General features: G+C 39.4%; 4 protein-coding genes across 6 annotated transcripts; all 4 read left to right on the top strand.

The window, feature by feature from the left end:
• The first annotated feature begins 19,490 nt into the window (after window positions 1-19,490).
• Window positions 19,491-39,072, top strand: LOC134645969 (tumor necrosis factor alpha-induced protein 2-like). The gene is made up of 14 exons (XM_063499618.1): window positions 19,491-19,523; window positions 20,310-20,529; window positions 23,021-23,131; window positions 26,692-26,796; window positions 27,348-27,987; window positions 28,245-28,356; window positions 29,540-29,662; window positions 30,288-30,382; window positions 30,487-30,595; window positions 30,698-30,805; window positions 30,907-31,026; window positions 31,150-31,305; window positions 34,751-34,872; window positions 38,855-39,072. Exons 2-14 carry the CDS (start codon window positions 20,340-20,342, stop codon window positions 39,042-39,044), a joined length of 2,181 nt encoding a protein of 726 aa, XP_063355688.1. The 5' UTR covers window positions 19,491-19,523; window positions 20,310-20,339; the 3' UTR covers window positions 39,045-39,072.
• Window positions 39,073-44,214: 5,142 nt separating this feature from the next.
• Window positions 44,215-68,777, top strand: LOC134644588 (tumor necrosis factor alpha-induced protein 2-like). The gene is made up of 21 exons (XM_063497674.1): window positions 44,215-44,470; window positions 47,225-47,335; window positions 47,574-47,738; window positions 49,011-49,124; window positions 50,380-50,490; window positions 52,990-53,100; window positions 56,278-56,388; window positions 56,991-57,101; window positions 58,941-59,051; window positions 59,654-59,764; window positions 61,175-61,288; window positions 62,045-62,675; window positions 64,680-64,791; window positions 64,952-65,074; window positions 65,727-65,821; window positions 65,937-66,029; window positions 66,132-66,255; window positions 66,359-66,478; window positions 66,594-66,749; window positions 67,533-67,654; window positions 68,621-68,777. Exons 1-21 carry the CDS (start codon window positions 44,215-44,217, stop codon window positions 68,775-68,777), a joined length of 3,159 nt encoding a protein of 1,052 aa, XP_063353744.1.
• A 2,949-nt stretch (window positions 68,778-71,726) lies between these two features.
• Window positions 71,727-94,115, top strand: LOC134646176 (tumor necrosis factor alpha-induced protein 2-like). Of its 3 annotated transcripts, none has more exons than XM_063499927.1 (16): window positions 71,727-71,953; window positions 72,632-72,827; window positions 75,592-75,669; window positions 77,581-77,694; window positions 80,997-81,110; window positions 82,238-82,312; window positions 82,573-83,206; window positions 83,465-83,576; window positions 83,791-83,913; window positions 84,826-84,920; window positions 85,030-85,122; window positions 85,225-85,348; window positions 85,450-85,569; window positions 85,693-85,848; window positions 86,490-86,611; window positions 93,997-94,115. In XM_063499927.1, the coding sequence occupies exons 2-16, from the start codon at window positions 72,653-72,655 to the stop codon at window positions 94,001-94,003; spliced, it is 2,142 nt and encodes a 713-aa protein (XP_063355997.1). In that variant the 5' UTR covers window positions 71,727-71,953; window positions 72,632-72,652; the 3' UTR covers window positions 94,004-94,115. The 3 variants fall into 3 exon arrangements, with proteins under 3 accessions (XP_063355997.1, XP_063355996.1, XP_063355998.1); XM_063499926.1 differs by lacking the exon at window positions 93,997-94,115 and adding an exon at window positions 88,799-91,313; XM_063499928.1 differs by lacking the exons at window positions 71,727-71,953; window positions 72,632-72,827; window positions 75,592-75,669; window positions 93,997-94,115 and adding exons at window positions 76,333-76,385; window positions 88,799-91,314.
• Window positions 94,116-94,152: 37 nt separating this feature from the next.
• On the top strand, window positions 94,153-122,029 carry exoc3l4 (exocyst complex component 3-like 4). Its single transcript, XM_063499925.1, has 14 exons — window positions 94,153-94,252; window positions 95,008-95,293; window positions 98,316-98,426; window positions 99,585-99,809; window positions 102,526-103,144; window positions 105,593-105,710; window positions 107,547-107,672; window positions 107,918-108,018; window positions 109,318-109,410; window positions 111,777-111,900; window positions 114,051-114,173; window positions 114,847-114,999; window positions 115,588-115,709; window positions 121,176-122,029. The coding sequence occupies exons 2-14, from the start codon at window positions 95,029-95,031 to the stop codon at window positions 121,393-121,395; spliced, it is 2,400 nt and encodes a 799-aa protein (XP_063355995.1). The 5' UTR covers window positions 94,153-94,252; window positions 95,008-95,028; the 3' UTR covers window positions 121,396-122,029.
• The last annotated feature ends 5,932 nt before the right edge of the window (window positions 122,030-127,961 follow it).

Here is a 127,961-nt window from a genome sequence, read left to right as displayed (position 1 = left end):
CTATCTGTTATATATGTATATACACATATATACACACTACCTGAAAGTATTAATTCTTCACAGAGAAAAATTATAACCTGGTAAATGAGCACTAGGTGACTTTAGGTTTACAAGCCAGGGTCCCTTGATGATTTCACCTATTAGGGAGGGCAGGAAAGCAAGGTCAAAGTTGGATATTCATTATCAAAGTTGTAGACATATACACTGTGCAAATTGGTGTGAGTCTCACCGTCTCATCTGCATGAAGTTTTGAATTAAAAACAAAAACAAAAAAGAAACAATTTTTATATATCTGGAAAGTAATCAGTTTGGGACTAAAGAAAGGATATGGAAGTAACTTAGAACTTAACTCACTGCCAGTTCTGGTTATTTCATACGATTTGTTGAAACATTTGTTTTTATGCAAAAAATTGCCATTGATGTGAGCAATCATAATTGTAACTATGGCTTACCTTCTGTAAAATGTAAGTTGATTGATAGAACTAGTATCTAGTACATAAAGCAGCCAAATTTCAGTCTTCCTGAGTCACATATCAAACATTGGGTTGTACCTAAACACAACCCAATGACAATTTTGTCGGGTAATGCTGTGCGAGGTGTGGTGGAAGATTGAGCACCCGAGTGGGGGATGTGTTAGACGAAGGTTAAACATAAAATCGAGTGTTTATTCCAGAAAAAGAACAAGTACAGTTGGTCCAGAAGGAGATAACAAAAATTCATAAGGCACAAGGAACCACAGGGAAAAACATTGGGAACAGCACAGCTGTTGGGACGGCCTGACAAAGGGCGAGGGGAAACAATGACAATAAATATATGAAGTAGTGAGGAAGAGAAAACAAGAGGAACACAGCTGAACCTGATCACAGAAAAACAGACAAGGGAAGGGACTTAAGGGGACTTAAACATGCTATACACTGGTTACCAAAAAAAACAGGAAATAATCAAGGGGAACGTGACTGATGGAGACTTCACACAAAAGGGTGAACACTATATACAAAACCAGGGACCTCTGATGACAGCACAACAACTAATGCAGTGACCATAAATAAGACTTGCAGATGTATTAATCTTTTAATATAAGTGGATACTCACTTTCGGGCTGCTGTTTTGGATAAAACTGATTTCACAAAGTGGTTTTGGACGCTACGCATCCCCAAAAAACCTTTCAGTTTAGTTGTTTAGCTGCTGCTTATCCAGATCATGTTTGTCTTCAGTGTTTGAAATGAAGGCAGATGGACTTTTTTTTTGGTTCACCTCTTAACCAAGAGTCCCAGGTATTTATACCCTAATAGGGTGGTCCCCTGAGATGTGGTGCTGAGACCTAATTATGTGAGTCATTAAGGGTCACATGAGCCAATGTGTAGCTCATTACCATCACAGGGGCCAAGGTGTGAGTCCTTTATGAAACACTGTCCTACCCATATGAAGGTCACATGGGTCGAGGTGTGAGTGGGAATTGAATCACATGGGAAGGGATCTTAAGATCCCAATGGATAGTTGATAGCTGGTGTCCTTGGTTCAGTAATGGTCATTCACTATGGACCTACATGACCTTCTTTACTCATGAGTAGTAATTGATATCCTTTAATGGTCACAGAGCGCTTTATTAGGAACAGCATATCTTAATGCCATGTATACTACGATCTTCCCATGATTAAATCACATCAGTTTTGCAGTCCCCTAAAACATTAACCAGCAGTGGCAGCAGCAGCCTGGTAAACACAAGGTAGGTTGGGTCAGTGGATTCACTCTGCTGATGGCAGACTGTGACCTACCATCTGCAGTATCAGACAGGAGCAAAGTTCAGAGTGGCTGAACTTTGCATTCTGTTTGGTGCAGGTAAAAAACTAAACAAACAAACAAAAAAAAGTGCGTGGTTACAGGTGCCTTAGCCTTTCTGTCAGCTCTTTTCTGGCCATTTTACTTTGACCTCTCTCATTCACACACGCATGCTCTGGAGCTCTGGTAATGAAAATCCCAGGAGGTCCTACAATCCGAGTCAAAGGTACTGAGATCACATTTTCACCATTCTAATGTTTGATGTAAATATTAAGTGAAGCTTTTTAGGTGTTTCTGCTTTGCACTGGTGCTTCATGATGGGCTTTACTTTCACAAATAAGATGTACCTAATATAGTGCTCAGCGGATACCCGCATACTGTACATCTTTCTTACATACATGCACTTCATAACAAGACATTGCAGGTAACAAATTATCTTAATGTTTTAACTTCTAAAGTCTTTCTTGCCTTCCTGAGGTGAAGCACACACACACACACACACACACACACACACACACACACACACACACGCACACGCACACGCACACACACACGCACAGGCACACGCACATGCACATGCACACAGCAGACATCATTAAACACAAGTGACTGACAACTTGCTAATGTGTTACATAATGCATGTTCTTTGCTTTGCACTGCCATCTAAATCTGTTTTTACTGACAAGACTTTATGTTGCAACATGGAGCAACTCATGACAGGAACTCATGTTCACATTCATTTAGTGCCTTGAAAAGACAGGCGCTGTTGTGGAGTGTGTGTTTGGGGAGTGCACAGTGGTGGAGATAAAGATAGAGGTTGATGGCTTTGTGATTGGGGCATTAGTAGCCATCTGTGACCCACAGCTGTGGATTATTTTGAGGTTGCTCTTTGTTGTATGTTTTTGGTATGACCATGCTCAGTTATAAGAAACCCTCAAAGAACACAAATATTTATGTGTAATTTGTGTCCCTGGATATTGAATTTTTAAAAAATGTTTTAGTCAGTTTGGCCGTAAAACTCAACAAATTTTAAGAGATTTAAAAGATATTTTTGACTTTTTTAAAAATGCAAGCTGTTTGCATGAAGATTTGTCTGGCACATACAGGATTGAGAACAGAAGAGCTTTAAAAAGATGTTGGCTGAGTAAAATAAACATCGTTTTCTAATTGACTGGCGGTATGTACATATTTCAATAAAATGAACTAATAGCTACGTCACTTTTCCATTAGTGTCACTATCACTGTAAATTTTACAGATGCACATGAGAGAAGCTTAAAATGAGCTGGCAGTTTTTCATGACATTTGCTAACAATAAATGTCATAAATGTCTGCTTTTAAGGGTTAAACCTCTTGTCTTCAGGGTTCTGTCCTTAATGTCAAAATCTTTGATTACAGCCGCACTTTAATATTGTGGTGTAACAGGAAAGCAGGTTTCATGCTGTATTTTTGTGCAGACAGTAACTAAGTGCGAGGCTTCCCCCATTTTCTTCCTCTCTCCCTTCAGGCTTCACTGGGCAGTCATAATCATCCATTATGTATTTTTCCATTAATTCTCAATATGTGTCTGCTGCCAGCAATAATCAGCCTCCGTGAGAGTTACATTCGTTTTCCATCTGATATAATGCTTAATTGAATCAAACTTTTTATGGATGCTGATTAGGACTCTGGATACATTCTCAGGAGAGCAATACAAAATGCCAACACCTTGGAGAAGGCTGCAAATAACAATTAGCAACGTGCACCACTGAGTTAACTCATCATGAAAGGATTACAAAAGCTTGGATTACCATTAAGAAGATCAGATGTTTATCCAGTAATATTAAAAAAGATGTTTTTCATTCTGTTTATTTATGATAAAACAAACCTGATCAGCAGTATGAAGTTGTATTCATAGCATTCATAGTCTTCCTATGATACCCACTCTGACGGCTAAAGCAGGCTTTCTCCACATCATTGACAGCTGTAGTTTATGCTTAGCCAAAATGCTGACGATAGATGTTAAATTTGATGCAACGAACAACTCTGCCAGCAGTTGTAAACAAAGTAAATGTAGAATATGGCAATGAATGCATACTCATCTCCAGCACTGTCAAACAAACCCAGTGGTAAACCAACCATAGTTTTCAGTGGTGCTGCATTTAAACTTACATCTGAAATAGGCTTTAATTAGTTTAATGACCCTGTAGCATATATTCAATTCAATTCAATTGTATTTATATAGCGCCAAATCACAGCAACAGTCACCTCAAGGCACTTTATATTGTAAAGTAGATCCTACAATAATACATACAGAGAAAAAACCCATCATATGACCCCCTATGAGCAAGCATTTTGGGAACAGTGTGAAGGAAAAACTCTCTTTTAATAGGAAGGAACCTCCGGCAGAACCAGGCTCAGGGAGGGGCGGGGCCATCTGCTGCGACCGGTTGGGGTGAGAGAAGGAAGACAAGACATATATAGCATAAAAGATGGACGCAGCTATAGTGACATCACCTGTGGGTTTCTGCAGTCCCATTTTGAACTCTCAAGATCAGATTGTGATTGAAAAGTCCTTAGCCAATGAGTGTATGGTTCATACCACAGCTAATCCTCAATTTGTGAAGGTATTATGAGCAATGTTTACATAGTAAATTCACAATATGAGCAAATAAGGAGACTGCACCCACAACCACAGCATTACCAACTTATAAGTTCATTTGTGGGAAACCTTTTGCTTCTGATCCCTTATAATGACTTCATTTGAATTTAATTTCATCTGTTTCAGTACTTTTCCAGTGATCCTTTGAATAGCTTTACACTGATATGATATACAAAGTACCTACAGAATTTTAAAAACAGTTTAGTTTGACTTTAATTCATATTAAATATTTAGGGACCTGGACATACGTGAAAAACAAATTTGCACTATCCTGCTCTCTATAACCCATTTCTACTAATCCAGTACTGTTCATCATAGCCATCTCCTGCTTTCTCTTCCTTCCTCTCTACCCGACTCTCCTCTCTTACCCTCTTCATCTCAAGCCTTCACTTTTCTCTCACATGCCCTCTTTCCGCTGTCAGTTTCCCTTTCTCTGAAGCTCATCTTCTGTGTGTATCTGTCTTTATCTTTTGTCTCCGTCTTTTCTTATTTTCCCCCAAACCTACTTTCATAAAACCATCTCTGACAGCACAAATATAAAAAACTTACCTCACCTGCTTTCCCCCCTCATTTTTCTCTGCTTTTCCCTGTGCTGCGAGAACTGAACACCGAATGAGTCACAGAGCAGAAATCCTAACACGAAGATAAAATAAGACAAAAAAAAAAATCACTGTTTTTACTGCCTTGTGTAGCTGACACTCTTTTGCCATCTGCCTGTCGCCTTTTACTTCTTTCATTATTGAATTTATTTTTTTTCCTCCTGTTTGACATAGTGGCTCCCAAATGCTTTCAATGTCAAAATTCCAACTCCAGTGCTGTTTTTAAAACTTAGCTTTTAAGTGTCTTAAAAAAGGAGAACCCCCACTACAGCATCTCACATTTTGAACATGGAAGACAACCAAATACACCAACTTATAGGATTTTAGTAGTTATTTTATAACCACAGCAAATACTTACATGTTAAAGGTTAATTCTGGCAGAATGTGGATACAAAACAGAAAAGGAATTACACAAATAAACTTGACGGTTAAAAAAAGAAGGGCAACACGGTGGTTAACACTGTTGCCTCACAGTAAGAAGGTCCTGAGTTCAATTCCTCCATCATGTCGGGAACTTTCTGTGTGGAGTTTGCCTGTTCTCCCCGTGTTTGCGTGGGTTCTCTCCAGGTACTCGGGCTTCTTCCCACAGTCCAAAGACATGGAGTTAGTGGGGATAGGTTAATTGGAAACTCTAAATTGCCCTCTGAAAAGCACATTGCCATGACCTGAACTGCCAATATTGTCGCTATCTGTTATGATACAGCATTGGTTTTGGGTTATGTTCAGATATTTCACACAAATTACTTGATACATTTATTGCTCATTTCAATATCTGTAAACATACAGCTACTCTTCATATGCACAGCTGCAGCTCCTCCAGCTGCTGTCTTTGTCTGTGCTGGTTGAAGCTGCAAGTAGATAGATCTAATAATAAAATGATTGCTGCATCTGTGGTTATATATGCATTGCATGTGATTGTGCATTTTCCACTGTGTCACAATACAAAGGATTGTTACTAATACACCACAGTAATTCATGAATTAATAAAACCAGCACAACCATGTCACTGCACACACACAAACCCCTGCAAGAAGCTAATAATAAACTGTGCCTCAGACATAGTGTTTACAGCTAAAGCATAGCCATGACTATATTCACAATTACACCAAGCATGTCTCCCAGCAGACCTTGACAGCAGCAAGTTTTAGCCTAATAATGCACTGGAGCAATGCTAGCTAGAGCTAGTAAGTTGTTCTAGTTATGTGTTCAACTACAGCGGTACGGTACTGTATCTAGATAATAACATGAATCATCATTATACTAATAATAAAAAACATTACATTTTTGGTATTACATAAAATAAACAAAGTAACAGATGAAAACCAGAGAGTACACACAAATCAGTAACTACCTAAAATACTCACATGCCATCACAAAAGTGGAAAGCTCGATCTCCTCAGGTAGGTTTTTCCAAAGGTGAGGGCCTCCTTTAGATCTAATCCTTGACTTGGGAACAGCCAGCAGGGCGGCACCTGAGACAATTTTTAAAGTGGTGAGTAAAATCTTAAAGTTGATTGTAAAGTGGGGAGATGCTGTCTCCCAGAACCTGTAATAATTAGTTATGGTGATGCATTTGTGTCTTTAGGCTCTGCGTAGGTATTTGCATACGCAGAGTTTACTGAGAGGGGTTCTAAACCTATGCAGACATGTGCAATCCTCCAAAAATCTAACACCACGAAACGTGATGTGGATGTTGCTGTGGTAGGTTGCTGATTGGCTGAAAATAACCAGAACAGGAACAGGAGTGCCAGCTGAGTTTACCACAATGATAAAAAAGCACGGGATACATTAAGCATCCACAGGCAGTGGTTGGAATGGACGCTTTAATTTGTTTTTTTTATCACTCTGCTTCACTTCATCCCTTTGTATGTTATAACTTTGCTCTTCTCCATTGCTATCAAGGATCAACAAGATGAACAAAAGGAGCCCACAGCCAATTTGTTTATGACACTTCCTCTTAGTGACAATAAATGGCTACAAGACGCAAAGACAATCTGCAGAAGCTCTCCATAGTCTGTGCGTAGGACCACCGCAGGACCATGTTTCCCCCGCATGAAGCTGAGCCGCTGGAGTCTGAACCAGGTGGAGGCGAGAGTGACCTTTCATTAATGCCAGAGAGGAGGGAGTCGCAGAAGCAAGGCTGAACAACTTTTCAATGCGTGGTTCAACACTGAGAGCAGAATCAAACTGAACGCAGAAGTTTCTGGCTTATTGTTAGTAGATAACAGGTCAGGAGAACCGAGTGACGCTAATGTGGTTAAAATAAAACTCCATCATTCTTTAAAGACAATGAAAAATTTAAAAGACATTATGTCTGATCATGGCTGAGATGCATAACAACCAGTCTACCTCAGTGACTGATAAAAGAGTGAAACAGCTCTGCAGCAGTAACACTGATAGACTGACAGCTCGAAGAGAACTTTAATGCACTCGGGGTAAGTTGCACAAGAAGCCTTGCGGGCTATTTTCTTCATCATCTCATCCTGGGGAAAGACAATAAAACTACTTAAAAATGACTCAAAGAATATACCATCTGAATTTAAATATGAAAAAGAATCTAGGACAGCTCGCTCGCTTTCAATTAGCTGATCCAGCTGAACTGTGCTGAGAGTGTTTTACTGAAACTAGAGTCAGTAAAAGGATGAGAGCAATAAAAGGATGCAAATGTAGAAAAGAGAAAATAATTTTTTATATTAAACCATAAGTATGTTGGTAAGAAGACAATCCTCAATCATTTTAAAGAATGGACACATCAACGACACAGTGCAGCTTTGCTTGGTTGATTATTCTGCTTCTGCTGTCTCCAAAGAGCAGAGTTCATGCAGTGATGAGGACTCGGCAGTAATGGATGTACAGCTCTGTCAGGTGATTTTCTGTCTGCGATTGATGGGAAGAAAACCTCAAAGCTGTCTGGGTCACCCATAAACTGCAAGTCTGACTGAACAGCATGAATGTATCTGATTTCCATTAGTCAGATTCTCAGTCTAATGTGATATTTTGTCCAAATAGCATGACTCTGTGGTATTCCAGCACTTGCAGTGTTCAGGCTGTGCGAGCCATAAGTGTTAGTGCATTTCAATGAGCGGTAGCAGCATTAAGATTCCTCTTCACTCCAGGGCTGCCCATGGGTACAAGGTGACACCACACAGTGATGTGGGTGGTATATGTTTCTGCGCGGGTGTGTGGGTGTGTGAAACTAGCGCTGTAACACAGAGATTGCAACAGCCAACGAACTGTAAAGGAGCACACAGCAGAGCAAATCCTAGCCTTATTTACTGGAACTTAGCCCAGTGTTTCCTAAATTGGACCAGGACAGGGCAAGGGGGGCTGCAAAATGTAGCATTTAGAATTTAAACTGAGTTCATTTTATTTTCATTTTCAAACGTAACAAAAAAGAGCAGGAAATATCAAAATGTAGGATGCTCAGGACGGTACCTGGCTGTTGTTTAGATTTCATTTTTGAATAAAAAGAATAGCAGAAACATTTAGCTAAATAATATTCATACACCATCAACTAGGGGAGGGTTTTTATGACCCCTCAGGTTTCTGCTCTCACTGCAGGTTTTGCAGAGTTTGCAGGCAGAGGCTGTTTTGGGCACACCTGCGTGAGCCTCCACACAGAGCTTAAATAAGCCTGCTATTAACATTCTCTCACTCCCTCACTTTCTCACCTCCTGATTTTAGCATTTTTCGGGGCATTTGCTCATCCCATTCATCCATCAACCATTGTTGATGGATGAATGATGGACTTTTAGTCCTCACACCTTGTGTTTATCATTGTTATTTATTACCTAAATTATGGTAATTAAAATGATCATTTGTATACTAATTTGTCTTGCCTCTACTTTTTGTCACTGGCTTTGTGACAACCTAATAAACTGACAACCGAATCTGTAAATTAGATATTCATGTGATGGTGTCTGTATTTATTGCATCAGATTCACACCAGGCCGTCATTATGCACCAAAAACAGAGTCCTGAACACCTGAGACCAACATCCTGAAGCAAGAAAAAGAAGTGACAACAGACCATCAGCCACTACATCTGGTGAATGTAAACCTGAGGGAGAAAGCAAAGGCCACATCGGGTTTGTCACCCCACTGACAAGGAGGGTGTTGGTAAGTGTCACACTCTACCAGCAAAGAAAAAAAAGGGTAGATAGCACACACCAAAAGACTGATCAACAAAATATAGAAGTGACTCTGTGCTTCTACAGACGTTTGCCTGGAGTGGAAGTAAAAATGTCTGCAGGGCATTGTTGAAAAACCGTTGTGACAGGCATCTGCTGGAATTCACCAACAACTTTTGTTGCCAGATCAAGATCTGAAATTATTATTAGCAGGGTATTAAGAGAGGAAAATGTTGAGGAAACTTAAATCATCCTGTAACAGAATGATGGGGAAAGACAAACAGATATGACGATCATGAAGGATTTTGTTGAAACATGCTACTCCCTCTGTAAACACTGGATCAGGTGATGCATGATTTCTGGTGACTACGTCACTTATGTTTACTGTCGATGTGAAAGAAGAGCTTTAATTTCTGGTCAGAGTTAGTCAAAAGCAGTTAAATGGATGTGACAGTTACTCAGCTACAGCTGAACTGTAACACACGCTAGAAGTTTTTTTTTCTTTAAAGGCAAATAAGTGGGAGACTTTAAGGTGTCTGAATCAGTCACCTGATGTCAGACTGGTGAAGCACTGAAACAGCTGCAGTAAAATATCATAAAACAATCTTGCAAAATTCAGACAGCTGCTGCTGATTAAATATGATTTTATTTGCAATAATGTCAACATTTGTTAAGTGTGACTCAAAAGGACCCAAACAGAAAAGAATATAGCCCACATGGTTTTCACTGCCCTATGCATAGCCAAGAAAACAGTCCTCATGAACTGGAAAAATAAAAATAATCTTAATTCCAACCAGTATAGAAATTATCTAGTAGATTACATTAGTCTTGATACAGCCTCTGCCACCACATCAGATCAATTGCTCTGGGCTCCTTTGATCAGCTCCATCACCTAGTGGGGGTGGGGGGTCATAGTTTGGTCCCACCTTCACTGTTGTGATTGGTGTGGGGGTAGGGACAGGCTTAGGGCGTCGGGGGGTTCCCCAGGAGCATCTTCCTTGGGGGGCTCAACCCGGGGCCAATTAAGGGCTCTGTTGGCTCTTAGGTGACGGTTTCCTCGTGGCTGCGTGCAGCGGGGCTAGGGGAGGGTCTGTGCTGACGGACGTGGGTTACTGACCTGGTAGCCTGGCTGCCCCTGGGTGGGTCGGGGACGGGCGTGAGGTTCTGGGGGCGCTCCGTCTCTGGGCTGGGGCCCTGACCGGGCCTCGGGGGCTCGGGTCCTGGTTGGTGTGTTGCTGGGGTTGTGGGCGGGTGGGTATATGGGGGCCCAGTCCTGGCGCAGGGCGCCGCCAGTGCATCGAGCCCCCTGGGGGACTCTTCAACTGGTGGGGGAGGTTGTCACATCTTGCAGGAGCTTTCCTCTCCTCAGGAATTCTCTCTGCAGGAGGGGGAGATATAGGAGAGGTGGAGGAAGATCTCAGCCTGGGCGTCTATTGTCTTGTGTAGTCTGGAAGATGAGTGGATGATGGGGTGGGTGCAGTTTTCTCTGTAGTGGGGTCGGGTGGGCTGTCCCGGGCTCTGTGGGGCTGGGCGGCACTGCTGCACTGGGCCCTGGTCCGGATGGGCCTGGGCCCCCTTTCCCTGGCGGGTTGCAGAGCATGGGGGTGCCTACTGGGGTCAGCGGGGGAGCTGGCCCCAGGGAGGGGTCACTTGCCCCTCCCTTTCTTCCCTCCCCATCTCCAGCTGCCTCCCTCTTCCCGCTCCACCACAATCACCCACACATGCAGGGCCTTGGGGTAGGGGTGTGTCACCAGGGTGCAGAGGAGGCATCCCCCCCCTCTGTCCCCTTCTGGCTGCCTCTGCCTCAATTTTATCTCACAATTTAGACATTCACATTACTCACACTCTCATAACACATACATATAGGATCTTGGGGGTGGGCACGCTACACGGACTCCAAATTACCATCAGGGTGTACACCTCACCCCTGGCGTCGTTGCCCACCTCTCAATTTTAAATACACGTAGACATTGAGGGCTATCAGGAGGGGCTATGCGCTTACCTGCTGCTCTCTGGCAGGTAGCTCCATGCCCTCCTGGGTTTTAATTGCACCTTAGAACACATATACATCAACACTACATATGAGCGGGTAGAGGGAGGTTTGGAGTCTTCTCACACCCCCGGTCTCTGCGGCCTGCTGGAGCGGGGGGGCTAGGAGGAGGAGTTGGCCGTCCGACTGGGGTCTGGTGTGTGGGGCCTCCCTGCTGCTGCGGAGTCGGGGCAGTCTGCTTCTCCCCACTGCAGGGAAAAGGGTAACACCACCTGGGTCTGGGTGCAGTTTCCCCCTCCAGGGGCAAGGGTACCTAGACCCGGTTCTTAGAGTACGCTTGGGGAGTGTGATTGTGTGTACAGCGTCTCTTTATGTCTGTCTTCACGTTGGTTGAGTGTGGAGTAATTGCCTATGAGAGCATGAGGGTGGGAATGGATGTTTGTATCTGTGTGTGCCTGTATGTCTGTGTCTATATGTCAGGTTGGGTATCAGACGCCACCTCTCTGGGGACATCTCAGGCCCTCCAAGGTTTGGAGGCCTATCTCCCCCCACCACTTCCCCTGCCGGTGGCAGACGCCCTCAGACATCGATGCGCTGGTGGTTCTTTGTGTCTGGGGGTGGGCGTCCGGGTACACACCGGCTCACTCCTTGATGGCTGCTTATCGGGGCCTGGAACCTGGGGCTCGCTCGGGCCACTTCGGGGGTGGGGTGCCCTCGGCCTCTCGGCCTGGGGCTCGGTCACTCAGGCACAGCTGGCTGCCGGCGGAGCTCACGGGCACGTCACTGCAACCCCCCCTGGCTTCTGCTCCGCGGCTGCTGAGTGATCCTTCATCTGGGACTCTCCTCAGCTCTTTCTGGGACAGTGGCGCGGCTGCCCCTCTGTTGGTCTTCCTTGGTCTCTTGTGTTCTGGGGGCCTCTGGATGTCTGGAGTTTTGATCTCCTCCATACCTGCTTCATGCCCTGGAGGATGGGACTGTGGCCCCCCACACCCTCTAGCAGATCATTCCATTAAGGAACCTTTTAAATACAAGCGCGCTCATGCTCACAGGTGTACACACAGGTGATCACACACACAAACTACACCCTTTTTGGCTCCTACCTCAAAGCACACTGTGCGCTGTCGATCTTACGTGCTGCACAATAATGTTTAATATTAAGTATTTACTGTCATATTCTCATATATCATTGTGATGTTGTTTATTCTATTACTCTCGTTTTCTTCTGCTTGTTTTCTTTTTTCTTTCTCAACAGGTGATCCAGGTGATCGATATATGTATTTTTTGTCTGCTTATTTTGTTGGTTTTTGTTTTTTGCCCTTTATCCCCGTCCCTCTTCTCTGCTGTTTTTTTTTTTTTTTTTTTTTCCCCCCTCTTTCTTTCTCCCTTTTCTTTTCCCCTGTCCCGTATCTAGCAAGTAAAAAAACATAAAATAAAATAAAATAAACAATAAAAGGTAAATCAAATGGACCATTACGGCAAGGCTGGGATGGTCCATTTGGTAAAGTAAATCCATTGGGCATCTTTCTTCGCCTTTAGACAATAATTCTGATGGCAAAAGAACCAAACGGGACAGGTTTATAAAAAAAAAAAAAAAAAAAAGGACCCAAACGCAGAAACAAGAAGAGGAGCTCTGTTCACAAAACTGATGAGCTAAATTCAACGAAGGAACAAATAAATATATAAAAAGCAGATTAGGATCAAGGGCAAAATGCACACAGGCAAAGACAGAAAGTCTATTATGAAAGACCTTCACTTGATTTTAGCTGAACCTCCTTCCTCTTAGTCATTTCTAAGTTCATTCCTGTATGGCTGCTGTTTTACTCTCTTTAAGTCCTTGCTCACCACTTACACTGTAATTACACCACAGCTCCAAACATGCCCAGTAAGTAAACATTTGGTTCTCTTTGAAATGACTTTTGTGTGAGGAATCATTGCTGGTGATGAGAACTGGTTTTTCAGCTACACCTGTACAGTTTTTAACAGATTTCCATCTAAGCATTAGTACTTTTCATTCCTGAAGGAAGTGCATCAGGGTTGTAGTGAGCTCAGTAGCGTGCTCATCATTTTTTCAATATTTACAGCATTGTGCACAGTGAGATCATCCCTCAGAGTGAGAGTGTCGCAACATGTTTCCAGTGTAGTTTCCTGGAGCAGCTGTGGGAGAACATTCATGGTGCACACCAAATGAGAGTTCTGCGAGTCCTGTTTTAACTTTTTGATCACATCACTGAGCCATGATAAAATGAGACTCAAGTGGAATCACTCGGTGTTGGAGAGCGTCGTGTTCTTTGCGGCTGTGTGCTGGGGCAGTGGGGTGAAGACAGCTGATGCCAACAGGCTGAACAAATTGATTAGAAAGGCTGGTTCTGTCCTGTCAGACTTGAGAACCTGGAGGAGGTGTCTGAGAGGAGAATGCTAAAAAAGCTTCTTTCTATCATGGACAACCCCTCCCACCCCATGCACGGCCCCATGATGGACCATCGGAGCAAACGTAGCAAAAGACTCATTGCCCCGAAATGCAGAACTGACCGCCACAGGAAATCCTTTGTGCCGGTGGCAATAAGACTTTTTAACTCTTCCTCACTCTGTAGGTGATTTTCCTGAGACGATTACCAGTGTTATTCTGTTCCCTCCCAGACCGTGCAATATTACCCAAGAGTACTTATTGAATATTTGTTTTCATCCCCCCATCATACGCTGCTACTCCCTTTATTCTATTGCACAATACTTTGTCACTTTCTAGAATCGCCTGCACTGATAGTTAAGTTAAGTTATTTATTCACCAGAATATAGTTATGTATATTACTTCGTTAGAGTTATCCGATACTATGTCTTGCACTTTCCTTCTGTATATTACTGTACACTATTCTTATTGTATATATTGTATATCTTATATCTTATTCATCTGTTCCTCTGTCTCTCCTGCTGCTTTGAGCATGCACATGACAAAAGAATTTCCCTCGGGATAAATAAAGTTGTTCTTATTCTTATTCTTAAATAATCCGCAGGACAATGACATGATATAAAACAGCAAAGCATGAAAAAGGAAATGCAGTTTCCACAATCAATAGAAAGTCACTAGAACTGAGAAACCACAAAGAGAAACCAGAGGCACGAAAAGATAAGGACAGTGAGGAGATGCAGGGAAAAGGTTAGTACAAAGAAACACAAAGAAGCTCAAAAAGAGCACAACACCATAACAATCTGTATATTTCAGCTGCTTCCAGCTGCAAATACTACACTTGGAATCAACTCCAAACCTTTAATCTGTATCATTTAGGAAGAATAATGAAAGAACACACAATATCTGTTAATGAAAAAGCATTTTGTCAAGTTCTCTATTAAACCTGATCTTTTGTTTGTTTTTTCAATGCAATTTATTTTCCTTGACCCCAGAATTAAAGCTGAGAGTCTACACTTCAACTGCATCTTGGGTAACCCATTGTGTAATTTAGCAGATGTTAGACTTGACAGCTGTTTATTCTGCAGAATATCCTTTGCTTCTCGTTAAAAATGTAAAAACAAAGGAAGAGAGAAAAGAACAGAAAAGAAGACACAGTAACAGCACTCCCTCAGCTTTCCCATGATCTCTTTAGCGCCACAGTTTTGGAGGAAGTACTCAGATCCTGAAATACTGCATTAACAGGTTATATGAGTCATGTGGTTTAACTATGATAGACAGTCAGACACCTAATATCACACAAATGCTATCAGCTCGCACCAATAATTTACTCAAACCTAGAATCTGTTAAAAAAGTAGACTAAAGCTGTGAACGAATATTTACAATTTCATTTGTAATAGAATAATAATAAAAAAAAAAAATCACATTCATACATTTGTGAGAGTTAATATTTAATGCTACAAAGTAGTCGTTGCAGCAGTCGTGTCCTGAGCAGCACAGAATCTGAAGCGCCTAATTGAACGCCAGCAGTACTGCTGTGCTCAAAGTCGGAACAGTTGTGAGCCATTGGTGCAAGTCTCTGTACCTCAGACGTCACATATACTGCTGCTGGTGAAAGCAGAGAGATGAATGATTTATGACACTGTTAATGTTTGCACATCCATGAGTAATCGAGGGTCTGCTTGATTCTGAGTGACTTAAATTTCTCAGGCGTTCGTGTTCCCTCTGTTTTATTTTTTTGACACTGAAATAAATTTACAACTAAACATGTATCCTGCAGTTTTACTCTATAATAAAAACAAACACTGTGCTGTCTGCTGCTGTCCACAGATGCAAATGAATCCTTAGTTTCAGGCTTAACCTTAGGCAGAGACAGATAACCTGATTATCAGTGTGAAGTCATTGGACACGGGTCCCTGTTTTCTTTTATATGTGCGAAATCTTCAATGGTAATACTAGGCTAATAACAAACATCCCAATCTGTGCTCTCACATGCACATAACATGCAGTAGAATCTGTTTAGTTTCTCATAAATTAAACAAATGTTTTATCTGCTTAATTTGTCATGGAGTGCTTTGGGAACAGACCTTACCTTGCTGTGGAAGTGCAACTATCCCATTACTTTTAAGCCTCTGAAAATTGGGGACTGTGTATAAAAATGGATGTAATTCCTAACAGTCAATGCAATACTTTTACTAAAACCCTTGCTTCTTGATTGTTTCATTTAAAATCCAATGTGGTGGTATACAGAAGCAAAATGACAAGAACAAATAAGAATGAATAAATTATGGACCTACTGAATAATGCAGTTATTCTAAACTGAAAAAAAACTTTTTAAATTGGATTGAACAAAACTATCGTCATACATCATGATGACACATAATTTATTTTATTTTACTTCATTAAATTATTATAAAATACAGGTTCACACAGAGTCAAACAGAGCATAAGCATTGTATATATATAATAGCACATAACACATTTATAATTTAATCTATATTTAGGCATTAGAGGAGACTTTTCGAGGCTTATGCCACATTTAGAGACATCTACCTATCATTTGCAAGTTGTTTCTGTGGTAACAAAATGCAAATTAATTGACTAAACACAAACTGGGTCAGGCTTACATTTAAATGAAATGATACTAGAGTAATCAAAGTAGAGAATTTTCAACATTTGTTCGGCACGATACAACAAATACGACCAAGTTATCAGATTTCCTCAGTGTAAGATGAGACTTTTAGAGCTCTTCATTAGAATTTAACCTGCAACGCTCGTGGACAGCTGGACTCGCAAACACACATCCTTCACGCCACAGCTTTCTGTTTATTATGCAACACTAATCTGATGCCTGTGCTCAATAGCAGCCTTTGTGTTTCAGAGCTGCTCCTGAGATAAGCAGTGCCATGGAAATCCATGGACTGCAAACAGCGCAGTACCATCAACAAAATTAAGGAAGTAACTGGTAATGCTCACTATGGACAAAGGTAACATTTAAACTACCAGTACAGGAATGAAAGTGTGTTGTGAAAATAATTACATATACAGGGGCATTAATGGCCCTGGATAATTATATGTCTACCTCAGCCTTTCCTATTATAATATTACTGTATCAGTAGGTATGTATAATGCTGAAATAACATAGAAACCAAGTGTTAAATAATACTGAAATATTAGAACATTGTTTCACATCTAATCCTTGATTAAATAGTGACATTTCATCTGATACTGGTGCTTTGCATTTGAAGATATTCATGAGTTTGTCTCAGTTTTGCAAACAACACAGAAGTTTTGCTCCCTTTTTCATATACCATAAAAATGTAGACACAAAGATACAATCAACAGTTTTTGGCCAGAAACAAATATAGCACGCATTGCCATCTAGTGGCCTGAGATCACGCTGGATTTCATTTCATTATTACTTGAGCACATTTATCTGCGTGTATATCAGTGGTGACCAGGTATTTACTCTATTTTCTCCTGTTGTGATATATTGCACATTTTCCCTTCTTTACATCTCTAAGAAAACAGCAAAGAAGAAAAAGTCTCAGAAGTACAACACACTGGTTTCAAGAGATTCTACTATTTTTGACAGGTATTGTTGTATTTTGTTCTTCAGCACCCACTGCAACACTGACAAGGGTTACGCAGCAGAAATAATGCTGCACCATTTTTAGTCTTTTAAGTAAATAAAGCTCAGTATACAAAGTGGTCGCAGCACACGGCACACATTTTCCTATGTGCTTGATGATAAATGGTAAAGAGTTCTGAATGCTGTAAGGCTCTACTTCATTGATGTCCTTTTATCTACAATATGAGAGCTTGCTTCATCACCCGTAAAGTATACATTTGGCCATGAAACGATGCGACGAAAACAAAACAAGCCTGCAGGGTGCTCTGGTTCCAATCCCAGCAGTAATGTGTCGGTCGCGACCGAAACGGATCTTTGAAGTGAACGACGCGATCCGGTTCCTTGTTGGGAATCGCGGGTTTTTTTTTCTTTCTCTCACCCTCTCTCTCTCGCACTTTATCCGCTTCACTCCGGGCGTGAGCCTTCAGCTTGCACTGAGCAGAAGGGGTAGGGGCAGTAGTTACACTGGCAGTAGCACAGGAACAGAGCCGGAGGGAAAGAGAGAGAAAGAGAGCCAGGGACAACAACAAGAGACAACATCGTCACATTAGAAAGGTATAGTAATCATCCACAACTATTTTCATTTGCGGATGATAAAGGATTCAGAAAGTTCATTCATGCAGTGAATCCTATGTATGCAATTCCAAGCAGGAAAACACTCTCCCCCCCAAAAAATGTAACACTCTCCCAGGCTTATATGACAGAGAATGTACATCTTCTTTTTGTTTTGCATATTTTAATTCATGTTTTATTGTGTTGTGGTTTGCAGTGCTTTGTGTTGTTTCACTTTAAATTTGTTTAAAATGAAAAAGCAGAAAATTTAAATAGTTAAAAGTTGAATTGTAATGAGTTGGGTTTTGAGCTTTTTTTGAGCTTTTGTTACCTAGTGGCTACGCAAGCCAGGAAGTACCAATGACCGGATTTGGTTTGTGGTAGTAACAGGTAAATGAAGATTTTTAAACACTTATTTGAACATATATATATTCTTTCACCCATCTCGCCCCTGCGGGCGGTTTATCCTTCAAGCTCGGGTCCTCTACCAGAGGCCTGGGAGCTTGAGGGTCCTGCGCAGTATCTTAGCTGTTCCCAGGACTGCGCTCTTCTGGACAGAGATCTCCGATGTTGTTCCCGGGATCTGCTGGAGCCACTCGCCTAGCTTGGGAGTCACCGCACCTAGTGCTCCGATTACCACGGGGACCACCGTTACCTTCACCCTCCACATCCTCTCGAGCTCTTCTCTGAGCCCTTGGTATTTCTCCAGCTTCTCGTGTTCCTTCTTTCTGATGTTGCTGTCATTCGGAACCGCTACATCGATCACTACAGCCGTCTTCTCCTGTTTGTCTACCACCACTATGTCCGGTTGGTTAGCCACCACCATTTTGTCCGTCTGTATCTGGAAGTCCCACAGGATCTTAGCTCGGTCATTCTCCATCACCCTTGGGGGCATCTCCCATTTTGACCTCGGAACTTCCAGGTTATACTCGGCACAGATGTTCCTGTACACTATGCCGGCCACTTGGTTATGGCGTTCCATGTATGCCTTGCCTGCTAGCATCTGCATATGCTAGCAGGCATATATGTATGTATATATATATATATATATGTATATATATATATATATATATATATATATATATATATATATATATATATATATATATATACATATATATATACATATACATATATATATATATATATGTGTATATGTATATATGTATATGTATATATATATATATATATATATATATATATGTATATGTATATATATATATATATATATATATATATATATATATATATACATATACATATATATATATATATATATATATATATATATATATATATGTAATACACAAACAATAAATTTCAATTGTGTAATTTAAGTGATCCAGGTAGCTCTGTTTTGGAAGTTCAGTTAATGCTAGAAATGTGTTTTGGAGTTTGTACGTGCTTTGTCTCTAGGGACCCCCTTAAATATTTATATATAAACGCATATAAATAAAACCACGTTTTTTTTACATTAGTAAGTCCTTTGTGCATAATTTTGATAATGATTTAATTAAAGCAACAAAATAACCTGAAGATCCGGTTGGGAGTCGAAAGAGACGACTCTTTTTAGCGAGTCGAGCTAAAAGAGTCGGTTCTCTAAAAAGAGCCCGAATTCCCATACCAGTTTAGACATGATGGCTGGAAGTTGTGCCGTTTCTGGGAAAGTGACAGGCTTTCTTTTGCGCCTGCTCATTAACCCCTCGCTCCCTCCCCCCACTGGCCAGACCTGAACTAGAAATCGAAAGTAGGTGAAGCGAGAAGAAACTGCGGGATTTTCTATTACCTGTGTCAAACCTGAGGTAAGCACACCTTTTTTTCCTGTACTCTCTTAACTAGCTATACACGAACTAAACTCTTCAGCTGCATCTAATTTTTTGTAGTTGGTTTCCACGGATTAAGACTTTAAAAAAAAAAAAAAATATATATATATATATATATATATATATATATATATTTAGTATTACTGCACGACCGATAAACTAGCAGTTTTGTACCAACAAGGTAATTCCCAAAGAGCTATTAGCTGAAAACAGGGTATATTTTGTGATGGTGTGAGCATGTCTTTGACATATTTAGTAATCTGGTCAAATGGAAGTTTTCCCAGACCTTGAAAATGATCAATAGCAGATAAACAGTATTTCAAAGTCAAGGACCGAAGAGATGAGAGAAAATGCTGCCAAATTACAAACAACAGATTGTTCTGTGTTTTTCTACTCTATCTATATAAAATGTTATCTCTAATATAGTTTTATGATGATCCTGGTGAAAGCCACAGTGAATTGGTTTGTGAATAAACTTGTTCTATATAAAGTACTATAAGTGTGCTGTATCTTGATGAATAAAATCCTGTACATTCACACCTACTTTAACCCCAAAGTTAAAGTAGGTGTACAGGATTTTATTCATCAAGACACTTTCTCACAAATTATTATAGTTATTATTAAAATCCAGAGATAGGAGGTAATGAAATACAAATACTTCATTTCTTTATTTGAGTATTTATTACTCTTTACTTTTAGTGCCTACATTTTAACATGAACATCTGTGCTCCTGTTCTCCTCCTTCTTTTGTATTCTTTCTCACAGTTGGGTAGATAATGAAATAAAACGTCACTCATGATGGACAATTCCACTGAGAACCTCAGCAAGAAGAACAGCATGATTGAGAAGCTTAGAAGGAGCTTGCGGCGTCAAACACGGAAGAATCCTCCGTCACCTGGTGGCGAGGAATCCAATGTCCTACGTAAATTACATGCAACCGCAAAGAACTCAGACTCTGCAGCTTCGCCACAGCCTCCGTCACCCAGTGAGTACCTTTGGTCTTCATCAAATCTGCTGTCAAACATAAGCACTGATGGCAAGCTAGATGGTCTCTCTCTGGTTTAGTCCTGAGGACTGAGCGTCCATGTTTCATCTGACCAACCAACAGTTTTACATCGTGCCTCAGTTTATTTTAAATGACGATCATATTCACATTTGGCTTCTTCTTTGTGCCACAGAGCTTTAACTTGCATTTCAGGACGTCACGGTGAACTGTGTTCACAAACAGTGATTTCAGGAAGTGTTCCTTATGTCATACAGTGTGACTGTGGCAGAATCACACCTGTTTATAATGCAGGGCTCCCTAAGGGCCTGATAATCACAGGGATCTATTATTGAGTTTTGGCCTGGTGCCTCGCGGCAAAAGACTTTTCCAGATTCTTTAAAGCTTTTGATGATGTACTGTAGACAGTGAGATATTCAAAGTCTTTACAACTTCACATTGAGGAACATTGTAGTGAAATTGTTCCATGTTTTTGCAGATTGGTGCACCTGTGTCTCCCTAAGATGCTCTTTATACCTGTATACCTCTATATTGTCAGTACAAACACTGGCAGTAAGAAAAAAAATGCACACTAGACTTGTGACACACTAGACCTACAAAGTTTCAGACACATAAAATCCTAATAATATCCTCAGCAGAGGTAAAAACATCAAACAAAACACAAAAAGACAAATAAAACTTGTTATAATATGTCTGTTATGTTTGTTTGCTAAATGAAGGAAAGCAGAGAAGCTTTCCTCAGGGTTTTCCCTGATTTTTGTGTAGCCTGTAGAATAAAAACACAGCATAAACCATAAAGCATTGTCCTATTCTTTTTGCAGTAGAGCATATCAAAATTTGGGTTACAGCAAGACTTTTCAGCCTGTGCAAGAGGGTGGAAGAAGCCACTTTAATGGTCTGTCCTCTGCTTCAGGTTATCTGATTTGGACCATTTGTTATTGTTATCCTTCCCTTTGAGGTGAGGGCTTGGGCTTGTTTGCCAGCCACAGGACACATGAACTCCTCTGTATGTGAGACGATCTCTCTGCCAAAAGTACGCTATGCAACAGGACAATGATCTCATGCACTGCAAAAATCAATGACTTGAATTGTAAAAAAAGAAAAGAAAAAGTCAACCTGAATTAAATCCTGTGGCAGGACCTGTAGAGAGCATCATTGTAAAGAAGACTGGGGCAAAATTCCTCCACAGTGATGGGGGACTGATAATGTCATACAGGAAAAGCACCAAATCAAAACAACTCCATTTAAGTCTGTGAAGGTTCTCAGTCATCCAGGTCATCGTAGTCTAAGGAGCTTGGAAAGAAAAGCGTCTGGACTTCTTTAAGTTGCTTGAAGACGTTTCACCTCTCATCCGAGAAGCTTCTTCAGTTCTAAGGTCAAATGGCCGAGAGTCCCAGATTTAAACCCAGTGGGAGTATCCCCCCAAAGAGGGACGAAGGACCCCCTGGTGATCCTCTAATCACATGAGCCAAGTTGTGAAAGCGGGTGTGGGACCTAATCAGCCAGGGTTTCGGGTGAGCTCATTGTTAAACCTGGCCCCACCCTATCATGTGAATTCCTGAGGTCAGATGGCCCAGAATGTGAGTGGGCGTTAAGGCGTCTGGGAAGGGATCTCAAAACTGGATTATAGACACCAATTGTCTGCCATCTATAATCCAGTTTTGAGATCCCTTCCCAGACGCCTTAACGCCCACTCACATTCTGGGCCATCTGACCTCAGGAATTCACATGATAGGGTGGGGCCAGGTTTAGCAATGAGCTCACCCGAAACCCTGGCTGATTAGGTCCCACACCCGCTTTCACACCTTGGCTCATGTGATTAGTGGATCACCAGGGGGTCCTTCGTCCCTCTTTGGGGGGATACTCCCACTGGGTTTAAATCTGGGACTCTCGGCCATTTGACCTTAGAACTGAAGAAGCTTCTCGGATGAGAGGTGAAACGTCTTCAAGCAACTTAAAGAAGTCCAGACGCTTTTCTTTCCAAGCTCCTTAGACAACTCCATTTAAGACACATCATACTGGAACATAAAGACACTACAGCAACATTTTACCCAGTGTTTAATTTCCGATGCTAAGCTTTTCAGCCTCTATCAAAGATACAGTTATACATTTCAGTTGTACACATTAGGTAATTAAGGTAATATACCACAAGTCATTAACTCTAAGTCATCATCTGATTAGAAATGAGGTCAGACTGTTTTTCAAGATTCTGCCGATCAGTTTCACTTTTAGGTGCTGGCACTGTGCTGTACCAGCCTGTTCTGTTTCCAACATGATTTAAATTTTGCATTCTTCAGTTTGCATAATACAAAGCAATGCCAAAGCCATGGACACACAAACACCCACGTAAAGGAAAATAAACTTCAGATAGTTGGTTTGGAATCACTGTGACACCACAAAGACAAATGTGTTTTTGAAACTAAAGAGTCAGTTTAGCTGTTTTACTAATGTGCTCTTCTTCCCTCTCTGTCAGGTCTGAATGCTGGCTCTGCATCCACCTCTCCGAACAACAACCAGAAAAAAGAGGATGATGAGTCAGATGTTTCTTCTCACAAATCCAGACCACTAACACGGTCAAACACAGGTGAAACTTCTTAACTTTAATACTAGATCATTTCTTGTGCCAAATGAAACCATTGGCACTAATTTGCTGCTGGAAAAGCCTCCACCTCAAGTTGTAGGGTTTCCATCAGATTGTTGCATCTGGCTCCAAACTGCATTTGTTGCATTTGAACAAGTGCATTTTTGAGGCCCAGATCTGAAGTTGAGTGACAAGGCCTGATTCCTTATATTTATTCCAGAGATGGTTAGTTTAGGACTGTATGCATGCTAGCCAGGACGTTTTGTCATTGTGTGCTGCACTATTAATAATAAATAAATAAATTTTTATTTATATAGCACCTTTCTAGATAAAAATATCACAAAGTGCTTCACAAAGAGATGACAAAGTATAAAACAGAAACAGACAAAAGTTAACAAAATGCAATTCTAAAAAGATGTGTTTTTAGTTGTTTTTTAAAAGAGACCACTGAGTCCACAGATCTTAAACTCTGAGGAAGAGAGTTCCACAGTCTGGGGTTCACAGTCGCAAAAACTCTATCTCCTTTGGTTCTCAGCCTTGTATGCTGAATAACAAGTAGGCCCTGATCACATGATCTCAGGGACACAGGGCTCAGTGATGTAGGCTGGTGCTTGTCAATGAAGAACTTTAAAGATCAGAACCAGAATCTTAAAATGGACTCTGAATTCAACAGGGAGCCAATTGAGCTGCATTAGCAACGGTGTCACATGAGAGTACTTAGAAGCATTGCTGCAGCATTTTGGACAATCTGCCCTTGGACAGCATTTTGGACAATCTGCCAAGTGGAGAGTGAAGATGTAGTGCAATCTCTACATTGCCAGTTTGTAGGATCATTGATTATGTTTGGCCATATGCTATGGCCGGATTTAAAAGGAAAAAGATTAAGGTAACCCTAATCTATAAAATTCAGTTTTCAGGAGTCATTAAAAAAACAAACAGAGTCAGCAGACCTGATTGAGTGAGGAAGATTGTTCTACAGTTTGGGTGCAACAGCCTCAAAAGCACAATTATCTTTGGTTTTAAAGTCAGAGCGAGGGACACTTACAAGATCCTCTTAAACGGGGCGGAAAGGTCGGCTGCAGTGATCGGGTTTCAGAAGCTCTGCTGTATAAGCAGCGCCCTGTCGTTGTGTTAGTAACAGAATTTTGCAATATATTGAGGTGAAGGAACCAAGTTTGGGTGAGCTTTGCAATATGAGCTTGACCCCAAAATTAAGGTGTTGGTCAAAAATTATAGCAAGGTTTTTAGTTTTAGAAGTCATTAGTGAAGGGGCCAATGTACTGACTTATCTCCTTAGAGAAACTGCTTGGGCCAAGTACTAGAACCTCAGTTTTAATGATATTGAGATGAAGTAATTTTGACTACATCCAATATTAATGGCAGAGAAGCAGTCACTGCAGCAGGAAAGGCTGTTAAGGTTGTTGGGCTTGACATAAAAGCAAAACTGTGTCATCTGCATAGCAGGGGTAAGAAATAGGGGTGGGTTTTTATAATCGATTAATCGATTAAAATCGATTCTGGCTTGGATAACGTGAAATCGATTCATTAAAATCCTGAATCGATTTTTTAATATAAATTTACTTTGCCCGAAATGCCAGAATCTCAGGTGAAACCTCACAAAATTTCAACAACCACCAAACAGCTAAGACAGTAAAAGAGAGCAGGCACACGGATTCTGCACAAAGACCTAAACACACAGCGCGGACCCGCGGATCAGAATCAGTGAGATATCGCCTTTCTCACCTGACGGCACGGACACGGTGGGGGCTGAAAGCCGACAGCTCACTGATTCTGATCTGTCAGCGTGTCCGCGCTTTGTGTTCACGCCCTTTTTGCGCTGATTCTAAAGGTGTTAGTTTTATCTCTCTCCAAACAATATTGACCGAACCAGCAGCAAAAGAAGATCCAAACTACGCTTTACATAAACATCGTCATGAAATCACTCTGACTTTTACTGTTTTGCTTCCACCACGATAAAATCACACGTCATGCACAGCTCTCTCTCTCTCTCTCTCTCTCTCTCTCTCTCTGTACTTCAAGAACAGTTTCCCGTCTAAAAATCTGTTTTCTGCATTATTCGCTTGCTTGTTACGTACAAGTCTACTGTTGTTTACAGCGCTGTCGGCTGCTGTTTTTTTTTGTTTTTTTTCGTTTTACATACTTCCGAAAAGAAAACATAATTTCTGCCGTTCAATACTGAACAAATTTAAACTTTTTAAAATTATGCAAAATGCAAAACGCTTAGCCGTGTCTCTAATAAAACCGCTGTAACGTCAGAAGTAACGTTCATATGTTGATTAATGGTTTTCTTTTGTTTTTGATCTACTACAGAATATTTTTATAAAATCCCAGGCCAGGAAAATCGCCTTCATGTTTTTCTGTGTTTTATCTTCAGCTACTTTGACACAAAGGCATCTGCTGTGACGCTTACACCTTTGATAAAGTCTTGCGCATGTCAGCTTCCTTTTTATAGATAAAAAAATATGTAAATGTACTGATCTGAATTATAATATTTCTGACTGTCAAAATTTCCCAGATTCAAATCGAATTGAATCGAATCGAACTGAATCGAATCGAATCGAATTGAATCGAATCGAATCGAATTGAATCGAATCGAATCGTGGATCGAATCGATTCGGGACCTTGTGAATCAGAAAAAAATCGATCCATTAAAGCAATTAATTAGATGGCCCAGGGGTGCCATATATAAAGAAAACTGGTCCAAGGACTGAGGCTTGGGGGGCTTGAGGCTTCTCATATGAGAGGTACTGATTCATATGAATTCTGAAGTATTTGTTCATGTCTGTTTCCTGAATCCTGATCTGATGCCTTCAAATTGATATCTTAACCATGTCCTGTATAGAGTAAACCACATATAAATATTCAGTCATAGTAGCAAAGCAATTGTCATGATGTGCTGTGTGGCAGGCACTGAGTTAAACTAGAAGCCAGAAAAACAAATAACATCAAGAGAACAAAACCATGAATAACTAATAATCAAGAAATTAAACACAAAACACAGGGTAACACCCAGGACTGTAACAGCACTGACACAAGAAAAATTATTTCTTTACAATAAAAGCACATGTGAAATTAGCCATATTATTAAATGCTTGTACTCATTTATGTGTGACACTTTGGACACCTTCAAAAAACAGTTTGGTGATCTTTTCGATGGCTGGCTGACCAGCATATATTAACAACTAAATGTACATCATTAATGCATGAATTGTTACCCCATTCCTTCTTACTATAAAAAAAAACAAAAAAAAAACCCCAACCCATTATCGGCTTTCATATTCAAGAGTTTGCAGCCATTAAGGAGAACAAACCACAGTGATTAAAATTTGCACACTTGCAATTTATTTTTTCTCTGTAAAATGTTTATTAAAATGTTCTCTGCAGTGGTCATTATAGTGGACAAAAATACAACAATAATTTTTTTGGCTCTGAGTTCATAACAAAAAGCACTGCTGATGCTTGTCTGTGAAAACAAAAGACCAGAAATGATGCCTGCAGTCTGTTATTGAAACTACATTAAATTGTGTACTTTTCTGTTTCAGATCCCACTGCGTCCACTTTTGATAATACTTTGAAGAGAATGAAAGAATCTTTTTATTTTAAATGGAAAAAGGACGAAGATAAAGCCACCTCGATCGAGGAAAAAGGTAGGAAGTAAAAACTATTTGTTATTTTAATATACTTGACAAAAAATTCATTACAATTATTTTTATTATTTTTAATTATGTGCATATAGTACATGTGCAGCATTCATTTCACTGTTTAGCAACATTTGTTTAAATGTTTAGTAATAAATATCAAGAGAAACTTTTTTTTGATCAGTTTATTTTGTTTTCGAAAAAAAAATGTATTCAGGAAAACTGGACATGTATTCAAATAGTTGTAAAAGTCAGAGGTCCAAAGTTACAGTAGGAAGCATAAAGAAAAGTATTTTCCACAGTAAAATTTTTGAACAAAAAAATTTTAATGGCTATAAATAGGGCTGGGTATCATCACTGATTTCTAGAATTGATTTTAATCGATAAATCGATTATCAAAACTCTTCTCCCGTCCTGTCTTAGAAAAAATATTTCCTTGTTTCATCTTTAGGACTTGAAAACTTGAGAAAGTATCAAAGCAGTTTCACAGAGCCTGGATGATTCATCTGTAAAATAGTACTGATAATTAAAAAAGATTTGTCTTTGTTTTTGTCCACCAGTGAATCCTACTTTTGAGGAATACCTTGAAGGACAATACCTGTTTGAAGCCACTCAGCTGTTGATAGACAGGGAGAAACATCTGTTTGGAGAGATAACCGAAGCTGATGCACTCAAAGCTCACGAGGAAGCAGTAGAAAAGCTTGCTGCAGACCATAAAGCCCTTGAAGAGAGTATAGAGCAGACCCTGCAGCAGAGCCTTTCTCTCAGCACTGAGGAAGAGGTGTCTGCTTTGACATCTGCAGTGAAAGCCATCAACCTTGAGGAAGAGCAGGACCAGCTGTGGAGACAAAGATGCCGGACGCCACTAGCCTGGAGGCCCAGCGAGTGGAAGAAACATCATGACGAAGTCCTTCAAAAATTAGTAAATGGGCGTATGGATAATCCATCGAGCCCCACTGGTGATCAGGTGAGCCAGTCATCTATGCAGGCAGACATCCAGTTCATGGGCAGGCAGCTGAAGGAGGACATGCAGTGGGTGGTGGAGGTGGTGAAGAACTGCTACCCACCAGAGATGGACATCTGTAACTTTTATGCAAGACAGTACCATCAAACTTTCAAGGCAAGACTCAAAAAGATTGCAGTTCTGGATGACAAGGACTGCAGTTTCCTCCTGCGATGGGTGAAGGAGTTTTATCCAGGGTAAGCCACCAGTTCAATTATTGTTTGAAGTAGCATCTTTCTGTGCCTAAACATGATGACGTCTGTCAGTGTGACGTCCTTCATTGATCCTTGAAGAATAAATACCTGAACACTTACAGATAGATAGTGAATAATAATACAAATGTAATGGCTAATTTCTTGTTTTATTAATGTGAAAAATAAAATGTCATTTTTGTAGACTAAACACAACTTGGGGTGTTTATAGAAACTCATGTGTTATCTGCTCTGTGTACCAGAATCCTTGAAAAACCTGAGCTGGCCAGTAATATCAATACTGAAGCGCTGGGAAACCTGCTTCCTGATGAGTTACTGAAACCTCTGGAGGAGGAGTACCTCAGCAAACAACAGGTAACACAGTGGATCTAAGGCGTGTATCCAGTTAATCAGTATGGTCATTGCAGGGCTTAAAGTGAGATGTGCAAGTCCAGCATCAAAGAGTTGCTGGTTTTGACAGATATTTTTTTATACATAATATTGTAGATGTAATTAGGGATGGACCGATCCGATATACAGTATCGGTCCGATCCTGACCTAAATTACTGGATCGGATATTGAGAAATAAAAAGTGTAATCCAATCTATTAACTATCACAAAAGCACCTCACAAAACTTGGGACATGGCGTAACCCAGCTTAGTACTTTAGCACGTGGGAGCAGTATGTGTCACTGGATAGAGCGGCTGTCGTGTGCGAGACCTGTCAGCGGTCTGGAGTTACTTCATCCTGAAAACATTTGGAGCATCTGGAGCCTCACTATGTGCTGCCAAACCAGCATTTCATCAAACAGCAGTGTTGCAAGCTAAAAAGTTTCATGGTTCAAAAAAAATAAATTATGAAAACACTTTTTTTCATACGTGTTTTTAAGTTTTGTATAGAAATTACACAAAATTTAGTCTCAGGTTAAATGTGATACAAACAGCTTACACTGACATCCATCCTGATAAAACATGAGTGTCATGAAGCCGTGTTTGCATCTATTTCCACTGCTTTCCACTCTGGATGTCTATTTATGTTCAACCTTAAGTATAAAAGGGTCCATTATACAACTTGTTTTTTTAGTTTTTGAATATAAACATTATTTTGTGCTCATATTGGTCTTCTTTTATTTCAGAACCAAATAGTTTTTGAAATGTGCATAAAATTGCATTTTAAATTACATTTTGAATATTAGTTTAAATACTTAGATTTAAAGTTCTGCTAAAAGTTTAAATAAAAAGATTAGCATTGCTGAACTGTGAAATATTTTGGGTGCAGTGTATTTTTTGAATACAAGTACAATAGAATAGCTTTAGTGTTTTGTTTTTTAAAACTTGAGTATGAACTTATAAGACATAAAAAGACAGTCTTATTGATGATAAAATACACTTTATCGGATTCATATCAGTATCTGCAGAGATTCAAATTAATGATAACATTATCGGACATAAAAAGTGGTATTGTGCCATCTCTATATGTAATTATTACTGTCAGTAATTAAATCTTTACACATGAAAGCAGTTTAAAAGTGACAGTGATGTGTTGTTGTGTGTTTAGAGTGACCTGATGATTTTTATTGACCGAGTATTGGATGAAGCAAAGAAAGAGTGGGATCAAGGAAAGGAGCCGACAAGAGATGATGGTTGCTACGCCAGTCCTGTGGCCTATGATGTCATCCCGGTAGAGTTGCCATAGAGTTGCTACAACTTGATACAAAAGAGACTGAAATCACTGCTTTTATGAAAATGTATTAATATAAAGTGAAAGGAGTCATTTGTGGTGGCCAACTTCAAAGGTCCTTAGAGTGAGTCTTTGATTGGATGACTTCTAATTGATGTCCATTACTGACCATGATGAGAGGCTTTGAATACATTGCTATGTCAGAACTGTGCAATAAAAATTGTTGTGGTGAAGTAATGATGTAACATTGTTTTGACATGACATGTAATCTGTTATTCACTTTAGAAGTGTCGACAAATATTTTCCAGCCTGCTGCACATATTAACCAAACTGAAAAAGACTTTGAGAAACTTTGAGAAAAAAACCCTAACAAACAAATAAAGGACGGTCATTTTTGTTTGGGTCAATTATAGAAACTCATTTACTGTCAGATCAGAGTCACAGTTTCAAACCCTCCCATGGTTCTGTAGCTTAATCACTTGGGTTAGTCACTAACATTGTAAAGCACTGGGTTTGGTTCCTGGTGTTAGTTTAACTGGATCTGAAAATGATGGAAGTGCATTGCTGTGTAAAATGCTTTGGGTACTTAAAACTGCCACTGATTTGTCAATCCATTTGTCTTCAGTTGATCAACGGCATCGTGACATCAGCACAAATAACTGTAAGAGACCTGCACAAGGCCCAGAAAATAACATCCAACCTGACAGACTTCATGCAGGGGTAACAAGGTTTCACAAGGCTGTCATTAAAATATTGTCATTTGAAAATACATTATAGATTATGTTTGGTAATAACAAGATAATAGAAGTGAAAATCTTCTGCAGGTATAAAGAGTTTCATGAAGACGTCATAAGGCAGAACAAACGGCACAGCAAAGCTTTCATAAAGGCAAACCTCAGCTGTGTCAAACAGTTCAGGTTTGTTTCTGATCCAGTTAGATGGAAATTCTGATTTGAACTTCATCATAACAGCCGAATACGTCACTGTGAGCTAAGGTGTCTTGTGTGGTCTGTCTAAAGTGACTTCCTTGTGGAGCACGATCTGTTCCCAAAGAAAGTGAAGGAAAACTGTTTGCCGATCCTGACTGAGATGAAACAGTCTGCCCACACTTATTTATTAACTCCTGTGCACAAGATCCTCAAGGTAAATTCTTTAAACCTGCAGATATCAATAATCCTCAGGATTAAATCCTGATATGTTTTAATCAAAGATTTAAAAAATTTTGTTATTTGTTCCTCACACAGCCACACTACCTGAAGTTGGGAACCAGTGACTGGCTGAAGAAGAACACATTTGAGAAGCTGCTGTATAGCACTGAAGAAGAGCTTCAAGAACTTCAGGGTTCGAGTCGGTCCGCTTACCAGGTAAAAGGATGAAAGGAGGAAACTTTATTTTGGATTGAATGGCCATTATTGCCTTCATTGTCAACTTTTTAGTAAAAGGATTATGATGCGCTCTGATTACTTATATATTTGGGCTAAATTCAGGAGCTGATTGGTCAGCTTCAGCAGGAAGTGACAGAAGAATATGTCCGGAGGCTCCTGAAAGGAAAGATCAAATTAAAGAACAACAAAAAGCAGAAGAAGGCTTACGAGACTGTGAAAGAAAATGCAGAGAAACTCCACGAGCTGTTTGCCAAAATGGTGAGACTTGATCTTCACTGCACTGCACACTGCACAGCCTAAAAGTGATCAGATTTCTGCTGAGCTTTGGAAAAAATAAGAATAAGAATCAGCTCAATTTCACATTTGGTTTGAAAGTTTTGATTAAAAATAATTTGATTAAAAAGATTTGTAAAATTGAAAAGGTCGTTCAGAGGAGTTGGCTAAAATGTGATCCTCCAAGCCTGGATATAGAAGAAATACTCTCAGTGGAAAACCAATGGACTCAATCCATAAGAACAAAAGTGTGACCCATAGAAAATGATGGACACAATGGTCGCTCTATAAATTACATTATGAGTCAAAGGCATGATTTCTATAAAAGTCTGATCACTTTAGACTACAGAAACAATGTTCAACAATGTGGTGTCCTTATTTTTTATTCAGATTTTTCCCCCACTTTTTTCCACTTTCTGCATATATACCCTTGTCAAAAAAGATAAATTTATAAATCTTCGGAAGATAAATTTATAAATATAAATTCAATTGATTGATTGATAATACTTTATTCATCCTGGGGAATTTATCTGTAACTCAGAAATTAATATTTTATACATAGATTTTACATAGTGCAAAACATGATAGAAATGAAGGAAAACCCTCCAATAAAGGACCACTGAACCCCAGCTGTAGTTACAAATGTATCGAAGATCTGACCTTTGGTTGATGACAACTTAGTGCATAAATAAAGACAATATTCACAAAACTGAAAGAACGTATCAAATACATCATTGATCTTGGGAAACTCTAGTGCAATAACTCCGGCATGAAATTCAATTCAATTCAATTTTATTTATATAGCGCCAAATCACAACAAAAGTCGCCTCAAGGCGCTTCATAGATACAGAGAAAAACCCAACAATCATATGACCCCCTATGAGCAAGCACTCTGGCGACAGTGGGAAGGAAAAACTCCCTTTTAACAGGAAGAAACCTCCGGCAGAACCAGGCTCAGGGAGGGGCGGCCATCTGCTGCGACCGGTTGGGGTGAGAGAAGGAAGACAGGATAAAAGACATGCTGTGGAAGAGAGACAGAGATTAATAACAGGTATGATTCAATGCAGAGAGGTCTATTAACACATAGTGAGTGAGAAAGGTGACTGGAAAGGAAAAACTCAATGCATCATGGGAATCCCCGGCAGCCTACGTCTATTGCAGCATAACTAAGGGAGGATTCAGGGTCACCTGGTCCAGCCCTAACTATATGCTTTATCAGAGAGGAAAGTTTTAAGCCTAATCTTGAAAGTAAAGATAGTGTCTGTCTAGGGCTGTGCGATATGACCAAAATCTCATATCCCGATATAAGAATTCTATCATCCCGATAACGATATAAATCACAAAAATGTAACATTTTCCTTAAGTTCTGTGAATCTCGGGCAGCTCGACTTGCGGGTAGTGTTTCCAGCCGCTCGTCATGTAGCTGGAGTCGAGTATTTTAACAGATGCATGAAACTATACATTTTAAGACATAAGTTGTGAGTATTTATTACACGGCGTGCTGTGGGGAAAAGCCTGTTCTAACGTTTGAGTCTAAGGTTTTTTTTTAGCACCTGGCGGCTCTTGTTTTGCTTCTCATCCGTAAATAATCTGCTCTTTCACGTGATTCAGTTTATTTTGAAAAGTCTCAACAGGATCTTGAGCTTTATTGTGAAAGGTTTATGTGGAACATAAACAAGCGGACACGCGATGGTGTTACCGTCGTTGTTGCTAACGACAATGCATAAAAACAGGCGCTTGTCCGTCCGTAGTGTGGTTATATTAAATATAAGAGAAAGAGAGAACTTTAGGAAATTAATATAGTCACTACAGTGACCATCAAAACGATGAAAAAATATTACCGTAAACAGTTTATTTTGTGGCACCACGAAACAAACGATAGCGTAAAATGAAACGATAGACGTTTTTATATCGTCATCCGATATATATCGTTATATCGAACAGCCCTGTGTCTGTCTCCCGAATCCAAACTGGAAGCTGGTTCCACAGAAGAGGGGCCTGAAAACTGAAGGCTCTGCCTCCCATTCTACTTTTAAATACTCTAGGAACAACAAGTAGGCCTGCAGTGCGAGAGTGAAGTGCTCTAATAGGGTGATATGGTACTACAAGGTCATTAAGATAAGATGGGGCCTGATTATTTAAGACCTTGTATGTGAGGAGCAGGATTTTGAATTCAATTCTGGATTTAACAGGAAGCCAATGAAGGGAAGCTAAAACAGGAGAAATATGCTCTCTCTTTCTAGTCCCTGTCAGTACTCTTGCTGCAGCATTTTGGATTAACTGAAGGCTTTTCAGGGAGTTTTTAGGACTTCCTGATAATAATGAATTGCAGTAGTCCAGCCTGGAAGTAATAAATGCATGAACTAGTTTTTCAGAGTCACTCTGAGACAGGATATTTCTAACTTTAGAGATGTTGCGCAAATGGAAGAAAGCAGTCTTACATATTTGTTTAATATGTGCGTTTAAGGACATATTCTGGTCAAAAATCACTCCAAGAATACATAATTATTCCAAAAACAGCAGTTATAAGAGCTGTGTCTCTACGGAGGACCCGACCTTCGTGGTCTACGTGGGCCGGGTCCTTCGAAGACCAAGAGTGCCGGAAGTGTGAGGCTGTGAAATGGGACGGTCTAGCCTTCAGATTTGCGTCACCGTTGTCTCTGGAGTTTAATAAACTCAACCGTCTGCTCCTTGCTATCTAAAATATAACAGAACACTGCTGTAAATTTTCGACCATCTCACACTTCTCAGTTTTCTGTTTGACGTTTATTCAGCTGTGTGAAAACTAAGGAGGAACCCACCCGAGGGATTAATAAAGTTCTATTTAATCTAATCTAATAACTTTGATCTCAGCCAAACCAATTTACTCCGTAACAAGTAAAACAGAAAAAAGCCAAACAATAACATTTTTAAGTTATCTGAAAATGATGTGCCGGGAGTTTGCTGCTCCGGCCGACTCTAGTGAGCCTTGAACCTCCAGCTAGCTATCGATCTGGTGGGTAACAGGCATCTCTGAATATGTCGGAGCACTTTTGCAAATATGCGATGTCTTGATAAATCAATCAGATATTTGAAGTTTACACAGTTACATTAAAAGTTTATTTTGTGACCCAGAAAGAGCAATGAGAGTAATATTAAAACTAAGCAGCTGCCGCCATTGTTGGAAACTGGAATTGGCTGGGCCGCGCTATGAATTCTGGGATATGGTGGGCCACGAAATATACACCCGACCCATCCTTCAAATCTGGGGAAAACGAGGACGCATTTGTTGGCTGGATTCGGAGGGGTCCACGAATTGGGAAAGCCTTCGTCGCGTCGCTGTAACTTAATTGGTCTACAAATGCGGCCTCAGGAGGATGCAGCCTATGTTTTGGGACACAGCTGTTGATTAGAGTTTTGGGAAACTGATGTCACTGATTTGTCTTCACAGGGATCCAAACAAGACTGGTTAAAGGAAATCCTGACCAAGATTGCAGAAGTGCTAAAACTCCAAGATATTCCTGCCATACAGATGCAAATCGTTTCACTGGGATCTGCTTATCCCGACCTCAGGTAACTTTTGAATTGACTCAGATATACTTTAATACAAAAACAACTGTACTTTTCATCGATAGGTGAGGAAGAACGGGAAGTAGACTGAGCCAAACATCTCAGTTGGTTTCAGATGTTTCTTGTCAGCAGGATGAGCGACATTCATGGGAACTAACATTAGCTAAAAGTACTTGTGCTGCCTTTCTTTTTTACATTATCAGTTTCACTGATAGTGCATTGAAACAGAAAGCTAAATAAAACTGGCATGAGAGAAGCAGCAGCAGCTGTGTGTAGATGAAGTCAATAATGCTGTTAATTAGAGTGAAAAGAGAGATTTCTTCCAAATGTGGCACCGGAAACCAAACTGTCTAGTCCTTGTCTTATTTCTAACCTTAAAGGCAAAGGAGAAAGGGAATCAGGGGACATAAACACTGCTCTTGATAGCACTCACATAAAGACTGACTGTGTGTCTGAAAGTATCAGCACCACAGAAGTGTGTGATTTTATGGGGAGTTATTTGGTAAAACTAGTGTATGTCATGATCCTGGGTCATTTGACCCAATGTTTTGAATTTTAATATATTTTGATGTTTATGGTTTATGTTTAAGTTCATGTAGTTATCTTTAGCTCATCTATTTTAGGTTGCCCAGTTATAGATTATTTTCTGTTAGATTCCTCTTGTTTCTTTGCTTCTTGTGTTTATGTCTCCTGCGCCCTTCATGTGTTTCAGTAATGTCTTTGTCTCCCGTCTTCTCCTCTTGTTTACATGTTTTCCCTCATGACCCTTTCCATCCGTCATGTGTTTTTCTGCAGCCATAATGTTCTGTTTGTACTTGGTATGTCTTTCTCATCTCTAGTGCCCTTTTTCCTCTGTCTGTATTTATGTTGTCCGTGTTCCTTGTCAGTTCGTGATGTTAAGTCTGCTTGTCTTAGTCTGTCAAGCCACACCTGCGTTATGTTTCCTGTTTTATTTTGAAGAGGTCTGGTGTCCCATGTTCATTGTATTTAGTTTTACTTCCACTGTGGCATCATTATGTTCATTCTAATCAGCTGCTTCTCCAAGTGTTTCCACTTCCCCGATTACCTCCATGTGCATTTAGTCTGTGTGTTTTCATTTATTCCTCGTCCAATCGTCTGCGATCTGTCCATGTCATGCCATATTTTCAGGTTTTCATGTATTCGTACCAAGTTGTCACATTTAAGGTTTTTTTTTCATGTTTAGGATGTTTTATGTTTTCTTTCTAGTTTTATCCAGTTTAGGTTATCGTTTAGCTTCAAACTGTTTTTGTACTGCTCATTCAGCCATAATAAACAATGTGCTTTCTGTTAGAATCAAGTTTTGTTTTTCTGCATTTTGGTCTTCACTCCACACAGTCTGCATCAGCTGACTGTGACTGTGTAAACTTGGAAATGAATGGAAATTAAGGTACATATCAGTGTAACCAATAGGAGTTTCACCTACTTAAAGACTTAAAGAACTTTATTGTCATTGTAGTTATACAACAAAATTTGTTTGGTAGCTCACAGAGGCCAGCAGCAATAAAACAAGAACCAGCATAGTAACATAATAACCAAGTAGTAAAAGTATAAAATATAAAGTAAAAAGAAAGCACTATAGGCTACTATAATAATAATAATAATAATGGATTGCATTTATATAGCGCTTTTTGAGACCCTCAAAGTGCTTTACAATTCCACTATTCATTCACTCTCACATTCACACACTGGTGGAGGCAAGCTACAGTTGTAGCCACAGCTGCCCTGGGGCAGACTGACAGAAGCGAGCTGCCATATCGCGCCATCGGCCCCTCTGGCCAACACCAGTAGGCTGTAGGTGAAGTGTCTTGCCCAAGGACACAACGACCAAGCCAGACAGAGCAGAGGATCGAACCGGCAGCCTTACGGTTACAAGATGAGCTTCCCAACCCCCTGAACCATGGTCGCCCAAACTGCTCTACTGTTGTATTTAAAAGAGAAATGTTTAAATACAACAGCATTGAGCCTTGAGGCAACTGTTGTTGTGATTTTGCGCTGTATAAATAGAATTTAATTGAACTGAATTGGAAATGGACACGTTTTCCATTTTTTTCAGTAGTTTAAATAGGTGTGGTGATGTGTTACTGACAGCTGTTAGTGTTTGCAGGAAGGATGTGTGTCAGGGGTGCGAAACTGGTTACACAGAAAAAGACATAACAGGGTTAATATTAGAGATGGACCGATCCGATATTACGTATCGGTATCGGTCCGATACTGACCTAAATTACTGGATCGGATATCGGAGGGAAATAAAAAATGTAATCCGATCCATTAAATATCAAAAAAGCACCTCACAAAACTTGCGACACGGCGTAACTCAGCTCATAACCGTAGCACCTCGGAGCAGTATGCGTCACGTGATAGAGCGGCTGTGTGTATTTGTAGCCTGCTAGCAATCTGGCATTTCATCTCCGAGGAGGTTATCCCAGAGAGAAGTAAAGCAAGTGTGTAAGTTCATCTCTGAATGTTTGTAAAGCATTCCCACGTTAAGCTTAACAACCGATATATGGAGCTAGTGCCTCTTCTCTCTTTCTCCCTCCCTCTCCTGCTGCTACTTCAATCGTGAAACTGATTAATGATCAGCTGATCGGCTTTTCTGTCGCGAGTCCGTCTCTCTTCTTTGTTTTTGGCCCACTTTGCACCAGAAAGAGGAAACCAGCGGCTGAACAACAGCAGCACGTTTAAGCTTGATAAGCTGTCGTTAGAATTTATTTAATATTACTTTCTAGACCAGGATCCTTTTCTACGCAGCTGACGGCTGGTAACTGTGCAGGGGCGGATCTAGCAAAGTTTAGCCAGGGGGGGCCGATAGGGCATTAACAGGGAAAGTGGGGGCACAAAGACATACTTTTCTTTCTTATTCTCATTTAAAATGTCTATTAATGTCTATTAATTATTATCTGAATCTTACACCCAAAGTTTTAATCTGATGTAAAATATATAGAAGTCCATTACTGTATATAGTAACTGTTAAGTCTAATATACCCTAGTAAGCTATAGTACTTTTTCCTTTGGGAAGGTACCATCTGTGCAGTCTGCAATTCTGTTGAAGAAAGATGTTGAATCTATTTAATTATTCTTGAAAAATAATTTATTTCTGTGCATTTTTTTTTCACACTGCATCAAATTAAAGTTGATTACATCGATTAAGCATCGTGAGGTGGAGGGTGGGGGGTGGTTCCCTAATTTTTTTTGCTGGCAGTTTGCAACCCTATTAGTTAGGTTGCTTAATATTTCTGCTAAGTACTCTTTAAAATACCAGAATAGGAAGGATGGAGAAGGTTTAAGTTTATTAGATTGATCAGTATTGCTGAACTATGAAATATTTTGGGTGCAGTGTATTTTTTACATACAGGTATAACAGAATAGCTTTAGTGTTGTTGTTTATTTAAACTTGAGTATGAACTTTATACAAAATGCAGCAAGATATTAAAAAAAACAGTTTTATTGATTAAAAAACACACTATATCGGATTCATATCGGTATCGGCAGATATCCAAATTTATGATATCGGTATCGGACATAAAAAAGTGGTATCGTGCCATCTCTAGTTAATATTACAGATCAGCAAATCAGCTGTTTGATTTGAGACCTGCAGTCTTGGACTCCAAGCTTAAAGAAATGAATTAAACTCGTAAGCTTTGTATTGAAAGTTAAAATATTACAGATTTTTCTTATTCACATTATTAATATCATGTGGCATTAAGGGCTCATATATATTCATGTAATCCCAGTTGGCTGAAAAAATCTGTTATTTGCTTGCATCTCATGGAATTTATACATTTTCATAAACAGTAAGCAAGTCAACACACCAGTCAACTGACAAAGTGCTCAGACTTATTATTTGACGTACTTCCACTGACAGTCTTACTTCAGAGTCTCTGGTTCTGTAATGATAAACAGCATCTAAACATAATCATTAAATGACCACTTTTTTATAACCTTTTCTTCTTTCTGTCACCAACAGTGAAGAACATGTTTTGGCTCTGCTCAAACTCAAAGCAAACCTCTCTAAAGCCGACATGAGTACCATCACATCCACTGTGCTGGACACACTAAAAGAAAGCTACACTGGTGGTGAAACCCGGAAGTTTTTCTCCAATGTTGAAGTGATGAGTCCTTCATTTCCAACATGTATTACGTCATGCAGTGGATAAGATGAGTTGAATTCTAGTGCTTTCAGTCTGTCAGTAAGGATGTACAAAGTGACTGCCATGGACAAGCCTGATTCAAATGTTACAGGTACTATGCTAATAACAAACATCACACATGTGACCAGTTTGCAGGAGACAGTCTTTCCTCTCTGCATTTTTGCATTTTGTGTTGTATTGTGAAATGTGCTCTTAGCATGATGCTACAGTACTTTAGAATTTAATGACTCTGTATATTTTAATATGTTAGAATAGAATAGAATAGAAGAGAATAGCTCTTTATTGTCATTGTCACAAAAACAATGAAAGGCAGTTTGGCATCTCTCCATGTGTGTGAAGTACACAATAGCATAAGTATTCACACAATAACACAGACAAATTTACATTTACACAAGAAAAGATATGTACAAGTTACACATACACCTGCATACATACGGATAAATACATACATATATGCATGCATTTATACGTACACACAGATATTTGCACATACACACTCACACACACACATACACACACACACACACACACACACATATATATATATATATATATAAAATATACATATTTTAGGTTGGGAAAGTGAGCGTCCATGGTGTGAGGGCACTCACTTTTTTTTGCTTTGTCTCTAAAAGATGATGTCACGATTTTTGAGGCACACCGTGTGGAGATAAGAGATGTGGACCCAAGCACTGACGATATAGATGCAGGACGATGTTTAAATTGAAGACAAGCCTTTATTAGCACTAGAAAAGCAACTAGCGAGGGGCACTAACAAAACCTAGACTGGGAGAAGCTAACATGAAACCTGAAACAAAGAATGAGGAAACCTGAAAACTGGCAACACAGGTAGAGGAACGCAGGAAAAGATGAACAGGGGATGATACACAGACACTCTTATGAGGAACAGAGATTAACACACTAAATATACACACAAGACAACGTGAAAGCAAAACACTGAACACAGGACACAAGACTCTCCAAAGTAAAACAGAAAACATGAGACACAATGATGCAGACTACACTCTAAGACATGGAAACAAGACAGACCTGGGAACAGAGGAAACATGAAGCAGAGAGACAGGAGCAACAAACGGCAGCATGAGGAGCAAGAAAATAAACATGACAGAACTAACCCTATACTAAACATGAGGGTCACAGGAACCAAAAGCTAGAGGACAGGACAGTGACAGATGATAATGAAACATGATAACACAGTTGAGAAATGTATTTGCATCAAAAAGTCTGTCATGTCAGTTTTGCAGCATTTGGCTGAATAACTGCATGTATCCATGTACACCTCAGAATTCCTCCTGCTGCTACTATCAGCAGGCGCATCTAAATCAACACCAGTGATCGGGTTACACTGGCAGCCAGTTTTCAGACTTTTTGTTGTGTCTCAGGGGAAATGATAATCAGCCTAAGTGTTGCTTTTTATTTACTTATTTATTAATTTTGAAAGATCATCACTTATGTGCTATCTGTTATTCCATTTTGTACAGTTAAACTTTCTCCTTATTTCTTGTCTTAGAGGTGCAGTCTTCTCTCTTAAAACATCGTCACCACGTGCTCTGCTTCACTTGGACGTAAACATAGTTTTGTACACAGAGAAATGGGAGCGAGGAAATGTGCATGTTTGTTCCGAATGCTTCTGATTTACTAACATATGCACCGTGGTGACAACAAAGTAGGCTGGTATGCACGTTTCACAAATGGGATTTTGCGTTAGATTTCTGCACAGGGTAAAAATATTTCCAGGCAAATATTAGTAAATGAGGCCCATTGTCTCCCCATGTTTCACAGATAATGTGGTCGTGAAATCAGTCACAAGCTGTTTCTCTCCTTCTCCTGATTTTCTCTTCCCATGGTTCTAGTACAAGTTAATCTTGGTTTCATCTTTTGAAATATAATTTTTTGAGAACTGTGCGAGGTCTGTCAGATGTTTTCTGGCAAAGTCTAATCTGACCTTCTTGTTCTTCAGTGTAACCTCATGTTTGCACCTTGTTGTAAACTCTGTGTATTTACAAGACACAAGGTGAGAGTTTTATGTCATGGTGGACTCAGACACACAGGCTTTACACCACAACAACATTGATGACCCTGGACGATAATGAATCTACTGGAAGTGCAGGGCCAGATCAGTGTTTCCTAGTCTTCTATTACTGTATTAGATACTGCTGAAATAATAGAACCGAAGTCTTGTAACAACATGGATAAATAATACTCTAATGCGCTGGAACATTGTTTCACATGTAACCTTATAGTGAAGTTTTCACTATAAGTTTTCACTATAAGTGAAGTTTTCATTTTGATATTATCTATTAGTTTTTCCTCAGTGTTGTAAATAATACTATACTATAATATAAGGTACTGCTTTTAAAAAATGTACACAACCACTGAAAAAAGTCAGAATTTCTGCAGTAATTTATGTTTGTTTCTTGGTTTATGCAAGTTAGTATAGAATAATTCTTTATTTTTGTATTTATACAAGAATAAATAATAAATGGCAATATCATGTTTAAAGTGAAGTAATAAAGTACACTCTTTAAAAATATTACCCTGTGTCCTGTCATATTTGTTGTGTTTGACATCAGACACAGAAACGTGACATATTTCACATCAAAAGTATATATTATGTAAATCTGCTCATGTGTGTTATTTTGTAAAGGAAACCAGACGGATAACCGTCAAAGTCATTTCATTTTTCAGATAAATGTATAATCTTATGTGTATTATTATTATTATTACACATTTGGTCTTTTTTTTTTTTCGACCGGAAATGTCTTCTTGTCACGGTCTGGCTGGCAGACCGTGGGGATATGGGGGAATGAGGACCCAAAACGCAGACTCTGCGATGCAAACAGTGCTCTTTATTTACAGTGAAGGCTGTAAACACAATAACTCCCCGTCGCTCCCTTGACTCCCGTGCTCGTGCTCCCCGCTGTCGTGTTTCCGCACACCCCGTGCGTGCTGCCTTTCTGGTCCACTCTTCCTCCTGCAGGAAAACCACAGAAACAGCCGTCAACACTGACCCCCGCGGCATACACGAAATGACATACACTCACACACACTAACTTGGGATGACAACGCAATGATCCCGCGCCGGTGGGAGCTCCAACACTCTCCTAAGTAGCTCCCCCGACGAGCCCTGATCACCAACAGGTGTGTGGCAGGAACTTCAGGTGTGGCCAGTCCTCCTGCAGGGCCACACCCATCAGGCCTGCATGTGGCTGTCCTCCATCCTCCAGCCACACCCGCAGACACACATGTACACACCCACACCCACACCCTGCCTCTACATATAATGAGTGGAACACAGAATAACACAGCATAGTGCAGAAAACACACATCCCCAAATAATAATAACAACAACAACAACAACAACAATAATAATAATAATAATAACGGTCCATCCTGCTCACGGACCCCCGAGTCCTCCAGAGCCGGGTCCGTGGCACTTCTTTTCCTGATCATCTGTAATGATGTGCATAAAAACAGCACTTGGAAACAAATCTCACATATTTCTATCATCTTATTTAAAAACCCAATTCTACTTTTTTTTTCCAAAAAGGTATGGACAAAGACTAAACCCCTGCACGCATAACTACAGCACACTCCAGTGGACCACCCTCTAGTAGACATAAATGTCCTAATGTTACGTTGGATTTGGTTTTATTGCAACTTGTGTACATTTACCTGCCAAACATAGAAACCATGTTATAATTAATACTCAAACAGATATTCATGAGTTTTTTCTCAGTTCTGTAAACAACACCTTAAATATAAAGTTTTGCTCCATTTTTCATATACCATAAAAATGTAGGCACAAGACTCAATCAACAGTTTTTCCCCCCGAAACAAATATAGCACGCATTGCCCTCTAGTGGCCCGAGATCACGTTGAATTTGATTTCATTACTTGAGCACAATTATCCGCGTCTGTTTCAGTGGTGACCAGCGTGAGAGGTTACAGGTATTTTCTCCTGTTGTGATATATTACACAGTTTCCCTTTTTTACATCTCTAAAAAACAACAGCGGGGGGGGGGGGGGGGGGGGAGTCTCAGAAGTACAACACACTGGATTCGAGAGATTTTACCATTTTTGACACCTATTGTTGTATTTCTTTCTTCAGTACCCACTGCAACACTGCCAAAGGTTATGCAGCAGAAATAATGCTGCGACTTCATTGATGTCCTTTTATGTACAATATGAGAGCTTCTTTCATCACCTGTAAAGTATACATTTGACCACGAAACGAAAACAAAACACGCCTGTAAGGTGCTCTGACTCTATTCACAGCTCAGACTGGATGACTGGAAACTGTCGCGTTTCTAGGAACGTGACACGCTTGCTTTTGCCACTCGTTTGTGCGCCTGCTCTTTAAACGGTTAGTGACGTATGGCTTTCATAAATAAAGGGACATTGCCCATTGTAAATGCCCGCGCGCCCTGTCACACCCTCTGACCTTGCCAAACCTGAACTGGTAATCGAAAGCAGGTGAAGCGGGAAGAAACTGCTGAAGTTCCATTACCTGTGCGAAACCGGAGGTAAGTACATCTTTTCTCTTTACTGTAACTAGGTACGGTTTGCATACACGGACTAATTATCAATCTCAATTATAAAAAAAAATCTGTGAGAAAAATCAATCGTTTTCTCTCTCTCGCTCTCTGCACATATACATAAACACGCCCATTGCTCTTCAGCGACATCTAATTTCTTATCTCAGCATGGTGTGCAGCATGTCCTTGAAATATTTAGTAATGTGGACAAATTGAAGTTTTGCTAGGCCTAAAAACGATCAACAGCAGATAAAAAGTATTTGAAAGTCCAGGACCTGAGAGATGAGATTAAATGGTCCCAAATTACAAACAACATGTTGTTCTCTGTTTTTCTACTCCAATCTATCCAGTATAAAATGTTATCTGTAATATAGTTTTATGATGATCCCGGTGAAATTCACAATGAATTGCTTAGTCAATAAACTGGTTCTTTATACAGCACTTATACAGGTTTTATTGTGTAAGATTTTGTTCATTGAGGCACTTTCTCGCAAATTACTATAACTATTATTAAAATCCAGATAAGAAGTAACAAAATACAAATGCTTCATTACTTTACTTGAGTATTTATTACATTTTCATATTTGGGTAGATAATGAAATAAAATGTTACAAATGATGGACAAGTCCACTGAGAACCCCAGCAATGACACGGTGTCCACCAAGAGCAACGGATCCATCAAGAGCGATGAGAAGACGTCGACTGATGGTGGCATAAATGTGGGCATGATGGGGAAGTTTAGAAGGAGCTTCCGGCTTCCAACATGGAAGAATCCTCCGTCACCTGGTGACAAGGAATCCAAGTTATCACCAGAATCAGATGAACCTGCAAAGAAGTTGGATTCTGCGGCTTCAACACAGCCTCCGTCACCCAGTGAGTACTGTTGAGGTCTTCATAAAATCTCCTGTCAAATGTAAGCACTGATGGCAAGCTAGATGGTCTCTCTCTTGTTTAGTCCAGAGGACTGAGTGTTCATTATTGATTATTGGCCTGGTGACTCGCACCAAAAGATTTTTTCAGATTCTGTGAACCTTTTGATGATGTACTATAGATGATGAGATATTCAAAGTCTTTACAGTTTCACACTAAGGAACATTTTTGTGAAATGTTCCATTATTTTTAGATTTTCTTTTGCAGATTGGTGCACCTCTGTTTCCCTAAGATGCTCTTTTCATACCCAATCATGTTACTGACCTGTGGGCATTAATCTGACCAGTTGCAAAATTTTCCTCCAGCTGTTCCTTGTTAGCACCACGTACTTTGCTGCCTTTCCCAACTTTAGGACATGTTGCTCACATTTGATATGTCTTCTATGGACTATGCTTAAATCTTCATTCACATTATGAGCGTTTCCCAGCTTTTTCAGAGTAAGGGTTGCATATATCTCCCAAGAGGACCCACATGAAAGCCTGTGTGAAGTCATTCCTCTGAGATGTGGGTGCTATTGTACACACAGTATGTGCAGGTGGAAGGCGAAGTTGTGTGGGAAAAGCAAAGCAAAAAAAGAAATCTATCAATCTGACTGAAGGGAGGCACCATTACATTTAGAAACTGTAGGTGCAGAAATGTGTCCCCCGTGTCCAACAGTAATGTTTGATTATAGGAGACATGCATTCACAAAGCTCCACACGGCAGCTCACTCTGTTTACTTTTAAATATTCTACAAGAAATTTGTAGTGCAGTAAAAATCAGATGAAGATAGCAATGATAGATTTACTTTGATTACACAAACATAATGTTTGAGCAGGTAATGGATAATAGATGTTGATTTGTAATAACTGGACATGATTAACGTGAGCTAATTATATAATATTATACCACAGTATATTTCTAAATAGGGCTGGTATTGTCACTGATTTCCACAAATGATTAAATTTGATTCACAAGGTCCTGATTCATTTTGATTCGATTTGATTTTGACTCAGTCAGAAATATTATAATTATGATCATGTGACTTGGATATGTACTGTCAAAAGAACCCTCTAAACCTTGTTAATTAAAAATATTTATTTGAAAATTAAGAACAGATCCTAAAGCAGTTACAATATTTCACTTTGTATTTATTCTGTTAAGCCCCGGGGTTTTTCTGAGGTTCCTGCTGAAAAATTACATGCCCAAGGTTGTGTAAACTATCAAGGTATAAAAATAAAGCTGACATAGTGAGACTTGCAGAAATTAGGTTTCCTGTTGAGGTCATTTTTGGTGAAAAAAGCGTCAGACAACACCATACACAGCTGTAGACTTGTGTATAATAAGAAAGCGAATAAGGCAGAAAACACAGATTTCTGGTGGAAAACTGGTCTTGAAGTACACTGAGAAGAATCCACGCTTTGTGTTCCATCTTTTGTGGAATCGGTTTACCTGTGCTTTAATCGTTTGGAGTTTTATCTGTTTTGTGGTTGTTGAAATGGTTTTGAGAGCTTTTAGTTGAGACTCTGACATTCCTGGCAAAATAAATTTATATTTAAAAATTGATTTAAGGATTCAATAATGAATCAGTATCGGATTATTTAAATTCAAATCGCTTTGAGTTTGGATATCGTTTTTTTACCCACCCGTATTTCTAACTAACTTTCTTTAAAGATATAATGCATTTTATGGTTAACTTAACAAACTAATGTCATATTTACTTGCCCATATGTATCATCGCCTATATACCTTTATGTTGTCAGTACAAACACTAGCAGTGAGAAACAATGCACACAAGACTAAAAATCATAGTTTCTAAGCTTTTTTGTCAATTTCTGACAAATAAACACATTTTAAGTTAATATTGAAGATCTCAGTGGATGTAAGGTAAATTTTAATGAGTAGTTAACATGAACTCACTCTACAGTTTCAAAATTCATTCCAAACTTTTCAAGCTACTATGTTTGCAGACAGAATGATGTGCACACATGCACTTTGAAAGATTCCTTAGAAAAATAAAACGAAACACAAAAAGACCGTTAAACTTGTTGGAACATGTCTGTTTGCTAAATGAAGGAGTGCCTGGGTCATACATAAGCAGACAAGTTTTCCTCAGGGTTTTCCTTGAGTTAACAGTGCTGGTAAAGATATAAAAACTCACTTCAGACTTTAAATACAAAGAAATGGAAGATGTAAAAATATTGCTCTTTTCCCTAGAAGTTTAATGTCTATTATATTTCATAAAGATATATTTATTTTTCCCCACATTAACAGCAAAATACCAGGCAAAATACTAGACTTTTCAGCCTGTGCTAGAGGGTGGAAGAAGCCACTTTACTGGTCTGTCCTCTGCTTCAGGTTATCCTTTGAGGTGAGGGCTTTGGTTTGCCTGCTACAGGATACATGAACTACTCTGTATACCAAAGTGTTTTACAGTCAAATGTGAAACCAGCTCTTGGCCCAAAGTACGCCATGCAATAGGACAATGATCTCGTGCACTGCAGCAAATCTACAACAGAATGGTGAAAAAAAACAAAGAATCAATGTTTTGGCTCGTCCCAGAAAAAGTCCAGAGCTCAACCTGAATTGAAACCTGTGGCAGGACATTAATTGCTGTGACACCACAAAGACGAATGTGTTTTTGAAACTAGGGACTAAAGAGTCAGTTTAAAAGAGAAATCAGCTTTTACAAATGTCCTCTTCTTCCCTCTCTGTCAGGTCTGAGTCCTGGCTCTGCATCTACCTCTTCGAAGAACAACCAGAAAAAAGAGGATGATGAGTCAGATGTTTCTTCTCACAAATCCAGACAACTAACACGATCAAACACAGGTGAAACTTCTTAACTTTAATACTAGATCAATGATCCTGCATACTGGATAAGCAGAGATTTACTTTCACATGCCAAATCAGTCAATCAATCAATCAATCAATCAATCAATCAATCAATCAATCAATCAATCAATCCATCAATCAATCAATCAATCAATCCATCCATCCATCCATCCATCCATCCATCCATCCATCCATCCATCCATCCATCCATCCTCTTTTGCTTATTCGGGGCCAGATCATGGGGGCAGCATCCTCAGCAGAGAAGCTCAGACCTCCCTCTCTCCAGCCACCTCCTCTTGCTTGTCTGGGAGAACACCAAGGTGTTCTCAGGCCAGCCGAGAGATAGAGGGGCCTCCTCCCGGTCATGTCCAGAGCACCTCACCAAGGAGGTGCCCAGGAGGTATCCTTCTCAGATGCCCAAACCACCTCAACTGGCTCCTTTTGATGTGGAGGAGCAGCAACTCTACTCTGAGCCCCTCCTGGATGGCTGAATGCCTTACCTTATCTCTAAGGGAGATGCCAGCCATCCTTTGGAGAAAGCTCATTTTTATCTGCAACCTCGTTCTTTCGGTGACTACCCAAGACTGTTGACAATAAGTGAGGGTGGGGATGAATATCGACCAGTAAATCGAAAGTTTCGCTTTTACACTCAGTTTTCTCTTCACCACGACAGACTGGTACAGCATTCGCATCACTGCAGCCTCAGCACCAATCTGTCTGTCGATCTCCCACTCCCCTCACTCAGCACCCTGGCATATACTTTCCCGGGAAGGTTGAGGAGTATGATCCCCCTACAGTTGGAGCACACCCATCAGTCCCCCTCTTTGAAGAACCCAGCTGCTTCCTCCGAATCACATCCCTCCACGTGTCACTGTCATTGCTCACATGAGCGTTGAAGTCTCCCAGTAAGGGAACACAGCTGGAGCACCTTCATGCCCCCTATCCAGGAACTCCAGGAAGGCCTGGTACTCTGAACTGTCATTCAGCACATAGAGGCTGACGACAGTCAGGACATGTTTCCTGACCCGAAAGCACAGGGAACACCCTGGCTCCAGGGCGTAACCCTATCCTGGGAAGGGTAAACTGTTCCCTGGGTCTTCTCATATGGGTTTTTGAATTGCTCTTTATCTGGTGCCTCACCCCTACCAGGGGACAAAAGCCCCCCAACATCATAGCCCCTGGGATCTCTGGAATACACAAACCCATCAGGGTAACGATTCATGGAGGGGCACTCAATGGGCACTAATCTGCTACTGGAAAAGCTGGTTCAAGAACTGCTCCGGACTCAGGAATGAGCTTTTTATTATTAAATGCCTGTATTGATTTATATGTGACACTTTGGACTTACAGTTTTCTGATGGCTGGGTGACCAGCATATATTAAGAACTAAATGTACATCATTTATGCATGGATTGTTACCCTTACTATAAAAACTCCAAATGTCATCTGTTTAAAAATCGCTATTATCAGCTTTCATGTTTAAGATCATGCAGCCATGAAAGAACAAACCAAAGTGGCTAAAATCTGCACACTTGCAAATGATTTTTTCTCTTTAAAATGTTTAATAAAAAATGTTCTATTGTCTGTGGAAAGTGGAGAAAAAAAAGACCAGAAATCAGGCCTGCAGTTTGTTATTCAAACTACATTAAATTATGTGCTTTTCTTTTTTTAGAACCCATTATCCCAAAGTTTGATAACACATTAAATAGACTGAGAGAATCTTTTCGTTGGAGACGGAAAAAGGAAGTGGATACACTCCCCTCTGAAGACTTGAAGGAAGAAAAAGGTGGGAAGTACAAATACTTTTTACTGTACCTGTTTTTAATTTTCAGTGCTTTAAGTATTCCTTTTAACTTTTACTTTTTAATACAAATATATCTCCTTTCTACTCCTTACGTTTTCAAATCAGACTTGCTAGGTGTAATGTATTTGAATTTTTTTTTTTTGCATGTGTGTTTTATTTCCTGTCACTATGCACCTTTAAACATCAAGCTGATGCCAAATTGCAACCTCATCCCACATAGCAAAATCGGTATGTCTCGGATCTGGCCCACGCATGGGCCAGCACAAGGCCAGTTGCAGACACACTGCTGGCCCAGAACAGTTTCAGCTCTGGCCCCAGATGTCAGCCTATTGTGTACCTTAATCAAGCCATGTAATAACAACATGTGCCAGAACATGCAAAACAGTGCAAAAGTAACATGACAAAACTCTGTTCAGACAGTGAATGGACTGACTTTTATACAGCGCTTTTCTAGTCTCCCAGATTACCTAAAGTGCTCTATACAACATGCCACATTTACCCAATCAGACACTTTCTCTAAACTGAGTGCTTCCTAATTACATTCATACACATTCACACTCTTGACATGCAGCCTGGAGGAGCCAGAGAACGAACCACTAACCTTGCGATCAGTAGGTGAGCCGCTCTACCTCCTGAGCTACAGCCACCCACTGGCAAAGATGAGTAAACCGTCACTAGGTTTTGGATAAAGTGTACACTCACAAACCTGTCAAACCTGCATTTGAAACGTTGGCTACCATAGCAGTATAGTATTGCAACATGGAATTTGGGTCTTCTAACTAAAATAGGAAAACAGGAACATAAATAGTGCCATCATTGCCAGACCTGGCCCACATCTGGTTGACATACACCCTGCCATGACACCAGTCAGTCAGAAGTGCCAGCTTGATGCCAGATCCGGGCCAGACCTGTTTTCTATGAGCCTGGGCCACATGAAGCAAACCACAATCGAGACAGATATGGCATGAGCATTTTTGGTGCAGATGTTCATGACTAATAGTTGTGGTACTTCAGGATCTAGTTAGCACTACAGACACAAAATGAGCATCAAGCAAACAGTTTCTGTGAAGTTCGTCACATAATGTGTGAACACAAGCCAGTGTACTGCAGGTCCCAGCCCTAGATAACTGGAGAGAGTTGCATCAGGAAGGTCATTTGGCATCAAATCTTTGCCAAATCAACCTGTTATGAGAAAATTCTGCTGTTACCAGCAGTGCTCTGCTTGCCTCTCTGTCAGATCTTGGCGACGGCTCTTCAGCCACCTGTCTGGAGAATGAAGAGAAAAAAGAGGATGAAGAGTCAGATGTTTCTTCTCTCAAATCCAAACCACCGACACCATCAAAGACAGGTATTAACTTAATACTAGATCAATGATCCTATATACTGGCAATATTTAATTATTAAACTTCTACTAACATTTTTTAGTATTTACCTTAACATAGTCTATATTGACTAAAGTTTGAAAACGTATGAACAAAGTATGTGGACATTAACTTTGAAATGCCAAATCAAACCATGGGCATTAATCTGCTGCTGGAAAAGCCTCCACTCTGGTTCAAGGCTTTCCATCAGATTGTTACATCTGGCTATTATCTGTTGGATAAGTATGAAGAAAACCATTTAAGAGCAGTACCAGTAATGCCAACTCAGCTGTCTAGTCTGTAGCATTAATACTATTAAAGGCTTCAGAAAACTCAACCAGAAGTAAAATTGAATGTTGACCAAGTAAAGCTGCTATTTGTATTTAGTAGTGTAACATTAACATTTATGAGTGATTGTTTTGCCCCCTCATTTTCCCTGGGAAGCTGAAAAATATTCATCACAGTTTCCTGAATCCTGATCTGATGCCTTCAAACAATATTTTTAACCTGGGCAAGAATCAGTTATGTTATAAACATATTTAATGTATGATAATAGAATAACTTTGCCTCAGTAAAATGGCAATTTTTTTGCACATATAGAATATTTCCAAGATGTAATTCTATCTTAACCATGCAGTGCAGAAAGTAATCCACATATAAATATTGAGTCATAGTACCAAGGCAATGACACTTTCAACTTACACTTTTTTGATGGCTGGCTGACCAGCATATATTAACAACTAAATGTACATCATTAATACACAGATTGTTATCCCTGTCCTTACTATAAAACTCTAAATGTCTTCTGTTAAAAATCCCCATTATCAGCTTTCATAGTAAAAATTATACAGTCATGAAAGAATAAACCAAAGTGGCTAAAATCTGCACACTTGCAAATGATTTTATCTCTATAAAATGTTCCCTAAAATGTTATCTGCAGTGCCCTGGTCATTAAAGTGGACAACAAAAACAACAACATTTTTTTGGCACTGACTTCACAACAAAAATCATTGCTGATGCTTGCCTGTGGAAAGGGGAGTGTCACAGCTACAGAGGCAGATGTATGGAGTGACGACAGAAGGACCCGAGTGCAGATGCAGACGACAGAGTAGTTGGGAGTGAGTTTTTATTTACAGTGAGACTCAATGCAAACAAAAGCAGAGCATGGCAGGGAATAAAACTTACAAAACCTGAACAGGGAGAAACTAACAAAAGAACACGAGGAACAAAGGAAACATAACAAAAACCTGAAACTGGGAACAAGGAGCCTGAGATATGAAACATCGAGGAAGAAACACAGAGGCAACATGGAGGATGACACACAGGGGAAGATTGACAACCAAACCAGCAATGAACAAGGAAGATGCAGGGCTTAAATACACAAGTAGGACAACAAGAGGATGGGGAACAGGTGGGAACACAGCTGGGACGAATCTGACATAACGAGACACAGGGAAGTAAAACTCAATACACTGAACACATGACAAGGGACTATCACAATAAAACAGGAAGCAAGAGACATTCATGATGACACAGACAAGACAATGAGACATAGAAACATGAGGCGAGGCAAGGTGAGGCGTGGAACCAGAACAGAAACCAGGAACAGTAAATATAATACAACAGAAAACCACAATTCAAAGAGTAAAACTTAAACCAAAAACACAAACACTGGGTCACCGACCCAGGACCGTGACAGGGAGAAAACAAAAGACCAGAAATCAGCTCTGCAGTCTGTTATTCAAACTACATTAAACTGTGTGCTTTTCTTTTTTAGATCCCAGTATGCCATGGTTTGATAATACATTAAATAGATTGAGAGAGTCCTTTCCTTGGAGACGGAAAAAGGAAGTCCCTTCTGAAGACTTGAAGGAAGAAAAAGGTGGGAAGTACAAATAATTTTTACTGTACCTGTTTTTAATTTTCAGTGCTTTATTTAAGTATTCCTTTTAACTTTTACTTTTTAATGCAAATATATCTCCTTTCTATTCCTTATGTTTACAAATCAGACTTGCTAGATGTAATGTATTTGAGGTTTTTTTTTAGCATGTGTGTTTTATTTCCTGTCATTGTGCACATTTAAACATCAAACTGATGCAAACTCATTGGGCAGAACAATAACATAAAAAAGACAATCTTATTAGAGTATCCATTGCCAATCTTTATTGCATGCAAATCACACTTAGTGGGTAAAGTGACCCCAAACAATCCAAAACAGCATTTTTGGTGCAGATGTTCATGACTAATAGTTGTGGTACTTCAGGATCTAGTTAGCACTACAGACACAAAATGAGCATCAAGCAAACAGTTTCTGAGAAGTTCATCACACAATGTGTGTACAGAAGCCAGTATACTGCAGGTCCCAGCCCTCGATAACTGGAGAGAATTGCATCAGGAAGGTCATCTGGCATCAAATCTTTGCCAAATCAACCTGTTATAAGAAAATTCTGCTGTTACCAGCAGTGCTCTGCTTGCCTCTCTGTCAGATCTTGGCGACGGCTCTTCAGCCACCTGTCTGGAGAATGAAGAGAAAAAAGAGGATGAAGAGTCAGATGTTTCTTCTCTCAAATCCAAACCACCGACACCATCAAAGACAGGTATTAACTTTAATACTAGATCAATGATCCTATATACTGGCAATATTTAATTATTAAACTTCTACTAACATTTTTTAGTATTTACCTTAACATAGTCTTTGTTGACTAAAGTTTGACAACTTATGAACAAAGTATGTGAACATTAACATTGCAATGCCAAATCAAACCATGGGCATTAATCTGCTGCTGGAAAAGCCTCCACCTCTGGTTCAAGGCTTTCCATCAGATTGTTACATCTGGCTACAAACTGCATTTGTTGCCATCCAGGAACAAGTTCATTATTGAGGTCCGGAGCTGGTGTTCAGTGACAAGACCTGATTGCTTCTATTCATTCCAAAGATGTTGTGATCAGGCCTCTGTACATACAATCCAAAGACAAAGAGGAGTTGAAAAGGGTGCAGAGAGAGCTGAGGGGACTGATAAGGAATGGGAAGGACAGCTACAGTCAGAAGATGGAGAACCAGCTTCAGCAAAATAACGTTGGTGAAGTCTGGAGAGGCCTCAGAACCATCTCAGGCCACAAACATCAGAACTCTCTGCCTGGGAGGGATGTGAGGTGGGCAAATGAACTGAATCATTTCTTCAACAGATTTGATTCAGCCATGAGGCAGTCTCCAACATCGGCTGCAGACTCACCCACCCCCACTGCTGCTGTTCCACCTCTGACACCTCAGACACTTCACACCTCCTCTATTCACCCTGCTCACTCCTCCCCACCCCCAACAACAGCATCCAATACACACTCAACACAAGGCTCCAGCCTGTCTCTCTCAACCACCCAGGTTAGGAGGGAACTGAGGAGGATTAAAGCCAAGAAGGCAGCGGGTCCAGATGGCATCAGCTCGAGGGTCGTCAGGTCCTGCGCGGACCAACTGTGTGGTGTGATGGAGCACCTCTTCAACCTGAGCCTGAGGCTGGGAAGAGTCCCACAGCTCTGGAAAACCTCCTGTGTTGTACCAGTGCCAAAGACTTCACGCCCCAAGGACCTCAACAGCTACAGGCCGGTGGCTCTGACATCCCACCTGATGAAGACCCTGGAGCGGCTGGTCCTGGCTCAGCTTCGGCACCTTGTGAGCTCATCACTGGATCCACTTCAGTTTGCCTACCAGCCTGGCATTGGAGCGGATGATGCCGTCATTCACCTCCTACATCGTTCCCTCACTCACCTGGAGACCGCTGGAAGCACTGTGAGAATCATGTTCTTTGATTTCTCCAGTGCCTTCAACACTATTCTTCCCTCGGTTCTGAAGGACAAGCTGAAGAACTCTGGAGTGGACCGTCACCTCACTACCTGGATTTTGGACTACCTCACTGACCGACCACAGTATGTGAGGACTCAGGGCTGTGTGTCGGACAGGGTCGTCTGCAGTACGGGGGCCCCACAGGGAACGGTTCTGGCTCCGTTCCTCTTCACCATCTACACTGCAGACTTCTCCCACAACTCCACCCAGTGCTTCCTGCAGAAGTTCTCTGATGACTCTGCTATAGTCGGCCTCATCACTGATGGGGACGACAAGGAGTACAGAGGACTGACTCAGGACTTTGTGGACTGGTGCCAGCTGAACTACCTCCAGATCAATGCCAATAAAACAAAGGAGCTGGTGGTAGACTTCCGCAGGCACAAACATCCTCCACTGCAACCACTGAACATCCAAGGTATGGACATTGAGGCTGTGGACAGCTACAGGTACCTTGGTGTTCATCTGAACAGCAAACTGGACTGGACTCATAACTCAGACGCCCTCTACAGGAAAGGGCAGAGCAGGCTGTACCTGCTGCGGAGACTCAGGTCGTTTGGAGTGAAGGGGCCCACTCCTGAAGACCTTCTATGACTCTGTGGTGGCCTCAGCCATCTTTTATGGTGTGGTCTGCTGGGGCGGCAGCATCTCTTCTGGGGACAGGAAGAGACTGAACAGGCTGATCCGCAGGGCCAGCTCTGTTCTAGGATGCCCTCTGGACCCAGTGGAGGTGGTGAGTGACAGGAGAATGGTGGCTAAGCTGTCATCCCTGCTGGACAACATCTCCCACCCCATGCATGAGACTGTAACAGCACTGAGCAGCTCCTTCAGTGGGAGACTGCGGCACCCACGGTGTGGGACGGAGAGATTTCGCAGGTCTTTCCTCCCCACTGCTGTCAGACTGCACAACAAAGACTCCAACTGATCAACACACACATTCACACATGTGCAATAACACTAATGTGCAATAATCTTTTCTGGCATCGTTGTATTTTTACTGAGTTGTATATAGCACTTGTATTCTATTTTTATCTTATTGCATATTTTATTCTATTTTATTCTACTGTATATAGTATTTTATTTTATTCTATTCTGTACAGTTGTATACTGTATTTATTCTTATTTTATTTTATTCTAATTTTTGCTTCATAACTTTTGCACTGTCCACTTCCTGCTGTGACAAAACAAATTTCCCACGTGTGGGACTAATAAAGGTTATCTTATCTTATCTTATCTTATCTTATCTTATCTTATCTTATCTTATCTTATCTTATCTTAGCCAGGTTGTTTTGTCAAGAGCTGCTCCTGGCTCAGAAATGAACCTTTTAAATCAAATAACAGAGCCAGCCAAACTGATTGAGTGAGGAAGGCTGCTCCACAGTTTGGGCCCAACAACCACAAAAGCACAATCACCTCTGGTTTTAAAATTAGATTTTAGTTTTAGAAGTTATTAGTGAAGGGGCCAATGTACTGGCTTATCTCGTTAGAGAAACTGCCTGGGCCAAGTACTACAACCTCAGTTTTACTGAAATTGCAATAAAGTAAATTTGAATCCATCCAAGTAGTAATGACAGAGAAGCATTGATTGTTAACGTTGTTGGGTCTGATGTAAAAGTAAAACTGTTTGTCATCAGCAAAGCAGTGGTAGGAAAGTCCATTAAAACAATGAAGTAGATGTCACATTAAGATTATACAATCATAAAAGAACAAACCAAAATAGCTAAAATCTGCAAAACATTTTTGTAAAATCTTTATTAAAATGTTCTCTGCAGTGGTCATTATATTGGACAAGAAAACAACAACATTTTTGTGGCACTGAGTTCAAAACAAAAAGCACTGCTGATGCTTGTCTGTGGAAAGTGGAGAAAACAAAAGACCAGAAATCAGGTCTGCAGTCTGTCATTAAAACTACATTAAACTGTGTGCTTTGCTTTTTTAGATCCCAGTATGCCGAGGTTTGATAATACATTTAATAGACTGAGAGAATCCATTCGTTGGAGACGGAAAAAGGAAGTGGATACACTCCCCTCTGAAGACTTGGCGGAAAAAGGTGGGAAGTACAAATACTTTTTAGTGTATTTATTTTTAATTTTCAGTGCTTTAAGTATTCCTTTTAACTTTTTGTTTTTACTTTTTAATGCTTTTAGTGTAAATATATCTCCTTTCTACTCCTTATATTTTCAAAACAGACTTGCTAGGTGCAATACATTTGATGTGCATTTTTATTTCCTGTCATTGTGCACCTTTAAACATCAAACTGATGCAAACTCATTGGGCAGAACAATAACATATAAAAGACAATCTTATTAGAGTATCCATTGCCAATCGTTATTGCATACAAATCACACTTAGTGGGTAAAGTGACCCCAAACAATCCAAACCAGCATTTTTGGTGCAGATGTTCATGACTAATAGTTGTGGTACTTCAGGATCTAGTTAGCGCTACAGACGACAAATGAGCATCAAGCAAACAGTTTCTGAGAAGTTCATCACATAATGTGTGAACACAAGCCAGTGTACTGCAGGTCCCAGCCCTAGATAACTGGAGAGAATTGCATCAGGAAGGTCATCTGGCATCAAATCTTTGCCAAATCAACCTGTTATGAGAAAATTCTGCTGTTACCAGCAGTGCTCTGTTTGCCTCTCTGTCAGATCTTGGCGATGACTCATCAGCCACCTGTCTGGAGAATGAAGAGAAAAAAGAGGATGAAGAGTCAGATGTTTCTTCTCTCAAATCCAAACCACCGACACCATCAAAGACAGGTATTAACTTTAATACTAGATCAATGATCCTATATACTGGCAATATTTAATTATTAAACTTCTACTAACATTTTTTTAATATTTGCCTTAACAAGTTTGAAAACGTATGAACAAAGTATGTGGACATTAACTTTCTCATGCTAAACCATGGGCACTAATCTGCTGCTGGACAAGCCTCCACCTCTGGTTCAAGGCTTTCCATCAGATTGTTACATCTGGGTGCAAACTGCAGGTACAAGTGCATTTTTGAAGACCACAGTTGATTTTGGGATGATCTGATATCCTCATGTTGGTGTTGTTCCCAGATCATCATGAAAATGTTGTTCCAGGATCAACATTGCAAGTGACCAATCAGAATGTTGTGACGTTATTCTTTTGCGCGCCAAGGCATTCTTGCATTTATGAAATTCCAATGTTGCAAGGATGATATCAATTCTGCTTACCGTTTATTAAAAGGTTAGGATTAGAGTCAGGGTACGTTGATCGGCGGACAGAGGCGGTTTCTCACAGCTTAAGTACAGTTTTTTGTTTTACGGTGGTTTTTCCCGAAGTCGCAAAAGTATGACGTCACAACATTCTGATTGGTCACTTGCAATGTTGATCCTGGAACAACATTTTCATGATGATCTGGGAACAACACCAACACGAGGAAATCAGATCGAGCTTGATTTTGAGTGACAAGGCCTGATTGCGTTTATTCATTCCAAAGATGTTGTGGTCAGGTCTCTGTACATGCTAGCCAGGTTGTTTTGTCAAGAGCTGCTCCAGGCTCAGGAATGAACCTTTTAAATCAAATAACAGAGTTAGCAGACCTGATTGAGTGAGGAAGGCTGTTCCACAGTTTGGGCCCAACAATCTCAAAATCACAGTCACCTCTGGTTTTATAATCGAGCGAGGGACAGTAAGAAGGCCCTGGTTAGGGGATCAGAAAGGTTGGCTGCAGTGATAAGGTTTCAGAAGCTCTGCTGTATAAGCAGTGGCCTGTCCATGCAGAGGATTATGTGTTAGTAATGGAATTTTGCAATATTCCTGAGGTGAAGGAAACAAGTTTGGGTGAGCTTTGAGACATGAGTTTCAAAATTCAGGTGTTGGTCAAAAATTATACCAAGGTTTTTAGTTTTAGAAGGGGCCGATGTCTTATCTCCTTAGAGAAACTGGCTGGGCCAAGTACTAGAACCTCAGTTTTACTGGAATAGCGATGAAGTAATGTAACAGATGCATGGAAGACCCGACCACATATTGGACACCTTTAACACTTTTCTTAATTACGGTTGTTGTAACTTCACACACGGCTGTAGCTTTTCAGCTGCCAGCCACACACACCAACAACCACCACATCAGGACTCAGTTCATTCCTCTTAAGCAGGTGAGGTGTAATTGCTGATGGAGCTCCAGCGTGTCAGCCTCCCTGCAGCGGTGCCACAGACCACGCCATGCCACAAGTAAATTTGAATCCATCCAAGTAGTAATGACAGAGAATCATTGATTGTTAACGTTGTTGGGTCTGATGTAAAAGTAAAACTGTTTGTCATCAGCATAGCAGTGGTAGGAAAGTCCATTAAAACAATGAAGTAGATGGCACATTAAGATTATACAATCATAAAAGAACAAACCAAAATAGCTAAAATCTGCAAAACATTTTTGTAAAATGTTTATGAAAATGTTCTCTGCAGTGGTCATTATATTGGACAAGAAAACAACAACTTTTTTTGGCACTGAGTTCAAAACAAAAAGCACTGCTGATGCTTGTCTGTGGAAAGTGGAGAAAACAAAAGATCAGAAATCATGTCTGCAGTCTGTCATTAAAACTACATTAAACTGTGTGCTTTGCTTTTTTAGATCCCAGTATGCCGAGGTTTGATAATACATTTAATAGACTGAGAGAATCCATTCGTTGGAGACGGAAAAAGGAAGTGGATACACTCCCCTCTGAAGACTTGGCGGAAAAAGGTGGGAAGTACAAATACTTTTTAGTGTATTTATTTTTAATTTTCAGTGCTTTAAGTATTCCTTTTAACTTTTTGTTTTTACTTTTTAATGCTTTTAGTGTAAATATATCTCCTTTCTACTCCTTATATTTTCAAAACAGACTTGCTAGGTGCAATACATTTGATGTGCATTTTTATTTCCTGTCATTGTGCACCTTTAAACATCAAACTGATGCAAACTCATTGGGCAGAACAATAACATAAAAAAGACAATCTTATTAGAGTATCCATTGCCAATCGTTATTGCATACAAATCACACTTAGTGGGTAAAGTGACCCCAAACAATCCAAACCAGCATTTTTGGTGCAGATGTTCATGACTAATAGTTGTGGTACTTCAGGATCTAGTTAGCGCTACAGACGACAAATGAGCATCAAGCAAACAGTTTCTGAGAAGTTCATCACATAATGTGTGTACAGAAGCCAGTATACTGCAGGTCCCAGCCCTAGATAACTGGAGAGAATTGCATCAGGAAGGTCATCTGGCATCAAATCTTTGCCAAATCAACCTGTTATAAGAAAATTCTGCTGTTACCAGCAGTGCTCTGTTTGCCTCTCTGTCAGATCTTGGCGATGACTCATCAGCCACCTGTCTGGAGAATGAAGAGAAAAAAGAGGATGAAGAGTCAGATGTTTCTTCTCTCAAATCCAAACCACCGACACCATCAAAGACAGGTATTAACTTAATACTAGATCAATGATCCTATATACTGGCAATATCTAATTATTAAACTTCTACTAACATTTTTTTAATATTTGCCTTAACAAGTTTGAAAACGTATGAACAAAGTATGTGGACATTAACTTTCTCATGCTAAACCATGGGCACTAATCTGCTGCTGGACAAGCCTCCACCTCTGGTTCAAGGCTTTCCATCAGATTGTTACATCTGGGTGCAAACTGCAGGTACAAGTGCATTTTTGAAGACCACAGTTGATTTTGAGTGACAAGGCCTGATTGCGTTTATTCATTCCAAAGATGTTGTGGTCAGGTCTCTGTACATGCTAGCCAGGTTGTTTTGTCAAGAGCTGCTCCAGGCTCAGGAATGAACCTTTTAAATCAAATAACAGAGTTAGCAGACCTGATTGAGTGAGGAAGGCTGTTCCACAGTTTGGGTGCAACAACCTCAAAATCACAATCACCTCTGGTTTTATAATCGAGCAAGGGACAGTAAGAAGGCCCTGGTTAGGGGATCAGAAAGGTTGGCTGCAGTGATAAGGTTTCAGAAGCTCTGCTGTATAAGCAGTGGCCTGTCCATGCAGAGGATTATGTGTTAGTAGTGGAATTTTGCAATATTCCTGAGGTGAAGGAAACAAGTTTGGGTGAGCTTTGAGACATGAGTTTCAAAATTAAGGTGTTGTTCAAAAATTGATACCAAGGTTTTTAGTTTTAGAAGTCATTAGTGAAGGGGCCGATGTACTGACTTATCTCCTTAGAGAAACTGCCGGGGCCAAGTACTAGAACCTCAGTTTTACTGAAATTGCGATGAAGTAATGTAACAGATGCATGGAAGACCCGACCACATATTGGACACCTTTAACACTTTTCTTAATTACGGTTGTTGTAACTTCACACACGGCTGCAGGTTTTCAGCTGCCAGCCACACACACCAACAACCACCACATCAGGACTCAGTTCATTCCTCTTAAGCAGGTGAGGTGTAATTGCTGATGGAGCTCCAGCGTGTCAGCCTCCCTGCAGCGGTGCCACAGACCACGCCATGCCACAAGTAAATTTGAATCCATCCAAGTAGTAATGACAGAGAAGCATTGATTGTTAACGTTGTTGGGTCTGATGTAAAAGTAAAACTGTTTGTCATCAGCATAGCAGTGGTAGGAAAGTCCATTAAAACAATGAAGTAGATGGCACATTAAGATTATACAATCATAAAAGAACAAACCAAAATGTTCTCTGCAGTGGTCATTATAGTGGACAACAAAACAACAACAATTTTTTTGGCACTGAGTTCTAAACAAAAAGCACTGCTGATGCTTGTCTGTGGAAAGTGGAGAAAACAAAAGACCAGAAATCATGTCTGCAGTCTGTCATTAAAACTGCATTAAACTGTGTGCTTTTCTTTTTTAGATTCCAGTATGCCGAGGTTTGATAATACATTTAATAGATTGAGAGAATCCATTCGTTGGAGACGGAAAAAGGAAGTGGATACACTCCCCTCTGAAGACTTGAAGGAAGAAAAAGGTGGGAAGTACAAATACTTTTTAGTGTATTTATTTTTAATTTGCAGTGCTTTAAGTATTCCTTTTAACTTTTTGTTTTTACTTTTTAATGCTTTTAGTGTAAATATATCTCCTTTCTACTCCCCTAGTGGGGATCAACAGCCAACTTTCCCACATTCTCATCATCCCTGTGGACTTATCTTTAGATACAGCTCAAGTTACTTTCCTATAATGTATCTGCAAATGTTTTTTATCTGTTCAACCCCATTTAAATATACTTCATATGAGTTTAATTATAATTAATTTTATTATATTTTATTATGTGTATCAAGTACATGTGCAGCATTCATTTCACTGTTTAGAAAGATTTGTTTCAATGTTTAGTAATAAATATCAAGAGAAAAATTGTTTTGATCAGTTTATTTTTTTTCCAAAAAATGAAAATAAAATTAATTTGGGAACATTGGACATGTATCAAAATGGATATGTATTTAAATCGTTATAAAGGTCAGAGGTCCAAAGCTGCAGTAGGTAACATGTTATAAATAAAAGTGTTTTCCACAGTAAAATTGTGGAACGAAAAAATAATAATTGCTATAAACTCTTCTTCCGACCTGTCTTAGAAAAAATATTTCCTTGTTTCCTTGTTTCCAACCTGTTTCATATTTAGGACTGAAAACTTGAGAAAGTATCAAAGCAGTTTAACAGAGCCTGGATGATTCATCTACAAAATAGTACCTATAATTTAAAAAGATTTGTCTTTTTTTTTGTCCACCAGTGACTTCTACTTTTGAGGAATTCCTTGAAATGCAAGCCTTTTGTGAAGCCACTCAGCAACTGATAGACAGGGAGAAGCATCTGTTTTGGGAGACAGCTGAGGCTAACAAGGAAGCAGTAGAAAAGCTTGCTGCAGACCATAAAGCCCTTGAAGAGTGTGTATGGCAGATTGTGCAGCAGAGTCTTTCTCTCAGCACTGAGGAAGCATCAGTGTCTGCTCTGAAGTCTGCAGTGAAAGCCATCAACCTTGAGGAAGAGCAGGACCAGCTGTGGAAACAAAGATGCCAGACTCCACCGGCCTGGAGGCCCAGTGAGTGGAAGAAGCGCCATGATGAAGTCGTTCAAAAATTAGTAAATGGGCGTATGGATAATCCATCGAGCCCCACTGGTGACCAGATGAACCAGTCAACTATCCAGGCAACTATCCAGTCCATGGGCAGGCAGCTGAAGGAGGACCTGCACTGGGTGGTGGAGGAGGTGAAGAACTGCTACCCACCAGAGATGGACATCTGTAATTTCTATGCAAGACAGTACCATCAAACTTTCAAGGCCAGGCTCAGAAAGATTGTGGGTTCTGTGGATGACAAGGACTGCAGTTTCCTCCTGCGATGGGTGAATGAATCTTATCCAGAGTAAGCAATTAGTTTTTGTTTGAAGTAGCATATTATTTTTATGCTGGGAGATCCTTTTTTATTCCTGAGTAATAAATACCTCAGCAATTACAAATACATGGACATATATTTATACACCTGTCTTTTAACTGCAAATTTTTGGTGGCTTTCATCCATCCCATCCATTCTCTTCCACTTATCTTTGTCAGCATCGCCGGGGAGTGGGGGGGTGGAGCCTATCCCAGCTACCATAGTGAGAGAGGCAGGGTACATCTTGGACAGGTCGCCAGTCTGTCACAGGGCTAACACATAGAGACAGACAACCATCCGCACTCACATTCACGCCTATGGGCAATTTTGAATCACCAATTAACCTAACCCCACTAACTGCATGTCTTTGGACTGCGGGAGGAAGCTGAAATATCTGGAGAGAACCCAGGTAAACATGGGGAGAACATGCAAACTCCACACAGAAAGGACCTGGCCAGGTGGAATTGAACTCAGGATCTTCTTGCTGTAAGGCAGCAGTGCTAATCACTGTTCCACCATGCTGATTTCAGTACATTAAGCAACCATTTTACATAATTTCCTAAGTATTCTGATTCATTTCTGGTGGCTTAATGTGCTATGTTAAATTTTGATACTATTGACCATAATATTTTATCACAGCAATTAGAGCATGCTGTTTGTATTAGAGGTACTATGCTGCAGTGGTTTAAATAATATTTATCTAATAGACTCCAAATTGTTCATGTCAATGTAGTTTTCTTCACACATTAAGGTTAATTATGGAGTTCAACAGGGTTCTTAGCTGGGACTAATTTCATTTTAAGGCATAGCATTGTCATTGCTATACAGACACACACCAATTAGTTAAACAGAAATGCCTTAAAGACATAAAAACATGGATGACCTCTAATTTCCTTCTTCTAAAATCAGATAAAACTGAGATTATTGTACCCGGCCCTGAAAATCTTAGAAATATGGCATTTAACCAGATTTTGACTTTGGATCAATTGGCCTTCAGTAACACTGTGAGGAACCTTGGAGTCATTTTTGACCAAGATATGCCCTTTAATACACATAGAAATTAGAAACATTCTGTCTTGGACTGATGCTGAAAAAATAATTCATGCATTTATTACTTCTAGTATGGACTATTCCAATTCATTGTGGTCATGTTGTCCTAAAAACTCCCTGAAAACTTTCTAGTTGATCCAAAAAGCTTCCGGAGGAGTACCTACAGGGACTAGAAAGAGAGATCATATTTCTTCCATACTGGCTTCTCTTCATCGGCTAATTGTTGAATCCAGAATCAAATTTAAAATCTTTCTTCTCACATTAAAGGTCTTCAATAATCAGATCTCATCTACTCTTTAAGATGTCTTAGTACCATATCACAGCAATAGAGCACTTAGTAGAATGGGAAGGAGAGCCTTCAGCTTTCAGGCCCCTCTTCAGAGTCAGAAGACAGCCACCCTACTTTTAAGATTAGGCTTAAATCTTTCATTTTTGACAAAGCATATACGGCTAGATCACATGACCTTGAATCATCCCTTAGTTATGCTGCAGTAGGTCTAGGCTGCTGGGGCCTTCCCCATGAGTGGTTCTTTTGCACTCACCTCATTTCACTTTCTGTGTGTTTTTAAACCACTCTGCATTTAATCGTGAGTTATTATTCATCTCCACCTCTCTTTCACAACATGTCTGATCCTGTCTTCCTCTCCTCACCCTTAACTGGTCATAGCAGATGGCTGCCCCTCCCAGAGCCTTGTCTTCCTGTAAATAGGGAATTTTTCCTTCCTACTGTTTGATCATAGGGTGTTGTTTGATTGTTGCAGTTTTCTCTGTGTTACTGTAGTGTCTTATTTTACAATATAAAGTGCTTTGAGGCAACTGTTGTAGTGATTTGGCGCTATATAAGTAGAACTAAAGTGAATTTAACTGAAATGACAAATGACATGTAGACTAAATACAACTTGGGCTGTTTATGAAAACCCATGCATTATCTGCTCTGTGTACCAGAATGTTTGATAAACCTGAACTGGCCAGTAATATCAATACTGAAGTGTTGGGAAACCTGCTTCCTGACGAGTTACTGAAACCTCTGGAGGAGAAGTACCTCAGCAAACAACAGGTAACAAAGGATATGTTGTTATACCTTTAGCTTGCTTTGCACTTTTTTAGGATGCTGTTCAAAAAAAGATATATGTATATATTTGGTTTAGTTTGTTTTATTATAGCTTATAGAATATTGTAGATATAATAGTGACAGCTGTGTGTTGTTGTGTGTTTAGAGTGACCTGATGATGTTTATTGACCGAGTATTGAATGAAGCAAAGAAAGAGTGGGATCAAGGAAAGGAGCCAACAAGAGATGATGGTTGCTACGTCAGTCCCGTGGCCTATGATGTCATCCAGGTAGAGTTGCCATAGACTTGCTACAACTTGATATAAAATAGGCTGAAATGCTTAGCTGGAATGCAGTGTCACCAATGCTTTTATAAAGCTTGAATAAAGATGTATCAACACAAAATGAAAGGTATCACTTGTGGTGGCTAACTTTAAAGGTCCTTATACTGAGTTTTGCATTTTGTTGACCATGATGAGAGGCTTTGAAAACATTGCTATATCTGAACTGTGCATTAAAAAATTGTTGTGGTGAAATATTGACAGAACATTGTTTTGATCATAGGAGAACAAAATGTTCTCTGTTATCTACTGTAGAACACTTTAGAAGTGTCGACAAATATTTTCCAGCCTGCTGCACATATTAACCAAACTGAAAAAGACTTTGAGAAACTTTGAGTAAAAGATTAACAAACGAGGAAGAGAATTATTTTTGTTTGGGTCATTTATAGAAGCTCATTTACTGTCAGATCAGAGTCACAGTTTCAAACCCTCCCATGGTTCTGTAGTTTAATCACTTGGGTTAGTCACTAACATTGTAAAGCACTGGGTTTGGTTCCTGGTGTTAGTTTAACTGGATCTGAAAATAATGGAAGTGCATTGCTGTGTAAAATGCTTTGAGTACTTAAAACTGCCACTGATTTGTCAATCCATTTGTCTTCAGTTTATCAACGGCATCGTGACATCAGCACAAAAAGTTGTAGGAGACCGACACAAGGCCCAGAAAATAACATCCAACCTGACAGACTTCATGCAGAGGTAACAAGGTTTCACAAGGCTGTCTTTTAAATATTGTCATTTGAAAATACATTTTAGTTTTATGTTTGGTAATAACAAGATAATAGAAGTGAAAACTGTTTTTAATCTTCTGCAGGTATAAAGAGTTTCACGAAGACATCATTAAGCAAAACAAACTGCACAGCAAAGCTTTCATAAAGGCAAACCTCAGCTGTGTCGAACAGTTCAGGTATGTTTCTGATCCAGTTAGATGGAAATTCAGATTTTACCTTCATCATAACAGGCGAATACTTCACTGTGAGCTAATGTGTCCTGTGTGGTCTGTCTAAAGGGACTTCCTTGTGAAGCACAATCTGTTCACAGAGGATGTGCGGAAAAACTGTTTGCAGGTCCTGACTGAGATGAAACAGTCTGCCCACACTTATTTATTAACTCCTGTGCACAAGATCCTCAAAGTAAGTTCTTTACAACTGCAGATATCAGTAATGCTCAAGATTAAATCCTAATATGTTTTAATCTTCAGTGATTAAAAAACTGTGTTATTTGCTCCTCACACAGCCACACTACCAGAAGGTGGGAACCAGTGACTGGCTGAAGAAGAACACGTTTGAGAAGCTGCTGAAAAGCACTGAAGAAGAGCTTCAAGAACTTCAGGGCTCGAGTCAGTCCTCTTACCAGGTAAAAGGAGGAAACTTTATAATGGATTGAATGGCCATTATTGCCTTCATTGACAACTTTTTAGTAAAAGGATTATGATGCGCTCTGATTACTTAAATACTTGGGCTAAATTTAGGAGCTGATTGGTCGGCTCCACCAGGAAGTGACAGTAGAGTATGTCCAGAGGCTCCTGAAAGGAGAGGTCAAACTGAAGGACAGCAATCAGCAGCAGAAGGCTTACGAGACTGTGAAAGAAAATGCAGAGAAACTGCACGAGCTGTTTGCCAAAATGGTGAGACTTGATCTTTAATGCACACTTTAGCTGAGACATGAATAAAACCTACAAGTGATCAGGTTTCTGCTGAGCTGTGGAAAACATAAGTATAAGAATCAGCTGCATTTCACATTTATTTGGTTTGGAAGTTTTGATTAAAAGTTTCCTAAAATTGAAAAAAAAAAAAAAAAGCAGCTGACTAAAATGTGATCCTCCAAGCCTGGATATAGAAGAAATACACTCAATGGAAAACCTTACTCATTCCTTAAGAACAAAAGTGTGACCCATAGAAAATGATGGACCAATAAGTTACATTATGAGTCAAACGCATGATTTCTATAAGTCTGATAATCACTTTAGGCTACAGAAACAATGTTCAACAATGTGCTTTCTTCATTTTTTTATTCTCCAATTTCTTTCCCACTTTTTCCCACTTTCTGTATATTGCCCTTGTTAAAAAAGATTTTTAAATTATAGATTTGTATCTGTAGCATATAAATTAACATCTTATACATAGATTTTACATGGAGCAAAACATGGTAGAAATGAAGAAAAACCCTCCATTTAAGGACAACTGGACTGTAGTTACAAATGTATCAAAGCTCTGACCATTGGTTGATGACTACGTGGTGCATAAATAAAGACATTATTCATGAAACTGAAAGAACGTATCAAATACATCATCGATCTTGTCAAACTCCAGTGCAGTAGCTCCAGAATGGAAAACATCATTATTGCTATGCTGATTAGAGTTTTGGGAAACTTGCAGACTAAACTGACGTCACTGATTTGTCTTCACAGGGATCCAAAAAAGACTGGTTAAAGGAAATCCTGACCAACATTGCAGAAGTGCTAAAACTCCAAGATATTCCTGCCATACAGATGCAAATCGTTTCACTGGGATCTGCTTATCCCGACCTCAGGTAACTTTTGAATTGACTCAGACATTACTTACTTTAATACAAAAACAACTGCACTTTTTGGCGATAGCTGAGGAGGAACAGCAAGCAGACTGAGCCAAACATCTCAGTTGGTTTCAGATATTTGTTGTCAGCAGGATGAGCTACATTCATGGAAACTAATATGAGAAACGGAAAGCTAAATAAAACATGCGGGCATGAGAGAAGCAGCAGCAGCTGTGTGTAGATGAAGTCAATAATGCTGTTAATTAGAGTGAAAAGAGAGATTTCTTCCAAATGTGGCATCGGAAACCAAACTGTCTCATTCTTGTCTTATTTCTAACCTTAAAGGCAAAGGAGAAAGGGAATCAGGGGACATAAACACTGCTCTTGATAGCACTCACACAAACACTGTCTGTGTGTCTGAAAGTATCAGCACCACGGAAGTGTGTGATTTTATGGGGAGTTATTTGGTAAAACTAGTGGAAACTTAGAGATTAATGTAAATTTAAGCACATATCAGTGTCACCTGTTGCTGCATTTAAAAGTTGGTGTGGTGATGTGTTACTGACAGCTGTTAGTGAAAAAGACATAACAGGTTCAATAATACAGATCAGCAAATCAGCTGTTTGATTTGAGACCTGCAGTCTTGGACTACAAGTTTAAAGAAATGATTGAACTTTCACCCTTGTGTTGAAAGTTAAAGAAAATGTTGCAGAATCTTTTTTTTTACTTATTAACATTGTTAATATCATGTGGCATTAATGGCACATTAAGGGAGTCATTTTGCACATTCATGTAATCTAAGGTAGGCTGAAACATCATCATCATCATTTGTTTGGATCTTACTGTCATATATGACTTTCTTCACCTGACAGTCTTTTTTCTCAGTCTCTCATTCTGTAATAATAAACAGCATATAAACATAATCATAAAATACTTGGCATGATACACTTTTTTTTAACCTTTTCTTCTTTCTGTCACCAACAGTGAAAAACATGTTTCAGCTCTGCTTAAACTCAAAGCAAACCTCTCCAAAGTTGACAAGAAAACTATCAAAACCACAGTGCTGGACATACTGAAAGAAAGCCATACTAATGTTGAAACCGGGGCGTTTTTCTCCAAAGTTGAAGTGATGGGCAGTTGATTTGCTTTTCAGAGTATCACTGACTGAGAGTTGGGTTGCAGAGCATTGTGTATTATATTGTTCGGTAGATAAGATAAGTTGAATGCTAATGTTTTCAGTCTGTCTGTAAAGATGTTCAAAGTGAATGCCATGGATAATTCCCCATGTTGTTGTCTTGTTGTCTGTTAGTGTTTGACACAGCGAGTATCAGCCTAAGTTTTTGTTTTTTTATTTAGTCATTTTTCATTTTTGGATGACCATCACTTATGTGGAAACACTTCCTCCTTGGAACTCAGACACTGTTATTCCATTTTCTACAGTCCAACTTTCTCCTAAATTCTTGTCTTAGAGGTGCAGGCTTCTCTCTTAAAACATCGTCACCACGTGCTCTGCTTCACTTGGAGGTAAACATAGTTTCTTACACAGAGAAATGGGGGCGAGGAAATGTGCATGTTGGTTCCGAATGCTTTTGATTTACTAACATACGAACTGTGGTGATGACAAAATAGTCTGGCACGCACTTTTCACAAATTTAATAGTAATTTTTCTGTGTGGACTACTTGTGTATTAGTGTATTAGTCCGTGTATTAGTAAATGAGGCTCATTGTCTCCACCATGTTTCACAGATGATGCAGTAGTGAAAAGTTTTTGCTCTCCTTCTTCTGACTTTCTCTTCCCATGTTTCTGATACAAGTTAATCTTGGTTTCATCTTTTCAAAGATAGTTTTTTCGAAACCTGTGCGAGGTCTTTTAGATGTTTTCTGGCAAATCTAATCTGACCTTCTTGTTCTTCAGTGTAACCTCATGTTTGCACCTTGTTGTAAACCTTGTTGTATACTGCTGAAAAATAGAAACCAAGTCTTGTAACAACATGGATAAATAATACTCTGAAGCGCTGGAATATTGTTTCACATGTAACCTTTAGGTAAATAGTGACATTTCCATTTTGATATTATCCAATAGTTTTTCTTAGTTTTGTAAATAATAATAGAATAGAACAGAATAGAACAGAATAATTTAAGGTACTGCTTTTAAAAAATGTACACATCCACTGAAAGAAGTCAGAATTTCTGCAGTGATTTATGTTTGTTTTTTGGTTTGTGCAAGTTAGAAGATAAATGGCAATATCGTGTTTACAGTGAAGTAGTAAAACACACTGTTTAAAAATATTACCTTTGTCCTCTCATGTTTGTCGCGTTTGACATCAGACAAAGAAAAATGACATATTTCACATCAAATAAATAACATTACATGTTTGTCATTTTGTACAGGAAACCAGACATAACTGTGAAAGTCAATTCATATCTCAGGTAAATTTATTTTTATGTGTATTATTATCATTATTATGTGTTTTGTATAAGTTGATTCAAATGTTTGGATTTTTTTTTCACTTTTTGTGATTGTAGCTAAGTTAAATGTAAACATTGTGTAACTGAAATGCATATTTTATAATACCAATAAAAAGCCACTATATCCACTAAGCACTATCAGCCTAATCCACTCACATTTGGTCATTTATTTGGACTGGAAATGTCTTCTTTTATTGAAGCAAATATCTGTAACGATGTGCATAAAACAGAACTTGGAAACAAATCTCAAATATTTATATCATCTTATTTAAAAAAGCCAATTCAACTTTTTTTTCCCCCAAAAGGTATGGACAAAGACTCAACCACTGCACACACAAATACAGCACACAATCCCCTCTAGTGGACATACATGTCCTGATGTCAGGTTGGATTTGGTTTTATTACAACTTTTGTTTATTTACCTGCCTGACATAAAACCGAAACAACAATATGAGAGCTTGTTTCTTCACCTGTAAAGTATACATTTGACCAGGGCTGGACTTGGACAAAAAAACATCAGCCCGGCCATTTTGACTAGAGACCAGCCCACCAGGTATCATAGGAAGAGCCATAAAGTCTTTGAATGAAAACGAACGCTGTTGTGACAGTGATGTACACAGTCTTGTTGGTATATATGTATGATTTCTATACATTTTACATCATATGACCACTTTGGTTGTAAGATTTAGATAATTATTTATTAAAAGCCAGACATTTTAAATGAGAATAAGAAAGAAAAGTATTTCTTTGTGCCCCCCTCTCCCTGTTAATGCCCTACCTGGCCCCCTGGCAAAACTTTGCTAGACCCACCCATGCACACGTAGCTGTCAGCTACTTAGAAAAGGATCCTGGTGTTATTTGTCTGTCAGAAACAGTTCATAACTCCCCTTCAACTCATTCATGTCACCTAAAAGGTAAACCTGTTTCTCCATCACCTGTTCAGCTCTGATGATTCAGTAAGGACATCTCCTGGTTTCATCTTCATGTTTCCCTCTCACCAGATATACAAACCGACCAGCAAATTTTACGGCTGTGGCTCCAGCAAAAATCAGCTGATACTAGAAAAGAATATTAAATAAATTCTAACAACAGCTTATAAAGCTTAAACGTCGACATCCGCTGGTTTCCTCTTTCTGGCGCAAAGTGGGCGATAAACAAACAAGAGAGACTGGACTTGCCACAGAAAAGCCGATCAGCTGATCATTGATCAGGAGAGGGAGGGGGAGAGAATGAGAGAAGAAGAGACAGCTGACAGCGTAAAGACGCAGAATAAATTCAGCTTTTTTTTTACCGTCTAGCTGAAGTACGGGACAAATCGCGTTCCTTTTCACCTCAATACCATTTTCTTCTCTTTGTCTGTAATAAGATAGCTTTCAGAGCGTTGCCCAAGCAAGGGGGAGGGTCTAGCCCATGTCGATCAAGACCAATTGGCCAATCCACCACCTTTCATTTTTTTTATAGCGTTCCAAAAAAAACAAAAATGAAAACATCGGCCAGAAAAAACGAAAAATCTAGCTGTGCGTTTGACCATGAAACGAGATGCGACATTCACAAAACAATCATGTAAGGTTCTCTGGCTCTAGAATAGACTCTAGGCAGCTTAGACTGGATGACGGGAAGCTGGGAAATTTCTGGGAAAGTGACACGCTTGCTTTCCCCCCTCGTTTGTGCGCCTGCTCTGTAAACGCTTGCTCTTACATGGCTTTCTCAGAGAAAGTAACGTTGCCCATTGTAAATGCGCCCCCATCGCGCGCCCCGGTCACACCCTCTTGCCAACCCTCAACTAAACCGAACGCAGGTGAAGCGGGAAGAAACTGTGGAAGTTCTGTCATTTGTGCGAAACCGGAGGTAAGTACACCTTTTTCTCTTTACTGTAACTAGATACGGTTTGCATACACGGACTGAATATCAATCTTGAAAATAAAACTGCGAGAGAAATCACTCTGCTGTCTCTCTCTCTACACACACACATACACAAACACGCACACGCATTGCTGTTCAGCGACATCTAATTTCTTATCTCAGCACGTTGTGCAGCATGTCCTTGAAATATTTAGTAAACCGGACAAATTGAAGTTTTGCGAGGCCTAAAAACGATCAACAGCAGATAAACAATATATTTAAAGTCCAGGACCTGAGAGATGAGAGGAAATGTTCCCAAATTACAAAAAACACGTTGTTCTCTGTTTTTGTACTCTATCCGATATAAAATGTTATCTGTAATATAGTTTTAGGATGATCCTGGTGAAAGCCACAATGAATTGGTTCTGTATACAGTACTTATACAGGTTTTATTATGTAAGATCTTATTCACTTAATTATTATTAAAATCCAGAGATGGGAAGTAACAAAATACAAATACTTCATTACTTTATTTGAGTATTTATTACTTTTTACATTTAGTGCCTACATTTTTACATGAACATCTGTGCTCCTGCTCTCCTCCTTACATTTTCCAAACAGACTGGTTACTTAAAATTTAACATACTTTGTCTTTAAACATTTCTTTTGTATTCTTTCTCACAGTTGGGTAGATAATGAAATAAAATGTCACAAATGATGGACAAGTCCACTGAGAACCCCAGCAATGACACGGTGTCCACCAAGAGCAACAAATCCATCAAGAGCGATGAGAAGACGTCGACTGATGGTGTCATAAATTTGGGCATGATGGGGAAGTTTAAAAGGAGCCTCCGGCTTCCAACACAACCTCCGTCACCCAGTGAGTACCGTTGGGGTCTTTATAAAATCTGCTTTCAAATGTAAGCACTGATGGCAAGCTAGCCATCAGTGCTTACATTTGATATGTCTTCTATGTTCTATGCCTAAAATCTTCATTTACAGTATGAGTGTTTCCCAGCTTTTTGAGAGTCAGGGTTGCATATATTTCCCTAGAGGACCTGCATGAAAGCCTGTGTGAAGTCATTCCTCTGAGATGTGGGTTCTATTGTACACACAGTATGTGCAGGTGGAAGGAGAAGTTGTGTGGGAAAAGTGCAGAAAGAGCAAAAGAAGAAATCTATCAAGCTGACAGAAGGCAGGCACCATTACATTTAGAAACTGTAGGTGCAGAAATGTGTCCCCCCTGTCCAAGACATTAACAGTGATGTTTGATTATAGGAGACATGCATTCACAAAGCTCCACCACGGCAGCTCACTCTGTTTACTTTTAAGAGAACAGTATTGCAATTTGTATATATTTATTTAGTTTTCTTTTGTTCTTTTTAAATATCCTACAAGAAATTTGTAATGCAGTAAAAATCAGATGAAGATAGCAATGACAGATTTACTTTGACACAAACATTATGTAGGAGCAGGTAATGGATAAGAGATATTGATTTGTAAATAATTGAACATGATTAACTTGAGCGAATTATATAATATTATACTACAGTATATTTCTAAATAAGACTGGGTATTGTCACTGATTTCTGCAAATGCAAGTTTATGACCATTTGTCTTGGTTATGTACTGTCAAAACCTTCTAAACCTTGTAAATTAAAAATGTTTCCAAATTATGAACAGATCCTAAAGTAGTTACTTTGTATTCATCCTGGTGCTATGACATACACAAAGTGAACTAACTTTTTTTTTTCTCGACAATTAAAAATTCAGGGTAAACTCTCTAGGTATAAAAATAAAGCTGACAATTGTGAGACTAGCAGAAATTCTCTTTCTTGAACTTTCTTGATGGAGGTCATTTTTGGGGGGGGAAAAGCATCAAACTGCACTGTACACCGCTTTAGACCGGTGCATAATAAGCAAGGCAATGAGGCAGAAAATAGAGATTTCTGGTGGGAAATTGGTCTCAAAGTACACTGAGAAAGAGCCACGCTTTGTTTTACATCTCGTTGCTGAATCTGTTTGCCTGCTCTTTAACTGTTTGGAGTTTTATCTGTTTTGTGGTTGTTGAAATCCATATTTAAAAAACAGTTTCAGGATTTAATGTATTAATATCAGATTATTTAAATTAAAATCGATTTGAATTTGGAAATTGTTTTTTTTAAACCCACCCGTATTTCTAATTAACTAGCAGCTCATTCTCTTTCTATTGATGAAACTTTCTTTAAAGATATAATGCATTTTAGGATTAACTTGAAAAACATGATATTTGTATGCAAACTGAGATGTCATATTTACCTTGCCCATATATATCATCCTCTATATACCTTTATGTTGTCAGTACAAACACTGGCAGTAAGAAACAATGAACACAAGACTAAAAATCATAGTTAAAGGTAAATTTTAATGAATAGTTAACATGACCTCGGTCTACAGTTTCAGAATTCATCCAAAACTTTTAAAGCTACTATGTTTTCAAACAGAATTACGTGCATACATGCACACAAACACTATCAAAGACATAATCTTCTAGGCCGAGGTAGAAAAATCAAACAAAACACAAAAAGACTGATAAACTTGTTGGAACATGTCCGTTTGCTAAATGAAGGAATGCCTGGGTCATACATAAGCAGACAAGCATTCCTCTGGTGCTGGTAAACATACAAAAAAACTCACCTCAGACTTTAAATACAAAAAAATGGAAGATGTAAGCACATTGCTCTTTATCACAGAAATTAATGTCTATCATATTCCATAAAAATGTGATTTTTCCCCCCTCATTAATAGCAAATTACCATCTTCCTATTTTTGTGTAGCCTTTAGAATAAATAAGCAGCAAAAACCATTGTCCAATTCTGTTTGCAGTGGAGCATGTCAAAATTTATGTTACTGTGAGACTTTTCAGTATTCTACAGTCAAATGTGAAACCATCTTTTGGCCCAAAGTGGGTCATGCAATAGGACAATGATCTCATGCACTGCAGCAAATCTACAACAGAATGGCGATAAGAATCAATGACTTGAATTATCCCAGAAAAAGTCCAGAGCCTGAATCCTGTGGCAGGACCTGTAGAGAGCATCATTGTAAAGAAGACTGGGGCAAAATTCCTCCACAGTGATGGGGGACTGATAATGTCATACAGGAAAAGCACCAAATCAAAACAACTCCATTTAAGACACATCATACTGGAACGTAAACACACTACAGCAAAATTTTACCCAGTGTTTAATTTCAGATGCTACGCTCTCAGCCTCTATCAAAGATACAGTTATACATTTCAGTTGTACACATTAGGTAATTTACCACAAGTCATTAACTCGAAATCATCATCTGGTCAGAAATGAGGTCAGACTGTTTTTCAAGATTCTGCCGATCAGTTTCACTTTTAGGTGCTGGCACTGTGCTGTACCAGCCTGTTTTGTTTCCAACATGACTTAAATTTGCGTTCTTCAGTTTGCATAATACAAAGCAATGTCAAAGCCATGGACACACAAACACCCACATAAAGGAAAATAAACTTCAGAGTTAGTTTTGTATCCCTGTGACATGGCAAAGACAAATGTGTTTTTGAAACTTGGGACTAAACAGTCAGTTTAACAGAAAATCCAGCTTCTACTAATGTGCTCTTCTTCCCTCTCTGTTAGGTCTGAGTGCTGGTTCTGCATCCACCTCTCCAAAGAGCAACCAGAAAAAGTCCAGACCACTAACACGATCAAACACAGGTGAAATTTCTAAACTAACTTCTAACTAAATATGCAGAGATCCGTCCATCTATCTTCCTCTGCTTATTCGGGGCCGGGTCGTGGGGGCAACAGCCTTAGCAGAGAAGCCCAGACCTCCCTCTCTCCAGCCACCTCCTCTTGCTTGTCCGGGAGAACACCAAGGTGTTCTCAGGCCAGCCGAGAGATAAAGGGGTCTCCTCCCGGTCTGACATGCCCGGAACACCTCACCCAGGAGGTGCCCAGGAGGCATCCTTGTCAGATGCCCAAACCACCTTAACTGGCTCCTTTTGATGTGGAGGAGCAGCGACTTTACTCTGAGCGCCTCCTGGATGGCTGAATGCCTTACCCTATCTCTAAGGGAGAGGCCAGCCATCCTGTGGAGAAAGCTCATTTGTATCTGTGATATTGTACTTTCGGTGACTACTCAAAACTGTTGACTGTAAGTGAGGGTGGGGGCGAAGATAAATTGAAAGCTTCACTTTTTACACTCAGTTTTCTCTTCACCACGACAGACTGGTACAGCATTTGCATCACTGCAGCCTCAGCACCAATCTGTCTGCCGATCTCCCACTCCCCTCACTCAGCACCCTGGCATATACTTTCCCGGGAAGGCTGAGGAGTGTGATCCCTACAGTTGGAGCACACCCTCCAGTACCCCTCTTTGAAGGACCCAGCCCCTGCTGTCTCCTTGGAAATCTGTCGAAGCTCCGTCAGAGGTGGGAGTTGAAAATCTTGCAGATGGGGGCCTCTTCCAGGTATTCCCAGCTCTCCCTCACTATCCTTGCCCGCCTCCTAATCCATCTCATAGCCAGGATGGTATCAGTGGACAACTCAACTGGACACTCACCTGAGTGTCCAGAACGTATGGCTGCAGATCTGATGATACAATTACAAAATCAGCCTGTGCCTTGGGTGTCCTGGTGCCACGTGCATTTATGGACATCCTTATGTTCAAACATGGTGTTTGCTGTGGTTTGTGTTTTGTGGTTTGGCACAGATGTCCAGTAACAGAACACTGCTCGGGTTCAGATCTGGCAGGCTGTTCCTCCCAATCACGCCTTTCCAGGTGTCACTGTCATTGCCCACATGAGCTTTGAAGTCTCCCAGTAAGAGAACACAGCTGGAGCACCCTCATGCACCCTATTCATGAACTCCAGGAAGGCCTGGTACTTTTAACTGTCATTTGGAACACCCTGGCTCCAGAGCGGAGCCCCGGTAACCCTATGCTGGGAATCCATGCTATACCCTGGATCTTCTTCTTATATGGGTTTTTGAATTTCTCTTTGTCTGGTGCCTCACCCAAGACCAATTTGCCATGTGAGACTCTACCATGGGACAAAAGCCCCCCAACGTTATAGCCCTGTGATCTCTGGAACACACAAACCCCTCCACCAGAGTAGCAATTGATAGGGGGGAACTCAATGGGCACTAATCTGCTGCTGGAAAGTCACCACTCCTGCTTCAAGAGCTGCTCAAGGCTCAGGAATTAGCTCTTTGTTATTAAATGCCTGTATTCATTTATATGTGACACTTTGGACTTGATGTACAACTAAATGTACATCATTAATTCATGGATTGTTACCCCTGTCCTTACTATAAAAACTCCTAAAAATCACCATTATCAGCTTTCATATTTAAGATCATGCAGTCATGAAAAAACAAACCAAAGCAGCTAAGATCTGCACACTTGCAAATGATTTTTTCTCTGTAAAACGTTTATTAAAATGTTCTCTGTAATCCCCTGGTCATTATAGTGGACAAGAAAACAACAATAATTTTTTGACACTGAGTTCAGAACAAAAAGCACTGCTAATTTTTGTTTGTTGAAAGTGGAGAAAACAAAAGACCAGAAATTAATGCCTCCAGTCTGTCATTAAAACTACATTAAATTGTGTGCTTTTCTTTTTTTAGAACCCATTATCCCAAAGTTTGATAATACATTTAATAGACTGAGAGAATCAATTCGTTGGAGACAGAAAAAGGAAGTGGATACACTCCCCTCTGAAGACTTGAAGGAAGAAAAAGGTGGGAAGTACAAATACTTTTTACTGTACCTATTATTTTATTTTCAGCTATCTGTGCTTTATTTAAGTATTCCTTTTAACTTTTTTACTTTAAATGATTAACTTTAATACTAGAGCAATGATCCTACATACCGGCAATATTTAAATATTAAACTTCTACAAACATTTTTTAGTATTTACATTAACATAGTCTATGTTGACTAAAGTTTGAAAAGTTATGAAAAAAGTATGTGGACATTAACTTTCTCATGCTAAACCATGGGCACTAATCTGCTGCTGGAAAAGCCTCCACTCTTGATTCTAGGCTTTCCATCAGATAGTTAGGTCCGGCTACAAACTGCATTTGCCATCCGTTGCCATGCCGTCTGGGTGCAGGTACAAGTGTATTATTGAGGTCCACAGGTGGTGTTAAGTAATAAGACCTAGTTGCTTCTACTCATTCCAAAGATGTTGTGGTCAGGTCTCTGTACATGCTAGCCAGGTCGTTTTGTCAAGAGCTGCTCCAGGCTCAGGAATAAACCTTTTAAATCAAATAACAGAGTTAGCAGACCTGATTGAGTGAGGAAGGCTGTTCCACAGTTTGGGTGCAACAACCTCAAAAGCACAATCACTTCTGGTTTTATAATCAAAGTGAGGGACAGATAGAAGACCCTGGTTAGTGGATCGGAAAGGCCACCTGCAGTGATAAGGTTTCAGAAGCTCTGCTGTATAAGCAATGGCCTAACCATATAGAGTGTTATGTGTTAGTAACAGAATTTTGCAATATTCCTGAGGTCAAGGAAACAAGTTTAGGTGAGCTTTGAGACGTGAGTTTCAAAATTCAGGTGTTGGTCAAAAATTATACCAAGGTTTTTAGTTTTAGAAGTCATTAGTGAAGGGGCCGATGTACTGACTCATCTCCTTAGAGAAACTGCCGGGGCCAAGTACTAGAACCTCAGTTTTACTGAAACTGAGATGAAGTAAATTTGACTACATCCAATTAGTAATGGCAGAGAAGCAGTCACTGAGGGAGGAAAGGCTGTTAAGGTTGTTGAGTTTGACATAAAAGTAAACTGTGTCATCTGCATAGCAATGGTATGAAACTCTATTAAAATGATTATGTCGATCGCTCAGGGGTGACATATATAAAGAAAACTGGTGCAAGGACTGAGACTTGGGGTGCAGATGAGGACATACGCTGATTCATACAAATTCTGAAGTATCTGTTGGATAAGTATGAAGAAACCATTTGAAAGCAGTACCAGTAATGCCAACTCTGTCTAGTCTGTTAATAAGAGAAGTATTAATACTATTAAAGGCTGCAGATAAGTCAACCAGGAGTAAAATCAAATGTTGAGCAAGTAAAGCTGCTGTCTGTGAAGGTTCTCAGTTATCCAGGTCATCATAGTCTAAGGAGCTTGGAAAGAAAAGCGTCTGGACTTCTTTAAGTTGAAGACGTTTCACTTCTCATCCGAGAAGCTTCTTCAGTTCTGGGGTCAAATGGTGGAGAGTCCCAGATTTAAGCCCTGTGGGAGGAACCCACCGAGAGGGACAATGGTCCCCCTAATGATCCTCTACCTAATCACATGAGCCAAGGTGTGTAGATGGGTGTAGGTCACAGTCAGCCAAGGAAATCACCCTATCATGTGATTTCCTGAGGTCAAATGACCCAGGATGTGAGTGGGCGTTAAGGCGTCTGGAAAGGGATCTCAGGGGGAAAGTGTACATGTAAAGGAAGCTCTTAAAAAATGCAGTTATCCTAATTGGGCTTTCACAAGTCAGCAAAGATGCACAGAAAAGAAGATCAGACACCAACTAGGGAGGATCTGAAAGACAAACGAAACAACATTGTTGTAGCCGGTGTATCGGAAAAACTCAGGAGAGTCTTCTCCAAGCACAACATCCCAGTGTACTTCAGGCCCAGCAACACACTTAGACAAAAACTGGTTCATCCCAAAGACAAAACTCCTAAACACAAACTTAACAACGTGGTGTGTATGCTGTACAGTGTAGCGAGGAATGCCCAGACCTCTACACTGGAGAGACCAAACAGCCACTTCATAAATGCATGGCACAACATAGAAGAGCCACCTCCACGGGACAAGACTCAGCTGTGCATCTGCATCTAAAGGACAAAGGTCACTCTTTCGAGGATGCCAATGTTCACATTTTGGACAGAGAGAACAGATGGTTTGAAAGAAGAGTGAAAGAAGCCATCTATGTCCACTGTGAACGACCATCTTTGAACATAGGCAGTGGCTTACGACACCAACTGTCTGCCATCTATAATCCAGTTTTGAGATCCCTTCCCAGACGCCTTAACGCCCACTCACATCCTGGGCCATCTGACCTCAGGAAATCACATGATAGGGTGGGGCCAGGTTTCACAATGAGCTCACCCGAAACCCTGAGTGATTGTGACCTACACCCGTCTTCACATCTTGCTCGTGTGATTAGTTAGAGGATCATTAGGAGAGGGGGGATACTCCCACAGGGCTTAAATCTGGAACTCTCCACCATTTGACCCTAGAACTGAAGAAGCTTCTCCGATGAGAGGTGAAAAGTCTTTAAGCAACTTAAAGAAGTCCAGATGCTTTTCTTTCCAAGCTCCTTAGACTAAGTAAAGCTGCTATTTGTATTTAGTAGTGTAACATTAACATTTATTAGTGAACATTTATTAGTGATTATGTTGCCCCCTCATTTTCTTGTGAAGCTGAAAAATAAAATAAGGAAAAATATTCATCACAGTTTCCTGAATCCTGATCTGATGCCTTCAAATAAAATTTTTAACCTGGTCAATAATCCATGCTTTAAAAAATATATTTAATGTATGCAAAATGGCTGGAATCTAGAATATTTCCAGGATGTAATTGATAACTTAACCATGCACTGTAAAAATGAAACCACGTAAATGCCAATATTCATTTATATGTGACACTTTGGAATTACAGTTTTTTGATGGCTGGACAACCAGTATATTAACAACTAAATGTATCTCATTAATTCATGGATTGTTACCCCTGACCTTACTATAAAAACTCCAAATAACTGTTAAAAAGCCCTATTATCAGATTTCATATTTACGATCATGCAGTCATGAAAGAACAAACCAAAGTGGCTAAAATCTGCACAGGATTTTTTCTCGGTAAAATGTTTAATAAAATGTTCTCTGCAGTGGTCATTATAGTGGACAAAAAAACAACAATAATTTTTTGGGCACTGAGTTCATAACAAAAAGCACTGCTGATGTTTGTCTGTGGAAAGGGGAGAAAACCTGCAGTCTGTTATTCAAACTACATTAAAATGTTTGCTTTTCTTTTTTAGAACCCCGTATGCCAAAGTTTGATAAAAGATTAAAGAGAATGAGCGAATCTTTTCTATGGAGATGGAAAAGGGAAGTGGATACACTCCCCTCTGAAGACTTGAAGGAAGAAAAATGTGGGAAGTACAAATGTTTTTTATTTTTGATTTGTTATTTGTTGAACTCCATTTTAATATAGTTGAAATAAGTTTCATTATAATCATTTTTCTTATTTTCTTATTATTAATTATTATTATGTGCATATAGTACATGTGCAGCATTCATTTCACTCATTAGTAAGATTTGTTTAAATGTTTAGTAATAAATATCGAACATTTTTTGATCAGTTTATTTTGTTTTCCAACAAAACTTATTCAGGAACATTGGACATGTATTCAAATCGTTATAAAGGTCAGAGGTCCAAAGTTGCAGTAGGAAACATGTTATAAATACAAGTGTTTTCCACAGTAAAATTGTGAAACAAAAAAATAATAATGGCTATAAACACTTCTTCTGACCTGTTTCATCTTTAGGGGTGAAAACTTGAGAAAGTATCAAAGCAGTTTAACAGAGCCTGGGCGATTCATCTATTAAATAGTACTGATAATTAAAAACGATTTTTCTTTGTTTTTGTTCACCAGTGAAACCTACATTTTAGGAATACCTTGAAATGCAAGCCTTTTGTGAAGCCACTCAGCAACTGATAGACAGGGAGAAACATCTGTTTTGGGAGACAGCTGAGGCTAACAAGGAAGCAGTAGAAAAGCTTGCTGCAGAGCTCACTCCTGTTCCCCTTATTACTCCTCTGAATATCTAAGCCCTGTGTTTTTCTTTGCCCTTTGTCACATCGTACCTCCTCATGTGTGTACATCTCCCTGTGTTTCTAGTTTCAGTGTAGCTCCTCATTTGTAGTTTCTTGGTGTAAGTTTTCTTTTCCCAGTGTTTTTGTTACTAGTTTCCATTTTTTTAAAATTTTGTTGTTTTTTGTGAGTTTACGCTTTTAACAATTTCCCCAGCAATAAAACTGCCTCCTTTAGTTCATCCTTCATGTTTGAGTTCTGCACTTGGGTCCACCTCCTTCATGCCTGCCACAGCTACACATGACAATAATGGGCAAAAAGACAACATCTTTTTTTGGCACTGAGTTCACAACAAAAAGCACTGCTGATGCTTGTCTGTGGAACGTGGAGAAAACAAAAGACCAGAACTCATGTCTGCAGTCTGTTATTCAAACTTCATTAAACTTTGCGCTTTTTTGTTTCAGATCCCAATAATACTGTTAAGAGAGAGTTTTCTTTTAGACAGAAAGGACACGAGGATAGACGCTCCTCGGTGGAAGGTGGGAAGTACAAATATTTTTTTATTTGTTGAATCCCATGTTAATATCCTTGGCATAAGTTGAATTACAGTTATTTTCATGATATTTAATTATGTGTATATAGTACATGTGCAGCATTCATTTCACTGTTTAGGAAGATTTGTTTAGATGTTTAGTGATAAATATCAAGAGAACCCCAGAGAGCCTGGGTGATTCATCTATAAAATAGTACTGATAATCTAAAAGAAATTCAAAGATTTGTCTTTCTTTTTGTCCACCAGTGAAACCTACGTTTGAGGAATTCCTTGAAATGCAAGCCTTTTGTGAGGCCACTCAGCAACTGATAGACAGGGAGAAACATCTGTTTTGGGAGACAGCTGAGGCTAACAAGGAAGCAGTAGAAAAGCTTGCTGCAGACCATAAAGCTCTTGCAGAGCGTGTATGGCAGATTCTGCAGCAGAGTCTTTCTCTCAGCAGTGAGGAAGCATCAGTGTCTGCTTTGACATCTGCAGTGAAAGCCATCAACCTTGAGGAAGAGCAGGACCAGCTGTGGAGACAAAGATGCCGGACGCCACCAGCCTGGAGGCCCAAGAAGTGGAAGGAGCACCATGACAAAGTGCTTCATGAATTAGTGAAAGGGCGTATGGATAACCAATCGAGCCCCACTGGTGACCAGATGAACCAGTCCTCGATCCAGGCAGACATCCAGTCCATGGGCAGGCAGCTGAAGGAGGACCTGCAGTGGGTGGTGGAGGAGGTGAAGAACTGCTACCCACCAGAGATGGACATCTGTAACTTTTATGCAAGACAGTACCATCAAACTTTCAGCGCAAGACTCAAAAAGATTGCAGACTTTGTTCTGGATGACAAGGACTGCAGCTTCCTCCTGCGATGGGTGAAGGAGTTTTATCCAGGGTAAGCCACCAGTTCAATTATTGTTTGAAGTAGCATCTTTCTGTGCCTAAACATGATGACGTCTGTCAGTGTGAGGTCCTTCATTGTTTTTAGAAGAGTAAAATACCTGAACAATTACAGATAGATAGTGAATAATAATACAAATGTAACGGCTAATTTCTTGTTTTCTTAATGTGCTAAGTAAAATGACATTTTTGTAGACTAAACACAACTTGGGGTGTTTATAGAAACTCATGTGTTATCTGCTCTGTGTACCAGAATCCTTGAAAAACCTGAGCTGGCCAATAATATCAATACTGAAGCGCTGGGAAACCTGCTTCCTGATGAGTTACTGAAACCTCTGGAGGAGGAGTACCTCAGCAAACAACAGGTAACACAGTGGATCTAAGGCGTGTATCCAGTTAATCAGTATGGTCATTGCAGGGCTTAAAGTGAGATGTGCAAGTCCAGCATCAAAGAGTTGCTGGTTTTGACGGATATTTTTTTAGACATAATATTGTAGATGTAATTATTACTGTCAGTAATTAAATCTTTACACATGAAAGCAGTTTAAAAGTGACAGCTGTGTGTTGTTGTGTGCTTAGAGCGACCTGATGATTTTTATTGGCCGAGTATTGGATGAAGCAAAGAAAGAGTGGGATCAAGGAAAGGAGCCGACAAGAGATGATGGTTGCTACGCCAGTCCCGTGGCCTATGATGTCATCCAGGTAGAGTTGCTGCAACAACATAATATTAAAGAGGCTGAAATTGATGCTTTTATAAAAAGGTGTTAATATAAAGTGAAAGGTGTCACTTGCGGTGGCCAACTTCAAGGATTCTTATAGTGAGTCATGCGTTTGTTGACTTGTAATTGTTGACTATAGTGACTGACCTGACACACTGCATCATGTTGAGGAGTGTTTATTGCAAATCATTTGCTTGTTGACAGGTACGGCACCCACTCCACCTGCTTTCCTGCTGGTCTCCAGCTCACACACCTCTCATCTTAGGTCTCTGGCTTCATTATTTACAAAGAGAGAAACCTCATTAGTTAAATCCCTGACACCTCAAGGGGGGTCCCTCCATCCCCCTTGATCTCACTGCTCCACTCCTCCCCTGCAGTTGAGCCAGGGACCTCACCACCACCACATTGACCATTGTGAGAGGCTTTGGATATATTGCTATATCAGAACTGTGCAATAAAATTGTTGTGGTGAAGTAATGACATAGCATTGTTTTGATTATAGGAGAACAAAATGTGCAAAATGACATTACTCTGTTATCCACTTTAGAACTTTCCAAAGAAGTGCAGACAAATATTTTCCAGCCTACTTCACATAATAACCAAACTGAAAAAGACTTTGAGAAACTTTGAGAAAAAGATTTACAAACAAGGAAGACAATTATTTTTGTTTTGGTCATTTATAGAAGCTCATTTACTGTTAGATCAGAGTCACAGTTTCAAACCCTCCCATGGTTCTGTAGCTTAATCACTTGGGTTAGTCACTAACATTGTAAAGCACTGGGTTTGGTTCCTGGTGTTAGTTTAACTGGATCTGAAAATGATGGAAGTGCATTGCTGTGTAAAGTGCTTTGAGTACTTAAAATTGCCACTGATTTGTCCATCCATTTGTCTTCAGTTTATCAACGGCATCGTGACATCAGCACATATAACTGTAAGAGACCTGCACAAGGCCCAGAAAATAACATCCAACCTGACAGACTTCATGCAGAGGTAACAAGGCTTCATAAGGCTGTCTTTTAAATATTTAAAAATACATTTTAGTTTTATTTTTGTTAATATCAAGACTATAAAAGTGAAAACTGTTCTTAATCTTCTACAGGTATCAAAATTTTCATGAAGACATCATTAAGCAAAACAAACCGCACAGCAAAGCTTTCATAAAGGCAAACCTCAGCTGTGTCAAACAGTTCAGGTATGTTTCTGATCCAGTTAGATGGAAATTCTGATTTTAACTTCTTCATAACAGGCGAATACGTCACTGTGAGCTAATGTGTCCTGTGTGGTCTGTCTAAAGGGACCTTCTTGTGAAGAGTGATCTGTTCCCAGAGGATGTGCGGGAAAACTGTTTGCAGGTCCTGACTGAGATGAAACAGTCTGCCCACACTTATTTATTAACTCCTGTGCACAAGATCCTCAAAGTAAGTTCTTTACAACTGCAGATATCAGTAATGCTCAAGATTAAATCCTAATATGTTTTAATCAAAGATTTTTAAAAATGTGTTATTTGCTCCTCACACAGCCACACTACAAGAAGGTGGGAACCAGTGACTGGCTGAAGAAGAACACGTTTGAGAAGCTGCTGAAAAGCACTGAAGAAGAGCTTCAAGAACTTCAGGGCTCGAGTCAGTCCTCTTACCAGGTAAAAGGAGGAAAGAAGGAAACTTTATAATGGATTGAATGGCCATTATTGCCTTCATTGTCAACTTTTTAGTAAAAGGATTATGATGCGCTCTGACTACTTATATACTTGGGCTAAATTCAGGAGCTGATTGGTCGGCTTCACCAGGAAGTGACAGAAGAATATGTCCAGAGGCTCCTGAAAGGAGAGGTCAAACTGAAGGACAGCAATCAGCAGCAGAAGGCTTACGAGATTGTGAAAGAAAATGCAGAGAAACTGCACGAGCTGTTTGCCAAAATGGTGAGACTTGATCTTTAATGCACACTTTAGCTGAGACATGAATAAAACCCAAAAGTGATCAGATTTCTGCTGAGCTGTGGAAAAAATAAGAATAAGATTCAGCTGCATTTCACATTTATTTGGTTTGGAAGTTTTGATTAAACGTTCTATAAAATTCAAAAAGGAAGTCAGAGGAGTTGGCTAAAATGTCAACCTCCAATGATATAGAAGAAATGGAATGGAAAACCTGACTCATTCCTTAAGAACAAAAGTATTGACTCATAGAAAATGATGGACCAAAAGTCAATATATAATTTAGATTATGATTGCCCTTGTCATAAAGATTTTTAAATGACAGATTTTTATCTGTAGCTCATAAATTAATATTTTATACAAACATTTTACATAGAGTAAAACATGGTAGAAATGAAGGAAAAACCCCCATTTAAGGACAACTGGACTGTAGTTACAAATGTATCAAAGATCTGACCATTGGTTGATGACTACGTGGTGCATAAATAAAGACATTATTCATGAAACTGAAAGAACGTATCAAATACATCATCGATCTTGGGAAACCCCAGTGTAATAACTCCAGCTATGTTGATTAGAGTTTTGGGAAACTTGCAGACTAAACTGACGTCACTGATTTGTCTTCACAGGGATCCAAAAAAGACTGGTTAAAGGAAATCCTGACCAACATTGCAGAAGTGCTAAAACTCCAAGATATTCCTGCCATACAGATGCAAATCGTTTCACTGGGATCTGCTTATCCCGACCTCAGGTAACTTTTGAATTGACTCAGAAATTATTTACTTTAATACAAAAACAACTGCACTTTTTATCGATAGGTGAGGAGGAATAGGAAGTAGACTGAGCCAAACATCTCAGTTGGTTTCAGATGTTTCTTCTCAGCATTCATGGAAATTAAAACGTGCTGGCATGAGAGAGCATTGTGTGTAGATGAAGTCAATAATGCTGTTAATTAGAGTGAAAAGAAAGATTTTCTTCCAAATGTGGCACAAGAAACCCAACTGTATAGACCTCTTATTTCTAACCTTAAAGGAAAAGGAGAAAGGGAATCAGGGGACATAAACACTGCTGTTGATAGCACTCACGTATAGACTGTTTGTGTGACTGAAAGTACCAACACCACAGAAGTGTGTGATTTTATGGGGAGTTATTTGGTAAAAGTAGTGGAAACCTGGAATTCATGTACATCTAGGCACATATCAGTGTCACCAATACGGGTTCCAATTACTGTTGTATTTAAAACAGAAATTGACACATTTTCCACCTTCACTTTTTTCAGTAGTTTAAATAGGTCTGGTGATGTGTTACTGACAGCTATTAGGAAGAATGTGTGTCAGGGGCAGGAAACTGGTTACACACAGAAAAAGACGTAACATGGCAATTAGAAACTAGTCAGGATGGGATCAGTGTCATCCATCCATCCATCCATCCAACCATCCATCTTCTTCTGCCTATCCTGGGCCGGGTCGCAGGGACAGCAGCCTAAGCAGAGAAGCCCAGACCTCCGTCTTCCCAGCCACTTCCTCCAGCTTGTCCGGGGGAACACCAAGGCGTTCCCAGGCCAATCGAGAGATATATTCTCTCCAGCGTGTCCTGGGTCTGCCCCGGGGCCTCCCCGGGGACATGTCTGGAACACCTCACCCAGGAGGGGCCCAGGGGACATCCTTATCAGATGCCCGAACCACCTCAACTGGCTCCTTTCGATATGGAGGAGCAGCGGCCGAACCTCTCACCCTATCTCTAAGGGAGAGGCCAGCCACCCTTCGGAGGAAGTTCATTTCCTCCACTTGTATCCGCGATCTCGTTCTTTAAGTCACTACCCACAATTCGGGACCGTAGGTGAAGGTGGGGATGTAGATCAACCGTTAAATTGAGAGCTTCGCTTTTACACTCAGCTCTCTCTGCACCGCGACAGACCAGTGCAGCGTCTGCACCAATGCAGCCGCAGAACTAATCCATCTGTTGATCTCCCACTCCCTTCTCCCATCCCAGTATCTCAAGATCTCGAGATACTTAAACTCTTCCACTTGGGGCAGGAACTTGTCCCTGACGTGGAGTGGACACTCCCCCCTTTTCCAGCTGAGGACCATGGCCTCAGATTTGGAGGTGCTGATTCTTATTCCCACTGCTTTGCACTCGGCTGCGAACTGTTCCAGTGTGAGGGCATCACCTGATAAAGCCAACAGAACCACACCATCTGCGAAAAGCAGAGATGAGATTTTGAGACTACCCAGGGGAAATCCTTCCGCCACTTGGCTATGCTTAGAAATTCTGTCCATAAAAATTATGAACAGAATCATTGACAAAGGGCAGCCCTGGCAGAGCCATCACCCACCGACAACTAGTCCGATTTATTGCCAGCTATGCGGACCAAGCTCTTGCCACGGTTGTATAAGGGTCGAATGGCCCGTAGCAATGGGCCAAACACGCTATACTCCTGGAGTACCTCCCACAGGACACTCCGAGGGACACGGTCGAATGCCCTCTCCAAGTCCGCAAAATACATGTAGACTGGTTGGGCAAACTCCATTCACCCTTAAGTATCATTAAGAGGATAAAGAGCTGGTCCTGTATTCCACGATCAGGACGGAAACCGCATTGTTCCTCCTGTATCTGATGTTTGACGAATGGACGGACACCCCTTTCCAGCACCCTACCATTGACTTTCCCAGGGAGGCTGAGGAGTGTGATCCCCCTATAGTTGGAACACACCCTCCGTTCCCCTTTCTTAAAGATGGGAACCACCATCCCAGTGTGCCAATCCAGAAATACCGCCATTCCTCCCAATCACGCCCCTCCAGGTCTCATTTTCATTGCCCACATGAGCATTGAAGTCTCCCAGTTGGATAACAGAGTCCCCAGGCAATCATCATAAACATAATCATGAAATACATGATACACTTTTTTTTTAACCCTTTCTTCTTTGTGTCCCCAACAGTGAAAAACATGTTTCGGCTCTGCTCAAACTCAAAGCAAACCTCTCCAAAGCCGACAAGAAAACAATCAAAACCACAGTGCTGGACATACTGAAAGAAAGCCATACTAATGCTGAAACCCGGACGTTTTTCTCCAAAGTTGACGTGATGAGCCGTTCATTTGCTTTTCAGAGTATCACTGACTGAGAGTTGGGTTGCAGAGTGTATTATATTGTGTGATAGATAAGATGGAGTGAATGCTAGTGTTTTTAGTCTGTCTGTAAAGATGTACAAAGTGACTGCCATGGACATTTCTCCACGTATTTTTTCTTGTTGTCTGTTAGTGTTTTTCAAACTTTTTGTTGACTTAAGCAACAGTGAGTGTCAGCCTAAGTGTTTTTTTCTATTTAATTAATTATTATTTTGAAAGATCATGACTTATGTGGAAACACTTCCTCCTTGGACCTCAGACACTGTTATTCCATTTTCTACAGTCAAACTTTCTCCTTAATTCTTGTCTTAGAGGTGCAGGCTTCTCTCTTAAAACATCGTCACCACGTGCTCTGCTTCACTTGGAGGTAAACATAGTTTTGTACACAGAGAAATGGGGGTGAGGAAATGTGCATGTTGGTTCCAAATGCTTTTGATTTACTAGCATACGCACATTGTTGACATCAGAATAGTCTGGCATGCACGTTTCACAAATCTAACAGTAATTTTTCGTGTGAACTTGTTTATGTATTAGTAAATGAGGCCCAGTGTCTCCACCATGTTTCACAGATAATGTGGTAGTGAAATGGATCACAAGCTGTTTCTCTCCTTCTCCTGACTTTCTCTTCCCATGTTTCTTAAGTTACAAGTTACAAGTTAATCTTGGTTTCATCTTCTCAAAGATGGTTTTTCGAAACCTGTGCGAGGTGTTTTAGATGTTTTCTGGCAAATCTAATCTGACCTTCTTGTTCTTCAGTTTAACCTCATGTTTGCACCTTGTTGTAAACCCTGTATATTTACAGGGTTTACAACAAGGTGCATGAAATTTATTTCATGCATCACTTGACAGTAACACACTTACCTCTCCAAGAGGGAACTTGTTCCTGACTTGTCCAGATGTTGAGAAGGAGTTTTTCATAAGCAAAGAAAGAATTCTGTTATCATCCACTTTAGTTTTCTTCTTTGGTCTTTCAGACCTTTCAGTGTTGCTGAGCTGGTTGGAGCATTCATTCTTCTTATGAATAAGTCAGATTGTTGATTCGGCCGTTTCTAGTCAAGTTTTTGCTGTCTCAGATGGGTTTATTTTGATTTTTGAGTCTAATCACACCGCTTTCACTGGCATTAACATCTCTTTAGACCTCATGACTACATTCCAGTGAAATAATATAAACTCCAGATCTTTTATCTGCTTAAACTGTCATGGAAAAATCATGGAACAGACCTCACCTAATCATGAAAATACTTATCAATCAACTGTATAGTACAGGTAGCCTGCATTTAAACAAACTGTGTAAATTTGATTGAACTTAACCATCTTCATATGTAATTTATTTTTAATCAAATCATTTTGTAATTTTACAAAGAGTCAAACAGAGCATAAGCATGGTGTTACACTTTAATTTGCATTTAAGCACGAAAGAAGACATTTAAAGTCTTATGCAACATTTAGCGATATTTGCAAGTTCTTTCTTTGGTTAAAGAAAATACAAATTAATTGACTAAACACAAACTGAGTTAGCTTACATTTAAAACCAAGAAAATTTTCAACATTTGTTCATCGTAATACAACAACAAGTACTGTTGTTTTTATGCCATGGTGGACTCAGACACACATGCTTTACACCACAGCAACATTTATGACCCTGGATAATAATAAATCTACTGGAAGTGCAAGGCCAGCTGCTGAAATCACAGAAACCATGTGTTGTAACAAAATGGATAAATAATACTCTGAAGCGCTGGAACATTATTTCACATGTAACCTTTGGGTAAACAGTGAAGTTTTCATTTTGATATTATCCAATAGTTTTGTAAGAATAGAACAGAATAGAATAGAATAGAATAGAATAGAATAGAATACTACAATATAAGGTACTGCTTTTTAAAAGAAAATACACAACCACTGAAAGAAGCCAGAATTTCTGCAATAATTTATGTTTGTTTCTTGGTTTGTGCAAGTTAGTACTGAATAATTCTTTATTCTTGTATATGTACCAGAAGATAAATGGTAATATTTCGTTGACAGTAAAGTAACAAAACACACTGTTTAAAAATATTACCTTTGTCCTGTGATGTTTTACACACTATTGTTTGACATCAGAAAAAGAAAAATGACATATTTCACATATTTCAATGACATGTCAATCTCAAGGAAACCAGACATATAGCCGTCAAAGTCAATTCATTTCTCAGGTAAAAATATTTTAATGTGTATTATTATTATTGTTATTATCATTTATTTATTTTGTATTTAGTATAAGTGGCTTAAGCTGGGGTTTTTTTCAGTTTTTCTGATTGTAGCTAAGAAGATTTAAACATTGCTTTACTGAAATGCATATATGGTAATACCAATAAAAGGCCACTATATCCACTAAGCAATTGATTCGCTTTTTTTTTAACCCTACTCCACTCACTTTTAGTCACTTATTTCGACTGGAAATGTATTCTTTTCCTGAAGCAAATATCTGTAATGATGTGCATAAAAACAGCCCTTGGGAAAAAAAAAGCTCAAATATTCAACTTTTTTACTCAAATGGGTATGGACAAACACTCAACCAAATACAGCACACAACCCCCTCTAGTGGACATAAATGTCCTGATATCATGTCGGATTTGGTTTTATTACAACTTGTTTACATTTACCTGCCTCCCCAGTATATAAGTGGTAACCAGCCTGAGTCAGATATTTTCCTCTAATTTCTCCTATTGTTAAATATTGTACAGGCAGTTTTCCTTCTTTACATCTTTAAGAAGGTAGTAGAGAGGAAAAAAGTACAACTCATCTGTTGCAGGAGTTTTTCTATCTGTTATGATACCTATTGTTGTATATAATTCTTAAGCACCCAATGCAACACAGCCATAGGTGAGCTCAGATCCTTTTTAGGGGTCCCATTAAAAAAAAAAATCCTTAAATTTAATCACAGCACCCCTAAAAGTAACTATAGTAATAGTCAGCTGGCATATCGCCAGTTGCCAGAAAATGAGCTACTTTATTGTTTCAGTTTGTTAAAGATTTCTATTCCTATTCTGTTTAAACTGGGTTTCAGTCTTTATTAACAGCACAGCTCCAGTTCCAGGTGACAGTAAGTTAAAAGGTTGTTACCTGTCGATATCCAGCAGCAGCCTGTATTCAGTTTGAATACTGCTAGAAATTGGTATGGATCAATTTGTGCCTTATTACTTTCTAAATTCTGTTTCACTGTTACTTTTAACTTTTGGGTGATCGCACAAGGTCTGAGGGAGGAGGACACAGAGGGAGAGAGCAAAAGAAACAGGCGAGACATGTACAGCTGTAGCTTCTGTTTTGGCCACAGTTGTTAATGATAATTTTACATAACTAAGCAGTGTTTTATACTGATATCAAAAATGGATCCCCAACTGCTATTACAATAATGATCATCATAACACTAATGTGCAATAATCTTTTCTGGCATCGTTGTATTTTTACTGAGTTGTATATAGCACTTCTATTCTATTTTTATCTTATTGCATATTTTATTCTATTTTATTCTACTGTATATAGTATTTTATTTTATTCTATTCTGTACAGTTGTATACTGTATTTATTCTTATTTTATTTTATTCAAATTTTTGCTTCATAACTTTTGCACTGTCCACTTCCTGCTGTGACAAAACAAATTTCCCACGTGTGGGACTAATAAAGGTTATCTTATCTTATCTTATCAGATTATAGTATTATGCTTTTTGTAGTTGAATGCAGTGTTTGTGCTATTATCAATGGAACGAAGGTGTGAGGAGGATGGAGAGAGAGGGCAGAGTGATTGTAGAAAAGCAGGAAGAATCAGGTGAGTAAATGGGCAGACGGTGAGGTTAGCCGGAAATTTTTTACCAAATAAGTTGACATGCATTTCATGGATACTGTGTGCTTTCCAGCAGCACACTTAAAAATATCTGTGGTTTTTCTTAAGAATGTACTAGCTAATATGAATAGTAGTGTTTGATGGGATTCAAATCGCTGTATACATCGCCTAAACAAGATAGCTGAAACTGCATTGGTGTCACAGACTACAAATCTGCTCCCCACTCCTGGATTTAGGATAGATGATGATGCTCTGTGCTGAACCTGCAGAATGAAGGGAGGGTTTGTATGAATTAAAAAAAAACTCTCTTACCAGTTTGCTTCCTGGCAGTGGGATTTTCCACTTTGTTTATTGAATAATGCTACTTTAAGTGCTTAATGATTTGGTTGACCTCCATGTGGTTAAGAGACTGAAAAAATGCTGTGCTCTCCTCACAAAATGTTCTTTACTTTGGAAAACTCTGGTCAAAATGATTGAGACTGTGGATCAGGATTGATAACTAAAGTTTCCACCTTAAAGCTGTATATTTAAATCTGTGTAATTTATTATGAATTATTTTTAGACACTGCAACATGTCATCAGCTATTTAAGCTGTTTTTGAAGTTGACATTCTGTTGAAATTGCAAATGTGAAAATAGCTGACTACATTTGAAAGAAGTATATTCCATTTATATTAATTTTAGAGCACTAACCCTGGCATTGTGGCTGGGGGCTGAGGCCCTCTAAAGCTTCGTATCTAGATACGCCCCTGAACACAGCCAAAGGTTGTGCAAGAGAAATATTTAATGATGCGTCAGTTTGGGTCCTGAGTAAGTAAAGCTCCGTGGATAAGTGGCCCCAGTACACTGATGGGCAGGATTAAAGAATTGCCGTACGTGTTTAATGTTAAATGAAGTACAATTTAAATTCTGAGTCTTTTTCGTTGCTGCACTCTTACGTACAGAATGAGAGCTTGTTGCACCACTACAGGGTTTAAACTCTTAACCTTGAAACATGAGCTGATGGGGGCAACGCGGTTGTAGGCTTTTTGTGTGTGTTCGGGGGAAATCTTCCTGTAAACTGATCAGAGAGTTGGGAAAGGGAAAAAAAATGTCGGTCAGTGGTTTTAGCTTGTGCTGCGACCGACACTCCCACTGACTAAATGTCCGTTTAATCATTAACAAGAGGTCTCTCTGTGTGTTTTTTTTCAGTCCGTAAACCTGCTCACTGGAAGGTGATCTCTGGCTTGTCCTTGTGCCCAGAGAAGCTAGTTCGCCTGCTTCACCTTCTGCTTTTACCGCCGGCTTTTTGAAAACTTTCTCCTACAGAGACACAGCTGACGGTAAAGATTTCCTGTCTGCCTTCATGCCAGCAATGCAAATTTAAGAAAGCGAAAGCACCGAATAAGCTATAAAGAGTGAAGCACAAAAACAGCGGAAGTTTTATTAACCGAGGAATCGCCCAGAGGTAAGTTGACTTTTCTTTTCCCCTCCTCATTCGGTCACTGTTAGTAGCAAACCTTTATAATATAAAATAATATAATGTAATAAAATAAAATCACTATATATATATACTTTGAATGAATTCTGCAAGTAGCATATTTTTGGTATCTATATGCAACATAGTACAAGAGTTGTTGGAGGTTTGACCTCTGCTTCCTAATCCACATCGGAAGTTATAGAATTTTAGTCACTGCAGTCATTTCTAGTAAATTATGAAGACATTTCAAGTCATGATCATGTAACACATAATTAGAATTATTGTTATAATGTCTTGAATAAAAATTGATTGTCTTTCTTTTTTTTTCTTCATCTTATGACTCTGCAAATTGTCATTTTTTGTACATTGGTCCAGAGCTACATCAAACATGTATCATCTGTCAAAACAGTCTCTGACCAATTTTCTGTTCATTGACTGACTTCTTTAGTACTGAACTCTGGAAGTACTGAAAAAAAAATCACAGCCAGAGAGAGACAGGGGAATTTCTTTAGTTCAGCCTGTACCTGCAGATACAGCAGTTTTAATTTCATCTGCAGTGTCTTTTGGGTGCTTATGAAAACTGCTGGCTCATGTATTATTAGTCAACAAAACTCCTCCACCCATTTCTTTTCTGAGCAGTCACAGTGATTAAAAACTCACACGCATGCTCACTTGTAGAGCAAAGGCACGGCACAGAAAGACATTTTGTCCTTAAAACTTTTCTTTTACATTTTTACTCGCAGTTGGGTAGTAAATGAAATGAGATGTCGCAAATGATGGAAAAGTCTACCGAGAACCCCAGTGAGGACAGAGCGTCCTTCAAGAGCAACGGGTCCATCAAGAGCGATGAGAAGTTGTCGACCGATGGCGGCACAAAGTCGGGCAGGCTGAGATCGTTTAGAAAGAGCATCCAGCATGCAACACAGAAGAGTCCTCTGTCATCTGTCAAGGGATCAAAGGTCACAACCAAATCAGATACACCTACAAATGAGTCAGATTCTGCGGCTTCGCCACCACCTCCGTCACCCAGTGAGTACCTTCATAGCTGTAATAAAATCTGCTGTGAAGCAGGTTTTGCAGACAGGTGGAATCTCAAGGTCAAAAGAAGAGCCGAGAGGATCTTACAGATAATTTACACCTCGCTATCTCTCTTAAAAAGGTCCTCTCACAAAACATGAATAATGTTATGTCCTAGCTCTTATTAATTAATGCTTGTTTACATTTTTTCGCATGAGCACCCAGGCGAAAGATCGTGTGAAGTCATTCCCCTCAGATGTGTGTGCTATTTTACAGAGAGTATGAAAATGCGGAAGGAACAGTTGTCTGGGAAAAGGGCAGAAAGGGCCAAAACGCAAATATATCTGTTTGATCAAAGTATCTTAGCAAATGTCAAACAAATGTTTCCTTGCTCAAAGAAGGACTGCAAGACCATATATTACTGTGCAAAAGTCTATATTTTCCAAGGAAAGTGGAAAATTACTCCAGAGATTTATTGAAATATGTGCAAAAAATATGAAAATATGGTATGTGAGGCTGGTATTTGTATTTATATTTTACATCAATTCTAATGAGCATGAAAATCAGTATTTGTTATGGCATGGCCTTTATTCTTCAGCTTGGCCTGAACTCTCTTAGCCAAAGTTTGTTTTGTAATTTCTTTAAGTAGCCTTCAGGAAGAGTTCTCCAGGCTTCTTGATATTCAGAGCTCTTCTTTGGATGTTGGTGGCCTTTTTTCTGTTCTTTGTCAACATGATCCCACACTAAGAAGTGTGGGATCAGTACATGACTGATAGTGCTTTTCTTTCTAGGTATTCATTTACTGCATTGGTGGCATTGTGTGTAGAATTTTGAGTTGAAAAATGAATGAGTCCATTTTGTAATCAGGCTGTAACATGGCAAGATGTGGAACAGGTGAAGCACTGTGAATACTTCCTGGATGCACTTTAAGAAAGTCTGGCTCAGTATCAGGTAGATAAATTACTTTTATCTGATTAGATGTGTGTGAAATGTCATATAACATATAAACCAAAAACATCACGATTCAACGATGACATCAACATGATGAGCATCAAGCTTATGTGAATGTGTTGTTTTTCTCATGTGATAGTAAAGTAGTAAATTTGACCACATTTCATTTAATTTTGGGAAATAAGGGCTGTGGATCACTAAAACCATTGAACTGCAAGCTGCCATATCCAATCCCAGCAAAACAACCTTAGAAAAGCTCCACTTATGTGGTACACAAGCGGAAATTTAGTCACCATCAGATATCACATAATGTACTTCAATAGTTTAAGTGCAAACATTTAAATATACTACACTATATTGTACCTCCAGAAGAGTACAATCAAAGAATAATTGATTAAAGCGCAGCTATGCTCAGTAGAATACAAACAACACAAGCTTTCAGAAATAGAAAACAGCATGCTGATGTCATGTGTTGTGAGTGAGGCAATAATTACCTTTGGAATTCATGCCTTGCTCAAAGTTCCGCTGACTTTAGCCTGAGGACACTTTAAACAGGTCACATTTTAGAAACATGAGGCTTTGCTGTAAGATGTCAACACACTGCTGCCTTTCCTGACAATAATAATAATACAAATATAAATTCTTAATAAAATGAGCAAAATCCCACGCTTTCAGTTATTTTGTGGATTTGTGGATAAAACATATTTAGCTATTGCCCAATTCTGTTTGTTATGGAATATTAAAATTTGTGTTACTGCTGAACTTTTCAGTCTGTGCAAGAGGGTGGAAGAAACCACTCTACAGGTCTGTACAGGTCTGTCCACAGCTCCAAGTTACCTCAATTTGAGCCATGGTTACAGTTATCCTTCCCCTCAGGTCTGACATTTTAATAATAATTTCATCCTGCAACATGTGGAATTTGCTTGTGATTTTCTCTGTGAATAAACATCTAATTTTACTGCACTATGGTGATTTCTGACTGTTTGTACATGTGAGACTTTAGAAATAAAGTCCTGTCCTGGCCTCTATAATCACGTTATGTAGGCCATCAAATCAACTAATTAGTAGGAAAGCTGTTGGAATGTAGATAATTTTGGAAATTTGACAAAAGCAATTTATTGTTTCACAGGAAAGGAGTTGCCTTTCTTTGCATGGCGATTAACACCCTCTTGGAAAATTCCTGTTGACGAGGCAGAATCGGGCTTCATTTAGATCCATCTTGTCATGTTTCACTGTTAGTAAAGGTCAGGAGTTCAGAGAAGCATCAAGCCACCTTTTCATCTATTTTTAAAGTGAACTAAAAGCTTGTTTTAAAGCTGCTGCTGATGTGCAGTTTGTCCAAGCTTCATTTTAGAAGGAGAAGAATTAACATTAACTAACTGATTAAACATTCAAAGAGATTATTTGTGTAGATAAGAGACTTTTCACAGGGGGGCATGTAGTCCTGGAGCGTCCAGGTGTGTGTGTGCAAATTCACCCCAAGGTCTGACCGTGCAATTCTCAGAGAAACTGCGAAAAAGATGTTTTGTCACAATGCACAAGACCACATTTGGAAAAAACCACACACAGCAAGTCAGTGCAATCACCTCATACCAACTCTCACTTGTGAATGAGGGGTGATGATTTGGGCTTGTTTTGCAGTCACATGATCCGGGCACCTTGCAGTCATTGAACTTCTGTGTAATCTGAGCCCATCTGCCTGACAGTTAAAACTTGGCTGAAGTCGGGTCATGCAACAGAACAACCATCCCAAAACATTTGGCACAAGTTATGTGATTATTTGTAAATCATTATCTCATCAGAAATCAGGTCAGGCTGCCTCCTAATGAGTTTCACTTTTAGGCGCTGGTACTCTGAACTTTTCTTTCTAACACAGCTTACAGTTTTTTGCATTCTTCAGATTGCATAATAGCATTGCCAAAGCCATGCACATACAAACACCCACATAAATGGATAGAACCTTTAGTTTATATCCCTGTGACACCACAAAGAGAAATTTCTTTGTTTTATTAAACTAAGGACTCCAGAGTCAGTTTATGAGAAACTTCTGCGGTTACTGATGCGCTCTTCTTGCCTCTGTCAGGTCTGAGCGCCGGCTCTCCAGCCACCCCTCTGAAGAACAACCAGAAAAAAGAAGATGATGAGGCAGATGCTTCTTTTCGCATATCCAAACCACTGACACGATCAAAGACAGGTAAAATGTAAACTTTAATACTAGATCAATGTTGCTACACACTGGCAATTTTAAAATATTAAACTTCTACCTATATTTTTTTAGTATTTACAAATTTACAACTAATAATCTACTCTAGAAAGATCAGAGTTCTATAGTTGGAAGTAATGTATTCAGGTAAAGCTGCTATTTCTTTTTACAAGTGTAACATTAACACATATGAACATATATCTTCTGGCCGCTCATTTTCCTGGCAAACAATTTTTTTTTTTAAAGCAAAATAAATAAATAAAATAAAATAAAAAACAAGTACAAATACTACTTGATCTTAGTGACAAGCCCAAAAAATGATGGGAATAAAGCATTTGGTATTAACTGCATTATTAAATTCATGTGTAACACTTTGGATTCAGAATTTTATTTGCTGGTCGACCAGCATGTTTTAACATCTAAACATACATCATAAATGCACAGACGACTAGTATAAAAAGTCCAACTGTCAAGTGTTTAAAAACCTCCCTCATCAACTTTCGTATTCAAGATTACTTCCTTGCAAACAAGCAAAAAAACAGCTAAAATCGGTCCAGTTTCCTCCAGTTTTTTTTAAGGACACACTCACAACATATGTCACGGTTTCGGCTTGTACATCTTTGGTAATCACCTTGTTGGTGCAAAAATACTAATACAAAGAACAAAGAATACAAACAAAAGAGTACAAACAAAGAATACTTGATTGAAGGACAGCTATGCCAAGTAGAATACCAGATATACAAGTTTTCCTTAATGGAAAACAGCAACTTGATGTCATGTGAGGTGAGTGAAGCAATAGTTATCTTTAGAATTTATCTGTTGCTCAGAGATCCCCTGGGTTTTCACCCAGATCCTTCTAAGTTGAACTGGTAAGCACCTTATACTTTAGACATGTAAATATGAGTCTTTACTGTAAGGTGTAAACACACTGCTCTGTGTATTATAGTCCATACAAATGTAATAATATATGTCTATGTGAAAGAGCACATCAAAGTGCCTAAAATCTGCTCATTTGCAAATTGTCACTATAGTGGAGCACATAAACTTACGGCTTTTTGCTGCTGAGTTTAAAACTATGACTGTAGAAATGGGAGGGTAACAAAACACCCTGAAATCATCAAATCAAATCATCAAACTTTTCTTTTTTAGATCCTGGTATTTCCAAATTCAGTAATTCTTTTATGAAAAGAGGAGCATCCATTCGTCGGAGTCTGAAAATGGTTACTAAGAAGGATACTGATAAAATCTCCACTAAGGCCATCTCTGAAGCCTCAATGGAGGAAGACATGGAAGAGAAAGAGGAGGAGGAGGTTCTTAGAGAAGAGATCGAAGATTGCTACGTACTGCCAAGTATCCCCCTCACACCACTGTCAGGTACAGTCTCCACTACATGTTCATGTTGGTTTAAATTGACTGTGACTTCATATAACACATTTTTGACTGTAACAATTTTTCCACCTACAAGTGAAAAGGCAGAATAGCACCGTGTCTCAAATGTCCCCTAACATGTTTTCTGTGTATACATGCCACGCTGTAGTCTGGATCTGTCTCTTTACTGTTTGTTTTTGCAACAGACAGAGCCAATGATAAGAGCTTCCTTTGTCATGTAAATACACAGAGGTTCAGTTTATCTGTAGACACAGTTTCCAATCCAGTCTCATAAATGGGACACTGGTTTAGCTGTTAAAAAAACAGTGATGGTGGCATCTTCTACTTTTAAGAATAAGTTGATGGATTTAAGAGAATTATAGTCTCTTTCTTATTTAGGGACTCTATGAAAATGATTGACAAGCTTGTTAACCATTATAATGCTGTAAGACCAGCAACATCAACTTCCTTGCTTCACTCAAAACCAGGATGGTCTCTTTTACCTGCCCTGCCCCATGATTCCCCATGAAATGCTGTTCCCTACCACTGGCCATTGGCTTGAAAGGCTCGACAAAAGATCTGGTCCTACTGTCCACCTGGAGGCTAATAAAGATCATGTAAGGTCTTATAAAGCAGCTGTCTGTCAAGCCAGGACTCACTATCACTGTTACTGTACTATTACAATAATTTGCCAACACCAAAGTCATCCTAGACTGCTGTTCCCCACCATCAACCAACTACTTGATCCACCTCAGGTGCCCCTCTGACACAAGTTCCTGGACTTCTTCCAAGAAAAAGTTAACTTTATCTATCAGCACCTTCAAGATTTATCCAGGCCTTTATGACTTTAATAACCTCCTGCAGTTTAACTATCTGGTATGTGTTATCTGATTTCATGGACAGATACAGTTAGGTATCATCTGCAAAGGAGTGAAAATGATATTCTAACAACACTGCCTGGGAATGATGTATAATGTAAACAGATCGAGTCCCAGCACAGAACCCTGTGGAACTCCATAATTAGCCAAACTGGACAAACTGGAGTCTATTAGATATGATTCAGTCGACTGCAGTGCAGTATCTTTAATACCTATGGCATGCTGTAGTAAAATGTTATGGTCGAGAGTATTGAACCCTTCACTGAGGTCTAGCAGGACAAATACAGAGATGTGTCTGCTGTCAGAAGCCAAAATGATGAACCTTGTCCTTCGTGTCACTTGAAGGTTCAGCTTTTTAGATCCAATTAAAAAATAAAATCACTCAAAAAAGATTGTCTGGAGAAAGCAGAATGTGTTGAAACAAAGTCTATCAAGCTTCTACAACAAGAACAGAGTCATATAAAAATCAAAACAGAGCAGCAAAATAACACAAATTAAAGCAACATAAGGGCGAAGAGCCTTAAGCACATCCACAAAAGGCAAGGTGATAGGGTAACAGAGAGATAGAGACGAAATTTAAAGAAACAAAGAGGAAATAAGTAACGGAAAGAGAGAAAAATGAAGCAAGGGGCACAAGAGACAAAGAAAAAAAGAGAAATATAAAAGAGAGTGGCAGAATGAAGAGAAAGGGACATGGACCCCCTACTGATCCTCTACTTAATCACACGAGCCAAGGTGTGAAAGTAGAGGATCAATAGGGGTCCATCTCCCTCTTTGGGGACACTCCCATACGGCTTAAATCTGGGACTCTCCACCATTGAACCCTTAAACTGAATAAGCTTCTCAGATGAGAGGTGGAACGTCTTCAAGCAACTTAAAAAAGTCCAGACGCTTTCTTTCTAAGCTCCTTAGACTACGATGACCTGGATGACTGAGAACCCTCACAGACATTTCTTTGAATTATATAATTTTCATGATTTCTCATTAACCTTAAAACCCATTAATCTCATGAAGAACCTTCAAAGTCATAATTTTTCACATCAAACTTGTAGAATAAATTATTACCTCCAAAGCACAGCATAGCTATGGTAATGGCATATTTAGTTAGTAAACATAGCTTACTATAGATAGCATAACTGATTACTACCTAAAAATGACTTCAGTATATAAACAAAACACTTAATATATTAATTATCTAAATATATAATAAAAATTATTACTTATTCTAAAACACATTGCCTCCAATTTAAGAAAAAAAGACTTTAGACATTTAAAATTAATTCAGATATTTCAACCGTATTTAATTTCATTGGTATGTGAGTGTACCAGGATACTGTACCAGCAGCTGAAATTGCAATTTGCAACAGCCTTCTTTGCTAGACTATAGTAGGAGACCAATTCCAACTCACCATATCCACAAAAGCTGCAGGTAGATTTCATTACAGGGTAAAATGAAAGATCTTTGATGTTACTGAGCTTTTACTTTAGCTGTGTTTACAGCTCTCTTAATTAACTTTTGCTGTTTAACTATGATATCCAGTAAAAATGAGCAGTAATCCTATTTTACAAGGATTATACCGTAAATCTAAAATTAAATTCTTTGACATCAAGCAGCATCAAGCCAGTGTAATGATGTGACACCTGATGTGATGAATTGTTCTGGATTTACTGTTTCTGAATGAGCTACAATAAGTCTACTGAAGTTTGGCTTTTTTGCTGTGTTTATGTTGACTGGAGCAGCACTACACCCTGATTTCTACCATTGTGGTTTCATAATGTGACATAACTGATTACAGGCATTCTGTTAAGCCCTTGGTGATACGATTACTTCTGCTTTCTCACAGTGATGGAGATCAACAAACTGATAGAGACGGGGGAGCTGGAGGAGGCTCACCTGAACCTGCTCGCCCTGCGGCAGGAGTTTCAGCAGCAGCCAGAGTCGTGTTCCGATGGCTCAGCTATGGAGCTGGCCACGAGGGAAAAAGACCTCAACCTCCTCTATGGAACGCTGAGGAAAAAGGTCAGCGACATAGTGTGCGACTCCAACCCTCCCTCCTCCCAAAACAAGAAGCTGCTGCTCCAAATGGCCCGCGTCATCCAGGAGGAAGAGAAGAGATTAAAAGAACCAGGAGGCCTGAAAGACAGCTGGATGGACGCTTGGAGGGAATCGGTTAGTGCGGGTGTGCAGGTGAAGGTGCAGAGTGTTCACTTGGACAGAGTAGAGCAGAACTCCGCCTGGTTAGCTGTTCACCTGGGCCTGCTGGGTAAAGTCATTGTGGAGGACTTGGAGAATGTGAAGCAGGAACTGCGGTGGTCCTACCCACCCAGTTTTAAAGTCTTCAGCACTTATGTGAGAGGTTATAACAGAGTTGTTGCACAGCACCTGAAGAAGCTGGAGCAGCAGGTGACGGAGCTGAAGGATTTCTATGGTCTGCTGGACTGGATCATTAACAAGTACAAGAGGTGAGTGGGTAGATTGTTCAAATAGGGCTGTTGTTTTTCCTCAAGGACACCTCTCAAAGGAATTTCCTATTCAGCCAAAACAGTACATAAATAGATGGAGACAAAAATGAAATGAACTCTTGTGCATTATATTTCACTTTTTAGAATGATGTTAAACAGTATTTACTATTTATTGTGGTCTGATCACAAAAATTGACATGCAGTTACTTATTGTAATGTAGTTTTGTAATGTAATTTCTTCTCTGACGCAAGTTTCAGATTTCTAACTCTGATGCTGTACAGCTTCAAAAACACTCAGTCGTCTTTGTCCAACATGACATTTGTCATTAGCCTTGCAAACATGGTTTGTTGAAAGCAGCTACAAAATTGAGTACCCTATAAACAATCATTATGCATCATTTTAGCCAGTCACACATTGCACTGTTGACAGACTGTACTCTGCCAAGAAGATTTTATTTTGGTAGCATTTGTGTGTCATTCTTACTGTAAGCACTTATTGTAAAACTTTGTAGGGGTGTGGAGTACGATCATGTTAACGATCCATTAAAATTTGCAGTACATCCAACAAAGTCTTCAAAGTCAACTTAATGATTTATTGGTGGAAAATTGACAAAGAGCCTTAAAAGTTAAAAAACTATGATCTTACATGTATATGTATTGTCAACATATAGAAAATAATGTATAAAGATTTTAAATATCATGCCACATTTGACCTCTGACCTCTCCTTTAAGGCCAATAGATAGGTTAAAGTGATAATAATGCTATATAGAGTTATTTAAAACTATGTTTTCTTTTTATTATTAAATAAAAAATAGAACCGTAAAGTCATTGTTTCAATAAAGCTCTAGATCTGTTGCTGAAAAAGGACAAGCAGCAAAAGTGGTCAGATGATGAGCACATTTCCTGTCATGGTTCTCTGTGTGGCAGGCAGTGATTGGATCCAAACGCAGGACTCTCAGATGGTATATTTAACTTAAAGGCAGCAGCTTTTATTTGCAAAACAAACTGAAAAACACAATACACGAGCACTACAAATAAAACGAAAACTCAAACTAGGATGACTGACCTAAACTGGGAGTTCATGGCATGACATAACCTGACTTGACTAAGAACTCTAAATAGCACTGAAACCAACAGACTAGAAATGATAACTAATGAATTCAAAAGACTATATAATAATTCAAAATACACAACACAATGGGTCATCGACCAGGACCGTGACATATCCAGTAAGTGCACAACCCATCCTACCACAAATGAAGGGAGCTTTTTTAAAAATATGTTACATATTAAAATGCTTTTTTATTTCATGATTGCAGCCAGTAAAAAAAAAAAACACCAGCATTGTGTTTCCTCGGGTTTGAAACATAGAAAACTGTGAAAAACTTGTGGTGTTGCATCTGAAAGCTGTGGGTGTTTGTTGGGCAGTGAAGGTCAGAAAAGCTCAGCTCTACAAGTCTCCATATTTCAGTAACTCTGCCTCTGCTGCTGTGATTTAGGCTATTCTTTATAGTTTTTTATGAATCTCCCATCATTATGTTAGTGTGGTGAAGAGAGTAAGTGAATTCAGGTGTTTTTTAGAATATACACAGAATACAGAACATGTATTCTGTCATTTAAATTGAATTTAGATAGCCTTTGTAATGATTGCATACAGCAAACCATTCATACTCTGTGTATCCGCAGTTAATGTACTTTCTCATTATATTATTAAGCATTTTGGAAAATATACTATATCAGGGAGGAACGAGAGACAGATGATATGCAATAAACTCCTCAGTCGGATTCTTTGAAGGCTTGATGTATTATGCAAACATTATAAAAGGGAAAAGTATGTCTGCATGTCTTCCTGCAGCTTTTTTATCATCTCAGATTTACAGGGGGAATGCACCTAAAATCACATCTTCACTGCCCACATAAAAATGTGTGCACACATGGTGCAGACAGCCGTTTTAATAATACCCAACACAAAAGCAGACTGCAGCTCCACAGTGAGCGTGAGTGAGGTAGGCAGTGCTGACATTATTTGTTGAATCAGGGCATGGGAAACATAAAAAAACTGTGCTCAGAACAACATTTGGGAGACCAAAAATAAACAGCTGATCTGATAAAAAGAAGCACAACACTCTCTTGAGGCTAAAATGGAAAAATAAAATCAGGTCACGACCACATTTTTCACAGATTATGTAAAATAGGATCCTCTTCATAAAGCATATCGCGCACAGACCATAATGTAACATGGTTTTCATAAACCAAATACACTCATTCAATATTGCATTACAGTGTGCAAAGGACTACTGTATGTATTTAATTGGATTTTATTTTAGATTTTTTTTAAACATTTTATTTTCAGTTTCCTTCATACAACATCACAGGTAGGAAAATGTATTTTGGCCGATCATAGTACCACAAAATGTTGTGAACTGCATCTTGTTTCACTCCAACAGTGAGAGGATCATGGGAAGTCTGTCTCTGCAGCCAGACATCCAAGATGAAAGCACTGATCTGCAGCTTGAGGAGAACTTCCTGAAACAAGTGAAAGAGAAGTACTGCAGGAGAATGCAGGTGAGGCGCTCACACTGAGCTCACAAAATACAGAGTTTTAAATGTGTTTCTTGTTGGATCTGGAATTTCTTCCATAGATGAAATTTTAGTTTTCATATTTTTATTCTTTGTGTAATTATGAGAATGAGTTGAATCAAAAGACCATTGAGATATTATGAAGCACACACTTCATTACTGTATGTCTTTATTATGCCTCACTTTAAGAATAATGTCATGTTTAAAGATCTGCTAACTGGTTTCGTGACTTTCATGACCTAAACTGAGCTGACTTGACATGAATCAATTATGTATAATTGATTCATTGGTTTGTGGATTACCATTTGTGTTTGCTTTAGCTGTCTTGGCTTTTATGACCTGGGTAGAACTTCTGAAGGGTTAGGGTGGATGTGTGGATAGATGGATGGATTGGTGGATGAATGGATAACCATGGAATGAGAGGTTAGGCTGAAAACGAATGCTAGCTAGCTGGGTTAGCATAGTGAGCCCGTACACACAGACTCAGATACCAAATTATCAATTACGTAGATATAGATACCTAATTCGTGCTAGCATATACATTCAGCAAGATAGTACACTGAAAAAACCCCCACATAAAATCCATCACACTCAGAAACCAGTGTTTGATGTTACGGTAGCTAAGTGGCCATCAAGTGGCTATTTATAGAAATGCAGTTTTTGCTAAATGGCTTGCATATGTGAAGGAACAAAAGGTGTTTGTCGCTAGGTATTTTCTGCTGTTGTTTTCTTCTAAAATTGAATAATTTGGGGGAATATGCATTAAAAGTCTAAATATTTAAAGAGAGATTGCTTTGAAGAAATGTAACAGAGTACTATCAATCTGTCTACATACCAGATAGCCTCTCAGTAAACCTTTGCAGTTGCAGTAAACCTCCAGGATTCAATCAGATTAGAAGTTTATTGATTAACTTGGTTACATGATGTCAGTGACTACAGGCCAGAGGTTTGTTTGGTTTTACTGCTTTCACATTCATGCCATAAAACACATTTACAGTTTGAGCACACTGATGTTGAACCAGCTACAATCTTGCCTTCAGAATAACATCAGGTCAGATGACTTTTTAATGTGACAGAGGTCACTAACACTCATGGTAACAACCTCCCAGAGAATAAAGACCTCAGTCTGCAGCTCTGTTTCAGGAGTATTGGAGAAAGCATATCCTCTGATAATTAACCCATCTACACAGTGAAGATGGCAATCATCTATGATGTAGTTGCGAATCTTCAGTTCACAGTCTGATGCACAGTACTGTTAAACTTCCAGTTAAAGACACATAAAACAGTAAAACATTGGTAGGAATCAAGCAGTTTCTTAAAGAGATTGTTTAAAATTATTATCCAAGTTGCTGGGATCACAATTTAGTCACATAACCAAAACATGAGTATACAAAATAGTACAACGAAAGCCTTTGATTTATTTTCCCGAAGTGCGTCAAACCCATTGACATGGTAATAAAACAAGATCACAGATAACTGAGCACATTATCAGTGTAAGGGCCTCTAACAACAGTTTTTTACCAGTGCTTGTTATTTTCTTGATTGATTTTTATGTTACTGAAAAAACAAATTCCTTGCTTATTGTATTTAGAAGTTGTTGTTTTTTGTACTAGTGAAAAACACAAAGATTTTCATTGTACTTTGATATAAGGAAAGAAAATACTCAAAGCATCAGTTTTGAGTGGTTACACCCAGCAAATGTTTGATTAATGGTTTCAATTCTGATATAGTTCTCAGAAGAGATGTTGCCACGAGTTGCTGAAGCAGCTGTTTTGCTGGCACTTTAATGCTGACTTCCACTCTGCTTGGCTCTTCCTGCAGGAGGAACTGAAGATGATACAGAACAGAGTCATTGAACTTGAAAATGAAGAGGTGTGGAAGGATGGCAAGGCTCCTAAAAAGGAGGACAACTTCCCCATTTCTTCATTTCCCATTGACATCTCAACGGTACTTATTGAAATATCACATAATGCACATAATGGGTACATGCTAAACACATCAAACCCATCAGATACAGATAAAATCTCGCATTTATTTATTTATTTATTTATTTATTTACATTAGTGAAGATTTCTCTGCCAACAGAGAAAGTTTTAATCCTCCAAGTTGCAATGTAGTGTTTTCACCATAGGGTGGCAGCACATAACTTCTGTTTCCTTACACTGTGTACCATCTCTGTTTTTTCTCAACAGAGTGTGAAATCGTTTGTTTTAAACTCCATCAAACTTGATGCTCAGCTGGAAAAGAAAGTGGTTTCTTCCTGCCTCGAGCAGTTGAAACAGTTCCCAAATGGGTATGGCAACACAGAGACAACACATCTATCTATCCATGTATCGTAGACATTTAACAGGCCACGTTACCACAGGAATCTGAGTGGAAAACTTTCATTCCACCCTCCTGGAAGCAAGCTGATTTTCCTCTTATCTTAGTGGCTTCGAAATAAACTCCAGATTACAATTTCTTATGATGGCGTGTTGTAATCTGAGGATTATTTTTTGTGACTGAGCACAGGCATTAAAGTGAGTCACAAATATATAGATGGTTTTCTGTCTGATTACCATGACATGTAGTGCAGGTGTTGTGTAATCCATGTCTTTGATCAGTGGTGGCATTTTCAATCATTCTGTTAGAGCTGAGGTTTTTCTGGAACTTTGGTCGCTATTCTGACTCTTCACATTAAAATGAAAAGTACCATGAAAATTCAAAACTCTTCATTTCTTTGGAAGTGAACAAAGTTCCAAATTCAGCAAGGGATCAACCACTGTACACATGGCGAGGGTGGGATCAAAAGTATTATGGCCACACCAAGAGAACAGTGAAAACAACTGGATTAAAATAACTTGTGATAAAGAAATGAGATGAGGAAGAGGAAAGCATCCACCTAAAAAAACAAACAAACAAAAAATCAGGACGCTGACCTTTTTGCAGTGATCATACAGTAATGAGATTGTTATGTTGAGCAATACAAGAATATTCCCCTCGATTGGTCAGACAATCCTCTGAGGATCATGTGTTTGTCCTCATCCCACACAGTTTGTATAGCCAATCTCCCTCCTCCATCTTCCCCTGCAGACATTCTACCCAAAATATAGCAGAAAGGAAACAAAACATAATCAAAATAAAGGATTATACACCAGAATTAATTAGTGAAAAGGAAATAAGACTCCCACACAAAACTTGGGAAACCATTTTGTTAGGGAGATGACTTGTGTACACAAGCGCTGTCATGCTGAAACAGAAAAGACCTTTTATTTACTTGGACCTGCGAAGCTGATGGAAAACTGCATCGTGCAGCTATGACTTTTCAGCCTTTCTGCAAATTCCCCTAGTGTATTTATGATTAATAAATAACCTTTCTTTGCACTTTTGCACATTTTAACAACACTTCTTATGCATTCATTATTTTAAACATCACTTTTTCCTGTTATTTTTCCATCCCCCTTGGAGGGTTTCTGTTTCCTATAAAGTTTGTAACTTTGCTTTACAACAAAATGTCACAAAATGTTATTATTTTTAAACCCCTGTTATTTATCTGGCTTGTTTAACTCTGTCCACCTCATCCTCTGACTGAAGCTTCTTCTTTCCTCTGCAGGTTTGAAAAAGCGTTCAGCCAGCATTGCACCTCCCACCAGCCTTTGTGGACAGAGTATCGCATTACATACATTAACAGCTTTACTTCTTTAAAGTACGTCACATGACTTCCTGAAAACATCCACGAATGCCCTGCCAGAGATAGCGTGTCCTGACACGGTTATCTAGAGGGTTGACTCCACATTGTTCCCCCCAATAAATCTGTCAGCACATTCATCTCGTGTGGGTTTAGAGACAGGATGGATTTATGAGCAATTTTAATTTAAAAAAAAAAATGCACCACAGTGCATTTAGTCCCGGTTATTTGATTAAAAAAAAAAAAAAGCATGCAAAACCAAAGAGAATGAAAGGTATATTACCTAAAGTCAGAAAAGGCATTACAATTTATCTCAAGAAAACCAAAAGTGTGACGAACATGACTGCCAGTAGGTTCTGAATATGTATTACCCATCCTCTGAAAACAATATGTGTATTGTTCATTGTAACAAAGCTGTTTAATGTTTACAGCTATAACAGAGAATCTATTCTGTCATTCTCTTTATTCAAGTTTTTGAAATGAATGAATGTAGAAAGCAGACTTGAGCAGAAGTTCATGGTTGTCTTTTGCTTGGATGAGTCATCTCTCAGATATTCAGCTCTGACATATGTCTGCCGGGACACTAATTCTGTTGTGCGCCACGACTGCTGAGTCTCACAAGCGTGGGAGTTCTTTGGATGGGACAGCAGAGGCTTTTATATACCAGAGCAAAAAGAGATCCACTCAGACATAAACACAAGCCTTAGAGAGCATGTGATTTCAGAGAAGCAGGGCTCTGAATGTGAAACACTGCTGTGGTATAATCGGGGGAAAGAGAAAGTACTGCGGGCACACCAGCTGCTTCTGTCACTCGCTGCGCTGGTTAGCTCAGTTTCTTCAGGGATATTTAATCAAGGTTCTAACGCTTTATATTTATAGCTGCAGGCGTAGCTGCAGGTTAAACCTAGAGCCTATTCTAGCTTCCATAGGGCACGATGTGGGGTATACCCTGGACAGATTGGCTATCTGTTCAGGGCGTATTTTCATGCTTAGTTTACGTTTTTGCTATCATTTTGGTTAACTGGGCTTTGCTTGATTTAATTACTGTTATCTCTTTTGTTACTGATCCTGCTGTGCTCATGTTTCTCCTGTCACCGCCTGTTTCTTTCCATATATGTACATGGAAGGACTGGGAAGGGAAATAGATGTAGTGCTAAAGTGTGTCTGGGAAAACTCATCAGACTTTTTGTTATGTTTAAACTAGGAAAACCCTTCAGTATTCCTGTTTGAAAGCTCGATTCAGTACACACACTTTTCCTGTCTGTAGTGCCAGGGAAAACACAAGGAAGTCTAGAAATATGCAGGGAACCGGAGACACATTAAGGGAAAATACACGCCGTGTCTGCCTTTGATAAAGTTAATTAACAAAACAAAACAAAACAAAAAATTCAGCTCCACTGTATTGAGTTTTCTGCAGGAAGTTTAGGAGATGGCTTAATCAAAATGCCTACACAGGCTAAAACAACAGTGAATAGCAGTGATAAAAAGAGCTGATAGGACCACATTCAACATGTTACTGAAATAAAAGCATACGTCATATCGGCAGAGGTGTCCTCATTCTGCAGAGAATTCAGCCTGAGAATTCAGATCCTGGTGATATATAGAGTCGGTAAAAAGAGGAGGTTAGGATGAATGGCAAAAAAAACAAAACAAAAAAAAAACGCAGATGGTAGAACCAAAGCCTGATCGCACAACGACTCCCTGGGCTTTCACATTATTATCATCATTGTAACCATGATTGTCGTCACCGTGCTGACGCCATAGATGGATCAAGTAAAAATTTCAGATGAGTTTAAATTTCACTGACGTTGAAATCGAGGTCATAGTTTTCTGGAAATCTTGTAAATCCAAAGAATGACGTCACCTGGGATGTTCACACTTACAGATAAATGTGTTAGGAAGCTGAGGGGGTACCAGCATTTTATAACAGGGAGTCAACTCTGTAGATAACCCTCTCAGGACACGCCAACTCTTGCAGAGTATTAAACAGGGAATGGGAAAAATAAAAAACAAAATATAAATAAAAATACACCAACCCTACCCTGTAAAAACATGCCAGTTATTTAAATGAATTGAGATGTGAAGTGTGAAGAGAAATATATCTCACAGTTTGCCCCAAAGTGCTTCATTAAAAACCAAAAATAGTGGAAAAATCGATTAAAAAACTGTAATTTTGAAGATACTTGTAACTTGTAGGTAGTATAAGACAGAAATAAACATGCAACATACTCAAGTAATTACTTAAAATTAATGTAAGCAAATGAGATGTGCTTCACCAGACTCACCAGTGCAGTGCTGATTGAAAATGTGGCAATATTATCACCATCAAACCTCATGATGATCGTGATCAAGTTTTTTTTATTTGTTGTTGTTTTCTCCTGCAGGAAACACATGGAGGAGTACAAAGAAACCTGTAAAGATGGGGTGAACGGCTTTCAAAAAGCGGTAGATAGTTTGATTGACAAGCTCATGCGAGACCTAGAGGATCAGTTTAAAGAAGATGTCAAGGTACGGCAATCTAGTGAATCATATGTTGTAGAGGCCATATCCTGCTAAAAACTGAGGAAAGGGAATCTTCCCATTCAACTTTTTTTGTTATTTCCTTCCTCTTTGGAGCTGCAGTAAAACAGGCCACCCAAACACATGAGATATCAACAAAAAGCCCAGAATCTCCTCTATTAAGTACATCAGGACTTAGTAGGATAGCTCACATAAGAAAAAAAAATAACAGATGTCCATTACAGAGGACTGGTTCTCAAGAGGATATTAGGTGAAATCCCTGTTCTGGTCCTTCATTTCCTCACAGGGACAAACATTTTCTTTTGTGGTTTCTAAAAGAGGAATTAAAAAGGGGATCCTCCTTTCTTGCAGTAATAGTCAAAAGCACTTACGGAAAATTCACAGAGGATGAAATAAAGGGCCAAACAGGAGCAGCAGACAACACGCTGAAGTTCGAGTTGCACCAATATTTGGACAAAAGGATGAAGATAGTAACTTATTAGCTAGTTCATACTTTGTTAAATGCTAGTTATTTAGCAAAGTGTATCTGTGCCTGCGAGAAGGAGGAAAACTGGTAAAGGTAACTAAATGGTGCCAACAGCGCCACCTTGGGAGGGAGTTACACCCCAGGAGAGATTACAATAACCAGTGCAAACGTTGTGGGCACACAGGCTCACTACTAACGAGCAGAGTCGTGGCAAATCAATCTCATAGAACAAAGTTTAGACAAAACTACAAATATAGAGCTGCAGAAAAGAAAACAGCAACTTAAGCAGCAGGGCTGGCAATACCGAACCATTAATTAAGACACTTTATTAACAAACATCAGTTAAAAGAACAAGGCTCAATGCCAGCCAACACGACAGCAACAAAGCAACAACGAGGCTACAGGAAGACAGCAGCAGTGTGTAGGCCTGGAACAACAGCCTGTAACAACAGAAAGAACCACCCTTTAACAGTTACACAGCTTAAACAATTGCCAGGGGAAATGAATCCAATCTATAATACTTAAAGACAGCCTGTGAATAACAGGAATGAGTGCACATTGCCAGGGACCAGGAGGAGGCTACAGCTGCTTCTTATAACCGGCCTCTGATTAACCCCTAAGAGAGGGGTGAATGTTCATGCTGCGTTTGCTGACACCATGCATGAACCAAACATCTCCTACCAAATCTAACCAACTGCATACTTATTATTCACAACTATACTAGATGCTATGAGTGTTTAGACCAAAAACGTTTGGTATTGTGGAAAGTTTTAGTATATTCAAAGACACAAACGCATGCAGAATGACCCCCTACGTAAGCGTAAGAACTTCCCTAAAGTCTTTCTCCAGATGTTATGTCTTTAAAGTGGGAAGTAAATGCAGTGACTTTCTTGAAACATTCAAAGACAAAAGGAAGTATGATATAAGATAAATCTAGATGTTTGGCTTACATGCTGTTCAATTCTACAGTTGTACCATTCTAATGAACTTGGAAGTTATCATCTGGTATGATTGCTGTTATTTTCAACACAGCCTGAACTCTCACTCTCACTGTTTAGCCTTTAAAAAGTCTTCAGGAATAGTTTTACAGACTTCTTGAACAATACTTAAATGCTCTTTAAGATGTTGACTTATCTTTGGCATTTTTTTAAGTAAAACTAAAGTGCCCACAGTTTCCTTTTTGTGTTCTTTTCTAAGTTGTTTGTTACTTGTAGCCACAACCATGGTTCATTCCTTGAGTTAGGTTTCTTTTTTATGCTTGAATGATTCATAGGTCAGTGTTAAGAGTCTCGATGACTGGACTGAAAATGAGGGAAAACACAGCTAATGGCCAAAGAAAAGGAATTTCAGAAAGTGTGGAGAAATATTGCTTGATACTAGTCTGGATCCATCAAAACAAATTGTTGGACTTTTGCATAGTACTTTAGATTTTGTGATGAAGATAAATACACATATAAGTAGGCTTTGAGAGGAGGTAGTTCCATTAACTGCTTCTCATTCAATATATTCCCTTTAATATGAGGTTTGAGGGTTTTTGTTTTTTTTTTTACTTTTAGCCTATTTAGTAGAATAATCAGGTGTTAAGATGAAATGTGACTTTTTGTAATCTGTCGTGAGTAAACCCCCAAAGGCATTGTGTGGTTAATGGCTGTGTTATGTGTTGTTTTTCCAGTCTTACTTAAGGAGAATGATGACAAGGAAATGGCTCACCAACGATGAAGACTTTGATCAACTCTACAGCCGGACAAAGCTGCTTTCCCAGCAGTGCAGTCTCATGATGCCACCACATGCCAAGGTGATAAGGAGGAGATGGCCTGGAAAAAAAGCCAACAGGGGCAGTCCAGAGTTGACCAACCACTTTATAAAATTTAACAGCCAAATGTTTTTACTTACAGTACAGGAAAGGCCCGCCGCTTGGAATAAAGACAGGTTGCCTGCCAAAGTAAAGTCCCTTGCTAAGCTAAAGATTTTCTGGCATTTGTCCCAGTCTGATTAGACAGTTACCATGAAGGGAATTACCTTCAACAGAAGTTTTTATGATAATTATGGTTTTATTTGTAGGGTGTTAAGTGATTTAAATAGGAACAAAAGACGCAGAATATCATCTAATATCTATTGTACTTAAACGTTTTTTTTAATGCTTATTATGAAATCGGGAAGTCCTGTTTATTTAAATCGATTGTCTCGGAAGTTCCAGTTAATACATTTGGCTCTCCCATTGTTTTTCTCCGGATGCTGCAAGAGCAAAAAAAACCAAAAAACTGTGAGTGTCATGAATCCTAACAGGAAAGAGTGAATAGGTAGATTAAAAGGTGTCAGTTCAGACGAATTGAACCCTGGTGGTCACGATGCATTATCACCTCCAAACTAACATTTCCCGTTTTTTGCGTCCATCCTGTTATGCCGCCATCTAACTCCCTCTTTCTGTGTGTGTATGTGTGTTTGTGACTCTGTTACCCTGGAGACAGGCGTTTGCAAGCAAATTGCACTACCATGTGGTGATAGAATACATCGGTCAGCTGATGAAGAGTAACTACTCGTGCAAAAATCGGAAACACGAGAAGGCCGCGACCAAGATCCATCATCAGTGGAATAAACTCAGTGATCTATTTGAGGACATGGTAATTAAGTCATCACTTCCCTATCAACACTAAAAACAAATAAAAAGTAAAATACAAATTAATTGCTGTAGGTATTTTTTTAAGTACATGTCATGATTCAGTAAACCTTCAAACTACTTTGAAATTTAAACAGGTTTAATGAACAGATGAACGTTTCTAATTATTTTTAACCAAGTAATCTAAACACTTTTAACCTCCTAAGACCTGAACTCTTTCATGGCATGCATTTGTAATTTCTCTTTGCTATTTGGGACCTGATGAATGTAAAAACAAAGAATGATGTCTAAATGGTCCTTTATTTTCATTTCACGTAATATGCATCCTGTTTTGCTTAAAAATGCAAAATACTGACCTGATCTTTGGTCCACGGATCCTTCGTTCATTTTAAAAGCAGCATCTGTATAAGTGGCGTATTGGCCTTTGATGGTTGGTCACATTCCTCTCAATGAGCAGCATAACAGGAAATCCTCTGCTGTGTAGCCCCTTTATTTGTGTAGTCATGTGTTTTATTCAAAATTCAAAGGATGTTCAAGGTCAGCAGCAACTCCATCAGTTTTTAATGTTTTGATTTTTTTTTTTCGTTTACAGAAGTCGAATAATGAGTGGCTCTACCATGTAGGAGACGACTTGAGCAACATCATTGGACAGAAAAACACATCAGACATCAAGAACCATCTGCAGCCTGTAATAGAGCATTACCCAGACTTCAGGTAAGCATTTCTGCCAAATGCAACATGATGATTCACTAAAAATAAACCAGGAAAAATCCCGTTCTACGCTCTCTTAGTCTTTAGGATGCAGGCAGGTTAGGGTTTTCCCATAATCCACTAGGTGACAGATAAGGAACGCTTAGGCTGGACTGGTTTCTAGCCTTTTACAGATTTGGTGTGTACAATTTAGGCCAGGTTTCTACAAAATAACCCTGTTTTATGCCAACGGTTATATCTGAATATAGAGAGCAGTGTTTTCTGCTCTGGCATTTACCAAAATTTGGCTCCAGTGCTTGTTGCAGTTGAGCATTATTAAAATTTTCCTTTACTGAGCTTTGTTAATATTGTACAAATCAACAGAAACAAAAGGACATCGCTATTTGTCTTGGATTAATATTTAGCTGTTAGAGAGGAGTTAAAGTAGGATTTGGTGGAAGAGGAAATCCTAAAATTGGGTGCTTTGCAAGGGCAAAAAAATTGCTCAGTAATAAGTTACATAATAGCTTATTTTGTGAGTGCCGGTACATTTTTCTTTGTGTACAGACTGTGATCAGCTGACCTATGCTGCTTCTTAGATGGTGGTGGCAACCCCCAATCCTACTCAAGTAAATAAAAGTGAAGTAAAGTGTTTGGAAAAATGTACTTCTAAAAGTACTTTTGTTGCACCGTGTTCATTCATTCATGAGCTGCTGTAGCATGAGTCAAATGGCTAAACTGCATGTCAGCACCTAGGGTTGCCAACTCCCTGAAAAATAAGTAAGGGACGCCTTATGGCCAGGGCTGGGCGACCCGATTGTCTTCACCCTTCCCAGTGTGGGGAATTTCTTAGCTCTTTTTTTGTGTGTGAAATTATTTTTTTAACCATTTGACAAAGTGCGTCCCTTTTCAACTCAATACTTTTGTTTCTAAATACGGAACAATTACGTTTTTCAAGGGACGGTTGGCAACCCTATCAGCACCTCAGCATGCAGTCGAGTTCTATAGTCTTACTAATGACCTACTAATTTTATTCAGGTGTGTTGCAGCAGGGACACATAGAAAAGGACACTGGCCCTCGAAGACACCTGGGATGTAACCTAACATTGACCACGAACACCACAGAACCTGTTTAGCCTTCACTAAACTGTATAAAACTGCTTAGAGCTAGCTAGATGTTAGCCGCACTACAACTTTATTTACATCTGCACCATGAACACATCACAGGACAAAGTGTAAGCCACTCTGGGATGTCATATTTTCTTATTGCTGATAAAATAAGCATTGACAATTTATTTATGTATTTATTTATTTTTGGTAATTTTTTTTGGGGGGGGGGGGGGGGGGGGGGGGGCAGTTTTTGCACTGTAGTTCAGGACAAGCTAAGGTCACACAGTATGTAGGTAGGCTTTAGGGGTTTCCCATCTACCAGGTTTCTAATGAATTCTAATGAATTTGTTTTATAAAAGTGAAACATGCATGGAGTAAACTATAGAACAACAGCATGTCCGTGTCAGAAATTTGTGGTTGTGACACGCGAAGAAAAGCAGAAAGAAAAAAAAAATCCAAAATGAAGACACAACAAAAGTGTCAGACCTTCCCCTTTGTGGTTGTTGAAGCACATAAAGGTGCTTTTTGGTGTAAAACACAGAAGTGGGCAGATTGTAGCTGAATAGGAATCCCCCCTTATCAGCTGTCAAGTAAACTTAAGTGGACTTTGACTATCATCAGGAGAATGAGGAAGTGAAGCGAATTTCAATGATTGACCCAAAGCAGAAGAACAATGTTTAATTAGCTGTCTGTGACATTCATATAAACCCCTCTGACATTTAGCACCAGGGATATATGTTGTCCAAGCACGACATCTGAGATGTGATTTTCTTGAAAGGAAACCGATAAAACCTCAACTTCAAGTCTGAGGCTTTATCATTCCACACATGTTCCACAGAATATGAATGGTATTTTTAACAGCCATCACATGAGAATGACCTTTGCTCTCACTTTATGAGTCATGAATAGCTGAGTGGGACAAACTGCAGACATGTAAGGGGGGTAAGGTGATCAAAATAAACAAAAGGATATGTTGGTAACAAAGATGAAATCCACAAGTCGTGGTGATTACTCAGTTTCTTTTTCTTTGCAGAAATTTGGATATTGTTTGCACTAAATTTAGATCTGACAGCTTTTTTATGATGAGACAACACACTCCACTCAGCAAACATGAACGGTAGAAAAGACAGTAGTTGTTCCAGTCTTTTGACAGATATCAGCAAGTGATGAAATGATGCTCCTGAATCAGTGTTATATGCCTGAAAACAAAGGCATGTGCTCATTGGGGACAGAAAAACAGACCTTCTATAATCACAGCATAGTCAGTGGCAAATGGCTACATTTTGGAGCTGAGCTCATTTATTGCTTACTGCTGTCCAGTGGATGGGGGATAAGTCCAGTGGACATTTCAGTGAACAGTTCCTGAATGACATTCAAAGCTCTTCTTTGGATGTTGCAAAAACAGGCAGACTGGTCATGGTTTGTTGTAACAAAGTGCCTGAACATTATATTTAAAATAGGTTCTTTGCAAAGTTATCTGTTATGTGTAGACACAATGCACCTCCATTCCTTGAGTAAGGAGTATTTTTTGTAGTCAGTTGATGCATAGGTCAGTGTAAGCAGCAAAACAAATAAAATGGTTTTTCAGAAAATGGTCATGAACAAGGGCTCGACTGAAAACAAGTGAAAAAAGCAGCCAGTCCAAAGAAAACCCGAAGAAAGAAAGAAACACCCTGGAGAACTATTGCTCAAGACACGTTTAAAAAGTTACAAGAAAGTCTAGCTCCGTTGAAGCGACATATAAAGAGATTAAGGATGGCTAAATAGTGTTGTACATTATATAAATGTCCAAAATTAATTATGATCTTGTTCAGTTGACAGTTCGAGCCAATATTCAATAGTCGGAACAGTTTTTGACTCCAGTTGCGTTCTCTGATTTTAAGCCTTGTCTACATTTTGAGATTTAAATACAGATCAAACATCATCCACCTGAAAAATAAACAGAGATATGCTCTTGGAGATTATTTCAGATTTTCTCCACCTGTGAGAAAACATGATCTGAGAGGAGTTTAAAAAGGACATTTTGAGATGCTGTGAAAGTTTTACTTTGGTGTATTTTGGCCATGGCCACAAAACTCAGCTTTTACTTTTCAGGGTTCTAGGATATGGTTTTATTCTTCACAGTGAAAGCTTAAAATGTTTGGTGACTACTGAGAAGAGCTTGTGGGGTTTTTTGTTCTGCTGCCCAGCTGTCAACTGTTCAGGAATCATGATCTGAGTGACCCATTTGTGGATGCCTGTGGTGGTAATACCCCTGAAGTTGAGTCTTCTGGAACGCACAAGGGGTTACGATCGTTCATGATTTAAAATGCTCTGGTGTAAATGATCTGATGGTTCTTAGGTCTGCTTCACTCTCTGTTTAAAGGCATTTTAGAGTTTTGTTTCCTCAGTTCCCACCAGATTGCTGCTGTAAAGAAATTTCTTAACTGCTCACTGCAGGCAAAATCCAGATGTTCCAGCATTCCTATCATTTGATGCCTGTGCCCTGTTATTGTGCAATACACAGCTTATCTTAGGTAAAACTTCACAAAACATGGCAAGAAGAACTATCTAACAAGATAGATCAACATCTGTCTGTCTGCCTCTCACACAGGCTGCAAACTGCAACCGTTTTAGTTTCTAAAAGAAAATTGCATATTCCTCTCACAACATAACAGAAAGCTGAAAACCACAAAAACTTGTGCGCAGGAGACAGATGTTTTTGTTTATGAGAGCTAATTGCAGCCTCTGTAACAAAAAAGCAAGCTGGAAGCACAGAGAGCAGCCTGTTGACCCTGTATAGCTGAGGCACGCTGAGTTGGGATTTACGTAATCTCTCACAAAGTTTCCCCCAACTGTAGAAATGTGAGAGGAGGGCCTTAAATGATCCTGTAATGCTGTGGTTAATTTTAGACTTTATGCAATATGTGCATGGGGCATTGGCACATTATTTCCCCTTTTTCTCTTTCTTTCGGTTCTGCTAAATGAAAACATGTGCATCTTTTTCTATTTCCCAAATGAGAAAATAAATACTTTTAGCAAGAAATGCAGATGTTTCTCTTGCCAGTTAAAACTGAACTGATGTAAAGTGCGGGAAAAAAACTGAAGTTTCAAAAAAAGGTCAAAACTTAAAGAGATGATCCCTGAAACTAGAATCTTGGTTTGTGCTGTGAAGTTTGTAAGTCATAGGACCACAGCAGATACGGTTTGAGTAAATACAGGAATTTAAACTGTATGTTCAAAAACTGCACGTGAGTGATGAGATCATTATAACAGGTTTAACTGTACTACCAAAAAAATCTAGTAGTAAAGATACCGCGGTTATTTTTCCATTAATATCCATATTGGAGTGCCTTTTTTGCTATGACATGCAGTATAATTTTTTGCCCCTTTTTTGTCAGAACCTCACTGTTACAGTGCAAAGGTCTACGTGATGTGATCCTGAAAATATCCAATAAAAATAACAAACTATTGCACAATTATAAACAACTCACACATCTGCAGTTTGGAAAGGAAAACACTGTTGAAGTGATTATTCCCAAGTTTAAATATTTTTTTGATGGATTTATGTATCATATGGGGTTGGCATCTGTGGATTGGCAAGCCTTTACTTCTACCCCCAAAGGGAGGGAGTATGTAACTATGTAACAGTTTGACTCTCTGTTTGCTTGCAGTCTAGGGTCCACATTTTTCGATCCTTGGCTTCCCCAGTCTGCATGTCAAGTATCCTTGGGCAAGACACTAACCCCAAATTGCCCTCCGATGCGTTCATCGGAGTGTGAATGCGTGTGAATGCAGGTTAGTTTGCACTTGTGTATAGAAGTGCTTGTATGAGTGGGTGTGAATGGGTGAATGAGGCATGTTGTATAGAGCGCTTTGAGTACTCTGGGAGAGTAGAAGAGCGCTATATAAGAATCAGTCCAGTTACCATTCCATTTACCAGAACTTGTCGTTAATAGTATGAGGGAGGTTGTCTGATGTCATCTTTATGGGGGAAGAAGTTAAGACTCTCACTGCAGTATTAGCCAGATAGTTTTAAAGCATGTAGAAAAAGCAAAAGCCAGCGCAGCCTGCGGAAAATATCTGTTGGAGCTTTGAATTCTTCAAATTCTAAAGAATTTAATAAATGTGTTATATTTTCCAGAGTTAAAAAGTTACATTGTTTCTCATGGACTTAAGTATTTAGATGACCCCCGTGGCTCAGAAAGTCACAGTTAATACACTCAACTACTCAACAACCTACAAAAAATACTTGGTCTTTGTATTTGGTGGGGGGGTTCAGGTAAACTGGACTTTCAATGGAATTAATATAAATTGGTTAACTAATTAATTAAAATAAATATAAATAGTATTAATAAATATGGAATTAATAAGCATTTTGATCTTGTTCTCCACTTGCAGTAAGAAGCACCTGGTTGGTGTTCTATACTTCAGGGGGCTCATGAGGGGCCACGAACACCAGCTGATCCTCCGGCGACTCACAGCACTGAAGAAGGAAGTGAACATTGCCAGCAGTGACAGAAACCAAGTCTTATTTAGTAATATGCAGGTTACGGTCAACACAAACTGCCTGTCCAACTTCCCTTACTCCTGCTTCAGCTTTCTGATGCCAGACAACTAGGAAAACACTGCAGGTGTAACACAACAGAGTCGTGTAATGAAGTGTGTCACCTGTGGATTGGTATTGGTGACCTGTCCAAAGCCTTATATACTTTGCACTACTGATATTTGTTATGTCATTTTTTTTCTTTTGTGGGGTGTTGCTTGTTTGTTTGTTTTTTGTTTATTTATGTGATAAGATACAAATAACTCGGACTAAAATGAATGTATCACTCAGACTGGACAAAGTTCTCGTCAGTAAAGCAAACATGATTTGAGGGATATTTGTTAGTTCACTGTTCACTGAGTTAAAAATCTATTTCTACTGATGGGGTTAAATTAAAGCTCACTCAATGATCCTTTCTAGAGTGTAGCATCAGGTGATTATAATGTGGACTCATGTTAGTACTTTGCTTCTTGCTGGTCATGTGAGCAGTGGACTGTGTTTATACTGTTCATACTTGATGTGTTATATATAATGACAGTGTAAACTAGGAGATCTAAACTAAATTGTGTTTAATTTATGTGCATGTGTGTAAAACCTTCTTCAGGATAATATGAAGCTAACAAATGACGTGTTTGCCGCAGTGCATATGTATATAAATATATAAAAAGTATATGTATTTAAGACTTAAAGATAAATATTTGCTGGCCATGTGAGATTTGTGTTTTCCAGTAACTGGCACGTGCAGTTTTTTTGTAAGGACTGATCTTTGCTTAGTGTTCACCAAAGAACCTGAATTTGTTTTCAACAAATTTTACAAAAAAATGAAATGAACACTACACGTGTATAAGAAATAAATTAACTCACCAATCAATCAATACTCAATATTATGTCAAGTATTCAATTCAATTTTATTTATACAGCACCAAATCACAACAACAGTAGCCTCAAGGCACTTTATATTGTAAGGTAGACCCTACAATAATACATACAGAGAAAAACCCAACAATAATATGACCCCATATGGGCAAGCACTTTGCCGACAGTGGGAAGGAAAAACCTTTCAACAGGAAGAAATCTCCAGCAGAACCAGGCTCAGGGAGGGGCGGGGCCATCTGCCGCAACCAGTTGGGGTGACAGGAGGAGGATAGAACAAAAGACATGCTGTGGAAGAGAGCCAGAGATTAATAAGAAGTATGATTCAGTGCAGAGAGGTCTGTTAACACATAGTGAGCAAGAAAGGTGACTAAAGAAGAAATATAAGAAGTATAATAAAATCAGTTTTAACAAAGCAAATAACTAAATCCTGCACGTTTTTTACCGCACTACTTCTTTTTCAAAGAAAACAAAATGAATATGTAAAAAATGCATTCTTATTCCCTCAAAGTTTCATTGCACTTATGCAAGCTACAGATTTTGCATAGGTGCATAAACTCCGTTAGAGGTTGGATGGCTGATAACTTTCTTCAACTCAATGAGGAGAAAACTGAAGTCCTTGTCTGTGCTCCTGAAACATTTGTACCTAGGGTTATGGAAAATTTAGCTCCTCTTGCTACATTTGCCAAACCTTCTGTCAGGAATCTTGGTGTAACTTTTGACTCAGCTCTGACTTTGGATGCTCATGTTAAATCTCTGGTTCACTCCTGTTTTTATCACTTGAGAAACATTTCTAAGCTGAGTCCCAGCGTCTCACGCTTAAAACTGGAAATTGTCATACATGCATTTGTTTCATCTCGTTTGGACTATTGTAATCCTTTCTTCACTTGTATATGCAAGGCCTCCTCGTCTTCCTGTTTGTTTTTCAGAACGCTGCTGCAAGGCTTCTGACCAAGTCTCCCAAGTACTCGCAAGTCACACCCCTGCTAATCCAGCTGCACTGCTTCTTGTTACTTTATATTTTGTTTCCAGCGAGTCTTTTAATTTCTGAAAGTGGTCTTGCACAACACTTTTACCCCCTTCTGTGGGCCTTTAAAGGTTTTCTGTGGATATTGTCTGCTTTTTCACTTATTTTCAGTCCCGTCATTGTACCTGACTATTTTCAGAGGAATGTATTTTTAATACTGACCTATGAATCATTCAAGCATGATGAACCTGTGTTAATTGTATATTTAGGAAGATTGTTACTAGCGGCCTGTCATATAAACATGATATGTGCCAATTTAGCTGAACACAAAATGCAGAAGTTTACACATTTTGCACCAACAAAAATGGTTTCTCGTGTCCTTAAAAAAAATTGAGGAAATTGGGCAAGCGGAGGACAAAAGAAGAAGCAACAGGCTTAACCCTTTATTGACCAACCCCGCCCATTTTACAAGGTCAATATAAAGGGTTGGTCAATAAAGGGTTAAAAAAAAAAACAATCTACAACAAATAATTGTTATCTGAAAGTCATGTCCCTAAGAAATAAGAGAAAATCCAGCAAAGACCTGACACAGGACCTGAGTGATTAATCTGACACTTTAGTTGATCCATCTACTGTTTGCTGAAGCTTCATGAGAGCCAACATCCAAAGAAGAACTTTGAATGTCCTTCAAGAAACTTGGACAAGTGTTTCTGAAGTCTGCTTAGAGAAATGACAAGAAAGCTGCCTAAGAGAGTTCAGGCTGTGTCGAAGAATTAAGGTGGTCATACCAAATATTGACTTTCAAGTTTGTTAGAATTGCACAAAGTCTGTTTCCATGTATGTTTGTATTTTCAGGAAACCACTTCACCTTCTTCCTGTTTGCTAGCAAAACATAACAAATTGAGGGGTGTACAATGTTATCCCTCTCCCACACCCATCACTACTTGGCAACTATTGTAATCTATGACTTCCAGTGTCCACCACTTAATGATCGTACTGTAAACAACAAAACTCTAAATACATTCATGGACAATTTGCTTCTATTACAGGCAGGCCACTCTTTTTTTGTCAAAGCACAATAAATCATCCAATGTTGTCTCATTGTTGCTTATTTATGGAAGCAATAGAATGTTAATATTAATATCATTCCCTCATTTCCCAACGCACACTGCTCAAAAGGCTACAGAGTACATACATGTAAAATCACTCGCCTTGAACAGAAACTTTCACTTGACTGAGTCCTTTAATACAAAATTTTTTTTCTTGTACTTCCATATTTTGGCCTCTCACTTGCAAAAAAGTAATCACATTGGAGCTATGTGTACAATTTCTCTGAGGGTTCCCAGGATGTTTCTTCAAAATACTTAAGCCAACACTTTTTTCAGTCAAAATGTGATTAGCAGCCAATATAAATATAATGAGTCACATGAAAAAGAAAAAGAAGAAAAGAAAAGATATAAACTGTCAAGCACAGTGTTGTTGGGCTGAGAACTTGGGCTATTTGACAGCTAAAGCTTGGCTGAAATGAAGTCATGCAGCAGGATAATGATCCAAAGCAACAGAAGTGCTGAAAAAGAAAATAATCAGGTTAGCGCACTGGCCCAGAAAAGTCCAGAGCTCATGCTCATAGAAATGCACAAGTGGGACCTTGGATTCTTTATTTCTTTACAAGAAATAAAGAAATGTAATGACTAATGTAGTTTGCATTTGCAGACATTTCTTCTTCTTCTTTAAGTGGTGCTAAAACTAAGCTACCATGCAAATATGCCAATGGCAAGTTCTTTTCCTTCCCAGTCACATGGCTAGGAATGTGAAACCAGGGTCAGATCATGAGTCATTCATCAGAATCAGAATCAGAATCAGAATCGTGTTTATTGGCCAAGTATATGTGCAGACAAATACAAGGAATTTGGTTCCGGTAGATGGTGGCTCTCAAGCACAGCAATGTAAAAACACACACACACACACACACACACACACACACACACACACACACACACACCTATATGTACATTACGCATGCATACACATACATACACAAAGCTGTGTGAACCAACTATAAATAACTAAACTTATGTACATAAAATACAGAAATGAAATGAGGTGGAATGAATACTACAGAATGTACATAAGGTGCAGTTGCAGTCTGGCAGTGGGAAGCAGTGTGACAGGTCAACTGTTTAGGAGGGAGATGGCGAGGGGAAAGAAAGTGTTCCTGTGTCGGGTGGTCTTGGTTTGCAGGCTTCTGTACCGTCTGCCAGAGGGCAGCAGGTCAAAAAGTCTGTGTCCAGGGTGTGAGGGGTCTGTGACGATTTTCCCTGCCCGTTTCCTGGTTCTTGAGAGGTACAGATCCTGGATGGAGGGCAGGGGGGCACCGATGATCCTTTCTGCTGCCCGTACAGTCCGCTGCAGTCTGCTCCTGTCCTGTTTAGTGGCTGCACCATACCAGACTGTGATGGAGGAGCACAGGACAGACTCAATGACTGCAGTGTAGAACTGGATCAGCAGCTCCTGTGGAAGACTGTACTTCCCCAGTTGTCTCAGGAAGTACATCCTCTGCTGGGTCTTTTTGAGGATGGAGTTGATGTTGGTCTCCCACTTCAGGTCCTGGGAGATGGTGGTACCCAGGAACTTGAAGATCTCCACAGTCGACACAGGGCTGTCTGATATGATGAGGGGGGGCAGAGTTGGGGGGTGTCTCCTGAAGTCCACTGTCATCTCTACAGTTTTAAGAGTGTTCAGCTCCAGATTGTGCTGACTGCACCAGAGTACCAGCCGCTCAACTTCCTGCCGGTATGCAGACTCATCACCATCCTGAATGAGGCCAATGACGGTGGTGTCATCTGCAAACTTTAGGAGTTTAACAGCCGAGTTCTTGGAGGTGCAGTCATTAGTGTAGAGGGAGAACAGTAGTGGTGAGAGGACACATCCTTGAGGGGCACCAGTACTGAGGGACCGAGTTTCAGAGGTGATCTCCCCCAGCCTCACTTGTTGCTTTCTGTCTGTCAGGAAGCTGGTGATCCACTGACAGGTAGCTGGAGACACGCTGAGCTGGGAGAGTTTGGAAGAGAGAAGTTCAGGCACGATGGTGTTAAAAGCCGAACTAAAGTCCACAAACAGGATCCTGGCATAAGTTCCCGGGCGGTCGAGGTGTTGCAGGATGTAATGCAGCCCCATATTCACTGCATCATCCACCGACCTGTTTGCCCGGTAGGCAAACTGCAGAGGGTCCAGCTGGTGGCCTGTAATGTCCTTCAGATGGGCTAACACCAGTCGTTCGAAGGATTTCATGACCACAGACGTCAAGGCGACAGGTCTGTAGTCATTCAGTCCTGTGATGGTAGGTTTCTTGGGAACAGGGATGATGGTGGAGCGTTTGAAGCAGGATGGAACTTCACACAGCTCCAGGGATCTGTTGAAGATGTGAGTGAAGATGGGAGCCAGCTGTTCAGCACAGGTCTTGAGGCAGGAGGGTGAAACACATTCAAATATTGTCCCACTCCTTAATAAAAGGTTTAACCTCCTAAGACCCAGAAATTATCTTTTGCTTTCTGTGTGGGATTTGAGTCTGGGACATTTCTTAATTTATCTATATGAATCCTGCTGCACGATCAAGGAGGCATCATGGGCTTTCTATTAATGCCACATTTGTGGGGGATGTGCTAACAGAGCACATGAACTTTCTTTTTAAAAATGGTGGAAATTGCAGCATCCATATTATTAAGGCCACAAAGGAGGTTAAGTGATATCTATTTTGTAGCTATTGTGGTTTTATTGCTTAAACTCAAATTCATTTTTTCAGTAAAAAAGAACCTTTCAAATTAACCCATAAAAAGTTGATTCTGTTCACCTGGATGTTGCATTTTCAGTGGAAGAGACGTTTCGTCACAGTGACTTCTTTAATGTGGGCTGACTGCAGGTTTCCCCAACCTTATTAGCTGTAACCTGCACAATGACTTGAACAATGGGCTGTGAGGTCAGTTTCTTGATCAAGGAACTGACCTCACAGCCCATTGTTCAGCAGTGGTGTTAGTTTCAGTCATTGTGCAAATGTACTGTTTATAAGTTTGGGGAAACCTGCAGTCAGCCCACATTAAAGAAGTCACTGTGACGAAACGTCTCTTCCACTGAAAACGCAACGTCCAGATGAACAGAATCAACTTTTTACCTGGATGATTGAGCATGCATCAAGACCTTTCAAATGCAAACAGACACCAGTTATGAGTTTGAGTTCTCTATACTGTTTTTCTTTTATCCTGTCAGTTGATGTAATTAATAACATATATGCTAAATGTGCACTAAACTCTATGTCTCCTGTCTTTATCAATTCAATTTCAACCATACTGAAATTTTTTTTAGGATAAAACATGAAAACAGGGCACCGTTGACCACAACTGCCAAATTTCTGGTCCTCTGAATACATCAAACAGAAAACATGCAAACTGGTTTTAAAGTAAGATCTGAATTTACTGGTTCCTAGTTAAAGTTAATTCAGTAAGTTGAGGGACAGTCTTCAAAATTAGGCAGTCCATCAAAGTATAAATTGATCTAAACGATCTGATACAGCGAATAGTGACAACTTTCTTAAACAGAATGCAACAAGGCCACCATGGAAAGATGGTTCACTTCCTGAATGGCAGTTCAGCAACCAAATCCCACAACTTCAGAGTTATAGCTTACACAATACTTTGTATCCATAATGGACTTTGGATGGCGTCATTTTGCCTCTGCACAGGTTCCTCAAAGCTGGTATGTCCTCCCCATGAACTTTCACCTTCTTCCTCTAATGTCTGGCCTTCCT

The sequence above is a fragment of the Pelmatolapia mariae genome, linkage group LG16_19 (genome assembly GCF_036321145.2).
Source record: "Pelmatolapia mariae isolate MD_Pm_ZW linkage group LG16_19, Pm_UMD_F_2, whole genome shotgun sequence".
In the NCBI taxonomy this organism is placed as follows: Eukaryota; Metazoa; Chordata; class Actinopteri; order Cichliformes; family Cichlidae; genus Pelmatolapia; species Pelmatolapia mariae.
The sequence above is the reverse complement of the archived record's forward strand: the minus strand, read 5'-3'. Positions and strand labels throughout refer to the sequence as shown.

What these genes read in the sequence shown, in the direction of transcription:
- LOC134646176 (XM_063499926.1), top strand. Translation starts at nt 72,653, where the DNA reads ATGTCACAAATGATGGACAAGTCCACTGAGAACCCCAGCAATGACACG. An exon ending in ACTAACACGATCAAACACAG is followed by an intron (nt 75,670 to 77,580) that starts GTGAAATTTCTA and finishes TTCTTTTTTTAG; the next exon opens with AACCCATTATCCCAAAGTTT. An exon ending in TCTGCTTATCCCGACCTCAG is followed by an intron (nt 86,612 to 88,798) that starts GTAACTTTTGAA and finishes TGTCCCCAACAG; the next exon opens with TGAAAAACATGTTTCGGCTC.
- LOC134645969 (XM_063499618.1), top strand. Translation starts at nt 20,340, where the DNA reads ATGATGGACAATTCCACTGAGAACCTCAGCAAGAAGAACAGCATGATT. An exon ending in ACTAACACGGTCAAACACAG is followed by an intron (nt 23,132 to 26,691) that starts GTGAAACTTCTT and finishes TTTCTGTTTCAG; the next exon opens with ATCCCACTGCGTCCACTTTT. An exon ending in TCAGGTTTGTTTCTGATCCA is followed by an intron (nt 30,596 to 30,697) that starts GTTAGATGGAAA and finishes TTCCTTGTGGAG; the next exon opens with CACGATCTGTTCCCAAAGAA.
- LOC134644588 (XM_063497674.1), top strand. Translation starts at nt 44,215, where the DNA reads ATGGACAAGTCCACTGAGAACCCCAGCAATGACACGGTGTCCACCAAG. An exon ending in AACACAGCCTCCGTCACCCA is followed by an intron (nt 44,471 to 47,224) that starts GTGAGTACTGTT and finishes CCTCTCTGTCAG; the next exon opens with GTCTGAGTCCTGGCTCTGCA. An exon ending in TGAAGACTTGGCGGAAAAAG is followed by an intron (nt 59,052 to 59,653) that starts GTGGGAAGTACA and finishes CCTCTCTGTCAG; the next exon opens with ATCTTGGCGATGACTCATCA.
- exoc3l4 (XM_063499925.1), top strand. Translation starts at nt 95,029, where the DNA reads ATGTCGCAAATGATGGAAAAGTCTACCGAGAACCCCAGTGAGGACAGA. An exon ending in ACTGACACGATCAAAGACAG is followed by an intron (nt 98,427 to 99,584) that starts GTAAAATGTAAA and finishes TTTCTTTTTTAG; the next exon opens with ATCCTGGTATTTCCAAATTC. An exon ending in ATCATTAACAAGTACAAGAG is followed by an intron (nt 103,145 to 105,592) that starts GTGAGTGGGTAG and finishes TCACTCCAACAG; the next exon opens with TGAGAGGATCATGGGAAGTC.